The sequence below is a fragment of the Acomys minous genome (assembly GCF_964271855.1).
Source record: "Acomys minous genome assembly, chromosome: 18".
In the NCBI taxonomy this organism is placed as follows: Eukaryota; Metazoa; Chordata; class Mammalia; order Rodentia; family Muridae; genus Acomys; species Acomys minous.
In genome coordinates, this window is record NC_140501.1 from 18,985,687 (window position 1) to 19,129,865 (window position 144,179).

At 40.9% G+C, this 144,179-nt stretch overlaps 1 protein-coding gene, 2 long non-coding RNA genes and 1 pseudogene across 13 annotated transcripts in view; 3 read left to right on the forward strand and 1 right to left on the reverse strand.

Annotated features, from left to right (window-relative positions):
• Window positions 1-2,302: 2,302 nt before the first annotated feature.
• SCEL (sciellin) lies at window positions 2,303-101,202 on the reverse strand. Of its 8 annotated transcripts, XM_084767524.1 has the most exons (34): window positions 101,051-101,201; window positions 97,479-97,559; window positions 86,709-86,770; window positions 85,692-85,806; window positions 82,797-82,856; window positions 79,517-79,585; window positions 76,654-76,692; window positions 75,382-75,459; window positions 73,806-73,871; window positions 56,413-56,493; window positions 52,965-53,030; window positions 51,261-51,320; window positions 47,361-47,405; window positions 45,741-45,800; window positions 45,391-45,450; window positions 43,085-43,141; window positions 40,715-40,762; window positions 40,564-40,623; window positions 40,139-40,195; window positions 38,312-38,371; window positions 33,325-33,384; window positions 32,061-32,120; window positions 30,266-30,316; window positions 29,169-29,231; window positions 23,882-23,941; window positions 23,689-23,745; window positions 23,500-23,556; window positions 16,098-16,160; window positions 13,076-13,168; window positions 12,085-12,156; window positions 9,766-9,840; window positions 7,000-7,108; window positions 4,649-4,751; window positions 2,303-3,262 (listed from the first exon to the last, which is right to left on the reverse strand). In XM_084767524.1, exons 3-34 carry the CDS (start codon window positions 86,749-86,751, stop codon window positions 3,246-3,248), a joined length of 2,064 nt encoding a protein of 687 aa, XP_084623650.1. In that variant the 5' UTR covers window positions 86,752-86,770; window positions 97,479-97,559; window positions 101,051-101,201; the 3' UTR covers window positions 2,303-3,245. The 8 variants fall into 8 exon arrangements, with proteins under 8 accessions (XP_084623650.1, XP_084623651.1, XP_084623649.1 ...); XM_084767525.1 differs by lacking the exon at window positions 97,479-97,559 and having other exon boundaries at window positions 43,085-43,138; XM_084767523.1 differs by lacking the exon at window positions 97,479-97,559 and having other exon boundaries at window positions 101,051-101,200.
• A 4,110-nt stretch (window positions 101,203-105,312) lies between these two features.
• On the forward strand, window positions 105,313-120,320 carry LOC311589425. Its single transcript, XR_014776547.1, has 3 exons — window positions 105,313-105,666; window positions 119,515-119,601; window positions 120,072-120,320. It is a non-coding gene; the product is annotated as an uncharacterized lncRNA (long non-coding RNA).
• A 16,548-nt stretch (window positions 120,321-136,868) lies between these two features.
• On the forward strand, window positions 136,869-138,018 carry LOC311589230 (large ribosomal subunit protein eL8-like; annotated as a pseudogene). Its single transcript has one exon. The product of its transcript is annotated as a large ribosomal subunit protein eL8-like (transcript).
• Window positions 138,019-143,808: 5,790 nt separating this feature from the next.
• Window positions 143,809-144,179, forward strand: part of LOC311589673 — a 5,311-nt gene continuing 4,940 nt past the window's right edge. Inside the window, exon 1 of one of the 3 annotated variants that reach the window (XR_014776611.1) lies at window positions 143,809-144,179. This exon is cut by the window's right edge and continues 4 nt beyond it. This is a non-coding gene — a long non-coding RNA (uncharacterized lncRNA). The other 2 variants (XR_014776612.1, XR_014776613.1) reach the window with 2 other exon arrangements.

Consider the following 144,179-nt stretch of genomic DNA (forward strand, 5'->3'; position numbering starts at 1 on the left):
AGAACCACCTCCCAGGAGCCACACTTATCAAATGGCAGATCAAAGAGCCAATGGATCATGGCTACTCTATTTTTTTCCCTTTTGAGAAAGGGTCTCACTATGTCACCAAGGCTGGCTCTGAATTTAACAATAATCTACTCAGCCACCCACACAAGTGCTAGGTTTGCATACCTGTGACACCACCCTACCTTCTGCCTGATTTTCACATTGTGGATAACTCAAATAAAATTCTAAGTACAAACAAAACATTCAGCGGCCCACAGGTACTTAACAAAACAGATCATATGCAAATAAGGTGATCAGTAGAAGCAGGCTCATAATCTCTGCAGTGCTTGAGCACTTCCTGAGTGTCAATATTCTAAAGCCGAGTGCGAAACAAGAAGGAATCTAGACAGAGTAAGCAGCCTACCCAGCTGAAAAGGAGGGATGCTGATGGGTACCTCTAAGGAAACTGCTGACTCCTATGAAATGGGTAGAACTCTACAAACCAATTTATTTACATTGTACCAAAAATAATTCCATTGCCAACTACAAGTCTGTCTCATTGTTAGCTTGTCATGGTGTATATAAATCACTTGTTTTGATGGAACTCTTAATCCAGTTGAACAGGACATTGCTCCAAATGCTCACAACTCATAGTAAGGAAAAAAAAAAAAAAAGAATCCGCAAGTCACCAGCAGTGGGAGCTGGACTGTCTTGTCACTCAGATCCAATGAGCAAACACAATCAAACAATTAAGGACATATTAGCTCTTGAATCAATTCTTCTTTCTTGGCTTTCCTTTACAAGTGCACACTCTATGGACGAATTCCATTTCTGAAGGAATGGTGCTTCCTTTACTTTGCCTTTATAAAGGATACTGTTGTGGCTTTGAGGACATGGCCTCGTCAGTTTGAGGCATTTAGTGATGGACGGATGAATGATGATAGTGCTCACCCCACAGGAGCGAGGATCCAAGTCTGATGCCCAGCACTTGCTGTGAAATCCAGGCATGGCAGTTTATGCTTGTAAGGCTAGTGCTGAGGAGGTAGAGATGGGACCACCCTGAGGTGGCTGGATAGCTAAGACAAATCATAGATCTTGGGTTCAAAGAGAGATCATGACGATAAAAGTGGATGGAAGTCACTTGAACAAGACAAAGTCAACCATCTCTGACCTCTACACACATGTACACACACATGTAGTTGCACACATATCACACGCACATCTATACACAAAGAAAATTGCCTGGATAGAACTATTATTTCTCTTATGTAGACTTTAAAAAAATTTACAGCAGAATTCAGGACCTGGTATTGGTGATTTGGTAACCTTGTTCAGGAGCAATGTGCCAATCATATCATGATTAATTGATGACAAAACCAAATTGTTAAAAAAGAACCTGTCATTTCAATAGTGAGAAAAATGCTTGGACATAACGGAGTAGTCTTAATGAATAAGGAACCTTTGTCTCTCTGACATGTGTATGCCCTGTTTCTCCAACAGCTTTTGGCTTGGTTTACTACATTATTGTACAAGAAAGTGCCCATAAAACTGCTATAGAAAAGTGAGAAGCGTGTTCTCTTCAAATTTTCATATTTCTAAATGATATTCAGATGATTTTAATTACTAAAAAGGCATTGAAATGCTAATGTATTTTATAAGACAGAAGAGGGCGATTTAATTCTTGCTTTCTGCAGTCAATTTCAACCCTAAGAAAATTATTTCTTTTGATCCACTCTGATAGCATGTAATAAAAGAACAATAAAACATATGGCTCAATTACCACTGCTTCTCATCAAGCATGAATTAATGAATATCAAATTATTATTAATTGTTTTTTCTGGCTCCCTCCCCATAGGACAATTATACATTGCTGAATTTTGATAAGCACTTGTGTTTAACACTTTGTGGACCAGTGTCTAAGAGGAACAGATGCATAAAATTATTACACAAGAGAATAATTATTTGATTTATCACTTTTCAAATCATGCAGCCACCTTTTAATTTCCCCAGTTTGTTTTCTCACAACAGCTTACAAGTGCTCGGGAATTCTATGTCCCAGAACAGTCCAGTCATTCTTCCTTCAAGAAACAGTTGCTTTGTGCCTATAACGTACTTTATATGTTTAAATTTTCTATGTAAGCAATAATAATGATATCTTATATGATTATTAAATTGCTAACTCCTTAATAAAAGAACTCTTTCAAAATAAAAACTATATTTTAAGCAGCTAAAAAATAAGTTAAGTTTCATAGCACAGAATATAACTTGTGCTCAGTATAAGTGACAAAAATCAATGTTAATTAATGATATACAAACATTACAGAAATTGACAGTTCATTTTATTATTCTGAGTCTTCTGCAACCATAAACAGTAACATGAACATACATAGCATGCTTGTAATCCATAGCTATTACTGCTCAGATTACTCATACACCTGGATTTTGCAATGCATGCAAACAAAGTTTAACAGAGTACATATGTCATATGTTTTTACCTATCACCCACAGAACTATTTATTTCAGTTTTAAGAATAGTCTATAAGGGCTACGCCTGTGATAAACTGAAGGAATACACTTAGGTGAAATTATACATATGTCCCAATACAGCTAACAAATAAACCAGCATGTTTATAAACAGGAAACCCAATTTTCTTTTAGAATCAGAGGATGGGAAAAGCAAAGGGAAGAGCTTGGAAACCATTTTGTCTAAAGTCTGTGGTGTGACAGATAGTGTCACGGAAGTCTGGGAACTCTAAGTGACTTTCTAAGCTCCAAACAACTTGTAACATTAACATCCGGCTGCAGAACATTATAAGAAATTTTCTATGGGCGTTTTCTTTTGTAGAAAAAAGAAGAGCATCCTTCTTCCCTCAGCCTGTATGTCAGGGTGTCATTAACGCTCTACCACAAATTGTTAGGGGAACGTGAGTGAGAAGGTGAGAAGCGTGGTTGTAGTGGAAACCCTAATGGGCAGCCAAACGTGGAGCAGGGATGGCCTGTTCAGGGTTGACAATTTTTACTGCCACTAACACTGGCGACTAGAACTATATAGATTTTTACCACCAAATCTCAGATACAAGATGTTTCTTCTCATGTATGTGGCCCTATTCGAAAGTAATTAGATTATCTGTGCAACAACAAAGCTGTTATTTTGATATAAGAGATGATCTTCAATATAAATCGTCTAGATTGTATATTCCTTAAAATGTAGCTTTAAATTCCTCAACGAAGGCTTCCATCTTCATTCCCGTATGTCAGCATTAGTGAATCCATTTTGCTGAAAATTAAAAAAAAAAAGTTAGATACATAGGTTAATATGAAAGTAAATCCAGAATTAAAATTTGAAAAAAGCCCAGTCATTCTCCCAGGGGATAGTACTGGACTAAGCATCCATCCCGTCAGTCCTGCTAGCCTGCACTCTTCACTCTGGCTTTGGTCAAGCATGAAGGGCCACGCACTGGGTCTGTATATTTAAAAACAAAAAAAAGTCACGGCTTATGAGTACGATTTTTCAAAAAAAATATTACTATGGAGTTTACATAGACCGAGGAGAAGACCTGCACACTTGGTGACTCTCTGCTGAGCACACACCCTGTGCATCCTGTCAGGGGCTCTTAGGAGTGAAAGTTTTGGAATTACCCCACGCGCACCCAGAATTGAGATGGAACATTGGATTGGTTAGGACTACAAAATTAGAAGGAAAAAAAAAAGTGCGTATGAGAAACAATCTGGGGAATCAGAAAACAGAAGACAAAAGTACAAATATATTTAGGCTTATTTTTTTAAATTGATCCTGGGCCTGATGGAATGTGGGTTTCTGGATATTTTTCCAGATGTAGCCATTGAGCTCATGAAGCGCATGCATTTGTCATTAATTTCTGTACTTTTTATTCAATGGATGAATCCCAAATAGTTCCATTCACTGCACCAAAGTTGTCAGGAATGAAGGACCTCTAAACACTGTGACTGTGGACCTTCCCCTCAATAGCAATTTGTTCCTCTTGTTCTACATGCTGTAAAACTAAAAATAAATTGACCATACTCTCTTGTAACAATCAATTAAAACTTACAGGACTTTATTTTCCAGACATATTCTACATGTGTTTTAGATCACCATTTAAATTTCTCATGCTTAGTTAAAAATGCATGCCTATAACATCTTGCTTTCTTCTTACTGATGCTAATTAAGAGTCCAAATTACAGTACCATTTGGTCTTGAATTTTCAAAAAAAAACCCCAAACTTTGAATGCTATATTTAATATAAAATTAACTATTTCAGTTAAAAGTATCATTGAAAGGCATTGATTGTAATTACCAGACTGTATTTAAAGTACAGAAGGGTATTCACAGAAATTATTCAACTTAAATACCAATTTAATTAATCAGAAAATAGTTATTTCTGTTTCCCAAACTGGAAATTTTTCTAAAATAAATGTCCCATTTTGCTCCCACTGCCTTCTGGCCAATACCAAAGAAAATAGTATAAATATTGATGGGTTTACATCATTAAACAAAATACTGCCACAGTTAACTGTCTGCTGCTTGCTTTTTCATTAGCTATAACCAATAAAGTATTGCATTCTATTGAAACACTTCACACTTAGCAATCCTAAGCAGTGTCCAGTGTTAGTAAGACCATGCTGCTCACAGGACAGCACTCACCCATCACTTTAGAGTAGCAGGGCTCACAATGGATTGTCTGTCTATAGATCCAAATACTGTCACCTGCTCGTAAGTTTTCCAAAGGCTGTTTGCATATTTCACACTAAAAAAAACAAAACAAAACCCAACACATCAAGTTTATATTACAGTCTGACAGTGTATCCTCAGGAGAGTAGGGACAGAAAACCTTTCAGTTCTCCCAAGATCACCCTCCTTAGAAAGTTACAGACAGCGCTGAAGAGGAAGCGCAGGGAAGCTGAGTGTGCTTGCCCATCACTGCGTGCCTGACTTCTGCAAGTGTCTCCACTGTCCTGCTGCACGCAGATGCAGTCCAGGGAAGCTCCACCACTGATGTTTTCTACACAACTCACAACGGAGCAAATAGAATGGTTTCACAAACTGGCTACGGCGAGGACCAGGTAACCAGCCAGTGTCTCAAACAAGCCCACAGATTTGTGTTTAGCATTTGCTTCCACAAGGCAGAGCTATGTGAACCTGCTGAACCAAACAAATTGATGATCATACAGTGGTGGGGATGGGGATAGGGATGTGGATATGGATGTGGATGTGGATAAGGATGGGGATGGGGATGTGGATACGGTTGTGGATGTGGATAATGATGGGGATGTGGATGGGGATGAGGATGAAGTGTTATGAGTGTGCTGACTACAGACATGGGGAAGGGTTGGCTTCCATTTTTTTTTTAAGACCCAGCTGCTGCTGATTGCCCAGCTTTCAAAATACTGGTTGGCTTTCAAGATGAATCACTAAAGCAAATTGTCTTTGATCCATTTATTAAACATTTAAACTAGTTTAAGTGGTTTTCTGCTCCCTTGGCTGTAGAACAATTTGTCTTTGTCTATGAGCAGGAGGAAGATTTTGTTCTCTTCTAGTCTCTAATGCTTAAGATGGAAATGGATCACTTAAAATATCATCAATGAAAGTTATTCCCATTTACCAAAGCAAGAACCAAGAGAATGTCTATTTTAGGAGATTTTATGCATAGTAATTAAAATTTTTTTAAGTATATAGTTTTATTTAAGGGAGTATATTTTGCAACCATAAATACTTTCATCTTATAATCAAATACTTGTTTCATTTTTCAGATTATATTTTTATAATTCTCTATTGGGTTGTGGCTTAGTTTATTTTTTTTTACATTGATTGATTGATTGATTGATTAATTGATTGATTGGATGCATATGTGCCATGAGACTCAAGAGACAGTCGGAGAACAAGTTGTGGGCATTAGTTTTTTCCGCCCGGAATGTGGATTCTAAGGATCACACTCTCGTCCTCAGTGTGGTTGCAGGAGAGTGAACACGCTGAGCCAGCCAGCCAGCCTAGATATGTGATCATATATTCAAAATATTGCACCATTCTTCAGATTGGTAGGTAATTGGTGGACAAGCAATCAATTGACAAAGTAGTACATCTGTTTGCTAAAATGAAGAATTTGCACCAAACGTAACATGGCACCACTAGAAAGGACTCAAACTTAGGCAAGTGATTTTCATATTGGATGCATATTAGATAAATCTAAGGGGCTTTTAAGAACTACCCATGTCCAAAAATAATCTCTGAAATCTTAAATTTTTCCAAGTATTCTAAAGATTTTGTTTTCCTTAAATCAATCCTTATTATTATAACTTGCAGCTGGTGTTGAGAACCACAGCATAGTCAGCAGCCTATTCTCCAGCTAAGGAAACGAGGCCATTGTCCTTTAATTGATTGTCACATGGCCATCACACTGAAGGGCAGAGGCAGAGCTGAGATCTTCAGACACCCAGTGCAGTGCTCGTGCAATTGCAACGAGAGGTTTGTGGACCGACACAGCACAAGGTGAGAAGAGACAGCTCATTAAAACGCAACTTGGGAGCATCTGTGACTGAACATTTCTGTTATTTGTTAAGCCACAATTAACCATGGTCTCAATGGGAGGCTGAGTTTCAACCATTGTCAAGTCCTGACCTCATGAAAAGAGGGCTGCTAGCTTTATTCTTAACAGTCTGTTGTCATATGATTTTGTTACATATATCATGCAATCTATTGTTTATTAAAATGTTACAAAAAAACTTAAGAATGAACAAGTGTTTATCTTTTCCTCAGACTTAAATCTTCTGAGAGATGTGTGAGGAATGAATTCTAAGCCTAAAGCCAAGATAGTAATTATAGACCTTTGAGAGTGAAGTGCAGAACACAGAGGAACCCTTAAGTAGCATATTATTAATGTGGATTACGGAGTGTTTAAAGTTTTGACTTCATTCTAAGCGTGTGAATAGATGCATTTTTGTTGTTGTTTTTGTATATACAACCTTACTTTCAGTAACATGAAATAAGCATGGATTTACCTTAAAGCAAGTGGAATGGCAGCAGATTTGTAATTCATCTAAAATCATTTTGGTTTCTACCCCCAAGGGCTTGCGGCAGTAAGTGCACATATCTCTTTCAATGACAGACCTGCAGTGACATAAGAATTAAAAACCACTTAAAATCTGCCATCATGTAGGCACAGGTGTGCTCCCTCTAAAGTCAGGTGGGAACGTGTTGATCCTGGAGGAGCTTTAAGAATTGTGCTAACACCCGAAAACACGCTGTTTACTTATCGTCATAATAGGATTAATTCTATAACAAGGCCAAGGAAACAACACAAGGGGAAAGTCTTAGGTTATTAATTTACTAGCAATCAAGAGTGTATCTGGGCAGGAAATGATGCCCCGTTTCCCAGATGAATGAGGTCAGAAGTGTTGTTTGAAGGTGGAAGAGCCTTTTAACTAATTCACATATATGGCTGCATTACACCACATAGTGAAATTATGTAGCAGGTTAATGCAAATTTCAAATTCTGAAAACATTCAATAGCCCCCAAACAGAAATCCATTCAGGGGTGTTTATGAACTCGTAAGTGGTGAATCTGTACAGTCACAGGCCTATGAACCGAGCTCTTGGTATCACGGAAAGAAGCAGGATACGGATCGAGACGAAATTAACCTATTCTGTAAAGGAAGGGACGACCCTGCCACAGATTTGATGAGGGAAAACGTGGTTTTGCTTACTTGTTTTAGGAACTTAACATTCTACACCAAATGATCCATAGATATGATCAACAGAATACAAAATCATAAACATGCCAGAACCTTAAGTAAAGGTCCCTTTTCCCTTTGAAAGGTCTTAGGATTGTCTTAAGCAGCTCCCCGTAGAGTTTACTGGTTGGGAGGCATTAGTAGCATGCAGGGCCAAAGTTTCCAGAGAAGCATGCATGATAAGGTAATGAAACAAAAAATAATTCTGCCATGATCTGCATCCCTGTATTCTAACACTTACAATGTTACCAAGAGAACTGTTCAGATGATCCTGACTGCACGTAACAATACATGTATAGAACAATGCTTGTATGCTGTATGATGTGCCCGTGTGCTCCACTTTAAAAACTCAGTTCAGGCAAGAGTGGTGGCGCACGCCTTTAATCCCAGCACTCGGGAGGCACAGGCAGGTGGATTGCTGTGAATTTGAGGCCAGGCTGGTCTACAAAGTGAGTCCAGGACAGCCAAGGCTATACAGAGAAACCCTGTCTCAAACAAAACAAACAAATAAACAAACAATTCAATTCATCCTGAGAAGTCAGAATTGTTGTCTCATGTGTCACTTTATAGAAGAGAAAAGAGGGACACAGGACAGCCACGAGTGAACTGAGGCTCTTATGTATCCTGAGTAGACCTGAAAGAAGCAGGGTGATCCAGAGTCCCCAGCCCAGGGCTGCAGTGAGCTAGTCATGCCAGGCTCCACTCTTCTGCCACCACGTTCAAGAGCACAAGCAGAGAAAGGGAAGGGAGGGGAAGAGAAAACGAGAGAGGAGAGGCATTAAGAGTAGATAAACCTTGCCTGATTTTACGCTTTCAGTCATTCTAATCACATCATCCTAATCTCTACATACACACATGTAGGTATATAATGATTTGCATATATGTAAATTATACAATGATTTATATATAATGTGCAAGTTACATAGTGGCTTACATATATTTATAAATAGTTGAAACTTTTCATTTGTTCTACAACTACTTGCATATACATGCCGGGCAAATATTTTCCTATGAATTGTCCATATGGATATATGGACAATATATATATATATATTCCCATTTAAGACCAGAAGTCGCCAAAACCAGAAAATAGCATTTTTATATCATCATTTCATTCCACAAGCACTGATAAAGGGCCAGATATACAAAGAAGGAAGAAATGGCCTCTTCCTATGAGATGCTCTTTGTGCTGGGGAGACCATGGACATGGAAAACGGTCAGAGAAATGACTGCTCTAATTGCCTTTCTCTTAGCAAGTCAGATGTGATTTCCCTTCCTATACTTGTTTGGTGCTAAGCGCTGCACCAGAAGCTGAAGCTACACCTAGAAATAAGGTTTGTGCTTACTGCAGCCAGGTCATATGTCTGGCCCTGCTCAAGGAACCCGAACAGCAGAAGAGCGTGTTCTGTGTAACAGTCTGTTTCTAGAAGTTGAGGTGAAGTGCTAATGACTTTCGCTGACTTCCCTAGAGACCCTCAAGCCGCTCTCTCCTGAGTACCCTGGGGGCTCCATGGAATGTGAAAGTGTGAGGAGCGTCACTAGACGACACAGCCTGGGATGGGAGCAGATCTCCAGCATTCTGTGCACTCATCCTAACCCATTTAGGAACCCAGTTGAGTCCAGAATGTGCTGGACCAATAAATCCATGCAGCTACATTTGGAAAACCACAAGAAGGAAGGGTTGGGGGCAGTCTAGTGACGCAGTGACACCTAGGTGTTTATGATGCAGCACGCTGGGGACTCCAGGGAATCTCCAGCAGAAAATGGATGGCCAGGGAAGCAGTTTGGAAGGCATGGTAATATCTAAAATAAAACACTTAAAAACCAGGCAGTTGCTAGGAAGCAGGGCTCAGAATGCAGAACTGTAATGTGATCTCTTCATGAATATTCCGAACAGTTTCCTACCTGTCCAACAATCAAGACTATCCCCCAAAAAAAGGAAAAAGAGAAATATACATACATTAATGCACATTAAAGTGTACACATGTTTATGTGTATATATACATATGTATATACACTATCAAGCATACTTACCTATCTGAAGTTGAATAAACAGTTTGTATATATTTTCCTGAGATGTTTTCCTGATATCCATCCCTTGGTGATTTACTAAAAAGGAACATGTAAGGCATGTGAGAAATCAGAACATTTTTCCTAGTATTCCTCACCTCCACACAGCTAAGAAAACATACACTCCTTCATACATTATCATTATTATACCATTTGTAATATTGCAAACCCAGATGATATCTTTACACCTTTCTTTTTTTTTTTTTAATCTGTAGAAGTAATGATGCAAAAGCCTCTGCAAGTCAACACATCACCAAGAGGAACAGAACAGCCTGAGACACAGTCAAAATATACAAGCAATAAAGACATCTTTGTTTTTCACACAATCCATACTTGAGGTTCACTTATTTACTAAAATAAAGTCTGATAGTCTGGAGTCAAATGCCTGTAATCTCACCCGGTTTGTAGGATGAGTCAAGAAAATCACAAGTTCAAAGTCTACCTAGACTAAAGAGTATGCTCAAGGCCAACCTGGACAAACTAGCAAGACCCTATCTCAAACCACAAATTAAACAGGAGGACTAGAGAGACAGTACAGTGCTAAAGAATTTGCTTGGGATGCGTAAAGCCCTAAATTCAATTCTCAGTACTACAGAGATTAACCAGTTAAGTAACTGAACTAAGTAAAATTGTCCAATATAAATCAAAATACCAACACACACACACACACACACACACACACACACACACACACACACACACACCATTGAGTACCTTGCCAAGGCTAGTAAATGACAACAACTCAATCTTGACCCTAACTCCAGAGACTTCACACTATAACTGTGCTGTCAGTGTAGATTTTAAGAAAGCTAGAGATATCTGAGTGACATCGCTGTCACATTAGGTTAGCAAACAGTACCAAATCTATTCCCTCAGAATATTCTACCCTACAGACTATTGGTCTTACATGACACAACATTATCTTTTATAGGTACAGTTCTCAAACTCGCACTTGCATCAAAAGCATGCTGAGTTATTTAAAACACAGATAGCCAGAACCCCAATGGCAGACTTTCTGGTTCTTCAGGTCTGGGGTGGAGTCAAGTGATTTTCACTTGTGACAAGTTCTGACTGCTGAAGCCAACCCAGAAACTACATGTGAGAATTGCTGTCTATATACACATACACAGATAGTCAAATTGCGTATACACTGTAGTTTACAAATGTGAACCATAGTCAACATGGCTAAACAACTCAAGTGTGGTTTAGTTTCTGTACTTTCACAAATAAAGTTAATAATTTTTAATCAACCATTCAGTAAGTGTGAAATCTGGAAAACAGTGTTTAGTAGACTACGCTTAATCCTAGAAATGTGCTATTTCTTAAAAATTGGTGTCACAGATGGTGGCCTCTGTTTAAGTGAGCCACTTCTTTAGAAGGGAAAATATATTGGCGTGCCATCCCACAGGGACACCAGCCTGGGAAAACAGATTGCCAATATTTCATTTCTTGTCTTTACTTTGCATCATTCTCAAGCTCTTTATCTATGTGCCAATTTCTTTCAGATTCAATAACTACTTATTATTTTAATTCTCTCTCTCAAATGTTGTATCTTTTTGTTTAATTAAAAGATAGTAGCGATTACTGCCAAGGAGCCACCACAGAGAAAGACTTGAATTAGGAGAAAAATCGCTTTAGAAGTTGCACGTGTAAGTTACTCATGGGTTTGACCCATAGAGGCATTGAGTTGCCTATAGGAACAGCCATGAACTCACGCATGTCACATACATCTGCATTTGTGTGCTTTGCCATTATACTACCTTATAATTAGGCCAATTACTGGGTTTTTTTTTTTTTTGATACTCCCTGAAAACTAAATGTGTTGTGAATCCATGACATTGGTTGACACTTTTGTCAATATCACCATTCCAAGCAGATAGTTTCATGCGGTGTCAGTTCTCTGTGGTTTAGGCCATGGTATGTCAACCTGAAGCTATCCTTTCTGTGTCAAATTGTGAGTAGACAGTAGGCAGAGCCTTTGAAGTAAGGCGGCTCAAATCAAAAGACTGTTACAGACAAATAGCCATGCACAGTTACGTCAGTCCTGCGACTTACTCATGAGTTATCTGAAATACTTTTGAGTACATCCAATGACTGTGAGCCCTTTATCAATTGAATATTGGAACAACACAAAATATTGTATGTGTAGAACTTACATAGTCTTAAACTATATTCTCCATGAAAAAAAAAAAGTACATGGGGAGATAGTAGCACCTCTTGCAAGGCACTGATCCTTTCACAGCTATAAAAGGAAGTGAACTATCTAAAATACTTTTCCATTACCTATTCTCCACATATGTCCTTGTATAGACAACAGTGTCCTTGGGCCCAGCATTCCTGGTTCCAGATTTAGAGCTGCAATAAAGCCATTTAGCATCGTGTTAAAGTGTCACTTGTGAGAACAATAAAAACAAAACTATTTTTCAATTCAATGCAAAAAGTTTTGTATATATACACATATTATATAAATTCCTTCTAAACCAACTATTCAAATGAAAATGCTCACCAGTCAGCTCCATTAACTTCCATTTAACTATTAATATCAACTGCCTTGTGCTACTTTGGGATTATTATTGTGAAAACTAATGCTTCAGTAAATTTGTCTTAGAGAATGGAGATAATTTTTTTTAATATTTTCATGTCTGTTTCCCTGATGCCCCATTCCTTTGTAAGCCATAGATTTCCCTCCTGAAACCTAAAGTTAAAACTGGACATTAGTTGACAATTTAAACCTCAGATTAATGGTCTATTCAGATCTAGTTCAAGCATGTGAATACCATCAAGCCAGAGAAGTGGTTTAATAAGTAAGAGAACTTTTTGTTGCTGCAAGGGACCCAGGTTCAGTTCCCAGCACCTACATTGGGTGACTCTCCATCACCTGCTAATTCTGGTTTCAGGGGATCTGATAATTTCTGGACTCTGTGGGCACCAGCACATGTGTAGCGCACACATAGACTCAGGTACACACACACACACACACACACACACACACACACACACACACACACACACCAAATCTCTAAAAGTAGAATAGCAACATCAATGTCACATTCATATTTAGTGTAAGTGTAGACTTTAAAGCAATAACCACATGTGGTATTCTTCAATGCATGTCCCGGCAATAATTGAGTTGCTGACTCATCACTCTGATGTGTGGGTATTAACATACTGAAAGTCCCATGCTCCAAAGATGAGGTTAGCTTGCTTGTGAAAACAACAACAACAACCACCACAGAGCTGGTATGGTTGTTGGTTTTGTGACTGTCTGTAGTACCTCAGGCTGTTTCTGGCTTCATAAGAATAGAGGGAGGTGCCCGATGACTCCCTGAAGAGGGTGTTGATGAATCCATTGGCTTGGCCATCTATCCTGCAAGAGCAAACATAGGTGCTTGGCACTCAGAATCAAGGTCACTGACAAGTGTTTTTGCTTTACTAACGTTTCATTCACTGGACAGCATTTCTCTCCATCTACCTGGTTTCTACACAGACACATAAGGAATGCATCGTCTGCTTTACTGGCTCCACAGAAACCACTGTCTTACTTTCGAGAATAATCCACAAACAGGCCATATTATCTAATGCTATGGCAGAGTACATTTTCATCAAGGATAAAATTCATTGAAAATTGGTTCCTTGATAGTTTTTCACAGCAGCAGTGCCCTTTAGAAAGCTCCCCTTGTACCACACATCTAAGAACTCATCACCTTAATGAACGATTCAGGGGCTGCTTTGAGACAGTTTGGTTCCCATTTTTGCTTTAACGAAAAGCGATACTTTGAAGACTGCAGAAATCTGACCTAGATTTCTGCTGATCTAAAAATGTCATCATGTTTAACAGAGCATAAACACATTCAATTTCTCCCATGGAACAAAGGAAATTCTCAATGAAAAAAAAATAGTAAAGATTGTAGTATTTTTTCTTCTTCTTCTTCTTCATTGTTGGTAAGTTTTGAGAGCAGAGACATGAAAATCAACAGAAGACTTGGGATGTTCATTAAGCCTTGTTTTCAAGCAGGCTATTTGAGAGTGGGTTTGTGCGGTTGAGTGCTGGTGCCCACAAAGCCAGAGACAGCCATCCCTCTGGGCTGAGGATAATAGGCAGTAGTAGGAAACCCAACGTGGGTGCTGGGAATTGAACTCTGATCCTCTGAAAGAGGAGCACATGCTATGAACTACTGAACTATCTCCCCAAACTTGTCCTATTTAACTTTTTAAAGAAGAAAATGTATTAACTAATCATTTCTGGCACACACACAAAATGAAACTAATACAATACATTAAAATATTAGAAGAAGGTACCTGAAACTATCTTAGTTTTTAAATTATAAAAAATTTAGGCTTGGTTAAATATGCACTAAAATTTCCAAGTATGAAGCTATGAATTGAAGCTAGCATAACCTTTATCTCCATTTTGTTCAAAACTTTACAAAGAGCTGGGCTTGGTGGTGCAGGTCATTAATCCCAGCACTTGGGAGGCAAAGGCAGGAGGAACTTTGTGAGTTCAAAGCCAACCTATTCTACAGAGTGAAATTCAGGACATCCAAGGCTACATCATGAAACCCTATCTCAAAAAAACAAAACAAAATTTCACAAAAGTATGTGAAGTGTTGATTTTACATGCATCAGGCCCTAAAGTCACACATTTAAAGCTGTTGCATTCTTGTGATTCTAAATGTATGTGCACATTTCTAAGTCACTAAACGTGGGTGGGGGATTGTGCCTATCATTAACATACTGTGTATTCATCTATAGTAAATTGTTTTTCATCTGTTTATCTTTAAAAGTTTTCTCTCCTTCAGGGGGTTGTAAAATTTTAAGTTCCAGAACACAGTGAAAAGGTGGGATCAACACTATCATAGGTTTTCTTGGCCTATTATTAGGCTATGTCATCCCAAGAATAATAAACTGGGCTCAGAATTGTTGAAGAAGAACATTCTAATTTAGTGCTTTTCTAGAATTCATGAGACTCTAGTTTCAAATTCCAGTACCACTATTAATTCTACCCAAATCACTTTGTACACACTTTAAAGTTCAACTTTAAAACACATAACTTCAGAAAGAAAGCTATGTGTGACATCAAAATGCATTTGTGTTGTCTTTAGCTGTGCAAACTTAAAACATCACCAGCTTGTGAAATGCACAAATGGAAATGGACAATAGTCTGCAAACAGCACTGCTCTCAGCTGAATTGTGTTCCCTAAAATTCATACATCAGAGCGTCAATCTCCAACCACGCCTTTCTTAAAGCCTGAACAGAAAATGGAGCAGCTTTTAAGTCGACTTAAATGGAAAGTTCCTTGACTGCACTTAGCCTCTCAGATTGTCTGTTTGTTTCTTTTTATAACATTGGTTACTTCCAAATAATGTTTGAATGCAGTTGGATAAGTGTTAGTCCTATGCAGTTCCCAATGGCAGATGTGTTTCTGGGAGCTGCAGATCCCTCTGAACCTTTCTCTTCCCTCCTTCAGAGATTGTCTGGATCATAACAAAACGATGCAGAAGATCTGGAGAACCAGAGCAGCACAAACTGTCAGACTCAAGGGCATTTCCAGACAGTGTGGGGAAAGTGAGCCAGCTCCTCTGTCCACAGGCACTCCACTCTTTGCAGAAAGTACAAGCAGTATTATTTCTTACACAATCACAAAAGCTTTTTTTTTTTTTAGAGCAGAGGCATTGTGGGAAAGGTTAAGAAAGGAAATGAAATGAGTATTTTTCAAGTCCGTCATACATGGGTTCATAGGAGCAACTGTCACATATGAAGAAGTTACCAGTTTCTCTCTAACTTACATGTAGCAACCAGGTATCCCTTGTGTCCTCTTAATGCCAAACAAGACATTAACAGCCATTGATAGTTTTAAAGCCCTTAGACTCTGCTGAACGAAGAAATTTCAAAATGAGATTTTGCTCTGTGGCTACAAGGAATGTGTGTATGTGTGCTTTTGAAGAGGAGATATCCGAGAGTGTCCTGGGTACTTCCTTCACTACCGAAACCTACCAAGCAACAGTGAGTAAAAATAAATTCTCACAATCCAAGTAAAGGGCTTTGAATTTTCATGACACCTTTTATACCAAGTAACAGGACTGAGCAACAGGAATGAGAAATTCTAACACAATTAGAACATTGTTAATTTTTCTGTGCTAGCTATTATGCATATGGTGCTGTAACTTTTCTTATTTGAATAGTACTTATATTTAAATGGAATAAGGCAAGTCAACTGCCCAGAAAAATGTTTGAAATAATTACTCAGGTACATATGGAATTCCTCAGAAATAAAGCAAGTTACAATCAATCTTACCTTCCATTTTTATCTTCAGATACTTGAGAACTTACTTCAGTTAAATTTTCTAGGCTCCGGTCTCTAAAGAAAATAAATAGAAACAAAACCACAGTCAGTCAGTCTGTCTGTCTGTCTCTCTCTCTGTCTCTTCTCTCTCTCTGTCTCTCTGTCTCTCTGTCTCTCTCTCTCTCTCTCTCTCTCTCTCTCTGTCTCTCTCTGTCTCTGTGTGTGTGTGTGTGTATGTGTGTGTGTGTGTGTGTGTGTGTGTGTGTGTGTGTGTGTGTGTGTGGTGTTTTATTTACAACACAATTGTAGGAAATATGAAAAATTATAATAAAAATACATCATCTTAGACATAGTAATTTTGGTTTATAAGTGTTTAGGAGACTGGAAATTAGACATTGAGCTATTTTATCTATAAGCTTACAGATAAATATGAACATACGGCTAGAATATAGCTACGTGAAGGGTAGCTAGCACGCTTGCCTAACATGCAGAAGGTCCTGGGTTTGACTCTCGCACCATTTAAATGGATGTGGATTTTATAACTGAGAGAGAAATCACTGTTGGAAAGCTTGGGCAACCTGGTCTGAAGAGTTCTGCCCACACTGACCGAGCACCCGGTGTGCCCTGAGGCACCAACTGCACTTTCACATGGGTTCTCTGATTTAGATCTCATGAGAGCTTGCACAGCCGGCGTCTGGAGCTCAGAAATACTGATTGAACTTCTCAAAGCCAATAAACTAACTTACAGAAGAATCCAGTGCTGAGTTCAGAGTATCTGCCTCCATAAAACCAATGCTTGGCTGCTTCATCCGGAGGCTTCACTCATGCTATTGGATTTCAGACATATACAAGCTCAGCCCAACAACTGAATAAAAAGTTCACGAGACAGAAAAGAGATGTGGAGATATAGTGCTTGCATCTTAGGCTGATTTGACACCTTCTATGATTTCAGGGCCCTCTGGCATGCTATGATGGACTCATTTGCATATTAACAGCAATATTTTAAAAATCTTGTTTGCTGTTTTCATAGTTTGGAAAAGCCCTTGTCACGAAGCCTGCTGAGGAGAAGCATTGCTTTGGAATCAAAACAGTGAGGTCCATTTCCTCCCTTACTCCCTTCGGGAAATAGTTCCTTAGGTTTCATTTTGTGAGTGAGGCTCCTAACATCCAATACGACAAGGCTTTGGTCAGGAAAACACAAGGCATGATGCAATGATTAAACTGTGAACAGAACAAGTAGAGCACAGTAATGGTTAATAGAATGTGCTAATGTAGGCGTTGTGGATTCCGCAATCGCACTTTTTTTTATTATTATTAATTTATTCTTGTTACATCTCAATGGTTATCCCATCCCTTGTATTCTTTCATTCTTCCCTCCCTCCCATTTTCTCCTTATTCTCCCTGGGACAAAGGGGAGGACATCCTAATGGGACTCTAGATGAGAGAAGCATGGGAGAATAGCAAAGTAGAAGGATCCAGAGGGTTCTAGAAACCTACAAGTAGAACATTACTATAGGCAGATTTGGGCCCAGGGGTCCCGCTCAAACTAAGGCACCAGCCAAGGACAATACAGGCGGTAAACTTTAAACCCCTACCCAGATCTAGCCAATGGTCAGAACAGTCTCCACAGTTGAGTGGAGAGTGGGATATGACTTTCTCATGCAATTGCACTCTTGAGGGGGCTTTTTCATTTTTATTTCAGTCCTAAATCTTTGTATCTTTGGAATTAACTCCAGTTCCGAAAATTCTCCCTTCTCCTGCTCCAAAATGTTGGATTCAAATAAGGATTTGTATGAAGGATGACTCACTCACAAAATTAACATTATTAGGATGCAAAACACAATAAAGTATCCTAATTTTATGTGGAAGAGATTTAACACTTCTCATATAATATCTAAGCCATTAATGGTGGATAAACTATACAAATTAGCCAGTATATTATAGCTGCTTAAGCTTCATACTTAAAGTACTATTTGCATACTTTTAAAAATGTAGAAATCTGTATAAATATTTTAATGTGAATTGACATATTCCAATGAAACTCTGTAAAATATACACTATTTTAGGACTATTAACTGATGTTTAATCTGAATGACGATGTAAACTTCAAAACTAAATTCCTCCACATTATCAGATAAAACTGTGCATGATCAATATTGCAAATTTATGATGCAGATAGGTTGTCTTCACTAATTATTACAAAAAAAATCATCTCTGTAGTATCAGAGGCTCCCATCTTAACAGCCTGCACCAGAAAGTGAGCCTTTCCAGGTTTACGGCTTGAAGTATGAGAAAGCACAGTGTTCATTCAAAATGGCAGTGGTGAGTGGTGAAAGATCACAGGACATGTGAATGCTGGGAGATCAGAATTCTGTACCACGAAGTGGCAGTTTCCCCATGGTGATAACACTGAAGTAACCAAGTGCTACATGTGAGGAAGCTGTGGCTTTTCATCACAGTGTGAGAGCAAGGTCTAGTATGGACTCCAGCAAGTGTGTGTTGCATAAATATGTGAAGGAGAAAAGTCTGGAAATGATTCTCCCTTCTTAGCCTAAGAGGAAAGCAGCACTGCCAAGAAGACTTGATCCTAGACCTCTCATCTCAAGGCTGGAAGGATACTTTCTGTGTGTAAGCAACAAAGGATACAGGTTTTGTTGGAGTAACTCTAAAAGCTCTGCACTTAGTTTCCCAGCCTGAGGACGGACATTTGCAGTTCCTCGAGAATATTCTACCTGTGATGGCCTCAGAGTTACTCTATTGGGGGTGGGGCCTGTAGTTTTGGAGAGAAAGAAAAAGGATGGCTCCACCCGAGGAAGCAGGGGAGCCGGATTCTTGCAGATTCAACAGCTATGCTGGTAACTGTGCACACCTTCAAAGAAGACGCTTCCAAAGTAGGGTGAATCATCAAAGAAACTGTATTACTAGAAGTTTCATATAATGTATCTTTTTATTAGGTGATAGCACTTATCAAGTTTGGTTGTGTAAGCCTCAGGTTTTTTATTTGAACAACCTACACCAGTATTTAAAGGAAACTACGCGGTGAAAAGCACATACATAGTACACATTTTCTCGGGGTCTGCACACTGATGGGGAGCATTAGCTAGACTGGCAGATCCAGTAAAAGAACTTTAGACTGCCCAAGCTAAAGGATGCAAAAATAAATGCTCTTTAATTAAGACCGCATGTATTGCATGGTGTCTTCTACACTGTGGCAGAAGATGAAAAACTGTGAGTCAAAGTGTGAAAATAGATTTTTTAATAGATGTGCAAGCCAAATGTTTCTGTGCCTTTTATTTTCATTTTGGTGCTAGGAATTACGCCCAGAGTATTGCACACTCCAGACCGCACTTCTGCTCAGCTATGTGAAAGGTCTAAGAATGCCTCCAAAATGTCATTTTTAAAACATTTGGGGCAGAACGTGAGTTATCTAAGGTATAAATCCACATACAGATTTTTCAGTGTAAGAATTTTCCATGTTGTCATAATAGAATGTGGTTGCCAACTGTGTAAAGGAGGATGGTCTTCCCCTACAGGGCAAACCAAGGCAAAATATGGAGAACTTACAAGTCAGCTTTTCCTACATGTTCCAATGCAAGGAAAAACAGTTATTAGCTCAATTCTAGCCACTCTTCCTCTTTAGCGAACATGTAGGAAGTGTTTATTAATAGGTTACAATATGGTTCTCTCTACACTGCTAACTTAATCTGCTTTTGTAAAGTGTCCAACACATTTACAAAATTAGAGTTTTTACACAAAAATGAACTTTTTTTTCTTTTATGTCAGAAATTGATCTTAGGCATCAGATTTTTAGCACAAAATGAATCTCCTTGAAAAGAATATTGTACTTAGTGAAAGTACGCACAAAACTCCTTAACTTATAATATAGTAAAATGGGACATTTTTATATTTTATAACTTTTCAATGGATATTTTCTATTCTTAAAGATGTTATATTCAAGAGATTAATAGACCTATGTATGATTTAGAGATTTTAAATATAGCACATAACTAATAATTTTAATGTACAAGAGTCACTGTGATCCCTTGAGATTGTTCATAAGCAGGAAACAGTTATTGGCACAAGTAAAGAAATCAATCATAATAAAATCGATTTCTATTTAGTTTCAGTGATGGGGGCTTAGAATGTTGGAGATGTATAGAGACGCAACACAATAGACTTTACCCAGGTGGACTATCATCAAGTATTGATTGTTCTGTGGTGTAGTCTTCTATTCACACTATACTTGCTAAACACTTAACACATATCAGGCATTGTGTTCTTATGCTAATATAATGAAAGAAATAACCAGGGTAATCCCATCCATACCTATAAAGACCATATTGATAGAGATGATTAATAATTCACTAAAGAAATGCATATATGTGATGCTGTACATATAGAGGTGGGAAGGGGCTCCCCTGAGTCTGTGTGATAAATAACCAGGCTGGTACCCAAAGGATGCATAGTAGCTTCTCTGGCAATGCAACGAGAGGGAACAAAGAGTGCAGGCCAGAGAGAACGGAGATGGGAAAGGGTTTTGCTTGAGAGAAAAGAGTAACAGGACTGGGAAGGGAAATCACACAAAATCCCAGTGGTGGTGGTCTTTAGAGACAAGGTTAAGGAGCATGGCTGTGACTCGTGTTAAAAGGAAGACCCTGGAGGGTACACTTGGAAGAATGGCATAATCAGATTAGGACGATCACAGTTCATCCCAGTGGATGGATTCAAGTGTAGAAGTCATGACTAGCAGCAGGAGTGGTTAGAAGGCTGGAGAGTAGCCACCACCACAGCAGCACCATGGACACAAAGGACCACTTCCAGAGGTTCTTATGAGAAGCATCCACAGTAATGACTTGTAGATTGACTGACTATAGGGAGTGATGCAATAGAGTAACATACACCATGTTAATGTCTTAAACATAAGTATGAAAGATATACAGCAGGGAACTAGGAAGACACTGTCCTCACATTACATGTACGTTGGAAGGTATATGTCAACAAACAGGAAAAAATACTGACAAATAGAACTCTAACTACAAATAGAATTTTTTTCTTTATGGGAATGATGCCCTTTTTTTTTTAACCAGGAAATCTTAAATATCACTAGAAATATGAGGTGTTCTTCTGAAGCTATTTGTAAGCAGTAATTTAGAATATTAATAAATAGCCTAACATCCGTTTATTGGCTGCAGATACTGGCCTCTCTCTTTAGTGGTGGTTCATATTACTACTAAAAGCCATGCTGTTTCTCACTGAATAACTGGAAGTCCTGTGCACATCTGTGTTTGTTCTGGTTGCTGTGTTCCTAGGATCTCAGGGATGCCTGAGTGAAGTCTATTCAGTCTCTAACTGTGAGTTAAACAGGCAGCTGCTGGAAATGTCTGCAAAGTCACAGGAAAGAACTCGGCTTTTCTGCTGCCCTGCTACTAACTGAGCAGCCCCATGCCTCATCACACTGATGTAAAGGGGCTTTGTGATGGCCCACCCACCTTAGATGTGCTTTAAAAATCAAGAGGGCAACATAGTTATATGGTAGATACAGGCAGCTGATTCAATCCATAAAGTCACTGTTTTAAAATAGCTGTCTTTTCTGTCTGTCTTCTGTGTGCTAATTCTTGGCTATCTATCGTCAGATCTAGTACACCCTACTAAAGAAGAGCCAGGCAGGTTATCTTAGCTGACCAAGCTGCCTAGAATAGTTTTCTTAAAAATTCCTTTTAATAGTAATCATATTTGCTTAAGAAGACTGTCCTCTTTCTGTAGATTCCTGGGAAAGGAGTTGCTAAAATGGAACTACCTTTTGTAAAAAGTTCCTCTGGCAGTAAAACCAGAGGCAAAACTCCTGTAAGAGTTACCATGGCAATATAACACATTTGACAGTGGTAGGAAAGAGGCACGGCTTGGAGGTCATGTTCCCTCGTCAGTTATTGCAAAACATGACTGTTAGACCTGTTACTAACATGACCGGTAATCTCCCAAAGTTGCTACTGATCCCAAGAAAGATCCATCCAAATAATTGGACTTACAGCCCACTCCACAGGAGGACAGTCATGTCTGGTACTAGAAACAAGACATGGGGCTACTGGGGTCATGAACTTCAGAAAATAATCTCCTAACCCACGTTTCCAGACCAGCATAATCTTTTTTACTACATTCTAAATCTTATCCTTACACTCACAGATAAATACAGCTGCCTCACCCTCATTGAGAAGCCTCTTTTTATAGCAAATGGAGACTATCAAAGAAAACCACAACTTAGACACAATGAAGAAGTCAGCAGATAGCGGGCAGCCCAGTCCCAAATGACACATCTCCATCCCAGATCCTGCATCTGTGGCTTATGGAACGTGATAAAAGAGCTAACAGAACGGCTTTAAGAGCCACAACACCAAGAGTTCTGCTGTGAAACACTCGCTCTGAGAAATGGCTGCATAGACAAGATTAGAATGCTGGCAACAGTAACAGATGTGCTAGTGTGAGACGGAGACATTTCACAGGGTCGCACTATTAGACCAAAACCATAGGAACCAGTGACTGGGGGGTGGGGGAGCCTTTCCTAGGGATGAGCTACCCGCTGGTTATCTAGTGACTGTCTCCGAAACTATACACACACAAACCACAAAAGTGGACTCATTGGTTGTGTTTACATATTTGTACATACATGCACATATGTGTACATAACAATAGTAAAGCAAAATAAATGACTGACTTGACTGTTGTGGGGCATTAGAGAGGTTTGCAGTGAGGGTTTCTTGGAGGATAAAGGGCATAAAGGAAAGGGGGGAAGTAATGTACATCTACTTTAATTAAAACATAGAAAACTGGGAAATAGGTTCAAAACTCAGGGTGTAAGCACAAATGACTCCCCCCTCCTTCTCTCTCTCTCTCTCTCTCTCTCTCTCTCTCTCTCTCTCTCTCTCTCTCTCTCTCTCCCCCCCCTCTCTCTCTCTCTGACTCTTGGTTTCTCTCCTTTCTGGGGCACCCTCCACCCCCTCCCTCTTTCATAATAAACTTCTTTCCTAATATTAAAAAAAATGTGCTATGATACTCTGTGAGACCAGACAAGCTGAGGATCCCCAGATTTTGAAGAATCTTAAATAGCTTTTCCAAGTTGTTTTAACTTCCTCAAAATATTTTTTTCTTGTTAGTTTTACTCAGTTTTCATTTTAGTCTTGAAATTTCTTTTCCTTTAGGGAATAAGCATTATGCTGTCTCCATACAAATAAGCCTAGAACTCCCAAACCAAGCAACCAGTTCAAGAAAGTACAATGTGTCTACTGTTGACAGAGTCACACAGGTTATAAATGGTGCCTTTGAAAACTGAAGAAAACTAGAAACCTTCTTCAAAAAAACAAAGAAATCCTACCCTGGGGCCTTGGAAATACATCAATGTCTGTCAGCTAAGGTCACCTACCCATTTGTGTTTCTGAAAGCAGAAGGCTTCACCTTAATAAGACTGTCCAAGTCTTGGCTGTTTAAAATAGTGAAAGGAGGTGGGTTAGTAATGGTAATTTGGTCATGGTAGATCAATACAGCAATAGTAAAAATATTTCATACAAGGAAAATAGCTGAAAACATGAATTAGCAAATTTAGTTTTATTACCTTTGTTCATCTTTGGTCACTGTAGGATTCCCTCTGATGCCATCCAGACCATGGTTTCTTTCAGTGGAATAACAGAGAAAAAAACCCAAGTCAATAATAAAGGTATTTTAGTAAAGATAAAGCTTTAACTCTACTCAGAACAGTAAAATAGAACGTTCTTCCTGAGCAAAACTCATTACAAAATATTTGTTACCTTTGGTTGTTTGCAAGAACATCAGGATTTACTTTGATGAACTTATTGAGATCTTGGTGTCTTTGGGGGAAAAGACAGATGCATTAGAGGTTTGAGGCAATCACGCATGGTCCTTAAAGGAGGAAGTGATTGTATTATGTGATAACATTGTTGCAATCAAGAACAGCAACGGTCTCTTTCCCACCTAACCCCGGCCAGAAAGAATTATGCTAAGAACTTGTTCTTGGGTCTGCACTCTTCCTTTCCAGAGCACTCTACCGGGGCGTGCATCTTCAGCCTTCCATGGAGAGCATCCAACAATTGGCTCTTTTCACATCTCAGTGTTTCCACATTATGAAGACACAAACTAATTCTCAAGCCTTCACCATTTTAAAGATCATATCAATATTAAAAGATGGGAGCTGAAAAGCAGAGATATCCTGAACATAAACCTAGCAGACAGATGAAGGCATTTTCATAGCAAGCCATGGAAATCACGAGTTCATAATAACTGAAGAACTGAACCTGAGATGCATGCTTTATAAAAGGCTATTCTCTCTTGAGCAGTCACTATGTGTTTATTTGTTATCACAACTACAGAACAGCATTTACCCCACTAGACTCGCATCCTCAAGCTCCTGGGTGCAACTCCAGCCTTAATGGCTAGGGAGTGAGCATTTAAAGCCTTTTTAATTATAATTATTAGCATACGCTGATCATATAAAGTCAGTGAATGGTCATGGTTACTTCTCCATATGTGTTTCTGCCATGTTCCGATCGCATCACCTTTTCTATCTGCTCTTGGCCTTCTTTCTTCCTTCTTCCCCCAGTCTCCTTCCCTTTCCCTTTGGCTGTCAGTGCCTTCCTATTTTTGTTTTTGGAGGTTCTTGTATATACGTGTGAGAGAAAACACATGACTTGTCTTTATTGGTGAGGTTTTACTTAAAAGGACATCTTCTCGCTCCAGCCCTTTTCCTGGAAATGATATAACTTGTTCTTCTTTGTGACTGAATAGTACACGAACACACGCATATGCAGCTAGGCTGATTGCATATCTTAGCTCCTGGGGACAGTGCCATAAAAGAACGTGAGTGTGCAGGAAGTGTGAGAAGCTGAGTGAGGTAGGAACCCTTAAGGACAAGCATCTAGCATCTACGTCAACATACCTTTTAATTATTATTATTATTTTTCTTTACTTTGGCTAAAACTTTTGGGGAAGTAAACTAAGAAGAATCTCTACCCACCATCTGTCTCTCTTGAGCTCTAGGCCCTAAAACTGAGATTGCTCAACAGCGCTCATGTTGCACTGAGCACGCTTAGCCATGCGCCTGCCCTGAGCCTGCTTTCCACATGAATGTGCACAGGATGTCTGAGCAGCATGCTCCTTTGCTTTGGAAGTGACCCCCATGCTTTCCTTACCTGCTGCAGGTAATAAATCTTCCCAAGCTCTCTTATTTCTTGTTTTGCTTTTTTTTTTTAAACTTTTCACTCACCAAGACACAAAACCCACTAAGCTGCATTCAGTGTCGTTTTTTTGAAGGATGACATTTTCCCTTTGTATGCCCAAGCGTGGAGCAGCTGGGTCACATGGCAGCTCTGGTTTAGTTTTTTGAGGAAAGGCCATATTGATTTCCATAATGTCTGGACAATTTTCATTCCCACGAATAGTATGCAGTGCCTGCTTTTGTCCCCTTATGCTCACCAGCATTTGGGGGTTTTTGTTTGTTTACAATTATGTTCTGGTGTGTTTTTAAATTTATTGTGTTTTTCTTAAGAACCATTTTGATTACGGTAGAATGCAAAAGGAATGATAATTTGCACTTATAATTATCTCTCTGTTATGTTTCTGGGCATTCATATTTCTTTTAAGAAGTGCCTGTTCACTCATTTGCTTGCTTTAATTGGATTATTTGTTCTTTAACATTTTATAAGTATATAGAGGCACCTGCCATGTGCCATGGCAAAAGATCACAAGAGTAGCTGTGTCTTTTTCTAGTACCATCTGGGGCAGCAACTTGCCTGGGTCTCCTTCCCTTCAACACTTACTTTTGCATTGATAAATGTAAAGGTATTTTTACTATTCAAGATTTCTACAGAGCTAAACAGAGAGGAAGCTGCTCAGCAGTGAGTCACCAGCAAAGGCGACATTCCCTCTCCAGCCTCCCCATGGAATGTGTGTCCATCATGGCTTCCACATGTGAAGATAGTTCCTCAGAGTTCTCAGATCTTCCTACTAGATGAAAAATCTCAACCTGGATTTTTTTGCACATATGAATATGCATTTATTATAAATATATATTGAATTTTAAATCATTTTTCAACCTGGATTTTTAATGTGTTGAGCTATGCTCAAGAATGATATTTTCAAATTTTAAAGTCTATAAATATAATAGAAGGAATGGTTGGTAAATGAGCACTACTAAAAACATAATTTCTCAGAATAAATTAATTGAAAACATTTAGTTACAAAATACATGCTATGAAGATTAAATGAGAAAAGAAAGTCTGGAAAATCTGTTTAAAATCTAAATGATGACAAATATGCAAGCATTTAAAATCAAGTTAACTTAGGATGTTAAGGAAAAAGGAATAAAAAGGAATAAAACCTTGTAGCGGGCAGGGTGAGTTTAAATTGTTTACATTTAAGATCAGTCACAATGGGTTTTGGTGTTACTGCATATACTATCCATAAATATAATTTATAATAAAGATAGGAAGGGCTAGAGAGATGGCTCAGAGGTTAAGGGCACAGACTGCTCCTCCAGAGATCCTGAGAACAATTCCCAGCAACCACATGGTGGCTCCCAACCATCTATAGTGTGATCTGATGCCCTCTTCTGGCCTTCATGTGTACAAGCAGGCAGAGCACTGAATTCATAATAAATAAATCTTAAAAAATAAAATAAAATAAAATAAAGACAGGAAATACGAAAACAAATGTCAGAGCTTCCATTTCTACGTGTTCTACTGAGCAGAATACAAGATTGTTCATCTAAAAACCTAAAACAATGATATTCTATTCAAACCAGTATTCTATAAAGCCCAGTAAGAGCACACTCAACATACGCAGTGCGGGGGTGGGGGTGGGGGGGAAGGGGAGGGAGAGGGAGAGAGAGAGAGAGAAATTGCAAGAAACAATGCCCTGACAGCATTACAGCATTAAAACTTTAATATCTATTTGATTCATTCTGTGCTGATTGCTACTCATTAATTATAAACCCTTTAATAAGGAGCATACCCAACAAAAGCCCAGCAGACATAAAGACATGCTCTGTGCCACCACTACTTTCAAAAAGGCAGCACTGTGTGTCACCACAGCTAGGATCTAAGCAACAGTGTTGAGTTCTCTAAATAAGTGGCAGGTTACAACGTATCTCAGTGAACTGAAAACACTGTTTCCTGGCCCTGCATCCTATCAACAATGGACTCCACTGTTAAATTTTATGCTGGGAAAATATAGCATCTTTCCTACTCAAGTCCCCGGTTTGGTTTTGTGATGCCTATGTGGTAGAGGATGTAGCAGATATGTACGTATTACTTCCATGGAGGTTGAGACTCTGGGGTGTTTTGTAGTCGTCTGTGCTTGTGCTAATGTCATCCATACATGACCCTTCAAGTGACTCTGTCAGACCACTAAGGGATACTTCCTATTGTCCCACAACAGAAGCCTCTGTCCAATCCTTGTGGCGGCCAGTATTTTCTGAGGCATCTAATAAACCTTCATTTTATTGAAAATTGAGGTCTCTGTGCTGTGGAGTAAAGGACAGAATTCAGCTGGAGGGCAGAGGACTCAGAGAAGATGGGGGGCAGGGGGTTCTGCTCAAGCCTCAGGATGGTCTTGTGTAGATGAGGGACCTGGACAGGACACAGCTTCAGCTCTGACCCCTCTAACATCTACCGCAGGAATACAAATGCTCCTGCGCGTAATGTTTATCACAACAGCTTTTTCATTTCATTTTTTTTTCTTTTAAATTGCAACTCACTGACAATACCCTCTATATTCAGCCAGCAGTACGTGGGGGCTCCTAAACGTCATATATTAAACTGACAACCTATTATTGTCCTACAGTAACATCTCTGCGCCCCTGGTACATAATTAGTTTTAATCTATGCTAATTGCCTGCTGTTAATAAGATTGAGTATGACGGCCGATTTCTCTTTTTGGTGTCCACGGCCTGTAATTATACCTAACGTGCACGCAAATGAGACCTAGCGATTGCTGTGAGCCCAGTAGGTGCTCAGTAACTGTTCTCTGCCTCCAAAGTCACAGAACTAGCAGTCTTCCCTTGCTTTTCTCTGTGACCTTGGCCACACCGCTTAACCTTTCTGAGACCTTATTTTCTCTTCTACAGAGCAGATTCAGCTGGAACGGTGCTTTTCAAAATTATTCCCCTCAACTGGGCTAAGATTTTCTATGTTTCCTTCATTCCATCGGCAAGGTTTTATGGTTTTTATAGGCATCAATACAACCTGAAAGTGAAAATTATGAACATACTCCTAAGATTTTTATATAAAAAGTACATATATGGATAATGTGAACTGTATATAATCATAGACAAAAAGTGAAGTTAGCTACATTAGAGACACTACTTGGAAAATTATTAAATTTAAGTTCATATCCCTCCTTTAAGCATAGGCCCTCTAGAGACCAATAAGCCATATAAAATTTCTACCTTTCTCCCAGGAAGCACTTTTCTATAAAGAAGTAAATGCACTGCTGATGATGTATCCAATGAGGACTCTGGGTGTACTGCATCGCTATAGTTAGTAACTTTTAACTTGAGAAGCAAAAGTTTAACATTAATGATCTATAAACCAAATACAGTGAATTATCTGCTGGCCCAGCCTCATCCTTCCCTTGCTTCCTGGTTGTTCTCATCTGCTGCTTTACTTAGATTAAGAGAAGACCCCATTATATACAGTTTTCAGCTGCCTGTGCTTTGCTACATCTAAATACTGAAATTAACATTTGAGTTTCAAGGTACTTAGAAAAACAGTGCTTATATTTCAAGAATTTCATTCAATTTTTCCATGAACTGGTTGTGATACTTATATTCATATTATGCTTAGTTAAGAAGATATTTTTTTTTATTTTTTTATTTTTTTTTATTATTAATTTATTCTTGTTACATCTCAATGGTTATCCCGTCCCTTGTATCCTCCCATTCTTCCCTCCCTCCCATTTTCCCCTTATTCCCCTCCCCTATGACAGTTCCTGAGGGGGATTACCTCCCCCTCTATATGATCATAGGGTATCAAGTCTCTTCTTGGTAAGAAGATATTTTTAAAAAAAACTATTTTCCCTTACCCATCAGTAGTTTTGACAGCTTTGGGGCTTGTCTTAATAAGTTCATCAAGATTGTGCTGATTGCTAAAACAAAGTAAAAGGAAAGTCAGAGTCAATAAGAAATCAGTATGCATGTGTATGTGTGTGTGTGTGTGTGTGTGTGTGTGTGTGTGTGTGTGTGTGTGTAATATGTTACAAAGTATCTATCTCAGATCATTAATTATTTTGGATTTTGTTTTGTTTTCACATAGAGTCACCTCCTTTATAGAGCCCCAAGCTCTCTAATTTCTTCCTCAACCGTAAGTTCTGAGAGTACAGGGGTGGTTAGGACCATTCTTTATAAAGAAGAACTTCATAAAGATTAAGATACTCCCTGGGGTCAGCTTCCCAAAAAATGCTGGAGGCGAACCAAATTTGACCCCTGAACAAGAGCAGCTTGCACCCTCACTCCTTCCCCTGGGCATCCTTAAGGTGAAACTCAGGACAGCTCTGGTGAACTCTGTGGCCCTGCCCTAAACATCCTCCTCCCCACCATCTTCACAGTAGTCCCTTGTACCAACAGGATCCTCATAGCAGCTTTACAAGTGACAGCTTTAAGTTTCTCTGACATGCGTTAGCTATTATTAGCTATTTATTAGCTATTGCTCCAATATGTAAATAGTCTTAATTTCTCAAGAACAGAAGTAAATTCAATGTCGTGCAAAAATATTCTAATTAGGTGTAAACCTGTTATTTTGCCGGGTTTTCTCACAAGTTATTAAATATTAATCTATGTGATTATGAGAAAGTACCAAACTGATATTCTTGAGTTTATTCATTTTTATACACTTATAATTTATTAACTAAGAATTTGCAGTATTAATCTACTTGTGTGATTATGGTGTCACAAGGAATTTCTCAAGTAGTAATTACAAAGAATTAGCATTGGTATTATCATCTTAAACAATATTAAAGTGAAATGAATGGAAGCAATAAAAGAGAAAACCCTGTCATGCATTCCACAGATCAACAAACCATCTTCTACTTTTTTATCCTCTCCTTTGAAACATTTTAGCCAAATAATTCTCCTTTTTACATAAATTGGAGGATTTAGCAATCAATAATCTCCCAAAGCTTACCTTTTGTTTTCTGAGCAGGTCACCTGGATAAGACTGTCCAGGTCTTGGTTCCTGAAAGTAATACACTGAAATATCTAACAAGATCAACCAAAAGCAATCACCTTATACTTTTCAGCCTTAATATAAAATCAAATAGATAGTTAGTAGTTTAAAACTCCAGCATGACTAGAGTCTTCTTAAAAATAAACTTTATTATACAAAAATTAAAAAAACAACCACACCCCCGAATGAGCCAGTCACAGAGGCTATCCACCACAAGGAGTTTCTCTATAGTTATTATTCTAATAGTTAGACTAGCCATTCTGAACCGAAGCTGCGGAGCTCTGTGTTGAATTGCACCCTTTCACTGTAAAGTATTTAAATGGTCTCCAAATTCAGTGGCTGACAATAAGGTTTTATTCTTAGTTGGGCTATGAAATCCCAGGACAACTCAGCACGAGAGATCCAGCTGCAGGATGGCAACGTCTCCAGCTTAGCCTCACTATGATGAGATCATTGACACAAGGCAAGGGCAGCTGGCTGTGTTCAAGAAGTTGACATTATGGGTCGAATCACCTCTGCCTTCTAAATACAAATTATCTAGGCTAGGGGTCACCTCACTAAGCCCCTCCCCAGGCTAAATTCCTCCCACACATTGATTTTATAATAAATATTTACTGGAACACAGACACTCATTTGTTTACAAAGCATTTTCTATTTGCTTTCACAGTAGTGGCAGGATTATTTAGTTAAATGAAAATTTATTTTGGCTTCTCATACCTGATTTACTTGTTATTTAGACCTTTGAGAAAAGCTGCTGACTTCCAATCTAGTCTATACGAGCTTTGTTGTAGCTACACACTATAAAATAGTATCCCTATTCACATATATATATAATCCATATCTGAATCAATTCCAGTTGACATAGCAATGCATGTTTTCTTGACATGGTGGGCCATAGGGAAAATTCTTTCTATATGAAAGATAAATATCTTCTTTTTTTAATGGCCTGAATGTGATTTTTTTAATGGTCTCCTGGGATAGCTACAGAGCTCAGTGGGCAACACTTGGTACACAAGCATAAAGACTGTATTTTAGAATCCTAGCGCCCATGCAAGATGTAAGGCAGGTAAGGCGGATCTCAAGAGAACCCACAGAAGATTCCCACAGCAAGCTGGCTAGCTAGAGAAGCTGACTCCTAGCCACACAAGCCTAGTCAATGAGCTTTGGTTTCAAGTGAGAGTCTCTGCCTCACTTGGGAAGACTCACTATGTCAACCTTCGACCTTTTCATACAGACAATACATGTATGAGCCCCACACATAGACCCACAAACACAAGGACAGATATACATATGTCACATTATTCATACACACACACACACACACACACACACACACATGAAAATGACTTCCTAACTTCAGAATTATTTGTGTTTTAGACAAAAAGAAAAGGGTATAAAAGGAAAAGAAGACAAAGAACGTTTTGTCATCGGCAGAATTTTACTTCAGCTGCTTGGTCTTAGGAAATCCTCTTAGGGTACTGCCTTCTCCCATGGGGGTTGCCCTTAGTGTGCAATAGAAATGCTACACTGGAATAAGTTTACCACTGTATTTCAAAGACTCCTGTCTGCACCACAGTCCACAGCCAGGGAACCCCTTGTAGGAGTTTCAGTATGAGCCTGTGGGTTGGTGACATACCTGTTTCTGATTTTTGCATCCCTGCTAGGGGATGTCTCTAGGACTGTATAAAGCATTTCTCTGATTTTTAAGTGTCAGGAAAAAAAAAAGGAGAGAGAAAAGTTTCCTAAGCCTTACCTTTGGTTAGCTCTGTTGGTTGTGGGCACCCGTTTGGTGAAATTGTCAAGACACTGACTCCTTAAAAATATAGAAGAAACAATCATATCGTTTACATCAAATGGTTGAAATTATTTGTTAAAACTGATAAATATTTTATTATAAAATATTTTCTGAGACCTTGACACCAGCCATTTTGATGAAATTTACTGATGGAACTGGTTCCAGAAATGGCCAGTGCTCGAGCATCCCCAGCTCATCAGCTTGATGGAAAAGCTAAGCAAACTGACCGGTCTGAGAAGAGACCTAGACTTGGGGGGGGGCTCTAGCTTACAGTGCGGTCCCCTCTTCTGCTCCATCCTTCCTCGAAAAAGGAACCAAGCAATAACAATGTTTTCTACATTTATTAGAAAACAACCTGAACCTAAATGATCAAAGGTCCCTTAACGATACTGGAAATTAACTGACAAAAATCTCTACTATCTTAGCTATGTGGCAGTCAGAGCCATCAAGTCTACTGATGATTTCATTACATTTATGAACACTGATTAGCATGAAACCCAAAGGAGGAGCATATTAAATCTGACCCTTGAAACCTTTTTCCTCTTGTTGTATTCACCTCGGTGAAAATTATTAAGTTCTTTGGAACTTTAAATGGACAAACCAAACAAAAACCCATTTCAATAAAAATGGAATGAAATGAACTGGCCATTTTGCTTTAAATCCTGTGAATCTATATGTCCTTGGGATAAACTTTACTATTAAGTTTTGATAGAAATAAATACTGGTCTAAATCTTCAGCTTACAGGAGTAAAGCTTAACCTTCATACAAATAATTGGTACAGTGGCTTAGTTTCCCATTTATTCTCAAAACAAACCCGAACATTAGGGTATGATTGAGATTTTTTTTCTCACTAGCTTATTTTGGAACAAAGCAATTGTTTATTCAAACACTTATCCTGCCTCCAGAAGCATTCACACTTATCCTGCAGTCACAACTAAGTGGTGTTTTGAAAATCATTTCCATTTACAGCATTTTGTTTTAATAATCTTATAACCATTATTCCACTTGATCCTTCATGCTCTCTGCTGCCGAAGACAGACTAAGCACACGATCCTCACACTGTGACCAGCCAGCTGCAGCCCAGTGGCCATGGGACTTGCTCAGAACCCCACCTAGTAGGCAGTGAGTTTCAGGCTCTCTGGATCCAAATGTCCCAGCTCTTTCCTTCATAAATGCTACATACTGAAGGAGGAAAGGAGAGGTAAGACATAATTCGCTCACCCTTGGCTACTTCTGTTTACTTCCGAGGTGACTTTGATCAGATTGTCAAGGCTCTGGCCTCTGTAAAACATTGAGGACATGAAGTGGTTAATGGTGGAGTTTCAACCAGGAGAATTAAGGCCTAGAAACAGTATAAACACGCATTGAGGTCATGTCAAAGAGTTCACTTTGGCATGTGCAGGGACAGAGGGATTTACATACATACCAGAAATGCACTGAGAATTGGTGAGACTATATTTTATGCAGACATTTTGGCTATTAGCAAATTTTCAATAGGGCTTTCTCCAGTGCATTTAATGGTACTCTGTTAACCACTACCAAGTATACAAAACAGTTTTCAATTAGTCCATAGACTGGTCCCATAGAACATTCCAGAAAACATTCTCTCTTGGCAGCAACCTCCAACATGTGTAAGACAAACTGCTTTAAATCTATATTTTGTTGATATTTATTGGTAAGTTTTCTATTACAAAATTGCATTAAGACAAATATAGAAACCTGGTATCTACTTCTGGTACTTAAAACTACTAAGAATGACACCCATTGTAACTGATTGTTTTAGAAACAAATGGTCAGAAAACTAAAGTCTATAGACTTCTGAAACGTAAGAAAATATAAGCCACACTGGCTGGAATATGAACTCCACAGTTACTGAAAACACTTGAGTGCTTTGCTGCTGGCCTTAGCTGCACGCCTGCTTCTGATCTTAGCAGAGTGATGCTTCTCTGATTGCACATGCATGTGCTCTTCACATTCGTCCCGCCAGGCAGCCAGCAACCTCTCCTCTGATCTACAGAGTGTGCCACATGGGGAGAGGAGCCTCCTTAGGAGGAAGCTTTAACACTCTCTCCGCACTTGATGACCCCACGAAGACGTCTCTGAGGTTCCATTTGCGCAACATCAAAGATACAGTATTTAGAAGCAACCAGATGTTGACCCAAGTTTTTCCTCGATCCAGATGTCTCAAGATGTGATGCTCAGACTGAAGTCCACACAGAAAATGTGTGGACCTCCATTATGACAACAATGAAACAATTAACCCCACAGAAACAACTGCTGTACTCCAGATTCGCCTGTGCTGTTTTTCACCTAAATGAAGCCTATTGGGTTTGAATCACAGGGTCTTAGGAAAAGCTTCCCAAGTTACAACTGCAAGATTTTAGTGTTCAAATAAGTAGCATGTCAGCAAGCACTGTAAGTCCTTCCCTTGAGAGTGTGGCTGGGGGTTTGCCCTCGTTATATTATGAAGATGTCAGCCTCTTTAAACACTGAATGAGCCTGAAAACTGTATAAGGTTACTTAAGTTCTTAATGCATAAAGTCAATAAAGGAAGGTGAACTAAGTAATGAGATGATCTAATTACTGTAGTGATATGTTATTTGAAGCTTAACTGCGTGAGTCATTGACTCATAGTGTGTATAGCATCAGTGTTTATACATTCTGTAGTCCATAAATAGCAAAAAACCAACGAACGAAGCTCTGCCAAGTGGTGGAGTGGATGTGAACGAAACAGACACAGAATTCGCCTACTTGAGGCTTCCATTCCAAGCTGGGGAGAGGCGGGACATACACAGACATCTAAGTGAATGCATCATTTTTTTTTTCAGCTAACTTACATATGCTGTACTTTAAAAAGAGTACTGAGGACAAGTGGGGCATATAATTTAATTACATCCAGTAGTTACAAATGACCTGTTTGAAAAGAAGACAATATGGCGGTAGTATTCCAGAAAATGGGAACAGCATGTATAAATGCCTTAAGGCAAGAGTGACCCTGATTTAGGAAAGGTTTATTTGATAGGACTTTATTGAGAAAGTAAGAAATTAAAATTGTATTCCACCTGAGATAAAAAAAATAGTGACATCTTTTTAGTAAGGAAGGAAGGTTGTCCTGTCTTCGTGTGTGTGTGTGTGTGTGTGTGTGTGTGTGTGTGTGTGCATGTACAAGCCAGAGGTCGATGTCTACATCACTCTTCCTGTTACTTTTTAAGACAAGGGCTTCTTACCGAAGGTAGAGATCATTAATTTGGTAAAAGTAGTGGGGCAGCTACATCCGGGATCCTCCTGTCTCTGCCTTCCTCGGTCAGGGCCACAGGGCTGTGCTGTCACCTCTACCTTCTCCAGGATAGGGCCACAGGGCTGTGCTGTAACTTCTACCTTCCTAGGTCAGGGTCACAGTGCTGTGCTGTCACCTCTACCTTCTTAGGTCAGGGTCACAGGGCTGTGCTGTCACCTCTACCTTCTCCAGGACAGGGTCACAGGGCTGTGCTGTCACCTCTACCTTCCTAGGACAGAGTCACAGTGCTGTGCTGTCACCTCTACCTTCCTAGGACAGGGTCACAGTGCTGTGCTGTTACCTCTACCTTCTTAAGACAGGGTCACAGTGCTGTGCTGTTACCTCTACCTTCTTAAGACAGGGTCACAGTGCTGTGCTGTCACCTCTACCTTCCTAAGACAGGGTTGCAGGGCTGTACTGTTTCTATCTTCCTAGGACAGGGTCACAGGGCTGTGCTGTCATCTCTACCTTCCCTAGGACAGGGTCATGGGGCTGTGCTGTCACCTCTACCTTCCTAGGTCAGGGTCACAGAGCTGTGCTGTAACCTCTACCTTCCCTAGGACAGGGTCACAGGGCTGTGCTATTACCCCTACCTTCCTAGGACAGGGTCACAGGGCTGTGCTGTCACCTCTACCTACCTAGGACAGGGTCACAGGGCTGTGCTATTACCCCTACCTTCCTAGGACAGGGTCACGGGGCTGTGCTGTCACCTCTGCCTTTTTAGGACAAGGTCACAGGACTGTGCTGTCACCTCTGTCTTCCTAGGACAGGGTCTCAGGGCTGTGCTGTCACCTCTATCTTCCTAGGACAGGGTCACGGGGCTGTGATGTCACCTCTACCTTCCTAAGACAGGGTTGCAGGGCTGTACTGTTTCTATCTTTCTAGGACAGGGTCACAGGGCTGTGCTGTCATCTCTACCTTCCCTAGGACAGGGTCACGGGGCTGTGCTGTCACCTCTACCTTCCTAGGTCAGGGTCACAGGGCTGTGCTGTCACCTCTACCTTCCTAAGACAGGGTTGCAGGGCTGTACTGTTTCTATCTTCCTAGGACAGGGTCACAGGGCTGTGCTGTCACCTGTACCTTCTTAGGATAAGGTCACAGGGCTATATTGTGATGGCTGACTTTTTCAAGGATGCTGAGATGTTAACTCAGATTCTCATGCCTGTTACTGACTGGGTCCCTAACTTTATATTTAAAATATTTACAAAATCTCATTACATAAAAAATACATTAAAACTGCTATTCTTAAAAGCTCATAAAAAGCACCCACACACACATTTCACATGTGTTCACACATGTACATGCATCCACGAACACATACACTCATATATTATATATGTACATATATATGAATGCACAACCAATATTCATATATATGCAATAATTCATTTGTACAAATTACATACTGCACACATTTATGGGCATGTCTACCTGCATACATACACAGGCACATATCTCTACTTGTAAGCACACACACGTGCTTAAATAAGAATGCACAGTGCAAGCAAGTATTCAAAACATACACATACGCACATACCAGTTACATATACACATACTCATTTCAATATATAAAGAATAATAGGTTGCAATTTGAAGTGGTTTAATAAATATTAAATAGGAACCTATTTTGGATGTCAAGATGAACTAAATGCCTATATACCATAACGAAAAACAAGTGGTCTGAATGTTTTACTAACGCTGACTTTGGCTTCATTATTTGTATCTAGAATGTGCTGGGCACAAGTGTATTCTGATTTCTCTTTGGTAGATGAATGTCCTGGCCAGTTTTATGTCAATTTGACCATGCTGGAGTCATTTCAGAAAAGGGAACCTTAATTGAGAAAACACCCCCATCAGATTTGCCTGTGACCAAACCTTTGGTGCATTTTCTTGACTGATGATTGTTGTGGGTGCACCTACCCCATAGCAAGTGGTGTCACCCCAGGGGTGGATGGTCCTGGGTGGTATGAGAAAGCAGGCTGAGCAAGCCAGGAGGAGCAAACCAGTGAGCAGCACTCCCTCATGGCCTCTGCCCAACTCCCTGCCTGTTTCTTCCTGCCCAGACTTCCCTTTCAGGTGGAATAAACCCTTTCTTCCCCAAGTTGCTGTGGTCTTTATCACAGCAGTAGAAAAGGCATGAAGTGAACAGGGTCTGTGGTATAGTTAGCCAGAAGCTGAGTGTGAATCAGTGTGAATCAGTGTGAACCAGTGTGAACCAGGGCTTCCAGAGTCCCTGTTCACATTAACGCCTCAGTCATCTTCCTGAACCACTTACGAAGCCAAGAAAGCCAAAGCTTTTCTCTCAGCAAGTATCCAAGATTTGGTTGTTTTGCCAACTTCACCGGGTGGTTGTGCCTCTGACTGCATCATGAGGCCAATAGCAGGGCAGCTTGGCAGTGTCCGCAGCAGCTTTTAGCTAGCTGAGCCTTTGCTCTGCCAGCACAGCCCTTTGGGGCACTGCTGACACAGCTGAGAACAGACAAATAATATCATATGCTGAGTTAACTGAGTGGAAAAGAGTTCATGGAATTATTTGATACACCATTTTCAGCTACATGGCAACAAGTTCCGTTACAAAATTCAGTTCGCATGCATGCTATACACACACATGCATACATAAACAACCATGTACATTTCACTATTACACACACACATGCTATTATATATACCTCTATTAATATACTCACACCTTTTATAGATATTATATTCATACACCAAAGAACAGAACTGAAATGCTTAGTGAACACTGTCATGCAGTTTGTTAAAATTGCCAGATAGCAAACATCACCAAAGAAGAAAATACAACGGACTCCGTGACTTAATAAAGTGTGTGTGAGAGAATAAACGAGCTGTTTGGGCTTCACTTCAAGTCACTGTCCCGAGCATAAACACCATCATCCTAACGGCAAAAGGACATGTTAGATGCCGTACCTCGTCAATGGTTTACTTGTTTCAGGATTCACTTTAAGCAGTCCATCGAGATCTTGTTTTCTGTGGGAAAGGAAATGAGCTCTAATGGATGTCATTAAGATAAAACACAAATCAAATGAATAATAGCTCACACGTTAACAAACGGTCCATGTAAAAGTTCTCTGCACCGGTGTGAACACTTAAAGTTCTAAATATAAATGACAGTTCTCACATCTCAAGCTGAAGGCCACTTAAAGCTGTTAATTTGCTAACACCACACATACATACGGACTCTCTGGTCTGTTCTCAGATGATAAGTACATGTGACACTTCCTACTGAACAAAATCAGCCTTGTCTTCAGATCTAGTTAGATCACTTCTAAAGGGCCATAGTGAGGTGAGGTAATTTAAATGTGGATATCCTCTAGAACCAGACAGAATACAAGCTGCCACTCAACAAACTGATACAATCTCTTTTTTTTGGTTTGTTTGTTTTAATGATAAAAATATTGGTAATAACAATACTTTAACGGTATTGAAAATACTAAGAAAGCATGCCCTCATATAAACCTGTCAATCAAGCCCCCAGTCAAACCTTTTAAATATCTTTTGCCTTTGAGTGAATCGTTATTGTAAGTAACAAAGAGCAAGATTTTTTAAAAAAAAATGAAAACCACATTCGCAGTAGGAAGAATAATGACTCACTTCTTACTGTATCTGCATGCTCCCCTTTTAGCAACCCGGAGGAGCTCTGCTCAAAGCAGGCAGCGGGCAGCAGGATGGTAAAGGTGGGCAGCAGCAGGAAGTCTTTACTCCTGCCAGGCTCTGGCGTGCCCTCCCCGGGCTGCCTGTGGAAACCACCATCCTTAGCAGAGGTGACTCAGGGAGTCTTAGCTAAGCTGGCTCGGCTGTCTCTGTCACTCCCAAAATGTGCTAAAGAAACCATAGGCAAGCTGCATTCTTTAGATAATTTCTACTCTCTCATCAGTCCTTAAAAAAGCAATCAAACCAAGAAGGGACTTGATACCCTATGAGCATTTACAGGGGGAGGTAATCCCCCTCAGTCGCAGTCATAGGGGAGGGGAATAAGGGGAAAATGGGAGGGAGGGAAGAATGGGAGGATACAAGGGATGGGATAACCATTGAGATGTAACAAGAATAAATTAATAAAAAAATAAAAGTAAATAAAAAATAAAAAATAAATAAGATGCAGAGCCAAGATTTCCTTGCCGGCTTCCCGCATGCATGTTCCACAGTGAAGGCCTGGACCAGCGATGACCTGTATTGACATTTTCCATGACGCTCTTTTTGTTTTGTTTTGTTTTCTGTTTGATAGTGTAACTTCGGGTTTCTTTTTTTGTAACAATCACTTGGCAAAGACTTCTCTTAGATGTCATGGGGGAGTCACCAGACACAGCTGGATTCTTCCCCCGGGGCAGAAGTCTCTTTTTTTAAATGGAGCTTCATGGGAATTTGGTGGATTATTTGTGGAGGAATCTTTTGTTGCTCAGCTGTGAGTCAAGACCATTCCTTGCTTGTGGAAGTGAAAGAAGGTGCAGTGGAGTCTTATGATAATGTAGTAGCATGCAGAATTAAAAATTGAATAAAAAATGGAAATACAAAAAAAAGCAATCAATACCCCGAGCAAGGAAAATAATAACTCTATTAAACACTGAGACAAGTATTTTAAAATAAATACATTTATGGAAGGAAAGCACGAATGGCTACATCTCTTTATTGGCTAATTCCATACATTAAGAGATGGTTATAAAGCTAAAAAGTTGACTCATTTGCCTTCTGACTATTATGCTGAAATCAGAATTAGAGACATTAGTGAGATGGACATACCTGGTGGCATTTTCATGTCCTCTGGGGCTGATCTTCACATTCTCAAGATCTTTACCTCTTATGAAAGGAATGTTTTGATTAGTTTCGCGACATTTCCACAGAATTAGATTACGTATAGAAATAGATACATATCATCCACTCTATGTTTTTGATGATTAATTCATTAAACTATTATTTAATTGTAGACAATTATTCTGATATCAAATGTATTTTGGTACAAAGTGGACCAAGTAACATAGTCAAGTAAGACACCAAGATTTTGTTGTGCAAGGCACAATCACAATACACTCTCCAAGTGAATGACAGGGCTGCAGAAGCCACAGAAGAGAGAGGACAGACTCGAGGCTGTGACTCCCTCCACACCCCTGAGGTCACCAGTTAAGCCAGAAAAGCATGAAGCTCAGAGGCACGCAAGCAGGTCTCACCTTCTGCTGCTTCTATCAGCCGTGGCATTTGTTTTGATAACTGATCTGAGATCTTGGCTTCTTCGGGAGAAAAAAAAAAGTCATCAAAAGTTATGCCAGCACCAAGGAGACAGTATCTTCCACCCAGGAACTGAGACACATATAAACTCACATAGACTGTGGCCAACTGCTCAGGGTCAAGCCAGATGGAGTCCCAGCACTGACCAGAGGAAACGGACAGTTATAGCCCGTCTCTAAATAATAAGTTTTCTCCAATGGAGTGTCCCTGGGTATATAAACCACACTTAAGGAGAAGCTCCATGGCCAGCAGTAGATGGCCAACACAAAATGATCTCAATGATGTTTTTTTCTCCTTTATTAATTTATTCTTGTTACATCTCAATGGTTATCCCAAGAAGAGACTTGATACCCTATGGACATATACAGGGGGAGGGAATCCCCCTCAGGAACAGTCATAGGGGAGGGGAATAAGGTCAATGATGTTTTTTGTAGAATATTTTTGTTTTTCTTTTTGCCTAGTATTGGCCTTTTTTTTTTTAAATTACCAGTCTTTTACTTGTATATTATAGTTTTCAATTTTGTGTTTTTATAAGTTTGTATGTGTTTTCTTGTGCTTTTTCATTGTTGTTGTTGTTTCTGTTTTTTTATTTGCCTGTTTGTTTCAGAAAGAAAGGAAGGAATAAAGAAAAAAAGAAAGAAAGAAAGAAAGAAAGAAAAGATGGTGTTGTGTTGGGTGGATGAAGAGGTGGGGGAATCTATGAAGAAATGGGGGAGAAGAAACAGTGATCAGAATATTCTGTATGAATTTCAGTTTGAAAACTTATTTTCTGCAAACCGTTGTGCCAGCTTGTTTTATGTTAACTTGACACGAGCTAAGGTCACCTGAGAGGAGGGAACCTTAAATAAGAAAATGCCTCCATATGACCAGGCTGCAGGCAAGTATGTAAACCATTTTCTTAATTAGTGATCAGTGGGGGAGGGACCAGCCCGTTGGGTTCTACAAGAAAACAGGCTGAGCAGGTCATGGGGAGCAAGGCAGTAAGCCGCACCCCTCCATTGCCTCTGCATCAGTTCCTGCCTCCAGGTTCCTGTCTTGTTTGAGTTCCTGTCCTGATTTCTTGGGTAATGAACGTTGCTGTGGAAGTGTAGGATAAATAAACCCTCTCTTTCCTCCGAGTTGCTTTAGCCACGGTGTTTCATCTCATCAGTAGTAACCGTAACTCTATAAATGAGAACGTACCTGAATGTGGTGTCCGCTGTGTAACAGCGTGTTCGGGTGCTTTGTGTTTGATCGTTACCTAGGTTGCTCCCCCGACCTCTACTTGCTGCCTTTTATGAGCTCCAAGTATTGCTGTGTAACTTCGTCTCCCTGATTGGCTGAATAAAAAGCCTACCGCCTGGGCGAGGCAGAAGGAAGACGTGCAAGGAAGTCTTGCGGGATTTGGAGAAGGAAATGGGTACTGGAAGAGGAAGAAGGAGCAGATTCGCCTTGGGATGGTCAAGAGGGCCAGGAGGAGGAACCCTGAAGTTCCGCATGGAAAGAAGCGGCCCAGGAGAACAACATAAGCAAGTAATTGGGGATTACGGATGGGAAATAGCCCAGGTAGAAATGATTAAAGCAGATGGCACGGGATGAAGGCTGCGAGATAATGGGAGGTGGTTTAGGGGGTTGACATCCGCCCAGCCCCAGGTAAAATAAGGCCATTCTAAATACAACAGGTGTCTATGACTTTATTGATTATGATAGGGGTTTAGATAATACCGCTATAATAATTATAGGCTAATTTTATAATAAACATTACTAGATATGTTTTTTTTTAATTTATTACAACACAGATATTTCAAGAAACAACTGACCAGAAAGACTTTGGCTTTAATTATACTTGGCTTATCTTTGTTTATGCAGTGTGTGTATGTGTTCGTGTCGTGTGTGCTTGTGGATGGATGAGCACAAATGTATGCCTGTATGCATGTGAATCCCAGAGGTCAACATCGAGTTTCTTACTTTGTTCCCCCTCTTCATTGCTTTTTGAGAGAGTCTCTCATTGAACCTGGAGGTCACAGATCCAGCAAGCCTCTGCCTCCCCTCCCTAAGTGCTAGGGTTGCAGGTGGGTGCTGGGGATCTGAACGTTCGCCCATGTGCTTGCACAGCAGATATTTCCCTGACTGGGCCATCTGTCTCCCCATTCTTTTTTCTAGCTTCATAGCCATCAATGAACTTGATCTAAACCAGTTTACACCATGTCTCTCATTTTACAATTTGTCTGTTATGTTTCTCAATTCATATTAAAAATTGACACATGTTTTAATTATTTAATAAAATACAGAATGGAATATTTGGCAGTGGATTTGTATGGCCACGCTTTAGAAATGGTACGGGCTGTATTCCTTTGACCCACTATCTCTGGTAAATCTAAATAGTGCATCTGTGGCAGCAAATAAGTATAAAACTCCCAGTCTTGATGAGGTGTAAGAGGCAAACCACAAGAAAGAACCCATCGATGGTGGTGTTTTACTTACTCTCTCTGGTTGTCACCCCTGTGGTTGACTTTCTTAAGACTTCCAATGGTTTGACTTCTTTGTGGCATTGGAGTTAGGGAAAGAAAAGTGTGTGAGAATGAAACTCAGAGGCACGTCAGAATCTCTTATGACGGCTGCACATTTCTCACAGTAGGAGTGAAATGCAATCAGAGCAATCCTTAGAAATACCAAATTCAAGTGCTGTAAAATGTTCAAGAGACACCTTGATACCAAGATACCAATCACTGCTCAGTTACAACTGAATCAGTTTAAAAGCAAACGTTCCTACCAGGCCTTAGCCTTTTCTTTTTTGGGGGGGTAGGGGGAGCAGATTTGGGGGGGGATATGGTTAATATGGCCATGAGGAATTTGTCCTATTTATTTAAGCATAAAAACTCATTCATGCTAGTGAGAAATCAATTGATAGCTCAATACTTTACATGGAAATCTTTTGAGGACTTGGAGAAGTTATTTCCCATAAGTTTCTGAAGTGTCCTTAAAAGGTCTAATGTCAGGCTGGAGAAATGGCTCAGAGGTTAAGAGCACTGATTGCTCTTCAAGAGGTCCTGAGTTCAATTCCCAGCAACTACATGGTGGCTTACAACCATATATAATGTGATCTGATGCCCTCTTCTATCATGCAGGCAGAGCACTGCATACATAATAAAAAAAACAAAAGTTTTTTTAAAAAGGTCTAACGCCACCATGAAGAGGAGGCATAATTACACTCCAACTGCAGCACTTTATGCAAACCAACCACATAGAACGGATATACCAAAAGCCAAGAGTTGCTAGAGCCTGGTGCGGTTGGCCATACCTGTAATCCAAGCACCTGAAATGCTGAGGCAGGAGGATTGTGTGTTTGAGACTAACTGGGCCATAAGACAAGACTCTCTCTCTTAGAAAAACAAAAAATTGAAAGCTAATACTACACAACCAGCCAAATTCTGCATATTGATATTTTCATCTCTGATTGGTTTCCTGTGGTAAAATTACTGGCACATTAAGTTCTTCAACTATATAACATGGAAGAAGGGAATAATGACAAGAAATGAGGGCGTTCTCCCTCTTGTACCTGCCAGGTCACTTATTCCTGTATCAGTTCAGGGGTCAGTAAGCTACCGCACATTGTGGGTCACTGTCCTTCCTCCTTCGCAGTCCATACCGTGTGTGGTCAGCCTCACCTTGCTTTTCCTCTTTCCTCTTTTCTCCCACTTTTTTGGAGCTCTCTAAGCTTCTTGTTTTAAAATTTTTTAAAATCTCTCTCTCTCTCTTTTTTTTTTCTCCTCTAACACACAGATTGACGCTGCAGAGCTGCTGACTGCTCTCCGCCTGCACTCCCCCATTTGGAGGAAGTCACCTGTAAGGAGGCAGCATGCCTATGTGGCTCTCACTAAGAATGATTCCCATCACGCAGGCTTCACTGTGTGTTCTGGGTCAGAGAGCTGGGGATGTATCTGACAGGACTGACTTGGGAAACCAGGGTACCATTCTGGGCACACACTGGCCAGACAAACTTTTTTTTAAAAAAATAAATGTGACATCAGAAGTAATTGTCATCTTAGAAAGGCAAGTTTAATAAATCTAACCACTTACAAAGTAAATGACCAGCTGGGGAAGAAATGGCAGAAATCTGATAAGTCCTTTACCTTTGTCATTCTTCGCTGCTCGGAAATTTTATTTGCTGAAACTGTCAGGAATTTGATTTCTTTCAGTGTGAAAAATTATATCAGTAATGAGGAACCAATTTTCTAGTTTGTCATTATCAGTCTAAAATTGTAAATTCACCTCTCAAAAGCTACTAGTTTAGTTATCAGTCACTAATTTACCCACTACAAAACTTTTCAGTGTCTTTCAACATTAAGATACCTACATAAAGATCAACATATGAAACGTGACCAAGATTCCATCCAAGGAATGCCTCCTAAGGTCTGAGGACTGAAGTGGCGAGCAGCTCTGTCCCCAGAACCGCAGTGCCTTGTGGGCGGTACACTTACTTCCTAAGTTTCCTAGAGCAACCAGTTGGGTCTCTTCCATTTTTAAGTATGAAAATGTGTATGGAGACCTAGGGAACACACTTCTCCTTATGGAAAGAGGAAACAAGTCTCCGGAGATTAAGCCACTTGACTAGGTCACTGAGCTCAAGATGGTAGCAGAGCCCGTCCTGAGGAACCAGCCTTCCTTGACTCTTACCCAGAGCCTGTACCACCAGACCGCCTGACCCTGGCAGAGAAAGAGGCTTCCTGCTGACAACAGAAGGCAGTCAGAGGACTCACTCAACGTGGCCTGACCTGACTGAATCTTACCCTTTGCCATCCCTGTCCATCTGGGCTTTCATACAGATGAGACTTTCAAGGCTCTGGGCTCTGGAAACAAAAAGAATTGCAATAAAAGCTGTGAGGTTGTGTGGTGACTTGAAAGGTCAGATACAATAAACATTTTCTATGAATTGCTCATTTTCTCTCGTTGAATGGAAGAGCAGGGATCATTCGGGGCAGTTATGTCTGAACTGAACGTACAATGCCGAGAGAGCTAGCCCATCTGCTGGTGTGTTTGCCTGCCAGGGGCTGCAGCTCTCTTCCCATCGCTGTTACCATCTGAGGGCGCAAGACAAGGAGTCTGGGATACAGGATGTCCAGAGAGGACAGGCACTTACCTCTTGTCTATCTGCTGTGCCTTTAGGTTTGCTCGGAAGAGGCCATCAAGACCTTGATTTCTTTAAATATATGGATTAAAACAATCTCGTCAGTAATAATGACAGATGCTTAACTATAAAAAGCATACACCAGTTCACATGTAAAATAGAAGCAGCCTAGGAATAATGAACTATGGTTCTGGAAATTGCTTTATTCCATAGAGGTGTCTCCCCCCCCCAACCCCCCCCCCAACACTCCAAATTTAAATTACAGTAAACCTTAGAGAAAATGCAACCAAAGAGATGAACTGGGAATGTGCAGGCCATGATAAGTCTTTAAAAAAAAATGCTGCTTAGGTTCATGAAAATTTTTTGTTTTATTTTGTATTCTTTTTAAACAAATTTTATTTGTATGTGTGTTCTGTCTGACAGCATGTCTGTGAATCACGTGCGTGTCTTGGTTCCCGTAGAGGTCAGAAGTCGGCAAGATTCACAGATGGCTGTGAGCCACTATGTGGGTACTAGGAACCAAACCCAGGCCCTCTGAAAGAGCAGCAAGTGTCATTAGCCACTGAGCTATTTCCCCAGCCCTGTCTTCTTTCTTTTCTTTACATTTTTGAAGTTAAGCTGCAATTATGCATTGTTTTTCTTTTACTCTGCAACCTCTCCCATGTACACTCTTCCCTACCCCTCGCTCAGATTCATGGCCTTCTTCTCAGATTCATCTTTTTTCTTTAAGTACAGATAGATAGATAGATGAATATATTTGAAAATACATAAAATGAAAATAATGACCCAGTACTTATAGACCTATCCGTGATGCAAGACCAGGACATTTCAGTCCTGAAAATGCCCCATTAACACTGCCTTCAAGTTCCCATTGGCTTCCTCAGTTGGTGTCAAGATGCTGTTGACAGATGTTTTCTCATCTTGTCCTGGTCCCTTCACTGCTTATGCTTTATGAGGTCAACCACATCCACCCATCCCCTACAACTCATGATCTACACCCTCATGGCTGTAAAGATGAGGAACCCAAGGAACAGCAAGTCTAGGTGACTTGTCATCAGTCACCCTGCAGAGTACAGATGACAACTTTAACACAGTGTATGAAAATCGTATTTCATAGCCCTGGATCAATAAAACCAGTGGACACTTCTTCATCTGTCCCTTCCCTTTGGTTAGCTGCTGACCCTTTTAATCTCCATCCTTCATTTCTCTTCTAGAAAATTTTGTTTTGCAGTGACATAATTTGAAACAGGAAAATAATAATCACAAAGATAATTAGTGAGTCTTGAAGTGGTTAAACAAAATATTTAACAATGGCATGAAACTATGTACATATAAATGTATTAAGATACCAGAAACTGTGGTAAATATACATCATATATATGTATAAGTATACAACTACCTCCAATTTCATGGAACATGAACATCAAAAGTACTTAGATATTAGCAGTTCAGACTTTAATAACTGTTTATTTCTACAAGCTTTTTATCCAAGATTGGTAAGGTATTACTGACTAGTCAGATATGCTGATCTTCCTACTCTAAAACCAAACATTGTTTTTAATTCTGAAAAGATGATACAAGAAGTTGCCATGTTCAACAACAAGATGAAAACCAGAGCCTTTACAGCCTTACCTGTTCAAGCTTTTGTTCAGTCTGATGAGATTATCCAGTTCTTCCCTTTGGGAAGAGAAAACAAACCCGAATATTAGTTTTAAATCCATCCCAGAGTCAAAGGACAGATTCTGAGAGCTCAGAAATAGAACAGTGTTAATTATCTGTGAAAGCCTGTTTATCCTTCCAGGTGTTCCTGAAACACCACGCTGCCAGAGAAGCTTTCCTGGACCGTCAGCTGAAGTCTCCCTTTGTCTGCACCTCTTGCAGCCTGTGGGGTTTTGCATCTGCCTTGTGGGACTCTGCTTACTGTGTGTCATACCAATAGCTAGTGCACTCTTGTTGCATGTTAATGGCCTTTCCCATGGACACTCCTTAGCATCCAGAACTGTACTGTACAGTGCATCCTGTCAATCTTTAACACCTTGCCTTTAGGTAGCTGATCATCAGGCCCAAGTGCACTGGCTAATTATAGCTTCTAGTCCTCGACAATGTAGCTGCACAGAAAGCAACTACTCCAAAGGCAGTGGCTTATTTCTTTAACTCTACTACAAGGTCCTTTTAGGTCAACAAAATTAGCAAAGCCCGTTTCCATACTTGAGAACTGCCCTGTCTGGAAGCCTTCTCACGAGTGACCTATTTAAACTAAGCTATCTTTTAAGAATCTCTCTTAACCCATGGGCTCAGGTGTCCCCCAAGCAAGGAGCACTGTCTAGCGCTTCTTCCTGTGTGCTCCTCACAGTCTGCCTCCTCCCCACATTTCCTTTCCTTCTTCCATCTACTCTCATGCCATTTTTCGTGTCTTCCTCACTTAAGCCTTTCCATCCACACATCTTGTTCTCTCTTCCTGCTGCCAGGAAGCAGAGTGACACATGTCTCTAGATTTCTTAACATTCTTCTCTCTTCTTGAGTCATCGCTAGGGTTGGCCAGGAGACCAGTATTTACACCTTTAAGCTTCTAAGCCAGCAGCATCTACACTGCCATCTAAGGGACCCCATGATTCATAGGTGACCTGAGCGAATTGCTTCCACTCATGCTGCTATAGTTTCCCCATAGGTAGAATAATAATAGTAATCATGGTCATCTTTAAAAAGGATCAATAAGTTAATATACAGTCTGAGCACAGTGCCTAGGAAGTCATAAATTCTCACCTAATCTCAGCCATTATAATAAGTAGTACCTTCTCAATATTGTTCATGTAATACATGCCTGCTATGTTTACCTTTTCCATTGAATTTGTGCACAGCAAGACACTGTGCCAGTTTCAGAGAGATAAAATGGGTAAGTCTGTCCTGCGTGGTGAAGATGCCAAGTAAACCACTATCGCCACAAGAGCTGTCCAGGACTGTCCTCTCCCAGACCTTCAACATGTATGATTCATCACCAATAAGTAGACGTTTCATTTAAAACAATATTACACACCTAATGATAAAACTAAAACTTGAGAATAAATACTGAAATGTTTGAAAAATAGTAACTGGCCCTGACTGGAAAGGAAAAGGAATAATGTTTTACCCTAATGGGGGAAAAAACCTGCCTAGTACCCAAACGTGGCATTCTGTTATTGTTTCTTGCTTGAAATGCTACCTGAGAGACAGAGGTTGGCCGAAAATTCATTTTCCATCCCAAGGGAAAGAGAAACAGTAGGAATCATATGTTTTAGCCCCAGACCTTTGTGGCTGGCATGAGCCACAATGATGAGATTTTTTTTTCCAGGATCCAGGGTCTCTGGTGTTTTTCACATGAAAATTAGCATAAATCACAAGAAAGATGCTCTGTGGTAAATTAAACCTCATGGAGACAGCATTCTGAGTGAAGAACCTGAGCTTTCAAAATGACTATAAATTGATTTTTTAAAAAAAGCTTTAGATATTAAGTTTCACCATTGTCTTTGCCACAAACGAAATGCCCTTAATCAGATAGCAATGGCTTTTTAGTCCACAAAAGGCAGCTGGGATAATGAAGCACTTTCTATTCCCTTTGGACAGCCCAGAGTACGTTTCTCTCTCTATGATTGTACGTCTCTGTGAGACTTGTGCCTGTGGCTGGGGACCCAGGGCGGGAAAGCCAAGCAACTGCTGGTCCCACTGGGTGGAGTGACTCGTGCCACAGTGTCCTTGCTCTTCAACATCACTCACCTATCTTTCCTTCAAGCATCTGAGACTCCAACTGAAAACTTGCTCCACTGTTATTAAAAATGAAATACTAAACTGGCATGGCCAGGGCAAACCTCTGATCCTAGATACTCAGAAAGTTGAGGCAAATGGATCACAAGTTCAAGGCCTGCCTGGGTTACAGAGTGAGCTCAAGGCAAGCCTGGGAAATGTAAAAAGATGCTGGTTTGACATAAAATAATTTTTAAAATAAAAAACTAATGAAATCTCAGTGACAGGTCACTTTCTCATCATGCATAACGCCTAGACTTAAGCCCTAATCCAGAATAGCGTACTTTGAAGTAAATTAGTAATAGAAAAACAGGAGCTTAGATGAAAGGAAAATGAAACTTTAGCATGAAGCATGCACATACTTTCTCATCTCCATCTAATACAAAGCTTCTATCAACAGCACAGACAATCCAGAGTCACTTCCCTCTCTGGTGAGGTTAACGGTGTCTGTGGAGAGAGGGTCACTCTGTAGTCCAAGGCTGGCCTTCGTGCTCAGCCTCCCAAGTGTTGGCATTGAAGATGTGCGCCAGGACATTCAGCCCTTCTGAGTTTTTTGTCTGTTTTGGTTTTGAGTGAGACATACTCTAGGCAAATTCTTATCTTTGCTTAACTACATTAAACAAGAAAGAACATCTCAGGTTATCCAGGATTGTGACGCATGACTCTTTTGGACAAAGCTGCATGTTAGCCTGTAAATGATCTCTGGTGACTAAGACAAAATATGGTCCCTGAAGATGACGATGAATGGGATGACAAAGAGATTAAAGGGAAGATGGCACGTCCATATAGATAGCACAGATCAAAAGCAAATGCGGTTAGACAGTGTGCAATACAAGTTGCTGGGTTCTAGTCACTGAGAGAAACAGGAGTGACACTCCTCGGAACACACGAGGAAAATTTGTGAGCCGGATCTCGAAAGTTAGTAAGGTTTGGATACGTAGACATAGTGGCACGGAGACGAGTAAACACCCCGTGTGTCTGGAAATTGTAGAAAGTTGTCCATGCTGGTATCAACCATGGGATAAACATGTGGGTGAAGTCAGAAATGATTTTGGAACTGAATTATTCTTGATCCAGGTTAGCAAACAGAGTCATACATAACTAAATGGACAGTGGAGGAGCCATGGCAGGTATATACAGAAAATATCTGCCATTCAGATGCAGCAATTGGGCAGGAGGAAGAGAGGCCAGAGGAGTGTAAGTAACTGTGAATACACATGCTAACTGGCATAAGACGCTGTATGTACAGGAGACAGTGTAGACTTTTGGGTTATGAATCCCTATACTACACAGAAGGGAAAAGCATAGAAGGACTGGGAATGGTTTTAGAAAGTTGAGCCTGCAGGGATGAAAGAACAGAAGCAGAAACCAGCACATCTGTGAAGACAGGTGAACGTGGTCCAAGGATATTTGAAGTGGAGGTACTAAGGGCAAACATCGGTGGATGCTTAGGCAGCACAAACACAGGACTGGAGGTGGGACTGAGAGTTGATGTCACTGGGATGAGTAGACTCGTGGAAGATGAAGACGGGCATCTGTGAATACCAGCACCGCCCACTACGCATGGGTGCTTACAGAAGGATGCTGAGAGATGTTTTTTCTTCTTGATCATATACAGTAAACAGCATGGGGGATTGGCTCATATTTAGAAATTACAGAGGTACTGGCTAGCTTTTAGACAAAATAAAAACTTTTAAAAAAAAAAAAAATTAAAAAGAGGCAGGAAAAACAAGCTTGGGAGCTCTGGGATCTCACCCCTTGTCAGTTTCCTGAAGTGAAGGAGCCACTCTGGTGATGTCATCAAGGTCCTCAGTCCTTCAAAAAACAGAAAGAGAAACAGGTCAGTGGAGGTGGAGCTACTACAGTCAGGGCTAACTTGCTAGAATTTCTGATGAAGAGCAGGGTATTCCACACTCAGGAATGATGAGTTTAGGAGAATCACAAGTTGATCCCAAAGTCTTCACCCATGGTGCACACAGACACTAGCATCCTTCCTTGCCATGGGGTACCTTCAGCAGACTGGAGCATTGAGCCCTCACAGAAGATGCACTGACATCATGTGACACGTGCAGTACAGTGTGGGAGGCGGCGAGCTTCGCAGGAATGTGTAAGTACAGGGAAGCCAGATTCCCCCAAGTGTAGAGCACATGTGTGGCCTGTGCTTCAAACTGGGCCTCCTTGGACAGTCAAAGTGATAACATAAAAGAAATTTGACTTTGGGAAATATCTCAGCCACTTTTTCACTGAAAGTTGGCTTATGATACTGATGAAACTATACAACTATAAAATATCAATGCTATATATTTTTTCAGCTTGTTAAAAAAAATTGTTTCTGCTTTGGAAAGATGGCTCACCCATTAAAGGCTAAACTAACAACTGAAAAAATTGAGATTATAATGTAATAGCTTAATTTCCCCCTTCTTGTCCCTCCTGCTAAACCATCTCAGATACATTCATGGCCTTTTTTAAAAAATTAATTGTACATAAGTAAAAACTGCTCAGTCTGTAAAATGTTACTTGTATGTACGGCTTTAGGGCTGACAGCTTGGTGTTGGATAACCAGTTGGTGGGTTCTTCCTTTTCTCCCATGCTCCATACTCCTTAGGTAGCCAGCCCTGACTATTCCAGAACCTCAAACGTGCAATCATCCTCCTGGTCCTGCTTCCTAAGGCTGGGATTGCAGGCGTGTGTCATCATGCCTTGTTCTTAAGAAAAAACTTCCAAAAGCCATTGCTTTTTCTAAATAAAAAAGAAGAAGAAATATAGAGAAAACGTAGCTAGAATAAATGCTAAAATAGGTAGGGTGTTCATGGCTGGTGTGATCAAGGACCGTGGTGGGGAAAGCAGATACTCAGAAAACGCCTCCTCACCTGAACAAGTCCACGCGATGTGTGAACCTGTCCTGGTGCTGCGGGAGATGCGGAGTACGGATTCTGCAGCCAGAACCAACAGAGGCTTTTGCAAGTTAAACTAAGCAAAACTACTCCCCTTGCTCATTTATACTCACAGAGCAACAGTGCCCTGTATCTTGAAGCAAGTACAGAGAAGACAGAGATGAGCAAGCCTCCTTCCTTCAAGCGGTTTCACCGCACAGTGTCCTTATGTTCAGACAACTTGGGATTTGCAATGTAAATCTTATGACAAATGTAAAGAACAAGAACCTACAAAAACATGTATTGCCTAGCGAGGCATGGTTCCGCACTTTAATATCAGCTCTCTAGAGGCAGAGGCAGATGGATCTCTGTAAAATTCAGGCTGGCCTTATGTACATAGCAAGTTCTAGGCCACCTAGGGCAATACAGTGAAACCCTGTCTCAAAAACAAACAAACAGTTTACTCAATATAGCTAAAGTTGGCAAGAAAACATTTTTATCTAATTTATTAATTTAAAATGCTTCAACAGAGCATTTTATTTTTTTACCATTGGTACAATACATACATGTAGACAGAAATTTGTACCTTATATTTCTTTCTGGATGTCTACTGGCTTCTCCACAGGTACCTGCTGTAGTTGCATGGATTTGCCTAGATTTTTAAAAAATAATGCCTGTTAGGTAAGAAACTCATATATATATCAGAAGACACTAGTGAATATAAATATTATACTACTTGACAAAAAATTTACCCTAGTTCTTAGGGTTGACTAAAATTCAACCATTCCCCTTGTGAAAGTTTAAAAAGTACAAGGTGCTCATTTTACAATATCGATTTCTTTTCATATGTTTTAAACCACAAAGTATATTTAGTTGTGTCTGAGCAAAACATTGTTCATTTTTATTTCCATTCATCAAAGCATTTTCCTTACCTCTAATAGATAATGATATAACATTTTAAATATTAATGTAGTTTTTGAGACAGGATTTCTCTGTGTAGCTATGCCTGTCCTGAACTCGCTTTGTAGACCAGGCTGACCTCGAACTCACAAAGATCCGCCTGCCTCTGCCTCCCAAGTGCTGGGATTACACATGTGTGATACTACGCCTGGCTAAGAATATTTTTTTGTTGTTCACCAAAATAACATTTTTCTTAAGGACTTATCCCATGTGAATAACATCAAGAACTGTATTTGCTCAGGGAAGATCAGAAATAAGTCTATATTTCAAATACATCTACCACACTGAGAAGGGCCAGATGAATCTGACAGCAGTACATTGTACAATGCGCTGTTGTCAGGATTGCTAAGACTTCTCTCTTTTCCTCAGACTTGGTTGACCTACTTATATATTCTTGCTTATTCTCAAGAAGCTATATTCAACTATTTTCTGTTCTCCTGAGGACATGTGTTAATTACATAGAAAACACTTCCCTTTCATATTCCTTCATTAAAATCACCATGCTGTGATTAAAGTAATCAGGGTTTTTAAAACATGCAAGTTGTCCCAATTTTATTTTTCAGATCATTAGTGGAAGAAAGAAATGAAAATAGTAAAAATGGATTTGACCAGTTCCTATGGAATTTAGCTTTTTCTGAATACAAACATGAGCCGCCCTCTAGTGTCAATGATTTTTAGATTAGATTTTAAGTGGTACAAGGACAACTTATTTCAATTTCTTTAAAAAACAAAATCTATTCTAACTGTGACTTAATTGCTTAATACTATAGGACTAAGAGGACCAATCAGGTAAGACAGGAAATTTGAGACGTTGCTCTTATGAGATAATTATAATCATGGCAGAAATGAAAAGTTATAAAACTAATCCATACCATTAATTAGTTCAGTGAAAACCTCTCCCCTGACTCATTAAAGCAATATCCTAAGGACATAATTTCAGACTCCGGAAGGACCTTCCAAGTGGAACTTTAGCTCTGGAGTTTTACCCCCTAAGGATGAACACACAGTGCTACTCAGTCCTGCTCCTTGTTCAGGACTTCTTGCAGGTAGGTCATCCTCTTAGTGGAAAAAAGAAAAAAAAAAAGAAAAGATGTTTCTTTCAACGTTGCCAAATACAAGTAGCCAAAACTCTATGAATGTAGCATTTAGATAATTCCTGATTGTTTCATGATTCTTCTTGCTATATGTAGTTTATTGCATATATCTGTAATAATATAAATGTACATGTAAAAATAAATTAATTAATTAAAATGCTTCTGTAAGTGTGACCTATGAATAGTAGTTCTATAATTGTCTCTGCTGGCGAGGGTGTGGAGAAAGAGGAACACTCCTGCATTGCTGGTGGGAATGCAAACTAGTACAACCACTTTGGAAAGCTATCTGGTGCTTTCTCAGAAAAATGGGAATAGGGCTTCCTCAAGACCCAGCTATTCCACTCCTTGGAATATACCCAGAGGATGTACTACTACACAACAGGGACATATGCTCAACCATGTTCATAGCTGCCTTATTCATAATAGCCAGAACTTGGAAACAACCTACGTGTCCCTCTATAGAAGAATGGATAAAGAAACTGTGGTACATTTACACTATGGAATACTACTCAGCTATTAAAAACAAGGAATTTCCAAAATTTGTGGACAAATGGATTGAACTAGAAATTGTCATAATGAGTGAGTTCACACAGAAGCAAAAAGAGCTAAATGGTATATACTCACTTATATCGAGACACTAGTCCAAGGTGTACGTCCCCATGAAAAACTGTACCTACCAGAATAGTGGGTAAGAGGGGAGGACATCCTATTGAAACTTTAGGTGTGAGAAGCCTGGGAGAAAGAGGAAATGGAAGGACCCAGTGGGTCCTGGAAAACTACAGGCGAGTCTGGGCCCTGGGGCCCTCCGCAAACTGTGGCAACAGCCAAGGAAAAAATAGGCAGTAAAAACCTTGAACCCCTACCCGGACTAGCCGATGGACATTCTCCACTGTTGAGTGGAGAAGGAGATCTAACTTTCACACAAACTCTGGTGCCCCATATTTGAACATGTCCCTTGGACGGAGATGCCTGGTGGCACTCAGAGGAAAGATAATAGGTCACCAAGGAGAGACTTGATACCGTATGAGCATATTCAGGGGGAGGAGGTCCCCCTCAGACACAGACTTAGGGGAGGGGAGGGGAGTAGGGGGGAAGTGGGAGGAAGGGAGGAGTGGGAGGATACATGGGATGGGCTAACAACTGAAATGTAATATGTATAAATTAATAAAAATGTATTTTAAAAAAATGTCCCTCAAGAGGCAAAATAAAAAGAAGTGAAAGCAAGCATCCAAGCAGATCTCAGTCTCCACTAGGACACTGGGGTTTAACCTCACAGTCCTAATGAAAAGTTGGGATGCTCATTGTGAAAAATGGCTCAAGATTATCAAACTATGCAGCAGACACATAGGAAGATCGTCAAGACTCTGAACTTGCTTCTAAGTATTAATTACAGAGTGACAGAAGCTCAAAGTAGAAAAGCTAGTACGTTTTTCCTGGCGAGGAGATAAGTTATTTGGAATATTCTTCAAAAAGCATGACAGTCTTAAAATAAAATTTTTTAAAGTCTTTAGTTTAAAAAAAAATCAAGTAACAGCCTAAAGGTATTTCTAACATAATTGAGGACTTGAGTTGTAACACAAAACTGTAAGAATATACTTTATCACAATATACCGCTCTCAATGGGAAACCTAACTACAAAAAATAGAAATAAAATATAACTTACATATATAGTTTAATGTGGTTTATGTTTAATAGGCATGAGATATATGCCCAATATATACATGCATTTATATCAAGTGTTAATATATAAGAAACCTTCATACAAACACTTCCAATTCTACTGGCCCATGGCTATTTCAAAGGTTCAATTCCTAAGACAGGTAATAGCCACCACCGTGCTAGAGCAAAAGTGATCGCACATGCGTATTGATAGAGTCAGAAGTTCTGTGAGTTTTGCAATCGTGCATGTACAGAGAAAGCAGAGCCATGTTTTCACAAAGCCTTCAGCCTGGCAAGACGTTCTGAAGGACAAGTTCTTACCTGTGATTCCGCCTCAGTTGTTTAGGAGACGCAATGGGAGAGCAGGGTTTTGGAGGTATTGGAGGGTAGCCAGCTGGGTCTCTTTGAAACAGAGAACAGCAGTTCATTACACTATGGAAATGGTGTGCATTTTAATATCTATGAACCAACCATATCTATCACGTACATGGAAATGTCTCCCAAACTCACGACCCCATGGATGGGGAACCTGAAAGGTCTTCAGTCACAGAGCACAGACTCTAAAGCAGCCAATTATTTTATTTTATTGTTTTGTTTTTTTGAGACAGGGTTTCTCTGTGTAGCCTTGGCTGTCCTGGACTCGCTTTGTAGACCAGGCTGGCTTTGAACTCACAGTGATCCACCTGCCTCTGCCTCCTGAGTGCTGGGATTAAAGGCATGCACCAACATGCCTGGCTGCAAGTTTTCTTCTGTTATAGATCTCAAAGAAAAGTTGCTTTGGAGATTTTAACAATTCTTGACTTAAATATTATCAGCACATGCCACCTCAGTGCTGACAAAATATAAAATATACCATCAGCCAACTCCCAGTGTGGCAACGAAGCAGGTCTAAAGAGTCCACATAATTGGGTGACAAGGGAACTAGAAACAGGCAAGTATGATGAAGTCAGCTCTCACCAACGCCGTGTCACTCTGGCCCACCCCACTGACCCAGGCAGTGCCACTCCAGTGCTCTCATGTGTCCTGATGCTAAGCGCTGTGCCTAGAGAGGATGCTTCACAGTCTGGGCCCCGAGCCCTTGATGGCCTGCTGGGTAGACATGCCCTAAATCTACCGGCACCAGCAGCTCTGTGGCCATGGTTAACCTTATTCTGTTTCTCCACCTTTAGTAAGCTCTCCAACAGGATTGTTGGGCATTTTTAGGACTGAATGTGATCACAGTTTTAGTCAGGAAGTTTTGCTTGGTAGCTTTCTGTGTGCCGTGCACTTTATGAAGTAAATGATGTTTTAGTTTCCAAAGGCTTTAAATATATAAATAAGACCTATTGTACCTGCTCCCCTCCCCCCCCAAAAAAAACCACACAGAAAAAAAAAAGAACAAAGAAAGAAAGATCTAAGTAAAGACATAGAGTAATGGGTATAGGCACTCTTGTTTTCTCAGCATGGCCTTGGAAATCCTCTGTGCCAGGCGAAATTAGAGCTGAGACTTGCAGGAAGTGACAAATACCCCGAGGGCAGCTGGAACATCAGCTTAGAGGTGACATTTGACACTTGAAACTTTATGAGATAAGCAAAGAAATTATTGTAAAGAGAGACAAACTGGCAGCCAAGGGTTCCTGCCTCGCATCCCATGACATTTTAGAGTCAAAAATATGAGAAGTTATAGCAAAGGAGCCCAAGGAAGAGTAGCCGAGAGAGAAGAGGATAAAAGTGAGGAAGTGGGATTCTGGAAACCAGCTGAGCAAGCCCCACCCCCCAAGTCTGACTAACAGAACATTGTAGGTAAGGACTGTAAAACTGGCATGACTTTGGCATAGTGGTCAGGTCATTATTGACAACACTGAGAGGAGCAGTTCTGATAGAACACTGAGTATATGGGGGGTGGGGTTGTACACACTATAGGAGCAGATTTAGGAGACAATAGGGAAAGAGGGAGAAGAATTGAAATAGATGTTTTACAGTAAAGCTCAAGGTACAAGAGCACATGCGTGTGTGTGTGTGTGTGTGTGTGTGTGTGTGTGTGTGTGTGTTTGGTCTTTGATGGAAACACAGCCTCACTTAGTGTATAAAAAGTAACAGAGGAGACCAGACCAGCTGAAGTAATCAGCTGATTTGGGGCAGAAAAAAAAATTGTCTTTTGTCTGTTTCTATTTCCTAAGATAAAATGAAAATCAAAGGCATTGATTCAAAGTGAAGAAAGCAAGCAGGATTTGGAGAGAGAGAAAGAGAGAGAGAGAGAGAGAGAGAGAGAGAGAGAGAGAGAGAGAGAGAGAGAGAGAGAGAGAAATAACATATGAAAATGTCCCCTGAGAGATCAGAAAAGTAAGTCGATCAGTAAACTACACACTATTCTAAGAGACTACTATACATCAGGAACTCTTCTAGACATTTTTTATTTGTTAACTCAGTCAATCCTTACTACAATCCCAGAGCTAAATATATTTTCCTTCCCATTTCACAGATGAAAAGACTGAGCCAGAAACAGTGAAAACAAACCTCTCCTAGTTATACATATTATGCAAATGGAAGAGTATGGGATCTGAGTCAGGAGGTTTGGCTCCATACCCATCAGGCTCCGCTGCCTCTCAAGGGACCCTGGGTACCTGCAGTGGTATACTATGTGACTACCCATGGAGTTAAAAGATGGCTCTTGAGCATAGTTTTCTCTTGCCATATACAGCTATATGGAAACAGACTAAGCAGAAGCTTAAAGGTAAATAAGTTGCCAGTTCACCCAAGAGTACAACCGAATGTGATGGCAAAGGATACGGGTAGATATGAAAGCTGACAATTGCAACAAGACACTGTGGAGTCTATGGTGGAAGAAACATGGCGTCTGGAAAATATGCCACTATGGAAAAGATGGCAGAACCCTTGATGTGGTGTTTAAGGTGAGGCTCAGGAGGTATCAGACCCAGGAGTGGAGGGACAGATTTAAAGAGATGCAACACAGCAGTAGGAGTAAAGCTTAGAAAGACCATAGGGTGGGCCTGAGCTCTTCACCCTAGATGAAAGATAGGGAAGGACCAATCACAGGCAATAATAGGACTGCACAGGGCACTGGGTATGCAGACAAGCAGGACAGCAGTCACCACACATAAAGGCTGGTTATAAAATAGAGAAGTGCAGGACCGCTAGGCCCAGATCTGCCTATCATAATGTTCTTCTTGTAGGTTTCTAGGACCCTCTGGATCCTTCTATTTTGCCATTCTCCCATGCTTCTCTCACCTAGAGTCCCAATAGGATGCCCTCCCCTCTGTCCTACTTTCCAGGTAAGTGAATACTTTCATAGGACATGCCCCTTGGGCTAGTATGCAGATGTAAGTGAGTATATACCATTCGACTTTTTTTGTTTCTGCATTAACTCACTCAACTATGGCACCAGCCAAGGACAATAGGTACAGTAAACTTCAAACCCCTACCCAGATCTAGCCAATGGACAGGACAATCTCCACAGTTGTGTGAAGAGTGGGGTCTGACTGTCACAGGAACTCTGGTGCCCCATATTTGACCACGCCCCCTGGATGGGGAGACCTGGTGGCACTCAGAGGAAGGATAGCAGGTTACCAAGAAGAGACTTGATACCCTATGAACATATACAGGGGGAGGTAAACCCCCTCAGGAACAGTCATAGGGGAGGGGAGTAAGGGGGAAATGGGAGGGAGGGAGGAATGGGAGGATACAAGGGATGAGATAACCATTGAGATGTAATATGAATAAATTAATAACAAAATAAAATAAAATAGAGAAGTGGGTGTGTCGAGCTCTTCTTATATCAGCTTCACATCAACGGAATTTAAGATGTCTTCTACCTTAGAATGGCTACAGCTTCAAAAGGGTGAAGATATATTTGTTGAGTGAGTTTAGGAGGTAGATGTTAGCAGAGGGGAAAAAAATAGATCTGAGATAGTTGGGGTAGTTCTGGGTGGGGGGGGGAAAGCGGATATGAGGTTGTGAAAGCCAAGAACAGTGGAACACACTTAGCTCTCTGGGCGGTAGGTGTACCCCCTGCTGGGTCAGCTGCAGGCCAGTGCCCATAGGCTACCCTCCACCTCAGAGGGGCTTCCATTTGTATCTTTGCATTGACAGCCACAGATGACAGAACCCAAGCCTGGGGTGAGGGGAGGATGAGAAAAGTCATTCACACTGTGCCAGCAACCCTATGTGATCCAAGCAAGGGGATTAAAAATGAAAGCTAGGCAGGAAGCTGTGGCCTGGAGTGTTGTGAAGAGAAGGAAACAAAAGACATTTATTGGAGTGACGGCAATTGAATTCTGCTTTGCGAGGTGACGCTTGAGCATAGATAGCCCCCCGCACTCCCGCCTCTGCCCTTCCTGGCATCCTACAAGCTTTCACAGGATCTATGCCACCACGTCAGCAAATGTAGTTGTAAAGAGTTGCTTCAAGGAATGAAAGGGCAGTTTTCTTTCTTTCTTTTTTTTTTTTTTTTTTGAAAGGGCAGTTTTCAAGAGAGACACATGAAAACTATAGCACAAAGACAAAGAGAGGAGGGGAAATGCTCTATTAAGCGTGGCTGAGGGCCCGGTGCTCCAAACCACAATTCCAAATACTGAGATGCCCAGCCAATTATCGAAATCTCTGATGTCTACACTCCTTAGAGTGTAAAATCTAAAATATAATTCTGGAAAATTAGTTTTAGAAATTCTTTAGGAATGACTGTGCATCAGCACTGGCGGGCTCTCACATCCATGATTTTATTAGTTCCAGAAGCCTAACACGTGGGTGCGTTTTCCCCTGAGGGTTAGGAAGTTATGTAACTTTCCTTATACCACATTGGCGGTAAGTATCACAGCCACGGTTTTGGACCATCCTTTTGATGTCAACCACATGCTTCTTTTCTCTTTGCCATACTACAGCTAATCAAGTATTTTGGGTGCAAATTTGCTTTTCAAAGGATGCTAGGTCAGTAGCGCATCTCTGTACTCCAAGCCCTCGGGAGACTAACTCAGGAGGATTCTGAGTTCAAAGCCAGGGAAGCATCCACGGTCAGCTCTACAGGGATTTGTTCCACTGCCAACCACGTTTTAGTGTTCGGATAGGTACCAGTGTATGAGGCCAGATAAAGTACAGCCCGCCCTTGATGAGAGCTTACAAGGCCCAGGACAGCGTGCAAAGGCTGTGATGATGTTACTTTCTAAATCTGAGCGCTGAGTTTCAGGCTCTAGACCAGCGATGGGGCCCACTTTGTGTGACCACGGAAAGCATGCTTGTGCTTCCTGAGTCTCGGCTTCTTGACCTACGGAGACAGGCTAGTCCGGATGGCCATTCGAGAAGACAGGGACTGGACAGGAGTCTCCATCCCTGAAGGCCCTGGCCACTTCTTTATAGACCAAGTAACTCGACTTTTGAGTAGTGGGCTATTTGAAATCTATATGGATACTGCTGTGTGAATAAAATTTAACTTTATAATTGATCCAGAACATAAGTCCACAGCAGTCAGTTCTCTAGTTTAGATGTGGTTTGTACCCTGAAGGCTGCTCTGTCAGAAGGATTGGTCTCCTTCATGGCAATGAGGCGGGTAGAGCCTTCCGGTGACGGCGTCTAGAGGAAAATCGCTAGTGAATCATTGTGTATGCGTCCTTCTGAGTTCCTATAAAAGTGAATTAGTAAGAAAAGAATTGGCACAATGTCTCAATCTGTTATCCTCTCTCACGATTCGCTCTTCTCTCTTAGCTACTCAGATCATTTCCAAAGCTATGAGCTAACTATATATCTTTTCCTGATAAGAACTTAACTTCAAATTTTGGGGGGGTGGCATTAGCAACAGAAAAAGAAAACTCACGTGGATATAGTTGGTCAATAAGCGCACAGAGACCCAACTTAAAAAATACTGGTTCAGTCACACTAGTTTTTAGACCTTCGGTAGTTTTTGCAAAGAGGTAATAATAATAGTCTAGCCATTATCAGGTGAGGTGGAAAAACACATCAGCACTAAAATATCTACTCAAAATGGACCATAGACCTATGTGTAAAACATGAGACTGAAAAGTATTTAGGAGAAACTTTTTGTGACCATTGTTTGGGCATGTTTTCAAAAGCATAATTCACCTAACAAAACATGAAAAATCAGATTTCAACTTTTTTTTTTTTTGATATAGCAAACACACGCCTGTAATCCCAGCACTCAGGGAGGCAGAAGCAGGCAGATCACTGTAGTTTGAGGCCAGCCTGGTCTACAAAGTGAGTCCAGGACAGCTAAGGCTACATAGAGAAACCCTGTCTCAAAAAACCAAAAGGAAAAAAAAAGATTGAAAAATGTCAGCAACACATGAAAAAGTATAAATCATATATCTGATAAAAGACATGTTTTTAATTTTCTGAATTTACCAATAAGCAAATAAAACATTCAAGGCAAATATTTGAATGTATATTTGATGAGAAAATAACTACATCTGACAAACAAATATACAAAAGGACACAGTAGACAGCTGGTCCTTAGAAACGCAGGTATCTAAACATATTAGAATATTAGAATAGCTGACAGGGTTTTTCTTAACCTGCAAGAATTAAATGACATTAAGAAAACGGACCGAGTACAGCTCTTTTCCTCTGCTGGTGCCCATACAAAAGCAACAACCACTCTGACCAAAACCTGTGAGGGCTTTCCAAGGTCAAGCATGTGCTCATCGCGTGACCTAGCCCTTGTTGGTATTTACCTAAGAGGATCATTCACATCCGTTCACCCAAGCCAGGTGGACTGTTCAAAGCCCCGGCATTTTCCCTGCAGTGAGTGGATAACTGAACTGTGTGCACCTCTGCAACAGAACACCGTCCGGCAGTAGAATGCAAAGAACCACTGAAGCACACAGGAGCACGGAGGGATTGGGCACGCTTCGTACACACTCAAGAATAACCTACACCACCTGTGAATCTGCTGTGTGTGTGTGTGTGTGTGTGTGTGTGTGTGTGTGTGTGTGTGTGTGTTTTAATAGCTGAGAGATTAGAAGACAAAAAGGTATGTAGCCTCATTTCCCAAAAACAAAGACAGCCTTAAGAAAAACGACACAATCTTTACACGCTCCTCTTACTTCCAACATCCTTCTAAGACACTATGATCAATAGTCCCATCACCCACAGGGTATCACACCCAGGACTCCCTGCTTGCAACTTTTGCTCCAAAGCCCCTTTCCTCTCCTTACTGCACAAGGTAAGCCTTGCCTCACCATGCTCGCCTTCAGCCAGTATCAGTAGGGAAGAAATCTGATTTAAATAACTCTCACTACAATTTGAATGACCAAAGACAGCCATTTAACTGTGCCCGAGCATCTGTACTTCAAGGTGAAATGTGCCATCTCTGATAGAGATTCAGGCAATACTGCTAAATACCAAAGCCCATTTCTTGCTTGCTCAAGCTGGATGACAGTTATGGTTAGGGCAGGGTAATGTTTTGGCAAGTGACAAATCCCAAGTATCCTGACTCTCCAAGCTGTTTCCTCATCTCTGCTTTGGACCTGGACCATCTATCTATCTCTCGGCTTCTACAACCTCAATTGGTCTTTGGCAGAGAAAGAAAGAACAGGGTCTCGGGGGGGGGGGGGCATGGAAATCAGTGTTGGGCAAAGTGCTGGCTTCTCTAGTTTGAATATATGAGTTGCTTAAAATTGACGTGGGGAGGCCTGGGGCTGCTTGAGTTGTCCCCGAACAACTGAAGAAAAAGCAAGTCCTTGCTCAAGGTCAAGGCCTTTACTTGCCTATGCTGAGCCAGCTTTCTGATTCTACTCAAATGCCACTTCAAAGAAATGACAGACCTATACGCAGATTATTGTCTTAATTATTTTAGCTGTGTAGAATACGCAATCTACACACACAGGCATGACTGTTTAAGGCATTTGGCATCAGTGCCAGATGATGTTAATACTTATAAGTGATTCTAGCTAATGTGAAGCTTTTCTTTGAGATGAAAACAAGATCTATTGTGTGTGTGTGTGTGTGTGTGTGTGTGTGTGTGTGTGTGTGTGTTTGTGTGCGCGTGCGTGCGCATGTATGTGATGAAACTTGGTAGAGAATTTGGTACCAATAGAGTTAAAAAATGCTGCAGCGTAATTAGAAAGGTTACAGTTTACCATTTATAGTTACAGACAGAAAAATATAACTACAGCGCAAGGTTGCCATGGCAACTTGCTCAATCAGGATTTTTCTCCTCAAATTCTACCAATCCGCTAACTGGAAGTCAAAACCATAAGAGAAGAGGTTGGAACAGAATAAAGATGAGATATAATGGTGGTGCATGGGAAATAGTTATTTTTCTCATTTTGCCAGGTATGTGTCCACTATCTTATTTTTTTTTTTTATCCAGTGCTTATTTTCTTTCTTCTGTTTAAAAATGATTCCTGAAGAAAATGTACTGGCTTTATTAGTACTGGAAATAGAGACAATGGCTTCATTGTTCTCCCTCACTCAGCATTCTGGATAGCACTTATGAATATTTATACTGTCTGTTAAGCTAGTATTTTAATATGGTTTAACAAATTGCTTGCTTTGCTTTCAGAACGGTCTCACTGTGTGGCTCAGGCTGGCCTTGAACTCATGGGCCGCCTGCATCCACCTCTCATGTCGGGATTGTACCTGGCTAGCCAGGTTTGTAAATGAATCTTATGTGACATCTAACCACTAAGCCTCAAAGTCCTCAAAATACATAGGAGCGTTTGAATTCACTAAGATATACTGCTTGGTTCAGAAGGCAGCAGGCAACTCTGTGACCACTCTCCACCACTGTCATGTGTGTTCCATCCTTCCAAACGACACCTGTCGTCTGTCATCTGTTCTGTCATTGGCTCCAGCATGGCAAATGCTTTCACACTCACAAAGGAATCACAAATGGCAATAAAAGAGAGTGCAAACATTTAAACACCAAATAAAAATATAAAAAAGATGTGAATTAGTAATTACTGACAAGTTGTTTTGTGTCACACTTTCTGACACTGTTTCAGTTAAAGCAATGAAGGAGACCCAGCCAGAGGCTCTGGCCTTCCAGCACTTTCCTGTACTGATGATGTGGGTACTTTCTTTTACACATGCTTCACACTAACATGTAGCCAGAGCTCAGATGACATAACAGCACAGTGCTGATTCTTAAACAGAAAGCTGAGACTTTGAAAAGGTACTGGAGTTTACCACAAGGTATGAACGTATATACCCATGACACCTTGTGCCAGCAGCCAATTTTACCCAAGACATTAAGTTTAGAATAACTGGGTTGCCTGTCACTAGAAAAGGTACCTGGGAAAGGATGGCTACCCAGAACTCCCCTTAGAGAGTTCCATAAACACAAGCGAAACCACAGAAACCAACCGGACTACACGTGTGCAAATTTGCACACACAGCATCATTCTGCCACCAGGGTTTGATACTTCTCCACTGTACGCCCCCTCCGCCTCACTACACTTTAACCTTACTCATTATTTAACTGCTACCTCTGGAACTGTGTCTATTGAGTCAACTGTATCCCAAATGCTCCTCCTGTCGACTGTCTTGATCAGCTGTCTCCATCTTTGTGTTCATCAGTCTGCCATGGACTGCTTGAATTTGCCTTCATGTTTAGTGATCCGTGGCAGCTTTTGAGTGTCCTGAAGTAGGGGACTGGACCTACCACACTGCACCTCTACCATCTATCCAAGTGCTTTCTACACATAGACAGAGATCAGCAACGTTTTTTTTTTCTCCTGAAAGACACAGGGAAGAGGAGGAACAGAGGGTGGTAGAGGGCGTAGTCAGTCGTCAAATTCTATAAGCACGCAGAATAAGCTCCACCTAACCACAAAGTCACAGATGGGGTCACGAGCTGAGGAAATGCATTGCTTTATGTACATTAGGAATTAGAATCAATGGAGGGACATGTGTTTATTGGTAAATTACCATGAACACATTTACTTAATGTTGCAGAGGATTACAAAATGATCCCATTTATTTGATGAATATACTGCAGTAGTTGTTTAAGGTAATGCACTGTTAGTTGCCAAATGAGGATTATTAATAATTTTTCTGAGTACAGATTTCAGGAAGGAAAAACCCTCAGGCAGCATTCTACATTTATTACCTTTTTAAAAAAATTTTTATTCAATACTGGCTCCACAAGTAACTTTATTCTAAATGTGCCACATTTAAAGCGCATCCCTAATTTAGGATCCCTAGCCTCTGACCTGAGCTCCTCCCCTACCCCAGCCCACCCTCAAGCATTTCTTATTGCTTGAGAATTACCTCCACAACAAACATCTTCGAGGTAGTCCAGAGTCTACCTGCTCAGAGCAAAGCAGTGCCTTTGGTCCTACCGCGCAAGCCCTGGGCGATCATTTCAGCTGACACTGAGTCGCTGCAACATTATGCTTAAAACCACTTTGGGCTAGAAAGCACTTCATTGTGTAATTTCTCCTCTCATCTTCCAGGATCTGTTCCTCCAGTACACATTAGACGCGTACCATGCACATCAGATCTCCCATACAATACTGATGATGCTCTTTGCGTGACCCCACAGTGGATCTTGTTTGCTTGGTTGTTTTTGTTTTTGTTTTGAGACCGGGTTTTTCTGTGTTAGCCTTGGCTATCCTGGCCTTATTCTGTAGACCAGGCTGGCCTCAAACTCACAGAGATCCGCCTGCCTCTGCCCCCTGAGTGCCGGGAGGCATTAAAGGCGTGCGCCACCCTTACAATGGATTATTGTATTCCTTACATATGTCCGCAGTTTGCACCTTTAACTATCATAAACAACTCCAAACTGCTGTGGTCTCTCAGTGTTCTGGCACAGGAATTTCTCATCACACTTGCAAAGGGTGATGTCTCCTGGACACATAAGCTCCCCTTAGAACACTTTTTCTCCCAGGAGCTGCCTTCCTCTTTGGGGAGTTTGGCCCATGTGCAGTTAGTTAATCTTTGGAGCATCTCTGCTCTAAGTAGGCAAACCTGTGAAAGCGCCGGCAAAACTAAGATTAGTGTGCTACTGCCACCTAGCGGCGATGTGGAGGTCAGTGATAGAAGTTGTCAGAGTGGGTGGCAGTAAGTTTTGTTGTAAAAGGTAGCACGGAACCCTCCTTAGATAGGATGCACAGAGTGCCCCTCCGAGGGTCAACAGAGTATTTCCTGTTAGATAGGAGGATAAGCTCTTTCGGGATTTCCGGGCATAGGAAAGACAGAACTAAACTGTCTGGCATAAGTAATGCTGGGAATTTTCTGAGAGGATGAAAAATGAGGTCGAGAAGCACCAAGTGTGCGGCTGCTGAATGGCCTGTAGGAAACGCCAGTCAATGACAGACACCTAGCGTGGCCAAAGGACTCGCAGAGATTTCTGATTTTCGGTACACAGTTCGACGTGAACTTCTTCAGTAAAATGTCATTTTACTCCCTTCCATTTTATATCTCTACTTAAACCTTACGGAGGTAGCGTTTTAATAATCCGAGGAAACTTTCTTAGAGAAAACAGCTCAGAGAAGTGAAGCTAAGGGAACAGAATGGTATAAACCAGACGTGAAAACCTTGAAGAGAAATTATAATCAAAACACAGCGTGAGAACTTCGGTGCCTCCCACAGGGAAGAAGCCGGTGTTCAGGACGGAAGGGCTGGGTGTCCCGTGGGGTGCTAGAATGCCGAGGACAGCGTAAGCAAGATAATGCAGATTAAGTAACTGAAGCAAACAAGGGGTTTCTCAACGGATGTACGACACGCACGTCCTGATAAGGACCCGGCTCGTTTTTTGCAAGATAAGCAAAATCATCGTAACTGTTACTTAGGAAGGTGAGACGATCTGAGTACTACCTTTTAAAACAAATATGCCCTTGTCAGCCATATAGAAACTACAGAGAGAACCTGACTTGTATAATCCAGGAAAGAAAAGATTCAAAGTGATATAAATACAAGGAGGCACGTGGACTCTGAACGCATTTAGAAGATGTCAGGATTGTTTGTGCATTGGGTACACTTGGTTAAGTAGGAAAAATACCTTTGACTTCTGTCACGGTTAACTTTAACTGTCAACACAAATTAGAATCGCCTGAGATGAAAATCCAATAGAGAATTTTCTACACTGAGTTGACCCGTGGGCATAGCTGCCAGAAATACTCTTAATTAAGTTAGTTGATATAGGAAGTCCCAGCCCAGGGTGGACGGCACCATTCCCATGTAAGGAATCCTGGGCTGAATAAAAGTAAAGAAATCAAGATGAGCACAAGTAAGCAGGTAAACGTGTCTGCATCCACTCCTCCCTGCTGCTCACTGTGGACTAGCCTGCTCCCACTTCTCCCTGCTCATCACTGTGGGCTAGCTTGCACCCACTTCTCCCTGCTCATCACTGTGGGCTAGCCTGCATCCACTCCTCCCTGCTGCTCACTGTGGACTAGCCTGCTCCCACTCCTCCCTGCTCATCACTGTGGGCTAGCCTGCATCTACTCCTCCCTGCTTATCACTGTGGGCTAGCCTGCATCCACTCCTCCCTGCTGGTCACTGTGGACTAGCCTGCTGTAACTAGTTGTTTGAAGTTCCTGCCTTGACTTCTCCACAATGGTAAAGTATAGCCTGGAATCATAGGATGAAATAAATCTCCTTCTCCTGTACGCTGATTGGGGGGGAGGGGAGGTCAGGGTATTTTTTATTGCAGCAACAGAAAGAAATTAGAAAGTGGATGTGTTTTAGGGTTCAAATGGCTGGAAACTTTGGTGGTGTTAACTAAGGTAAAAGACCAGGGTTCAGTAAATTACAAGTATCATGAACAAGCTAAGCTTCCAATTATTTTTTAGAGATTTAAGCAGAAGTGTCAAGAAAGCGGGTGCTTATCCAGTGAAAATCAGAGAATTCTGGAGGAGCAAGTGGTCCTTGCTGTCCTGGCTGTGCACTGCGGCTGGAGGTGGGAGAGAGGGGAGGGCATGGCTCTGAGCTTCGGGTATACGGACACATAATGATTTGGTATAGGCTAAAAGAAAAGAAAACCTACAAATGTGTGGCGAGGGGCTTACTATGGTGACAAAGCTGCAGTGCAACTGTGCAGGGGGAAACCAGGACGGTATCACTGAGGCCCTCAGTGACCTGAGGGAGAGCTGTTCCTGAGAGCTGAAGATGATGGAATCAGCAAAAGGCAGAGGGAACTCGTTGGCAGGATAAAAAGACCAAGGATGCGAATGGGATGGACTTGGAAGATCTGCTCAGAAAACGTCAAAGACAACATTTTAAGATGAAAGATTTGAGTAAAGAGAAAGCAGTAGAGCTTGATCCCAAAGGCAGGAGCACAGAGGTGAATGTAATAAGAAGAACTAATAAAGCCAAGGTTTTTTTTTAATTCAGTCTTAATAAAAATTAAAGAAAAATATTTGTGCTGATGGCATTGGATAAAACTTCAGAGACTATAAACACTGTGCTGGTTATTTGTGGTCCCAAACAACATTTCCAACCTGCTGAGCAGCACACTGCCCAAGAGCAACCTGGGAAATCAGTTGGAAGGGGAAATGGGTTTGTTTAAGCAAATTTTGCATGCTGTGTCCTAGTGTCATGAATTAAATATGCCTCAGCATTAACCCAGATGGAGTGGAAAGCCTTCAAATGTTTCATTTTGTCCGCTATTTTGTTTAATCATTCCTTCCTGAACCCTTCATTTCAAGACTAATTAATGTATGTGGAACTGAAAATTATCATTTTCTTAGGAAGTTTTATTTTATTTAGTCTTGGAAATTTTAGTCTGGAAATTATTGAAACTAAAACAAAGTCATGAGTAACAGCTACATGTTTCAAACAATTAATTTATCACAATTTATTTTTAAGTCTGAGAATATTCCTTTCATTAATAAGAGAAAAGCCATACAAAAATCAAATCTGGTACCAAGTTCTATTCTTAAGCCTTAAAAATTGCTTAAAGTATGCCGGGCGTGGTGGCCCATGCCTTTAATCCTAGCAGAGGCAGAGGTAGGTGGGTTGCTGTGAGTTTGAGGCCAGCCTGGTCTACAAAGTGAGTCCAGGACAGCCAGGCCTACACAGAGAAACCCTGTCTCGAAAAACAAAACAAAACAAAATTTGCTTAAAGTATTTCAGGGTGGTATTTCAAAAATTAAAACTAGTTTTATGCCATTCACATTTTCATCTGTAAAAGACATTTTGCTTTATTGTTTACAGTTTTGTTCATCATTGGTTTCCTGGGCTTTGCATAGAGCTCAGGAAGAGAGTCCAGACTTAGCCATGGGGAATGTTTAAGTTTCAGAGCTGGGAAAAACTCAGATCATAGGAGAGGTTTGGGCTATTTGTTGTTTTGGTTTTGCTTTGCTTTTTCTTCTTCTTCTTCTTCTTCTTCTTCTTCTTCTTCTTCTTCTTCTTCTTCTTCTTCTTCTTCTTCTTCTTCTTCTTCAGACATTTACATTTTTTTGTTTAGCTATAAATGTGTTATTTTGGTAGTTTGTCTTGTTTGAAACAGGGTCATGGCTGGCCCTGGCTAGCCTCTCCATCCTAGATTCAACTGTCTCTGCTTCCCAAGTTCTGGGATTAATGGCAGGCACCACCATACTCCAGCTAAATGTGATTTTTTTTTTAAGATTTATTTATTATGTATACAGTGCTCTGTCTGCATGTACACCTGCAAGCCAGAAGAGGGCATCAGATCACATTATAGATGGTTGTAAGCCACCATGTGGTTGCTGGGAATTCAACTCAGGACCTCTGGAAGAGCAGTCAGTGCTCTTAACCTCTGAGCCATCTCTCCAGCCCTAAATGTGATTTTTTTTTTTTAGACTTTATTTTAAATGCCTTTTCAGACTGGTACACGATTTTTTAAGTGTAGCTAACCTTGCTAGCTTTGTTTACTTAAATATGCAGATACAAATACAGTTATAGATATAAATATAAAAGTTAAGATGCACACACAGATAGATTTATAGTCACAGGCATAAGCATGCATGTGTAAAGATAGATGGTAGATAGACAATAAAAATATGAAATGATGACCTTCATTAATAAAACAGGTTGAGACCCTTTATTCCGGTTTATGCTGCATCAACACAAGCTTTCAATCTAAACACAACTCATTTTGATTTCTTACCTAGAACGTTAAGTTAAGGAGAGAACAAACAAGGAAGGGAATGACCCATGATGTTAAAGGCTGCAGAGGGATCTGGAAAACACTGTTTGGAGAGAGGCTGTCTCTTGGGATGGTGGTGATGTCGGAGGATGTTTAAGCATGAAACACAGAGATAAAACAAGAGATAAAACATTTCACAGACAGATTGCACAGTGAGATGTGCACCTGTGCAATGAACAGAAAACACAGTGGTGGAGGCAGAACAGAGACAGAGGGAAAAGGGGAGGGAGGAGAAAGGACAGAGGATCCCAGCGTACTAGCAGAGGATAAAGAGAAATAAATTTAGTCTTATGCTCCTAACTTAAAACTCATAGTCCCTCAGTCTTATCTGTCTGAGACCTATTTTCATTTACTTTGGTTCCTTTGACAGAGATTTTGTTTTGTAGCATTCAATCTCTTTCATCAATAGTAATCACTAATCACTTTTTTTTTTTTTTTTAGCATTTACTACAAAGTCTACTTGTCATCTCTGGGAAGGCACTGGCATTAAAGACATTAGAGAAAAAGACACTGTCATTGACTCCAAAGCAAGGCTCTTTAGACGCAAGCCCTTGTGATACTGTTGCTGTCATCTCCTTCTCTGAAAGGCTGGTGTGAGAATCCTTTCAGTTTGGTCATTATGTAAATACCCCGCAATTCTAAAATAGGAGCAGAGAGCTACACTGATCAATGACACTCACAATCTAATTCATTCCTTGGTTGTAGTGCTATGAATCTGAGCCAGATTTCTTTTTTAAAGGAGCATTGTTGTTCACTTTATCTTCCTTGTGAAAGCACATCCAGAAAATTGCTGGATTGCTATGGCTGATAGCCAGGGCTGCCAGCTCTGAGCCAACCCACACCCACGAGCTCAACAGGCCTTGAATGTATGAGTTTCTGACACATGGCCAATCCTTGAACGTTTTTACAAGTTATATAATTGCTTGCCCATTGTAATGATAATTTATATTCATACCAGCAAAAAGAAGAATGGATGAAAATAAAAGTTATTTTGGAATTATCTAATAAATACTCCTAGCAAAAAATACCATTTGTTGCCTATCAGAGAAAAGTCAAATGGGTCCCCTGATACTTTGGGGTACGAGAGGATACTCTAATCAACAGAGAGAAGTGTGGCCAGCTTAGGGCATTACCAGAAAAAGGATGCTTTACACTACAAATAGAGGCAAACGCGGCAGTTCACATAACAGGAAGTCACCACAGATATGCATGTGTAACAGGAAGTCACCCACAGATATGCATGTATAACAGGAAGTCACCCACAGATGTGCCTTTTTAAGAGTCAAGCATTTTAAGAGAAAGTGGGTGTTATTTGAAATTACGATTATTTAATGTGTTCTATAGCTTTACTGACATGTCATATTTATATATAAGTGTATAGAAAGATGCAGAGACAGGCGTGAAAGGGTAATTTAATGTCCTTGCCCAACTAAAGATTTATATCTTTACAGATCCAACTTAAATTACATCAAAGGACATTTATTTCCACATATTTTTATCATTTGGAAATAAAAGCGACACCAGAAGTCTGTGTGGCAGATGGGCATTTAGAAAATACGCCGATGTTATACTACACATACACACATACAGTTTCACAGTTGTAAGCAGGACAAAAATCTTTTTGAAATATGGAAATATTTTGGTGAAGATATTTTGGCTTCTGACATGAAAAAATGTTGGCTATCTTAATGCACATCTGACCTTGGTTGGAGGCCCCTCCTTTCTCCTTTGTTAGTGGAGACATGCACAAAGGAATTCACTGCTTCTGGAAGACTCTTCTCTAAAAGCCAAGGTTCAGGCTCTGTTTTGTTCATAGAGAGAGCCCAATGATCCAGAATGATATTTGATGGTATTTGATTCATCTATTAAATACTTATTGAATTGCTGGTCTGTAATTTTAGTTATGTTTCTTCTCAAAAACAACAAGTAAACGGAAAACACTCATTTGTCACTTCATGTTTATCACTTCATGTTTACAAGGAAATTGTCACCTATATCCCCACTGGTCATCTGACCTTGAAGCAGATGAACCCACGGTGGAGCCCCTGCCTGAAGTTTGGCTCACTTCTCTCCCTGACACTATTAGGAGTTGAATTGTGTCCCTTGAAATTCCCATGTGGAGGTCTTGACTTGTTTCTCCTGAGAATGTGGCATTTGGGGGGAGCAGGGTCTCATCAGGTCTTGTTAGTGTGAGTTAGTATGAGGTTACATTGGAAGAAGGCGGAGCCCCAGTCCAACAGGTCTGGTGTTCTTAGAAGCAAAAGAAGTTTGTGCTCAACTATATGCATAGGAAGGATGCCTCGTGAGGATGTCAGTTGACATGAAGAGTCAGCCTGTTCAGACTAGGGAATGTCAATGATTGCCAGGAAGCCAGCAGCTACTCAGGAGGACAGGATTCCCTCACCACCCACGTCTTGATCTTTCACAGCGAGTGGCACTTTGTTATGGAAAATATTGCAGACTAACATGGGCAGCTACTCAGTTCTCACAGGTTGTCAGATTTCTCCCCTGACCCACTCCCACTAGGCACCATCGTCTTCAGAGTTCACACAACCACCATCAACTTATTCAAAAGCACCCACAGTTATACGCCGCCAGTGGCTAATATAGTCTTCCATCGTGGCAAAGCCATCATACCTGACGCCCTCCTTACCTTCTGCTGGCTCCTGGGCTTGGAGAGGCACTGTGACCAGGAGGGGGCGGTGGGAACCAGGACTGTCTGTTAAGAAATGACATCAGTCATAACCACGGTGTTTGGATGGCTGATCCCACCCACCCAGTGTCTGGTGGGGTGGCAGTTGATAGCTAAAATGATGCTGTCCTTGGAGATAAAATGAACATTTTCATAAGTGGCGTAGGAGGAAAGGATCCTATACTTCAGGCTGTTTTCAGGCTGTTTTCCCCGCAAGTGAACTGCTTTTTTCATTTCCTTTGGCAATGTCGACATTTTATTAAAAAGTAAAATCTGAGAGACTAACGACGGCTAAGCCTAGGCTGCAGGTTTGTGTGTGTTCATCCCGTTGCTCTTTCTCTTTTTCTACCTTTTTCCTGCTGTAGTTCGTAATGGAAAGAACAACTTTATTCTCTAGTTAAAATACAGCCTTTAAACTGTCTGACAAGGTACACAACCAGAAATCGATGCCACAACGATGCTAGCCTCAGATGACTTTACAGCTTGGGGATATGATTTTATACAACTATCTCTGTAGCCAAGGACTCTGCTGAGAAGGCTACGATAAGAACAACAAAATGAAAGAAATGAAGAGAGCAACGTGGGGTCGGGGAGGGATGTTGAGGCTGAGGAGGCCAGGAACACTGGCCAACACTCCCAAAGTTGATTTGCTTGCTACAAGCATCTCCAGTGGACATAACTTCAATCTAGCCATAACTTTACAGCAAAAACAAAAACCAGTGTGTTATATACTACATTTTCTGTATCTGTTCCTCCACTGTTAGATACCTATGTTGGTTTCCATAGCTCATAGTTCTTGTGAGCAGTGCTGGAGTAAATACTGGCATGTTTGATTGTGTTTATTTTTATTTTTTAAAAACTAATTTTTAAGTATTTTCACACAGGTATATCTTGTCCATTGAGTACGTCACTACCTTCCTTCTCTTAACTCTTCCTCTCCCATTTATCTGGGAGATGCTGCCTTAGAGTTCTTTAGGAACATACTTAAGAATATAGTGGGTCACATAGTAGATTTATTTTTAATTTTATGCATGACACAGACCATATATATATATATAATTGTTTAAACTTTAGGTGCTAAAGGAACAAAGGAAACAGAGTGAAGTCTGCAGAAGGGCCTTTACTCTGGTTTTAAGTAGAACTAGGCTGATGTACAGAGCACAGGGGGAACCCTATGGGTGCATGGTAATGTGTGGTTATTCACAAATCATGATTTCAAGCCATGCCCTGTAGCCCCTGTATTACAATGTAACTTATAAGCTCACCATCAGAGTCAGCTAGAGGAGCTCGGTGTTTACGCCCTCTTAGAATACACAAACTCGGCTTCCGTACCAACTACTACAGAAACCAAAGGAAGAATCATCAAATCATGACCCAGAGCTTCAGAGATCTAAGGATGCTGTGATATTTGGAATGAAGACTGAGAAACACAGTTCTGGACACACTTGCAAGCCTTGGGGGGCAGTGATCTGGCAGTTAATAAGCAACCGTCTTTTGCAGGGTGTTAGCAAGAGGCAGACCCAGGGGCCCGTCTTACCTCTTTTTCTTTACAGGTGTGGTAGCAGGGGTGGAAGCCGTGGTGGTAGTGTTTGCACTAAAGGAGCTGCCAGCTGACCTGTTTAGTGAGCAGAGCAACAGGTCATCACTGTCCTTCAGCTTCTACACACACACATACACGCACACATGAGTGCACACACACATACACTTATTCGCAGGCACACGCATACCTTTGAAAAATCGTATAATCGACTGCTATCTACAATAAAATATTTCACTTGAGGATCAAAAAGCAGTATGAAAAAAGTTCTTCCTTAGTTTACCTGGTCTATACACTATCTGAGTCTTGCACAGCTAGTTAAAAAGATGTAACTGGCTGAGAAAGCTGTTAGCATATGGTGTTAACCGTGTGAAGTTCAGGTGACTCAGTGCGACAGGCCATGGATCTGTATTCTCTTAATCTTATTACTACGCTGTGTTGACAGACTCATACTGGCTTTTTTTTTTTTGCATTAGAAATATGATCTTAAAAATCGAGGGACACACATTTGTAATCTCCACTTCACATTTATTAATATATTCAGATCCTCCAAAATGGCAATTCTGTTTCACACATTAAGATTAAGATCCAGTATACAAAGTGTTTTATCCATAAATACAATTATTAAAGGTAATTATATTCAAAAAGTCCATCTAATTTGTATTCCTTACTAGGAATATATGCTGGGGAAAATGTGTGATAATTTCATGATTCAGCGCTAAGGGAAGAGGCGTTGATGTGAGGGGCGTAGGGCAAAGAGATGAGGTATGGAGTGAGAAAGAGTAAGAAACAGAATGCTTTTATGTGCATGGGTGTTTTGCCTGCATGCGTTTCTGTGCACCACTTACAGGCATGGTGCTAGAGGGATGCCAGAAGAGGGCATCAGATCCCCTCCCCCCCAGGACTGGAATTACAGAGGTTTGTAAGCTGGGTGCTAGGAATCGAACCTAGATCCTCTGAAAGACCAGCCAGGGCCCATAACCACTAAGCCATCTCTCCAGCCCTGAGTCTGTTTTTAAATATAAGATTAAAGGCGTTGATGTAAGCTTAAGTGATTGGTTGGAGTGCTGGTAGGTAAGCTTTTTCAGCACAAGTCAGCCAGAAAGTACTTGATCCCTTGCTGCCTATTTTGGTTCTTCTCCTCCACTGCTAACTCTGCCAACACCACAGGCCAAGGCTGTATTCCCATGACACCTTTGGCCTGAAGGCTGTACGCCTTGATTGTTTTCAAATGCATACAAGGAAACACACCTCAGTTAGGAGAATACTTACGTCTTCGTTACTTCTGATGCCCTAAATGTGGACAGTGTTCTGGAAAAAGAAGGAAACAATGGCACAGTTTGAGCAAAGGTGAAAACTCAGTAAATTCTTCCTTTATTTGTGCTTGTCCATGAATTTAAAGTCACTAGAAAAAGCTAGAGGTTACTTCAGAGGATGAAAATGCATAACTATCTGAATAGATTTGGTGAGATGCTTTCATGATGCCTAAAATTCCTGTATTGGATCGCAAAATACTTTTTTCTTCAGAAAATTCATTATTATTTATGCCCAATGTCTTAAGATGCTAAATTAGATAATTTTTCTATGCAATAGAAATGTAAAAGTTATAATCTTTTTAAATTTTTAAAATCAATTTATTCTTGTTACATCTAAATGGTTATCCCATCCAGCACCCATTTGGCAGGTCACACCTTCCTCTGGCCTCCTCCAACACCAAGGCATGCACATGTACATGCAAGCAAAACATCCACAAATATATAGATAAATGGATGAAGAAATAACTAAAAATTTTTAAAAGAAATTGAGGAGAAGGGATGGATCTAGATGAAGTTAGAGGGAGGTATGTCAATGAATATGATCAAAATGTATTATATGCATATATGAAAGAAATGTTCATAGAATTAATTGTTTTTAAATATAGAGAGGGTAAAAATTTATGAAACACACTAGACATGGTTGTGAGTTGTTATATAAAAATAAGTAATACTTAGAAAAGATTTTATTTGAGCTTTTCCAAAGTCAGTGTATGTTGGTACGTACTGGCAGGTTGGTTATCCAAGATTTGGGCCTTATCTGTTTCAGAAACAGTGTTTCTTTCTGAGACTCCTCGTACACAACACAGACATTTTCATAAACATTTAGCTTGTCAAACTTCTTACAGACCTCTTTAATGCATGAACAATTTTATATTTAATCATTTGCTTGTAAAACAACTGTTTTCTATGTGTTACATTTTACACTATTTGAAAGTAAAAATGGGCCATCGAGGCCATGTTGACATTGTTTTCAATTTTGAGTGTATAGCTACATTAGCTGTTCACTTTCCTGACTCACTGATATATTAACTCATTTGTTTTTTGGTGCCATGGTTTGAAAATGACAGCAAAAAAACCCAAAAAAACAAAAAACAAAACAAAACATGGAAAGAACTTAGCTGCCTGAGTCACTCACTCCCCAGGTACTAGGTTCTCATAAACCAAGCAATGGTCTATTGTGTTAAGGCATTTAGATTTGGGGAAAAGGAGAGATGGATTAAAAACACTCTATCTTGACAAATTCATTTATTTCAACAAACATACTTGTTAGGCCTAGGAAAGAACCTGCTTTTATTATTCTGCTAAATTGGCATATTATTTAAACTGATCCCTTCCTTATCATTATAACTATACATTAATGTATCTGAGAAGTTTCTATTTACAGTAGATGGTAAGTAACACAGTGACCCACAATTGGCAAAGGTGAAGAGAAAAGGAAATCGCAAATTCTCAGCCCTATATGGATTATATATATTCCATACCCCCTCCTCCCAAAACTCAGGGATCTCATTGCAGAAAAGAGGGCAGAAAGAGTGTAAGAGATTTAAAAAAAAAAAAAGGTAGTGAATGTCTATAATGGAACAGTGTGCTCTGGACAACAGGGCAGGTGCACATATAAATTCACAGCAGCTGTGATAGCATTAACAAAACCATGCAATCCAGACCAGATCCCAGCATCTGAGGATGCGAGTTGGGCAGGAAGTCAAACTCCCAACCATGAAGATATTGGCAATTGTTAGCTTCTTGGAGAGAGACAGTGTTCTCTAAAACTATTCCCTGATAAGCTGAACATAGTCTTGTGGAAGACTCAATACCAACCTAGATCAATTAGTCTTGATAGGTAAGACAAAAACAAAACAGGACACAAAGTTGAATGAGAACAGACCCCATAGGCTCATATGGTTGAACAACTGGTCCCTAGTTGGTGGACCTCTTTGGGAAGGACTATGAGATATGGCCTTGTTAAAGGAGGTGTGTCAACAGGGGTGGGCTTTGAGGCGTTAAAAACAGGAGCACCATCCTCTTTTCCTGCCTCACGGCTATGATCAAGATGTGAGGTCTCATTGGTTCCTCCACTCTGCCATCATGGACTCTAACCCACTAAAACCTGAAGCCAATTAAATGCTTTCTTTTATAAGTTGTCTTGGTCATGGCGTTTTATCAAAGCAATAAAAATGTAACTAAGACAATGAGTGTGGAGGGGGTAGATCTGGGTGTGGAGGAGGAGAGTCATCAAAACTGGTTGTGTGCAACTTTTAGTTGTTTTTAAAAGATCCAAGGGAAAGCTTTACTTCAAAAGCAGAACACTAGAGGGCACCCTAACCTTTGAAATAGTGTCTAGCTTTAGGCTCTTTATTTTTCACACCATACATTATTTAAACTTCTTTAGCACAATTCACAGTTCTAACAACAAGAAGCTGCTGTTTTTCGCCATCACAATGGAAGAAACCAAGATTGGAATAAAAACTGACATTCTTCAGTGTACATGGAACTAACAGATTCCATACAGGGTCTGTCTGTCCTACCCACACTCAAAACTCATACTCAGATCACAGTCTTCTAAGTTAATCTACTGGTCCCTAAAATCTAGACCCAGGGGAAAATAATTCATCCAGCTAAGGTTCTGTGATTGAGGAGAAAAATCCGGTCTTCAGAGGCTTCTCCTTTTTGAGATAGAAATAGCAGCAGTGCAAAGACTACATAAGTAGACACTGCAGTGTCTCACTGCACTGTAAGAATGGAATTGATGCTAGCACACAGTGGGGTTGATGCTAGCACATAGTGTGTTTAAACCACGAAAGGGTTCACAAGTACCTCACCTGTCCAGCATGTCCTCAGATCTGTACCGGCTAATTGTGGCTTTTGGCTCATCTCTCTCAGTCATTTTCCTGTAGAAAACATAATTACCAAGAGATAAAATTACAAAAACATCTCATAAGACTTATCACAAATTTGACAAAATGTTAAACCATTTATCTAGGAAAGGTACTTGTTACTAAGAAAAAACAAAGTTGTCATACATGAGTTTTCCAAAATTTTACTTGGATAGATTAAATTAGGGCAAACTTAACTCCTGCTGATAAATGATACTTTGCTGGTCCCAATGATTTCCCCAAGCTTTCGTAAAGAACCGAAGTGTAACATATTCACACCAAATTTAAGGAAATATGAAACTAATGCTAATAGTGGCTAATATGATCTTTCAGTGCTGCAGGTTTCTACAGAACAGGAGCTATCTTATCATCGTGTAAGCTTTGTCCAGTTTTTTCTTTTTTTAAAATATTTTCTTAATTTACTCATATTACATCTCAATTGTTAGCCCATCCCTTGTATCCTCCCATGCCTCCCTCCCTGTCCATGGTGCTGAATGTTAAACATGGCATTGCAGTAGTTAGCCCCTTACGAGGGTTTACGGCATCTATTAAAACTGGACAAAACACTGAGAAACATGACCAAAGAAGATGAGCCAGAAAATATTTTTACTCAACTGATTAAATAGAAGAAACCCTACTTAATGATGCTTGGAGTCCTGTGACCTGTGGAGAGCAGGACTTGTGGGAAATTATGGTGTGGTTTCATTGTGTTTGCATTTTTTTTTTTTTGGTTTAATTTTAAACTCAAAGTAATATATTTATTTTCATTGCAAATACTTGGAAGTAGGCCATATACAGCACATTTTGTCAACTAAAAATGCATCTTCCTTACCCATTTAGGGCTAGAAGACAAATTACAGACATATGTCCAAGTGAAAAACAAATGTTTGATGTGATAAAAGATGTTTGGGCAAAATTCAAGGAAGTGATAAGTTTGTGAAATCTGACTTTTACATGTAAGAATCAGAGGATTTCCTGATAACATGCAACTTGGTCTGGGCTCTGGAGGATGAGCAGACAAAACATTTACAGTGGGCTGATAGGACATACAGTGAAGGTGAGAAAGAAGGAAAGGAAACCTCCAAAAGACATCAGGAAGTTATGCTGTGGTTCTGTCTGGGCATTGCACGAATACAGTGGGCGGCTTCTCAGGACATCCATAAAAAAGGCTACCCGAGAATGGCTTGTAGCAAATGGCAAGAGTGCTGTCTACTGTGTAAGAAGTTCTGCATCCTGCTCTCAGCATCTCAAAACAAGCAAGCAAGTACACAAAGCAAAACCACAAACAATTTGACAACAGCAACAAAGCCCACCTCATCCACAAACACCATTGCTTTAGACTTTGCTTGGCTTTGTTCTTCTCTTAGCACATAGTAATTGCTTCCCAAAGTCCTGCACTCTACGGAGAGCAAACTTTGTGAGACCTTATAGCATCATTTGCTATTATTTATTTTTTCTTCCTCTCCTAGACCTTTCATTGGGGTTCAGATTCGATGGAAGCTGAGGCTGTTTGGGATCAAGTTCTCAGCTCAATGTCTGGCTCCAGGGATATTTCATGGGTGATATTAACTTGATTTGACATGATCAAATGTCCAAGGGACCACATAGTACGATATCGTAGTCTCAGATTATATGACACTGCTATCCAAAGATGATGAGAGTATGTTAATTCAGGCTCTGCTCTGCCAGGTCTCTGCACAGATTGTCATCTCTGTTGGAATCTGCCCCCACCTTCCCAATATGCCCAACAACCAGCCTCATTTAAAAACTTCCTCCTTGTTCTTCAGGCAGTAGCATCCACCAAAGGCCACTTCCTTCGTGGGTTTGGGATTATACGGGCCAAAGCAATCTCTCCCTTTCCTCTATTTCCACACACTGTCACACATCTGTATCATAGCTACCTCTTCTGGTAAACTACAGTATTATAGCTCATGGTCTTTTCCATTGGTGTAAGAGCTTCCTACTGTCCAAGGTTGTTTCATACATTGCTGTGCTCCCACAACCCACAGATGCTCCAAAGTGGCTGTGTCACCACCACAGGAACCCTCTGGGGGCTGGGTAGAGAAGCAACAAGCAGCATCATTTGCACCAGTACCAGAAGAATTTGGCATACTCCTTGAGGAGACTTATCTGTGATATTAGTTACAGGTTGTCTCTGGTTCACAGATTCTGTAACTAGTGATGAAAGCCTGGTGAACTGCTTATCCAAAATGCTGGCCCCCAAGAAGAAGACTGCAGGAAAGCAATATTTAAAATATAAGTTAAAAATAAAATATAAAGTATAGATGGCATCAAGGCCCTGTTATACTAAAGTGCACTGTGGGCACACTGAGAAGACAAGATTTGGTTTTAGCTGTCACAGTTTAAACATGGCAGTGTGTGTTCTCTGGTGTTCTAGAGGAAGGATATTTAAATGCACGGAACAACTTTCATTGGTTGTTGAACTCAAGTAATCGTTGTCTCCTTGCTTGGTGAAATGAGGGCATATTGTAAGCCAGGTCCCCAATCTCCAAAACAATGAAAAGTAAGGCAGACGCACAGGTAGCTAGTCCCTACAGCACAGAACAGGACACTGAAATGCAAGCCACTGCACCAGATGAAACTCGTCTGTGATAAATAGGTTCTTGTAACAGGTGTGGCTGTTTCTCAGCATGTTGAGTGCAAGTGTGTACTGATGAGGCTATTATCCATTTGATCAGTCTGAGATTAGGCCCATCACTGTGATTCCTTCTGTTAACTGAATTTCCCTATCCATCTGTACTTCTCAATCTACTTAATACCACAGACAACTCAGTGTTTTGCCACAGGCCTACAGCTTTCATTAAAGAAATGTGTTGTCCCATATAGCATGTGAGCTCCGAAGCAACTTATGTATTTGAGTCTTCCATCCTCTAAGTATCAAAGCTGTCTTCTTAAGCCATGCCCTTATGAGAGCTCTTTATCTCGCTGTCAGTGGAGTGGGATGAGATGGTTAATGAGCCTCCTCTAAGCCATAGCTTTGGGAGCTGACACAGAGTAAACCCCTGATGATATTCTAGAGTCTCCTTTGCATTCACAATTGCTGAAGAAAGCTCACTGGTAGCTACAAATACACATCTGGCTTAAACACATCTTCTCTCTAAACCTCCATTTGTGTGTGTGTGTGTGCATGTGTGTGTGTGTGTGTGTGTGTGTGTGTGTGTGTGTGTGTGTGTTTTAAATGATGTAATCATTGTAAGGTGCTCACCTGTCCAAGGAATCATGGGAGTTATGTCGGTTGAGCACCACCCTGCCATAATTTTCATCCCTGCAGAGAAAGACCAAAATTAAATTACATCAAAAGTTACCATAATGTTTGCTAAGCACTAAATAAGAGAGACAGGGAGAGAGTTTACAACTTCAGGCAAGGTTAATTTGTTTTACTCCATGCCTAAGAGCACAACCATAAATCTAAATTAACCAGTCACAACTTGCTGGAGTAGAGTGGAGTAAAACAAGTTTGACAGTACAAGTCTGTTTGTCCCATGAAATTTCCACATAAGTCAACAATGAGTCAGTGCTTTGCTTATTGTGATTCTTTTTTAAAACCAGAACATAAGACCATTACAAGAAGAAAAGGCAAACGTTCTCTGCAAATGTTCTTCAGGTTTAATTAAGCCTGCGATGTCTGCACGTTTTGATGGGTTTCACCATTTGCCTTGGCAAAATATAGGGAAACGAGGACTAGTGTTTCAAATGAGGGATATTAATCATTCATAGGATTAAGCCCATCCTTTGAAGCATTAGAATGCATGTGCCTTAAAATACCTATTAAGTTAGGCAGAGAAAACATTGTTTATGCTCTTCAACAGATGAGATCATTCATCAGACTTTGTGGCTTTTCCTAAAGTCACAAGATTAGCAAGGGACAAAGGTGGCTTACAGCCCAGATCTTTGTTTCCTATCCTCTACCCTCTTTACCTGTCAGCCCTGGGATAGAATTTTATACATAAGTTGTCAAAGCTACATCATTCTTGCTTTGAAGAATGAGCATAAGAGTGAGTGCAGGCAGCATTAGGAAGTGGCCTCGAAACCCAGCAAAAGGCAAGTAGCTGAACCTCTTCCTACCAACGCCCAACCCTGAAACGCCACATTTTCTCCGGTTAGGCTCCATTAGATTACTCAACATTTTTGAACTATGCTTAGTAGAGCCATGAAAGAAACTATAGCAGATAATTAAAAAGAAAGATGAGCAGAGAAGCTGAAAGAATGCAGCAAAGCTACACACTCAGAAGGCCACCAAGAGAACGTTTCTTTCCTCCCTGTATTCTTCCTTAAAACCCAAGAGCACAGCAGGCACCAGGCACGTTCTTACCTGAAAACAAATGATAACACACAGCCCAGTACCGGGGCCAATGGGAGCTAGGAAAGCACCCAAGCCAACTTCCTCTTCACTCAGCAGCTACCATGCCATCCAAGCCCGCTTCCCCGGGCCTGCTTAGGGAGGCTTGCTTGGCACAGAACCAACATTCCTAACAACCATGACTTATCAGAGGTATTTCTACCTATTAATTCATCTGTATAAATACTTTGAAGGCAAAAGTTATTACCTACATTTGTAAAAGAGAAGTGCACTCACAGAGGAGCTAAGTTCGGATTTGGGGGGGGGGAGTAATTATTGCTCAATAGTACTCAGTCTAACAGTGACTGAGTCTCTGCATGTCACTAAATGTCCTTAAATAAACAAGATGCAGTAACAGAAGTTAACAGATACTTTTTGCCAGCTATTGCAAGCACTTCCTCAAATAAGCATGTCTTGGTAGTATGTAGCTGTTTCGAGTAAGTATCTCGAAATGCAGTTTCTCAACATAGGGCTATTAACCTTGTGTGTTTGAAAGTTGTTGGCTGTGAGGTTTCTCTTGCATGCTTCAGGATGCTGATCAGTACTTTGGACCTCTCCTCACTAACTGTTAGGTGTATTCCCCCAATTTCATGAACAAAAATATCTCCCAACGCTGCCAAATATCCCCTGGGGTAAATTGTTTCTGCTTAAAAAACACTGGTATAACAGAGATACAATGGATCTTGTTCACATAATAGATTTGCGCCACTTGGACAAATTATATAGCATCTCAGAACTGTAGATTTCTCTCTTATAAATGAGATTACAACACCTACTCAATATGTTTATAAGAGAATTAGTGATACTTCATCAACCAGATACCTAAAATCAAATTTAACATGTAAGGAAATCAGAAAATGAATCCATAGCTATGCATTATTTATAAGATATAACTCATTGATGATAAATGTGGAACCAGGGTAGATGAATACCTATCATAAATCTATGTTGTGAATAGGTTGGAAGCTTATGGTCATAGTTTCAGTTCTGTAAATACACAGCTAGCAGAAGCAATGCTCAAAGCCAGTGGCTAAGTATTTGCCCTTAAATAAGGCCACAGTCTTCCAGTCACCTAGAGGTGGTTGGTCAGAAGGCACTAACCTGGATGGGAGTTTATTGATCTTACTTGTGCATAGAGAAGCTTTAATTATCAATGTATTTGTAAACTTGGAAAATTACGGGCATGATCAATACATCATAGAGATGATTGACTGCTGTCTTTGGGGAAATGGGATATTTTGCTTCCTTTTCAGTTTGCAAAGGAAGAAGAAACACCTGTTTTAGTTAACAGTCATGCTCTCTCCATAACAGCTCACATTTTTGTGCATGTAAATGCTTGCTACTAAAAGAGCAGATTTTCTTAAGAATGTGGTACAACTGATTTATGCTTACTAAATCTTACAAAAATTAGGCCATGGAGCTATGAGATTTAGCAGGAAAGGGCTGCCTTTTAGATGACCATTTCTTCCAAATGGCTCCCTCCTTCCCTCCCTCCCTCCCTCCCTCCTTCCCTCCCTCCCTCCATCCCGCCATCACCCCATCCCTCCATTGCTCCCTCCATCCCCCATCCCTCCCTCTCTCCCTCTCTCCCTCCATCCATCCCTCCATCCACCCCTCCCTCCATCCCTTCTTCCCTCCCTCCATCTCTCCATCTATGCCTGTATCCATCCCTTTTTTCCATGCCTGCATCCATCCCTTTTTCCATGCCTGCATCCCTCCATCCCTCCATCCATGCCTGCATCCTCCCCACATCACACTCACTTTTCTTCCTCGGGACGTTTCTTTATCCAGCTGTTATCCTGTAATAAAGCCCTTCTCTTGTTCACATCATGGAAACCCTGTTGTCTCAGGGCAGCCGCCTGGGCATTCTTCGTATCTATAGAGAGAAACACGAACAGCTATAGGAGAGTGAAACTGAGTATGGGGCGTTAACCAGGACTTCAGAGGCACATCTTGTTGACCTTGTCTGCACTGGCAAGTCTAGTGGCTTTTAGAAGCAGGTGCCCCAGCAAGAGAGAACAAATCCCACACCCCATCACCAAAGATAACAAGCAAATGTGCTCAGATGCCAACTGAAACCAGCAGTGCAGCTCAGGAGGCCCCATCTGAGGCCCAGAGAATGCAGGATTTTCAGGCTGAGACAAACCCAGCCACGGTTTAGTGGCCAGCCATTCAGCTCAATGAAAATATGCCTTAGAAACACACAGTACATTTTGATGCATTTGATTACATATGACTTAGTTCATCAATCTCAGAATCTCACAGATACCATATTGCCCTTCAAAACAAACAAACAAACAAACAAACAAAAACATTTATATTGATTGAATTTTTTAAACTTACAATGACATAAGTGCAAAGTACAGCATTTTTTAAAAATTATTTTAATATTTTAAAGAATTTCACACATGAATGCTACATTCACTTCACATCACATCCTCATCCCCATGCCTCATTCTTATGCTTTTTAAAAAAGATACCTAACTTAGGCAATGTTAATATAATAAGTCCATTGTTTACAAACAATAGATATCTATAGAAAAAACTTATGACCTATGAATTCATTTTCTTTTCTTCTTTTCTTTCTTTTTTTTTTTTCTTTGTCTTGCCTGTCCTAGACTTGCTTTGTAGACTAGGCTGCCTCAAACTCCCAGAGATCCCCCTGTCTCTGCCTCCCTGCATACTGGGATTCCAGGAATGCACCACTGTGCCCAGTTGTTTTTCTATATTTTAAAGGGGATTTTTTTTTAATTTTTGAGTAAACATTATCTACATTACCATTTCCAGTAGGAGACTTTTTTCTTGAGGAAGAATTCGACATGCTGGATTCTAATTAGGATCTAAAAATAAAATAAGGATAAGAAGAAAAATAGTGATGATATTAAGAAACTTCAAGGAGCAATTTAATTGCTAAGATATATTTTTCAACAATAGTGACAAAGCCTACAAATATAATGAATGTTACATAAAGTGCCTACATAAAGAACCTGAGTTGTATCTGTTCCAAGGAATGTATTTTATTTATTTTATACATGGATAAATATTAGTCCCAGTGTGTTTAACATCCCCAAGGCTATATAATAAGCAACTAATTAAATTCAGTTTTCAATGGATTCATTTATTCACTCAATAAATGTGCACTGAGTACCTGCATTGTGCCTGGCCCTGAGCTACTAGAGGCAGCACAGTGAGTTGGACAAGTGTTTGGTCATGTTGAATGGACAAAAAGAGAGACTGTACTCAACTCAGTGCCCAGGGGAAGAAGGACATTAGACAGGCTTACCAATTTCCTCCTGGGAAATCCAAGAGAACCCAAGCAACAGGTGTCTCATGAGAGAAGAAGCAACAAGATGCCCAGAAACTACAGAGCTGGCCAAATGCTGGCCATTTTAAACAACTGTTCTGTGGGAAAACTCCAAGGTCCTTAGCTAGCTGTGACCAGCCACCATTATTAAGGTGTGAAAGGTTTAATATGATACCAATCCCAGTTCTTCCAGGACTGATACAGCTCCCCAGAAGTGGCATAGCCATCTGTGGTATTCATGGATACTCATAGCTCCTTCTCACACATGCATATGCATCAAAAATTACATTTGGCAGGGACCAGCATAATGGCTCGGCAGGTGAAGGCAACAGCCGCCAATCCTGATGCCTTGAGTTCAACCAACACAATCTACAGTCAGAGTGGGTGGAAGGAGGCGACTGACTCCCACAAGTCATCTTCTGGCCTCTGCCTGTCACACGCATGCACAAACACACACACACACACACACACACACACACACACACACACAAACACACACACACACAAACACACACACACACACACACACACACACACACACACACGAAATAAATAAATGAAGATATATCCTTAACGACTATGTTAGCATGAACACAATTAAGACTGTCTGCAGTATTCATGTTCATGATTATTACAGTTGCTTTTTCCCCTGTTGTTTAAAGGAGTTAAAATGAGAACACTTCCATGACTCTCAGAAGCATGGCAAATGTGGACAACTAGTCATTCTAGGTGAGTAAATGTGTCCTTTTGGTATCTATCCTAGATAACATACGGAACTTGAAGGACCATTCAGTCTTTTATTTATTTATTTATTTGTTTATTTATTTATTTGTGGTCACATATGTGCCAATGTATGTTTTCAGACAGGAAAATATAATAGTTAAATAGACATAGAGATGTGGCACTTTATAGATATTTCTTAAAATATACTTTCTCAGTTTCTTTTATCTTGTGAAAAAACAGATATCTCTCACTTCTGTTTGTTTAAATATTTTTATTGTAAGTTATTCACATTACATCATGATTATAATCCCCTCACTCTTAACTGAGAAGCAAATTTTAGGTCCAATTTCTCACAGTCAAGTTCTGCAGTCATACATACCCCTTAGCTTACCCCAGCAATCAGGGCTAACAAAACTTGTCACCTACTTCAAACGGTTCTTGTGATGATAATGATCAAATGAATAATGTTCACACACACACAAAATACTTTGTTAAACTCTAAATGCTGCCTCCCTAGCACCTTGTTATCAGCTATAGTATGACCTAGAGACTCTGAAAGCCCCCCCCCCCATCTTTTGACGCCAAAGTACCTCCATCAGTATTGTCACAGGCGTAAGGACACAGCCACGTAACCTGGACATGACTGACTCAGGATTAAAATGCCAGTCCCATGACTCAGAGCAGAGGTAACTCTATGAGGATAATGTGCAATTTGGAGTTTACTATGGGATCTGCCTGAAGCTCAGTTAGCACAGAGCATGTCCTTGCTCAGCTTCTTGTGCCTCCCCGTCCTTCACTTCCTGCTCCTGAGAGAGACTACACCTGCAATAAGTCACAGGCATCACACGCTGACGCTGGGGAGACGGGTACAAGACAGAGAAACAACAAAAGTCATGGCCACTTACTCTCTGTCTAAGCGCGGAGCCCCCTTGCGTACTCTCTGTCTAAGAACGGAGCTTTTCCAAAGTAGTGAAGTCATTCGAAGAGCTTTGTGCCATGCTGCCCCTGGCCTGTGCCCTGCATTTCTTCAGCTGTCATATCTCACAGGGCAATGAGCAACACCATAAACATGTGTTAGTTGAGCCCTTGCTTTGAGAGCATAATGTGTGTCATGGGCATTATCTCTCACCACCATATGAACTCCGGGAGGTGGCTACTTGTATCGCCAACACTCAGGCAAGACACGTAAAGTTCAGGGAGGCGGACTTCTCCAACAACAAAGCCATCTTTTCTGAGCACCCAGACACCGTGCTCATCGTGAGTCACTGAAAAATTAGACGGGTATCCTGAGATAGAGGGACGGAGGCGTAGCACTTGTTGGGGGCCTGCCTGACCCACGACATATTGCAAGTCCAGAAAGTTTGACCCACAATGCACCAGGCCAACCAAAGCAGTCTTTCAAGGGATCACGGAGGCAGATCAAGCTCCAGAGAAGAGCCTTCTCTGTGTGTTCTTGAATATTATCTTGGTAGTAAAACATATGCGAACACACAATCCTACACGTGAGTAGTCATAGCAACATTATTTGTAATACTAAAAAAACAGTGGAACTAACCCAAACACCCACCAAACGATGAATGGATATGTCTCTTGGCATATCCAATCAATGCATTGCTCAGGATTACACAGGACTGAGAACTGATTCACACTAGGACATGGGTGAAACTTGAAACAGGCTAAACAAAGGAAGCCAGACACTAAAGATGTGTTATTCTGTCTCTATGAAATGTGAAAAATAGTCAGGCTCTTAGAAAAAAAGTTAACTTGGGCTTTTTAGAAGTCAGGAGAAAGGAAGATGATGCTAATGGAAATGAGGCCTCTTTGGGGGCAAAAATGGTCTGGAATTACACAGTGGTGATGGATTTTTTTTCCTCCTTTATTAATTTATTCTTGTTACATTTCAATGGTTATCCCATCCCTTGTATCCTCCCATTCTTCCCTCGCTCCCAATTTCCCCTTATTCCCCTCCCCTATGACTGTTCCTGAGGGGGATTACCTCCCCCTGTATATGCTCATAGGGTATCAAGTCTCTTCTTGGTAACCTGCTGTCCTTCCTCTGATTGCCACCAGGCCTCCCCGTCCAGGGGACATGGTCAAAGGTGAGGCACCAGAGTATGTGAGAAAGTCATATCCCACTCTCCACTCTACTGTGGAGAGTGTTCTGTCCATTGGCTAGATCTGGGTAGGGGCTTAAGGTTTACCGCCTGTATTGTTCTTGGCTGGTGCCTTAGTTTGAGCGGGACCCCTGTGCCCAAATCTGCCTATCATAATGTTCTACTTGTAGGCTTCTAGGACCCTCTGGGTCCTTCTACTTTGCCTTTCTCCCATGCTTCTCTCATCTAGAGTCCCACTAGAATGTCCTCCCCTCTGTCTCAGTTTCCTGGTAAGTAAAGGCTTTCGTGGGACATGCCCCTTGGGCTAATATGCAGATATAAGTGAGTATATACCATTTGAGTCTTTCTGCTTCTGGGTTAACTCACTCATTATGATCATTTCTAGCTCAACCCATTTATCCACAAATTTCGGGAATTCCTTGTTTTTAATAGCTGAATAGTATTCCATAGTGATGGATTAAAAGCTTGTGAATTAATAAATAATAGCGAATTTTGTACTTTCAACTGGATAAATATTATGGTATGTGAATCAGCTTCCAACTTTAAAAAAATAATCCCAAACCAAAAATTGTTATCAGGTTGGACTCTGCGTGGAGTGCTGAGAGTGGTATGGAAGAATTGGGGGATGGATGGACCCAGAGGGGTCAGGAGCCCCACAAGGAGATCATCATGGCTGGTGTTTCTGAACCCGGGGGAGCCTGCACAAACTGTTGCACCAACCAAGGACGATGCATACAGTAAACCTAGACCCCCTGTTCAGATATAGCCAACAGACAGCACATTCTCCACAGTTGTGAGGAGCAGGGACTGTCGCTGTCATAAACTCTGGTGCCCCTGATTTGATCACTTCCTCTTAGTAGGGAGGCCCAATGGGCACACAGAGGAAGGGGAAGCAGGCTATCTGGATGAGATCTGATAGGCTGTGGTCATGTGGTAGGAAAAGAGGTCCCCTTCTGTCAGAGGTCTTGGGGAAGGGAATAGGCTAGAAGAGGGAGGGAGGATGGGAACAGGAAGATACAAGTAAGAGGATAATAATCTGGATGTAAACTGAATAAATTATAATAAATTAAAATTTTAAAAACTTGTCAGCAGGTGTGGACCACACGAGAGCTGAAGGGATGACGTTATTTTGCCGCCATCATTTTGTCAGAATAAAATGAAGTAAGATTTTTATATCACAGGATTACATCAAGTCCCTCAGGACTGAGATCCATCCAGACATTGGTAACATATATACTGTACTGAAAAACATCCTTGCTTAAATGTTCCTGACTCCTGACCAGACTCAATTATTATTTCTGCTTTGGAAACAGAGTCACTCTCTTACAGGAAAGCATGGATGGGAACCTAAGGAAAAATGCCAATCCTGTTCAAGATTCTTTCCATGTGAATGAACCAGGTGATAAGGCAGATTGTGTGGCAATAAGAAAATGCAATATTCTACCATGTTGCATGAACATGTGACTACTGGATACTAGATTTCTGATATTTTACTTAGTGTGCTATCTAACAACATATCATATATTCTATTTATAGTACATATTGGACAAAGAGAATATTTAGCATATATAGTAAATATTATATATTATAATTTATTCTATAGTTTATATATTATATTGTTTATTTATAAAAACAATTAAATACTGTAAGTATCTATTGCTATAACATTGAACTTAAAATTCAGTGTATAGAAGACACACTGTGCTCATTTAAAACACAGAAATCTCTCATTATATATGCCATGTTTTATTCATACTACATTTGCTAGCTTCCAGAACAAACAGCTTCTGGAGTGTTCATGTTGCCTACTGGATCTTTGTGCAGACTTCCCACACATATGAATGTTGATGATCCCTCTCCCTATTGTATGCCATCTTTAGCTTCTTGTTAGGCCCTGGAACTTTCCATTTTCCTCCAAGTATCACAAGGCAATTGGCTGTCATTGTCTTTCTGTCTTTCTGACTACTAGCTAGTTTGAAGTAAAATATGCCTGAGCAGTGAGCACACTAAGGCTGAGTGGTGGCTCAGAGGACAACTGGCAAACTGTGATTTAGCCGCAGGCTGAGTCCCAACTGTGGCACTCATTAGCCACGTGGGCCAAGCCATTACTTCTGTCTCTGCAAAGTGGGGGTAATAGCAAGCTTAAAGGGTTATTGTGAAAACTAAAGATAATGTTCTATAAATTATAAATTACTATAAGCAGCTAAGCTGTCATTATTACTCTCCCCTTTCCTTGCCAGAGTCAACAGGCAACAGATGCCTGGGTTGAGAGGACAATCGAGTGGGACACAGGTGAGAGACCAAAGAAACTGGAAAGAGCAATGCCTACAGGCAAGCTGTGCACCAGGGAAGATGCACAACATAGAGACTACAGACCCAGAGAGAGAGCGAGAGAGAGTAAGCTTCCGGTAACCACTTACTCCTAGATGTGTCCCAGAGGTTCTATGGCAGGGTTTTCAGGTTTACATGATACCCAAGGCCCATCATTAACAGAGAGGAAGAGGGTATGGACAGAGACTGGAGCAGACGCCTCGCTCCTTTAGTCAAGCCTTCTGAAGAATGCTTCCTGGGTCCCAAAGCATGAGAGGGCCACACCTTCCAGGAGGGTGTTCGGTCTGTCTTATTGGAGTTAGTCCTAAATGTAGCACCAAGAGGCAATTCCTGCTTTCCATTGTTGACTTGTTTTTGGTTTTGTCTATAGCACTCTGTAAAAAGTTGACAATATGACAGTTTGAGAGTCTCTTAAGATCTTGCTCATCCCAGCATCATACCCAGACCCTGGCTACAAACTTCTAGATCAGGGGTCACAACAAACCCATTCGGGGGTCAAAACATCTCTTCACAGGGGTTGCCTAAGACCATCAGAAATCCCAGGTGTTTACATTACGATTCACAACAGTAGCAAAATTACAGTTATGAAGTAGCAATGAGAATAACTTTATGGTTGGGGGTCACCACAGCATGGGGAACTGTGTGAAAGGGTCACAGCATCAGGAAGGTTGGGAACCTCTGTTCTAAACAAACCAGGTTGTAGAGGGTGTGAGAGATGAAGCATGGAAGCACCAAGTTACAGTAAAAGTATGCCTACGGAAGTGCCTATACTCAGTGCGCAGACATTTTTATTAGCCGGATGCAAATCACCATATGTCCATCATGTCTCCTGTTGTCTGGTAAGTTACTGAATATATAGTTGGTCTCATATTTTTGAGTAGTGGGACCACATTATTTTTAAGTGATTTTTCATAATAAAAATGACCATCACTCTGACTGTCATATTTAGAATGCTCCAGAAGTCAAGCTTAGTAGAATATAATCTATAATTCTAGCTCCCAGGGATGCTGCTTGAACCACAGAGAATGTTCAAGGCCAGCCTGGAAAAGTGAGTAAGACCTTGCCCCAAATTTTAAGGAAAAAAAAAAAACCATAAAGTGAGGACTGAGTATCCTGTTCAGAGGTAGAGTGTTTGCATAGAATGAAAAAGAAAAAAAGAACATTCTTAGGATGCCATGGCTTCTTTTTGTTGTTGTTGTTGTTGTTAATTAAAAATTTTGCTTATGGTGGGCAGTGGTAGCACACACCTTTAAGTTTTTTTTTTTCCAAGACAGGGTTTCCCTGTGTACTCTTGGCTGTCCCGGACTCACTTTGTAGACCAGGCTAGGCTCGAAATCACATCAATCCGCCTGCCTCTGCCTCCCGAGTGCTGGAATTAAAGGCATGCACCACCTCGCCTGGCAGGCACACACCTTTAATCCCAGCACTTGAGAGGCAGAGGCAGGCATATCACTGTGAGTTCAAGGCCAGCCTAGTCCACACAGTGAATTCTGGGACAGCCAGGGCTACAAAAAGAAACCTTGTCTTGGAAAATACATACATACATACATACATACATACATGCATACATACATACATACATACGAAGTGACGCCCTCCTCCCACACCGTCTGATCAGTCTATTGTCTGGTTCATCTTAAACTTCAGGGACCATCAAAGGAGCCCTGGGCAGGCTGGGAAAGGATGAACAGGAAAAGCCCAGACACAACTCATAACACAAAATGGTGACCTCTCTAGCACCCATTCTTTACTTCTTCCCTAGCTATAGATAAAGCCACACTTTCCAGCCTCTGTTGAAGCTACAGCTGAGCACATCAGTAGTGCAGGCTATGGAGACTGAAAGAAACATCCCTTTCTAGGCTGGGTGTGGTGGCGCACACCTTTAATCCCAGCACTCAGGAGGCAGAGGCAGGCTGATCACTGTGAGTTTGAGGCCAGCCTAGTCTACAAAGTGAGTCCGGGACAGCCAAGGCTACACAGAGAAACCCTGTCTCAAAAAACAAAAAAACAAAAACAAACAAACAAAAATTCAAAAGAAAAATCCCTTTCTGCTTGGCCTTTTTGTTTCAGCTATTCTTCTCTAAACTAAGTTGCCATGCGGAAGGTAGGAGTGGCTGTCCTGGACGTGACAAGGTCATAAAACTGCCACAATTATCCTGGATCATCCATCTTTAAACTTTTCCTTCTAGAAGAATGACAAAGCTCCTCTTATTAAAAATTAAGTTACTTAGCCGGGCGTGGTGGCGCACGCCTTTAATCCCAGCACTCAGGAGGCAGAGGCGGGCGGATCACTGTGAGTTTGAGGCCAGCCTGGTCTACAAAGTGAGTCCAGGACAGCCAAGGCTAACACAGAGAGACCCTTTCTCGAAAAACCAAAAAAAAAAATTAAGTTACTTTTTATATTTATTCCTCAATCCTAATGCTTTTCTTCTATGTTTCTAAGCTTTTATAGAACAAATAGGTTTGAAATAGACAGGGGTCAACAAGACATGTGACAAAACAGCACACGCAACAGCAGGTCTGTGATCAAGGCTTTTAGCAAGAGGGACCACTTGTTGAGTCACTACTATGTGCCAATTCCTGTGCTCAAGTATATGATCTTATTTAATCTTTTCGGTGTGTACTATTATCTCTAATTATAGGAGCCCAAGATGTAGCCTGCACAGATCACAGTAAGTGGTAGAAACAGGAGCTGTAATTAAGTGTGTGTGAATACAATGCAGTAAGTGGTTCTATATACAACTCAAAATGCTACGGGATATAGCCAATACAAGGCTTGCAAGGAATCACTCTAGCATGCCGAAAGATAGGGCAACAGTGGAGAGGTGGTTGGGGGTAGCAACAGTGATGAATGGCACCTAGAACATGTCCTGACAGCTCAGCATGGAACTTCTCACTCCCACCACACTGAAGCTAAGACCTGATAACATTGCTTGCCTGGGGGCCATCTTGCTGCCAGACAGCTGAGCAATGCTTCCTATTCATTTCCAAAACGCATGCTGTCCATTGGTGCAATCTAGATAATAAAGGAAGATGTATTGTCTGCTATTTTCAGGTAATAATAGTTCATTAAGGATTCTGTTTTTCCTCTGAAATAAAAATGACTGGTACTGCAGGGTTTTTTGTTTTTGTTTTTGTTTTTCTTATTGGATTTAAGTGACACCAAAATAATGGTCATCTGCTTGATGGCTCAAGGCTCATCTGTATAATTGCCTCTGCCAACTATCATCTACCTCAGTTTCTCCTCTCATCAGCCCAGTTGGTGGTCCAGAGCCATTTCTAGTGGCTTCTAAACCATCTGTGAAGTGAGTCCCTCTTTCATTCAGTTCCACTTTCCCAGACATTTTTCTGCAACGGAACTCCTCTATTCTGCCCAGGACAGAAAGCAACATTGTTTTTAATATACAGGTGTTTCTTATGCAGTTATTAAAAAAAAATAAACAACATACATCTCTGTGAAGAATATACTTGGTTTTTTTTTTAAATGCTTTTTTGGGAATAAGCTGTCAATCACAAGCCTCTCAAATTGAATGCTAAAAATTAAATACAACAAATTTTTATTTTTATGGAATTCTTTAATGCAATTACTTTTTAAGGCCTAGAGTTATCTGGATTTTAAAACCTATTCAACATCCAACCAAATGAGGCCACTCTAGTAGCCTCGGTTCAAAGTTAATTGGGCTTTATTCTTAACTACCGTATTCTAGTTTCACTGCAGTAAAGTTTATAGCTTCTCGAGAGAAGGATGGGGCTCCTCAGAAAGCTGAGGCCTGAGTCTATGTGCAGCGGCGGCATGCATCAGCGCCTGAGCCTCTCTGGCTTCATTTTTCATGAGACAGGGCCTTACCAAGGAGCCCAGACTGGACACCAAGAGCTACCTCCGGTTCCCAGGATTTGGGATTACAGCACAGCAACTATGTTTTAAATGTGGAAGTCATAGAGAGAGAAAAAATGATACTCCAATTCTTCTCTATTGTATTGGGAACTACAAAAATCACCCTCTGGTTTTGGTTTTGGTTTTGGTTTCAAAATCTTTACAAAAACACTGTGATTTGTCAGTATTATTAACTACCATTTATGCTTGAGGAGACAAAAACCCAGAGAAGGGGTCCAGGGTCTTTCAGCCAACTAGAGTTCTAGACTAGAAGTGCTCAGATTAAATTTAGTGATCTTGCCAAAATGGTAGACTAGCCCTGTGCCCATAACCAGCTATAGTTTAGATGGCCATATAGTCAATATGCAACATTCAAGTTTAAATATCCTTTTAGCTGCCAAAGTACTAAACACTTAAGTTGAAATTCTAACCATAGAGCAAAATTCTCAAAAACCTTGACATAAACAGAACAAAACAAAGTTAAGGAAAAGCAAGTATAAAAAACTGTCAACTAGCAGCCAATCTTCCATTTCTTCTTTGAGGTTCAGTAACAGAAGGCGGTCCTTTGCCCTTACAGTTGGCAAACTCTACATGCGATGCCATGGCTCTGTGGGGCTGTGGAGTGAAATGTGGTCACTTGGTGTGGGCTAGTTGGCGCCCCGTAGTGGGGCTGTTTGGGGAAGGTTGGGTGGTTCAGCCTTTCTGGAGGAAGTGTATCTTTGGGATGGGGACTGAGACTCAGAAGCTTCGCTTACTTCTACTCCGCTCTCAGAATGCTTATCTTTGAGTATGTGACCTCTCTCAGCTTCCTACCCCTTCGCCTTGCCTCCAGTACTCTGCAACCACAAGCCAATGTAAACACCATCTTCTCTAAGTCGCCTTGGCCATGGTGTTCTATCACAGCAACATGGTGTTCTATCACAGCAACAAAAAGTAGATAATGCGATTCTATAATTAAAATAACATGTGAGTCGTTGTAAAGAAAGCTAGGGCAGAGGCTGGAAATAGGGGTAGCTTTATCCTGGGTAGGATCTCAGGATAAATCGGTTGCCTGGAGTTACATAGCTAGTGAATTACACGGTGGAGGTTCAAACTCAGACCATGTTGACACTAAAGCTCCTCTCTTAGGAACATAGCAAACAAAAGGGAGCAGTGAGTGGAAAGTTACTGGACTAAAGGAAACGGTAAATAAAATAGCAGACCCTTTGCAGCAGATCTCTGTGATGGGTCAGCCAGCTGCATGAGCTGGAGCAGATTCTTGAAGGTCATTTTACCAAAGGCTTCTGAGGGCAGCAGAGAGTAGCAATTGAGTGGGTTAACTACTCCAGAAGCCTTTTGCAGTGTAGTGAACTCCTAATACATTTATGGAAATGGTTGCCTTTTTGGAAAGCAATGCAATCATCGGTAGAATGGAAAATAGAAAGAACTACAGCCAATGTGTTTAGGGAAAAAAATGGTATAAATGGCATTGGCCTGAGTGGTACACGCCTTGCTATAGAAAGAAGTCTTGGGGATTTTATTTCTCAGAAATCATTGGGACAGAATCTCTAAGAGCAGGAAGAGATTGGAGACTGTAAAGCTATTTTTTAACAGAAGAATGAGAGATAATCTCAGACCTATAAATAGCCAATAATCAATCACCACCACAGACCTATAAAAAGAAGGGTAATATTCTAGCAGATAAATAAAACAAGCCATCAGAGAGCTATTATCACCCAAACCTCATGAAATGTTAGGGGAGGGGAAAGCAAATAGATGTGCCTAAGCATCTTACCGTGTAACTCTTACATACTTTATAGAAGGCTGCTGCGGTCTCCTGAGCTGTATGTGCCGCCATTCACTAAGTAACTAGTTCACTCTTAACATCCACAAAAAGATTTACTAACATTTTAGAGCCAAGAACCTTGGGTTTAGAGACAATTTAGGATACATTAATTCATTTCTTAGAGTTCTTGAGTGTGCGATTACAATGAGTACTCAGGACTATTGGTTTCTTGGCAAGATGAAAGCCCATTGGCATTTAACATACAGTTATAAAATTCCTTCTTCTAATTGATGATCACATAAAAGGACAATCCATATCTTTAAAGATTTGGTAACTGACATAAAACAGAAGCAAAACAAATGAAGCTGTCATCTGCAAAGCATGTGCCTGAGGAAGAGCCTTGCCTAAATCTGAAAATCATAATAGATTCGCACCATGTCAAACGGGGAGCACGAGGCAGCTACAGGTAGGTGTAGAGGAGCTAGTACCTACAACCTTTATTTATTTCAAAGTTCTTGAGACGAGAAAACAAAAAAATATATACTACAAATGGCTGAGAGGTAGGATAATGCCAGGAGGGAAACTGTGTGGTAACAACTAAGATTTCCCTTTGACTGCTGGGCTAAGGATTTTAGCACCTTGCTCGTAAGGAATGCATCCATCACACCAGATGCTATCTGCAATCATATTTTCTAGAGCTGACTGCTGGGTGGACTGTGTACAGTTCATTCCACAGTCTGAATGAAGTCGGTCAAAGCACACTCTGTTTTGTTTACAAGGCTCCCAGGAATGAGACTTCCTCAAGAGCAATGGTCAGAATTCTGACACTCAGGGGAGGGAGCCCGGTAAACAGAATCTACAGAATGGCAGACGAGGTAAGGATGAGGCTGAGGGTAGGGACTCTACCAGACAAGGTCACACCGAGGGGCTGCTAATATTAAATAAATAAATAAATACATACATACATACATACATACATAAATAAATAAATAAATAAATAAATAAAAGACCAAGTCCAAAAGCCACAAACCAAAAATGTCTTTCTATGTCAAAATCACCAAACAAAAATTATAATACCATTGTCATATATTGCCAGGCAAGGGCACTCTTGATTACATAGCACAGTAGTCCTTTTATAAAGATAGTGTGTAGCTCATTTTATCACTATTTTTCATGTGAAAAAATTTTTGAAAAATCATTGAGGAAATCCAATAGTACATGATAAATGACAGAGATCTAAGCTCACATTCTGGTTCTGCTACTCTGACCTGGGAGGTTGCCTAATACTTATTCTTTGTTTTCTTCATCTAGAAAATTCGAAGGGTAGGGCCACGGAGGTGGCTCAGAGCCTAAAGCCCCAATTTGATCCCTGTAAACCAAATAGAAAAGCCAAATGTGGTAGGACATATTTGTAATCTCAACAGCCCCGCAGTGAAACGAGAGGCAGAGACAGGACAGTCACCTACAAACTCATGGGCCAGCTAGACTGTGATACACCTCACAGCAGAAATAAAAGAGACATGCCACCTCAGTAAGGTGGAAGGGGAGAAAATAGCTACTGAAAGGTGTCCTCTGATCTCCACATGCATGCTATGGTATGCACACTTTCATACTCATATACCAATCACATGTGTATGCATACATCATCATCATCATCATCAAGTTGTTTAAATACACAGGCTGAGCTAGAAGATTCTATTATTTTTTTCCCAGCTGAGAAATTATACAAATGAGTTGCTTAGATTTACATGCACCTACATTTCTACAAAATTCCAACCTTTTCCTATGTATTCTCTATATATCTTTTAAAAATATTTTTTAATTTATTCATATTATATCTCAATTGTTAGCCCATCCCTTGTATCCTCCCATTCCTCCCTCCCTCCCTTCTCTATATATCTTGACATTTATAATCATCCAAATGTCTTGGTAAACACTTAGGCTTTTTTTTTCAATATTGTAAATACTAGAGAATAGCCAATATCAGAAAGGCCATATCTGTATTATCAGCTACAGAAGTGAAAACCGATTTTCAGTCTCATGAAAAATAAAACTGTACTCCACACATGATATCCTTGGACTTTCTGTTGACTATACATGTCAGAAAACCAAGCAGTGAAGCTCTTCAGGAAACCTTTGAGACCTGAACACTGAAACATCTCAGCCACTCAGTCATAGAAAGCAACAAAACCTCTAGTTCTTAAACAGAGCCATGTCTGCATCAGGAAAAGGCTGCTATAAGTTGTGCTCGGGTCCCACTACTCTGTACCATAAACAGAAGTGATGAAAGGAACAAATGAGTCAGACCAGCCAGTTGGTTTTTCAGGAGTAAGATGAGCAGAGAGGCTGAAATTCCCTCTGCATACCTTAATCCCTTCTCAAGCTAAGTCAGATGCACACATGCACACAAAGCCCCGAGAAGAATCACACAGCTCTGCGTCACCCCATCCTTATTCTATCCCATGGATGGCTTGTGTAGGCAAGGGTGATTTTCTTTTTTGAAGATAATAAAGTTGAATAGGTCTGCAGTCTTTGTCGCAGTTGAGGGAAAAAAATGATGCTATTTGTAAATCAAAAAAGTTTAATATTTTACTAGAAGCATCATTTATGAAAAACAGGAATATCTTTTTAAAAAAAAAAAAACAGTTTTATAGTCACTGGAGAAAACAGACCAGTGAGGAATGATTCCTTGTTTAAAAGCTTTATTATCTTTATGGGAAGTAGGGTTCCTAAGTCGCCAGCTCCCACGGGAAACTCAAAAGGCTACCTGTGTCAGTGACACTGTGATGTGGACAATGACTAAATTAAAAACCGTGAGAACTAAAAGTGCAGAATTTCTGGCACGCAGAACACTCATGAGAGGCTGTCAAAATGTAACTGGAAACAAGTCAAAGATAATGCAGACAGCCCTGACCAACATCATTTGGAGGGGAAACAGAAAGTTTGCACAAACCCCAAAGCAGCTCTTTTTTTTTTTTTTTTAATCTCGGCAAATAGAATTCAACTTACCTCTCTTGCGCAGAAACCCGGACTCTTGGCCAACTGGCCCGCAGTGATTCCCTGAGTGGATCCGGCTGAAACAAATGAGCACCTGGAGCTTCCTAGGTGCAGCTCCCACTTCCACTTGACTCTGTTAATGAACAGCTTAGAGGCTTCTCTCTCAGCACTGAGTCACGCAGGGAGGAGGTAGGCGGTGTGAAAGAGGGTGTCACCTTGTGCAAACACTAGCTCAACAAAAACAGTCTCATTCGCCAGCCTGCTGTCTCTGTCTGTAACTTCTTCACGTAATTTGTGGCCTTGCTATGCCCCAAAATGCGTTTTTATGTCCTATCACTCTTTTAACTGATATCCACAACACACAATACGGGCAAGTTGGCATCCTAGCCAACTACTTGTGAGTACGGTTTTTTGTTTTGTTTTGTTTTCAAGACAGGGTCTCTCTGTGTTAATCTTGGCTGTCCTGGACTCGCTTTGTAGACCAGGCTGTCCTCGAACTCACAGCAATCCGCCTGCCTCTGCTTCCTGAGTGCTTGGATAAAGGGTGTACACCACCATGCCTGGTGTGAATATGCTTTTCAAAAGCAAAACAAAAACTCAAAGTAGAGATGAATCTCTCCCTTTTTCCCTCCCTCCCTTCCTCCCTCTCTCCATCTTCCCCTCCCTGCTTCTCTCCCTCTACTACTTGGGATGTGAGGTCCCAGACATATGTATAGGGAGTGCACTGCTCAGTTGGGAAAGGCACAACTTCATGAGTTCTGGGCTCAGAAGATGTATACATTATTGTTTATGATGGGAACTCATGCACAGAACAACTCACAATGAACGCCAAAAAAACCCCTAAACAATTAATAATAAATTTTGATTTAAATATAATTACATCATTCTCCATTACTCCCTTTTAAATTCATGGCCTCTGTTAGAATTCTGCTTCAGTCTGCCTACCTGTGATGTCATGGCCTACCCACCATGGGGGCGTGGCCTTGCCCAGTATATAAAAGGACAGACCTACCTCGCCCTTCTCTCTCTCTCTCTCTCTCTCTCTCTCTCTCTCTCTCTCTCTCTCTCTCTCTCCCTCTCTTTCCCTCTCTTTCCCTCTCTTCTTCTCTCTTCCTTTGTCTCTGTGTCTATCCCTCTCTTTCTCTCTCTGGGGTACCACTCCTGCCTTTCCTTCTCTCCCCATGCTCACTTAACAAACTCCGTATCTAACATCTGTTGCCTTGGTTTCTTATTATCTTTTTTATCATCATCTTATTTCTAATTATAAAAGAAGGAGTCCATAGACATTCCACATGTAGAACCCTTTATAGAGACATCAGAGGACTATTACACCCCAACCGTAAGATTCTTCATGCTTAAATTATTTCACAATATGGAAAGGAAGAAAGAAGGAAAGCAAGGAAGGAAGAAAGGAAGGAAGGAAGAAGTTTAAGAGAGTCCACAAGATGGGTCAGTGGGTAAAGCTGCTTGTTGCTAAGTGCCTCATAACCTGACTTAGGGCCTCAGGACCAACATGATGGAGAAAGCAAACTTTTTCCTGCAGGTTGGCCTCTGACCGCATGTGGACTCTAACGTGCATACACACAAATAAGTAAATACAATTTTAGCTAAATTGTAATGTGCTAACAATAGTCGAAACTTCTTTTACAGCTGATGGTGACACAGATGCCTACATCAAAGCTGTTTCTGCTGTGATGGAGGAAGGACACAGAAGCGCTTCCTGGGCTGGGGGCATGCGAGGGGTGGTGGTGCGAGGGGTGCAGGGGTGCGGGGGGGCTGCAAGGGTGTGGGGGTGTGGAGGTGTGGGGGATGCAGGGGCGTGCATGCCGGGAGGAGGGGGTGGGGGGTGGGGGAGGGCTCCTCTCACAGACTCTGGAATGAACTTTTCCTAACAGCAAGGAGGATTAAAAGAAGCTTAGCAACATTGTTAAAGGGAACTGGATCGTCTATGCGTCCTGGGTCATATTAGTTCATTAGCATGCCAGCAATTAACCTCCTTAAAACGGCTCCTTAAAAATAAAATAAAATAAAATAAAATAAAATAAAATATTGCTCCTAAAAACTGCAGTTGAGTTTTGACAAGAAACGAGTAGAAGCATCCATGTGAGGGTGGGGGAGGCAATTATAGGATGGACTGTGGCTGCCTGGAATCACTTCTTGAATGTTCCTTAATTCTAGGTTGAGAGATTTGAAAACCTAAAGCAACGGTGGCTCTCACAGTGAAGCATACAGCTCTGACTCATGACATAGGAAAAACATTCCTCTGCGACTTTGCATGTGTTTATGTGTATGCATGAGGGCGAGGGATGGTTGGCACATATGCATGCAGGTGTACATGCATCTGTGTACACATCTCATATGCTAGAGGGCGTTCTCAGTCGCCCTCCACCTTGTTGTATGGGACAGAGGTCTTTGCTGAAGACCTCGTTCTGGGCAACCAAGATCTCTGCAAGGGTCCACCTATCACTGCCTCCTCTACCGCAGGGATGAGACACGCCCACCGTACTCACCTTTACCTAGGTTTTGGGGACCTGAACTCAGATCTTTATACTTGTACTGCAAGTATTCTTTTGACTGAGCCATCACCTCAGTGCCCTCCCCTAAAATATTTTTTAAATAAAATTTAAATTTCTGTCATAATGACAAATGCTGATTACAATAGGGTTGGATATTGCTAGTATCCATGAGAAAACTGGAAAACAAGATGTGACCTGTCTGACACAAGATCAAACCAATCAAAGCCTCTGCATTGATGGGGTGTGTGGTCCCCAGGCCTCACCCCTACTGGGGAGTTATTGGCACCGGAGAGTTCCTGGGGAGGGAGAACCACTGTTCCTTAATATGGCAGCTGGTAGGTTTCCCATGCTCCAGCAGATGGTCTCACACCCATGCACATATGAACAGCACTAACTGAACTTAATGTATGATCAAAAAAATGAGAGAGAGAAATGCATAAAATTGGAAGGGGACATAGATGGAGAGTAAAGGAGACAGTGGGGGATATGATCATATTTCATTGTGTACATGTATACTAGAAAAGACTTTACATAAAAGATAAAGTAAATAAAGTTGTACTCAGTGCTAGAAGTTGGCTAAAACTGTGACATAAACAGTTCCACACTATCTTGTATGGACAAGTAGTGACTTATTGAATGTTTAAATATATGGCTTTGCCCCTCATAGAATACAGAACCAGAAAAACAGGGTTTTACCTCATATCGAAGGTAAGAAAAATAGCTAAGGTGCACGTGAGGCACTTCAGTTTATGAATAATAATTATTTGTGCAATTAGTGTTCCTTCTCCCTTGTGCATCACGACACTCAGTTTACCGAGCAAAACCAGAATCTTTTCAACTCTGATTCAAAAGATGACTCACTCTAAACGTTTAAGCAAAACCCGGACTTCTTCATGATAAACAGGCATTCTTCAGTGTGACTGTCTAAAACTCTAGAATTCCAAGGAGTATAAAGAGGTCAAACTAGAAAAATGTCCGGGTGTGGCAGTGGCCAGGTAGGCGTGACCTCAGTTTCACTCCAGTCTGAACTGCAAAGCCTTGAGAATGCTTAGAATAACTGGCTTGGTCAGGCCCATTGCATGTGAGTTCCCGAGGCTCCTCAGAATGTGAGCTCACAGCCTGGCATGGCAGAGGTTAGGTGCCAGGGGCCTATGCCAGATGACTGGTGGGAGCTGCCTAGAGAGATGAAAGGAGGCTTATAAGGCAAATCTGCACTCGAGAAGATGGTACTATAAACACTGTCCACTGCAGACCACAGACTCTGTCTTAGACACCGTAATGCCACGTTGCTTTGCTTTGTGTTTATGTTGTATCTAAGGAAACTACCATCTCCCATGAACACTTATTCTACATAATGTTGGAAGGAGAAAACTGTACATATATATATATAGTATGTGTGTGTATATATATATATTTCAACTGCTCTAAGAATCCTTCACATATTATTTTAACAATTGTTATTAAATGGCTGTTACCACCTCATTTCAGAGATGTTGTAAAGTTGATAAAGACACATCATCTCTAGTCTGTTTTTCCTGGACTTTGAGGATTTTAAAAAAAAAGTAAAAATAGAAAGAGGGCTCTTCATTTTCCTTCCAGGTGAAAGAAAGAAATGTTACATGCCTGTTAAAACAAAAGACATCATTAGGGCAGTAATTACAGAGCCAATTTCTCTTGCCTAGGCGTAGACAGATGCCATAATTAATGACTTGCTGCCAGTGCTGCAATAGCTGGTGCATTGCTTATGTGCTTCATGGCGCCATCATGGCACAGAGCAGCGGAGAACACAGCACAGACCTCTGCGAGCCTGGCTTGAGTTTCCCGCGGACTCAGGATTCGCTATGAACCAATCATTTAACCTCTGTGCCCAAGTCCTTCTTGGTACAGTGAAGTTTGGAGGTACCATCTGTTTGCCAGCTCGATGGATCATATCAAGGTGCTGCCTTTAATGTAGTGTCTACACCTATGTGATCATATCAAGGCATTGCCTTTAATGTAGCCTCTACGCCTGTGTGGAAGACAACCTCGGAGGGAATCAGAACCCAGTCCTACCTGCAGCTGCTTTCTGTGTCTTCCTCGAGCTCAAAGCAAGGAGCAGACATCTTCTCTACAGTGAGTATGTCTGTGGTTTGGGAAGTTCATGGAGGAGCTGGGCCAGTTAGTGGCAGAAAGAGGAACAGATACAGGTTAGAGGACATCTGTAGCCACTTTCTCTTAATTGGTACCGAAGTAGAAAAACCCTATTTCAGAGTTGTAATTTCCTCCTTTATTCCTGTGTCTGGCAGTAAGTAATAAACCTACATGAGAAAGATTACAGACAGTCATGCCGATTAAGTCAATTAAGGGAATGTGGGTCTTTTAATTTTGGCTGGTGACCAAGAGAAGGCTCAATGTCTCTTGGTGCCAATCTCAGGGGTACATCATTTTTAAAAGCAAAACCCACAATTACATCAATGTTAGATGAGGGTCACAGTAACCTTGCAACATTTGTTTAGGCAGAACATAGTTTTTTTTAGATACAACATGGCACTAACTTTGACTTATACTTTTTTAAAGCTACATTTAGTTTAAGTTTGCATAAACATTATTTTGGCTAATACGTCTGGACCATGGTCAAAGTCCTGGAGATTGCAAATGTGTTCCCAAGGCAGATGTGACTGGTGGTGTGTGAGTGGTAGAGGGCTGCGGACTGTCTAAGCAACCACAAAACAGGGTCAGGATGATGTAAACTTAGCCCCTTCACAACAAACCCATTTGGAAGTCCCTGAAATCTTAGTATCTCAGAGTCTGTACATATCTGTACATGCCTAAGTCTCACTAGACATCGTGTACTATCATGTCAACAGGGCTCAACCAACGTTAGGCTGAGAAAAAGAACTGCATAGGCATGAGAAGAAAGGACTGCGTTTCCTTCCACTGGAAAAAATGTAGAATGGCACATTATTAGTATAATTCCAGTTTTATTTTTAAACTGGGGTTGTTACTTCATAATTTATTTTTCCTTATGATTGTCCTCAACCCTTATCAAAGTCTTCTACTTTACACAAGTTTCTTTATGGCCAAAACCAAATGGAATCATATGGTGAGTCCCTTGAGGTCAGAAGCCTTCATATATACCATATTAGCGTTTCTAGATCATAGTGGCACTGGGGGTTCTTTGGCTGAATGAATGAATAGCTACCATAAATAATAAGTGCCATTTATTTATACCAAACAAGAGATATTCTTTCTTAACAGAAGTTCAATTTACCTTTTTTTGAAATTACAAATCCTTTTTCCTTGTAGATTTTCTATCTCTATCTAGAAGAATATAAAATTAGCTTTGATCCTCACTGCTCTCTTCAAACAAATATTTCATAGTATATCATAGAGATTGCTCAAATAATAATTGTCATAGCTATATGTGTTGTCCAGTGTTGAAATCTCTACCAATTAGTTGGTCACTGAACCACACTGTTAATTGAACATCCCTCCTACTTGCCTCCTATTGCTTCCTGTTTCAGAGTTGCCCATCTTAAAAGAAATAATCAACTGCCATCTGGCCTATCCCACTTTAAACCCATCCCCCAATAAGTCGTGCAGACTCTTTCAGGTTGTAAGGATCAGAGTTAAGTTCTGGAAACTTCAGTTCATGGAAGTACACCAAGAGCAGCTATGCAGAGAAGACCACCAAAGTCCAAAATGATAATGCTTAGGACCTACAGGTTATTACAGGAAAAATATACATTAAGATGATTACAGTAAAGGTAAGCATCATAGATAAAGGCTGTCCTTTTATAAGAACAAAGAGGCCAAGTGTGAGCCCCAGCTGTCTTCCTTCCATGAGGTTCTTCTCAGGACCTGTTTCCCTCTAATGTAAAGAACTGCTGGTTTATAAATGATACACCTGGAATCTCCATTGGGATGCCTGGTGGCCTGATGGTCACACAGGAACATTCTACTATACAAGCAGGGACCTTACCTGGTACAAGCAATCTCATTCTTATCAGTAAGCAGTGCTGGCTGACTTGTACAAACCATCTTGAAACTCAGTACATGGATGGATACAAAGAAATACTTTTAGGGCTGGGGGATGACTTGATCGGTAAAGTGCAAGTTATAAAAACATGAAGACTGATCCTCAGCACGTATGGAAAACCCAGCCGCACAGGCATACATCTGTAACCCCAGCACGTGGGGAGGAGGAAGGAGACAGGCAAATCCCCGAAGGGCATGGACCAGCCAGTTTAGCTGAGTTAATAAGCTCTAGGGCAGTGAGAGATGTTGTCTTAAAAAAAATAAAGTGAAGAATAATTGAGAAAGAGACCCAGTGTTGTCTTTGGGCCTCCACACATTTATGAAAACATGTGCACATATATTTATATAAACATGTAACAAACACACACACACACACACACACACACACACACACACAATACATACAAAATGTCTGAGACCAGAGCTGTTTAGTCTTAGTTCTTTCACTTAACATTTTTAAATATTTTTAAATTATATTTATTCAATTTGCTCTGTGTGTATGTTACTTATATTTATATCTGTGCATCATGCATAAGCCTGTGCCCACAGAGATCAGAAAGAGGCATCAGATCTTTGGGAACTGGAGTAAGATGTTTGTGAATCACCATGTGGGTGCTGGGACTTGAACCAGGATCCTTTAGAAGAGCCACAAGTGTGCTTATCCACTGACCCATCTCTCTAGCCCATCACTTAAAATTTTTTTAATTAGCACATATTCATTGTGCAAAATGAATGACTTGATTATGATATATGTACCATAATAAATATTGTCATCTATTTATAAAAAATATAAAGCAATTCTTTGCTCATGTTTACAGTTCCTCTATGCTTCTTCACATATAAAAATATATAAAGCACATTCTTTACTCATATTTACAATTCCTCTATCCTCCTTCATAATCCTTTCTCCTTAATACAATTCAGGCCAACTCTGGATCTGTCTGACTGACTCTGTTCAGCACAGAGGATTTCATATGAGGATTCATGAGACTATAAGAAAAAAAAAAGGGGATACAGTTTCATTAGCCTTCTTGAGTGATAAATAAGACTTCACATTTCACATGCACATGTGAGCAAAAGACTCAGCAGGTTATATACACATGTGAGAGACTATGTATGCAATATACACATATATTATTGTTACATGTGCATATACATACATCAATAATATGTGTGAGCATATGCATACAATATGCATACACATATAACAATAATATATGTGTGTGAGCATATGTATATAATGTGCATATACATATAACAACAATATATGTGCATAAGGATATGTATACAATGTGCATATACATGTAACAATAATATATGTGCATGAGCATATTATACAATATGCATATACATGTAACAATATATATGTGTGTGAGCATATTATATAATATGCATACACATGTAACAATAATAACTCAAAGGAGATGAGGATCTTGGAAGGGAGTGAAGAGTTGGAAGGATGTAGATGCAGTGCTCATGTATGAAATTCTCAAAGATATTTATTAAATTGTAAGATTTTTTGGGCTGGTCACATGGTAAAACCATAAACACATCACTAGTTGTCCAGAAGAATGCTGGGGACCCAAGAACAACTCCATGAATGTCCCACGCTCACAACTCTGTCTCCCTGCTTCTTCTTTCTACCTGCTACCAATTCATCACTTTAACTCTGTGTCCCTCAGTTTACCTCCTCTGAGACATCTGCCAAGTCCATTGGCCAGGAACCACCCCACAAGTCCCTTGGATACAGCTCTTAGTCAAAGGCACCCCATTGGCCACTAACTAGTCATAGGGTTTTTTCCCACCAATGAAATCTAATATGCACTCCCTGTATACTAAAGTAATTAATTTTATTCCTTTTAAAGTCTCTGTTGGAGTTAAAGACCAAATAGTTTAGTTTTACAATTAAGCTTCGTTGTTTAGGGGTTAAGATATCTTTAGGTCTAGATAGATTTTTTTTTTCAAGATAGGGTTTCTCTGTGTAGTCTTGGCTGTCCTGGACTCACTTTGTAAACCAGGCTGACCTCAAAGTCACAGCTATCTGCCTGCCTCTGCCTCCCAAGTGCTGGGATTAAAGGCGTGCGCCACCACACCTTTAATTTACATTCAGAAGATAGGAAAGATGTTTTCTTCAAGGGTGGGATTCTAAGGGTTATAATCCATCTCCTTGCTGTGGCCACTGTCTACTTCCTGGCCTTCCATGATATGAGGGACCTATAGCAAGTGTTCTATCACCATGAACTTTACCACGTCTTCACAGCCATGACAGGAGCCAAACACCTTCCTCCTTTAAGTTGTTTCTGTCAGAAATTCTAACAGTAACCAATACAGAAAAGTAGTACAAGAGAAATGAGCAGTTGCCATCATCAAATTTGTCCACATGGTTCCTAGCCCTGTCTGAGGAATTTGGAAACCTTAAGAGCGTCAGGCTAGAAATTCCCTAGAAGGAATGCCAAGCAGAACACAACGGATGATACTGCTAGAATCCAGGAAACAAGAACGCTGATAAAATACAGATTATACACCAGGCACAATGGCGCACACCCTTAATTCCAGCACTGAAGAGGCAGAGGCAGGCAGATCTCTGTGAGCTTGAGGCCAACCTTGTTTGCATAATGAGTTCGAGGGCAGTCAGAGCTATGTAAAAAGGCCCCTGTCACACACACACACACACACAAAACAAAACAAAAACAAACACAACAACAACAAAAAACAACAGAATATTGATAGCAAATGCCAAACTCCTGAGTTTTCCAATGAGAAGAAAGACTTTATTGGGAATAGGACTTGAAGCCATTTGCATTAGATTCCAGTAAAATATCATGCGTCGTGCCTGTGTCCTGAAATCTTGAATGATACTAAGTATCATAGCAGATTGATTTATATAACGGGAAATTTTAAGATAGTATGGAAGTCAGGCTGTGTGGCACCATTTTTACCGACAGCTTTTAACAAGGTTTACTGTGATAATCAGAAGTAAAAGGTGGGACAGGGAAATAAAAAAATACATGCAGTTTTGCAAATAAAAAAAATCACAAATATATGTAACATGTGGACAAATAACATTTGCCCAAAGAGGCCAAAATGAGCTGGAACGATGCCTTAGAGGTTAAAAGCGTTTCTTTTTGCAGAGGACTTGGGTTCAATTCCCAGCATGCGTATGACAGATCATAACTGTCATAACTCCACTTACAGGAGATATGACACCCTCTTATGACCTCCATGGGTACCGAGCATGCATGTGGTGCAGAGATTGACGTGTGTGGAAGACATTTATAGTCCTAAAATAAAACAAATCAAATTTTAAAAGAAAAAAAAAAAGATAAGAGGATGAGAAGGAGGAGGAGGAAGAGGAGAAAGATGTGATGAGGAGGAGGAGGAGGAGGAAGAGGAGGAGACACGCACCTTGCACCAGGCACTTGGCCTCTCGTTCTCTTCCTCTTTCCTTCCTGATGGGCATGATACAAGGATCCTCTGCTACATACTCCTGCTTCCACAAATTCCTCCATGTTTTCCCAGCTACGATTTGCTGAAACTTCTGAAACTTATTTTTTAAAAAGTTCTTCTTATTAACATTCTTTCTGCCGAGTATTATAATTAACGGATATAGATACCTACCCTACCTCAACCATCTGTGGCCAAAGCTAGGACAGAGCACGGTTCAAATACAATTCCCTCACTGTGGGCAGTAGGTACAGCAAACATCTGTTTGCCAGTTTCTTACCAGGAAAAAAAAGCCACTATTCCTAATATTTTACCAAAATATGGATGTGACCATGTCACTCTGTAGGCTTTCATCTTTTTAAACCCTACTTCATTTGGGCTCCTTAATGCGTCTACCTCCCTTCCAGCCCACCAATCCTAGGTAGGAGAGAAAGAAGGTTAATAGGGACTCAGTTACTCTGGGTGATTCCCCTTGTTATCATCAGGATTTCAACAGCAAACACAGCAGCGGAAACAAGCAGCAGTGAGAGAAGCAGCGGGGACCAAAAGGCAGCCTCTTTGAAGTTTCCTCCAGAGCATTTCTCCGTTTCAGAGTGGAGTGATGCACAGCCAAGCAATGAGAAGTGATACAAGGCAATTGATCTTTGTTTTGGGGGGCTATTTATGCCCTCCCAAGGTCCACACAGCATGTTTTTCAAATGGCAAAGAGCATGCACCCACACGAGGCAGTTCCCTTTCTAACGAGCAAACATCCTGTGCCCTCTCCCAAGTCTGTTTCCATTGGACAAACATCACATGCGCTCACACAAGGCAGTTTTACATCCCACACTTGGGATCAAAACAAAAGCATGTTTACATCCACTACATCACTTCCCTGCTCATACATTTATTAAAAGCCCCCATCTCCCCCCAAAACCTAATTAGTTTCAATTCATAGACAGCTGAGCTAGGACCTCAGTACCTACTTGCCATGTTAAAGACCCTGGATTCAACTCCCAGCAGCACAAAACTAATCCAATTAATTCATACACAATTGTAGTTTACAACAATAGCCACTACTAGCCTTGTTACTATTTAAACTTTAATTGATAAAATTAACTAAATTTAAATTTTACTTTTTAGTTGTAGCAGCCAACATGTCAGCCAATAAAGAAGTAGGAAAAGTGGGAAGTGCATAAAGCTGGTTGTCTGCCCTTTAAAAGGCCTCTCCTTCTATTATAGAACCATACTTCTCATGTCCCCTAAGCTCCAGACATAACAAATTCCTGCTAGTGTCCCAACACATCTGACTACCTTATGCCTTCAACATCTGTTCTAATGGCAGTCTCATTACCTGAAGTATCTGTTTATTGTGCAAATATATTATTGTGTTTATTCATCCTTACCAGTGAACACATAACCGGGTTCCCTTCTCTCTATGCCAAGGAAACTCTCTATATTCTTCTCCTACAGCATTTAACCATATTGTATAACAAACCAGCATAGCATACCACAGCAGAGATCTGGTTAGTGGAGCCAACTATGTCAGCCTCCAACAATGGCTACTTGAGTTAATTTACATAGTTGTTTAACGCCTCTTCTTTTGGTGTTCTCCTCTGTGAAACAGTAGTAATAAAATACTGCTTTCTTTACGTGAATCATTCTAGGTGTCAGCTATGTTAACACTGAAAAGCACTTAATCTGGGCCCGGTGGGTGGTACAAACCTTTATTCTCAGGACTCAATCTGAGCACTTGCAAAGCAGAAACAAGCAGAGCTCTATGGGTTTGAAGCCAGCCTGATTAACATAGTTCCAGGCTAGCCAAAGCTCCATAGTGAGACTCTTGTCTCTAAATAAATAAATAATAGAAAGGGCGAAGAATAGGTGCCATCTAAAAATGGGCTCTTAGTGAACTACTAATGCACTCAGTTTCTTCGTACATGCAGACTACACGAGAAGATCAAGAACATAAGAACATCTTTTCCTACAACAACGTTCGTAAACTAATTGTCTATGCTATGACTAAAATCAGATTTTCTAAGATGCATAGAGATCATCTCAAGAGTCAGCCCCTGGAGCGTTTTGATAGCATTACAAAATATTAATAATGACCTTTGACTAAAAGTGGATTGTAAAAAAATAAAACAAGAGAAGTCCATGTGGAGTGCTCCATTCACTAAGATATTGCATAATGAATTTTTCTTGGATGACAACTGAGTATTTAGAATTGCCATGCGCTTGCTTGGCTTGGCATTCCTCTCTACTTAGAATTATCCTTTTTTTTTTCTTTCTTCAGTGCTCCAATACCATAGGAGCAGTTACACTTCCTCCTTGAAATCTGTTTTATCTGTCCCCTCCTAATTTACTATTGCAGTGCTTCCCCATTGTGTTCATGACAAATTACAATGAATTCATATTAATACACTTTATTCTCTTATAATTTGGGGGCCAGATGTCTAAAAATTAGTTTCATTAGGCTAATGTTCAGATGTTAACAGGATTAGATTAGAGGCACCAAGGCAGGGAGGGCTCTGCCTCTGCCTTTCCTCATTTCTGGAGACCGTATACACCCCAACCTCTAGCTCTGTTACTACAACTCTTACTACTGATGCTGGTCCTCTTGTCTTCCCCTTGTGAAGATGCTTGTGATAACACTGGGCCCATCCTAACAGTACACAGTGACAGCCTTGCCTCGCTCTCACTAATTAATCACATTTGTAAAGTCTCCTCTGCCAATCAAAATAGAACATTGACAAGTTCTGGGATTCAGATGTGGACATCTTTCAGGGGACCAATACCCACTTTACAAAGCCTCTCATGTTTCCATGTATTTCCAAGTTCTCCAAAACTTCACCAATTTTCATAAGTTAAAGGGCTAAACATCTCACTAAGTAAATAAAATTTCAAAATTCATGTAACTGTTTGACTGAATAAATCAATACAAAACAGAATGCATTCTTGTGAATTTTAAGTTAAAAGAGATGACATATTCGTGTTTAGATCTACAACTTATATACTCAAAATGATGTAAGAGGGCAGTAGCATAATTTGGGAATCTTAGATAATACTACCTAAGCTAAGGTAAATTGCATATGTTACATATGTACATACATGTACAACTTCTGTTTATACATTCTTAGCATAAATACTATATAGAGAATTCTACCAGTATCACACACACACACACACACACACACACACACACACACACACACACAATCACAATTTGGGATTCAAAAGCCCTCATCTGTTTAAAATATGTCGGTTGTAAAAAGTACATCTTATACATAGAATATTTCTCCCCAATCAGTGGGAATTCCTCTCAACAATTTAATAAACCTTTAGATATAACATTAAACAGTAAAATATGACACACCTTGATTTTTCAGCACAGATGAGGCACAGGTTGAGATGAAAGTGTCACACAACGAACATGTGATGCCTCCTCTTGTGCAACTCAGCCAGAGATCTGAAATTTTTTTCTTAAAGACTAGATTTTTTAAAAAAAATTCATTTTAGCCGGGCATGGTGGGGTACACCTTTAATCGAGCACTCAAGGAGGTAGAGGCAGGTGGATTGCTGTGAGTTCAAGGTTAGCCTGGTCTACAAAGCAAATCCAGGACAGCCAAGGCTACACAGAGAAACCCTGTCTTGAAAAAAAAGCACATATGTGCATATGGGGCCATATGCAAAGCGACCTCAACTCTGACACTGTAGCGAGATGCAGCAGTAGTGAGCATGGCAAATGCCCTGTAGCAGCCATAGCTACAGATACTCAACCACCTTTTGGTCTATGCAAACCAGTCCTATTAGAAAGACTTGCCTCTTGCTTTTCTCTCCCTCTTCATTCAAGGAAAATGTTAAAGAAGAAAAGGAACATAAGGATTTAACAAATATTTCATTTTAAAAACAATACTGAGCTTTCAAATGGTCCAGGAGACTTGAACAAGATTCGTTAACTTAGTTTGGGTGGAAATGATATTGTTGGCCATACAAAATTATGGGGCATGTCTGTACCATGTCCTATGTCAGTAAGATTCTAACCACTTATTCTTTATCTAATATAACCCTCTCAACTTTTCTTTTCCCCTCTCATCTTAATTCTCCTCTTTCCCTTTCTCTAATTCTTCTTCCCTCTCTCTTTCTTCCTCCCTTCTTCCCTCCCTCCCTCCTTCCTTCTTTCCTTCCTATTTTTCTTTCTTTCATTTTTTGGAAGTGTTTCCCGATATAGTCTAGGTTAGTTTCAAATATGCTATCCTCCTTCCTCATCCTCTTCTTTGCTAGGATCACAGACTCATAGCATCTCATGTCACTTTAAAATACTATCATTTTCCAGTCACAAAAATAAAACAAAGCCTGAGCTTCATGGTAGACAAATGACCAAGGGAGCTGCTCCTCAACATTTCTACTGCTCCTCCCACTGGGGCTCACACTGTTCTATTTCCCATCCCATGGTGCACCGCAAAGGCTGTGAGAAGCCTTTTCTGTCAAGTATCCATACCCTCTCTGTACTGAAAAGTCAGCCCTCACTTTCCCACCAGTGCTCGGCTCTCCCTCCCCCACAGATGCAGTCACACCACCTGACTTGTCTATCCAGTCTAACTATAATTCTGCAACACGAAACAGGGAGTGAGTCCTGACTTCACACACCCATGGCCAACGCTACAGAGAAAGGCTGGGAAATGTACATGTTTCATCTCTGTTTATGCAACAACATGAATCTGAAGAAACCCTTAACCACAACCACGGGGCCTGCTAAGCAAAGTCAATGGATCTCAGCTTCTTTTCTACTATGGGACTCTTGGCGAAGTTCGGTGGCTCAGGCCATTGGCCACAGCCACTGGGAGCTAGGGCAGGAAAATAGCCTGAATTCCCTTTCATTCACAGCCAAATGTCTGCTGCTTTTAGAGAGCACCCCAATACTGCATTGCATGAGCATCCTCCCACATCACTTGACTTGCTTTCCCAGAATTCCTGGCCATCAACTAGATAAAGAAGCATACAAAGGAATAAAAGGATATTTAATGCATACTTTACTCTGTACACACATTTCCTTTTGAGCTTCTGATAGGTGCTGTAACTAGATGCCATCAGGAAAAGAAATGCCATCACAGTCTGAATGGCAAGCCATGAACTACAGGGAAAAGTTGCTAGGTTCATGTGCTCATGTTACAGAGTCGATTATTATTATTTATACAGCCTGTATGTGAGCATAAGCCACCACACTGGCCTATTTACTTACAGAAATCTATATACTCTGATTTTCATTCGGATTCTAGAATAAGGCACAAATGAAATGTGCTATCCTCAGACTGCTATTATCTAAAAGCACGCATTCTCTCCCTGCCTTTTCTTTCCCAAATAAGCCCCGCTTTGTTGTTTGATCAGAGAGAAAACATCTGTCTATGGTTAAAAAAAAAACAAAAACCTCTCTTTAGGTTCCAATAAAGCCACTGTGACCTTCTAAATGCTTATAACTTCCAGTAGTTCAAAATAAAATAGAGCTGGGTGCTGTGGCACATACCTGTAATCCTAGCACTAAGGGAGGCAGAGGTAGGCAGATCTTTGTGAGTTTGAGGCCAGCCTGGTCTACAAAAGTGAGCCCAGGACAGCCATGCCTATACAAAGAAACCCTGTCCCAAAAAACCAAAATAATAATAATAATAATAATAAGAAGAAGAAGAAGAAGAAGAAGAAGAAGAAGAAGAAGAAGAAGACGTTATTATTATTATTATTAATGCTTATAATAAATATGACAATACTTGATGGTGATGAAACAGGATTGTGGAATTTAGAGAGGTGCATGACACATGCCATTAGCTTTGTCCTTTTGGCAGAACCATGAGAAAACTGAACGTTTGCAGATGTTTCTCTAGTAACCTGGAAAGCAGAAGAAAGGAGTACCATCACATTTCACACGACTGTGGTTGGCAACATTTAATTAACAATATTTCAATACCAATATTGCAAAATAGTTGAGATGATTTTGAATGCTCCCAACAGAAAGAAATTATGAGGTTATAAATTATATCAGTTACTCTGATGTGATCATCACACATGGCTGACACATTGAATTGTCACTCCATATGCCTATAAATATGTAAAATTATTACGCGAGAATTTAAAGCTATCACAGGAAAAGAACAATCAGTAAAGACCTGTGACTGGTAAAGGGGGTAATTTTCTTTTTTTTTTCTTTTGGTTTTTCGAGACAGAGTTTCTCTGTGTAGCCTTGGCTGGGCTGGACTCACTTTGTAGACAAGGCTAACCTCGAACTCACAGCGATCCACCTGCCCTGGGATTAAGGGCTTGTGCCACCACTGCCCACCAAGGGGGTAATTTTCTAAAGGTAAAGGAACTTAGTTTAAAATAATAACAAACTACCATTTACTCACATACATGGGGGGGGGGGGACCCTGGATACCTGCAGGCAAATTCCTAACTGCAGTAAACAAATTTTCCTGTTCCACCAGAGGTTTCCAAGTCCCACCCTTTGCTTACAGAGCAGCTTCCTGGGTCTCCCCTGAAAGGTATGCTGCTTGCCCTGTGTGCTGACCCGCCCTCCACAGCCAAACAGCAAGGCCTGTCAAAGAAGCTCTCAGAGGCAAAAACATTCTTTGGGGATTTGTGTAAAGGAATTTGGCAGTGGCGCCTTCCCCCTGAGGTGTGGCGCAAAGAACAAGTTCCTGAGCCAGAGGCACGGGATTATCTGGAGTTTCTTGAAAGGAAATTACTACTAAATTGTACTTACCCAGAAATCTTTATTTACAATGAAATGCTTTCAGACTTCCTCTCCCCTACTGATAACCCAGGTAAAGGATGGAGCTAACCCTGGCCACTGTGCATGGATTTCTCCTGCTTTCTTTTTTCTTCACAGCCTTCCTTCTGTGGAATACCAGAGAGATTCCAGTGTCCGTTGGCAGGACTTACCAGTGGTAGGAAAAAGTGAGGACCTGGGAGGAACTTGATTCCAACTCATCTTCTTCCCTCTACTCCAACCAGAGTCCAGCTGAAGTTACTAGCTGTCTGTCTTTGACACGTGGTCTGCTTATTTGTGCAAGCTCAACTGACCTTGACATTGGTGCTGAGCAGTCCCATGCCGGGCGAGTGAATCACACCTGCAGAAGGGAGCTGTGCTACCTAACATCCTGGGCCTCACTGGCTTTCTACAGGAGTCGGCTCTCATGGTCTGTGAATCATTTGTGAACCATGCATGACCCTCCTGGAAGCCAGAATGAAATGGGCGGAGTGTTGAAAAATATTTTTTTTATGGTTGTTATTTTGAGTTTGTGACAAGGAAGACCAAGTCAGTCGTCCATGGGGAGAGGCAGATGAAATAAATTAGCCACTTCCTATAAAGCCAGAATGACCAGCTGAAAGACAAGACCGATATGGGAGGAAGCAGTTATATAAAATATTTGAGACATTCCCACAGACATGACATCACAGCTACCTGTAGACACTGTCTGTGATCATTTCTGATTGTGTGCTGGGGCGAAAGGCATCAGCGAATAGTGGTCTCCAGTCTCTCTCTCTCTCTCTCTCTCTCTCTCTCTCTCTCTCTCTCTCTCTCCCCCTCCCTCCAGTCCACTCCCATACAGAGCCTTTGAGGACTGGTCTCTCAGCTCTACCCTCTCATCATGACAGTCTAATGTTCCTGTTTCCCACAAGGGTACTCAGGAGAGAAGAGCTCGCACGACATAGAAGAGGGAACTGTGGACTCTGAAAAGTCTGTCCATAGATGGTGACAGGGAGAAACAGACAAGACAGCGGTAGGGGGGTGGGGGCGTGGGGAGGTAACACCTTAGACATCACAACTGAGAGAGCAAAACACACTTGGTTGCACACTCCCACCAGCATAAGATTATTTTTGCTCATAAACTGTCTTATAGGTAAATTTTTGTTTACTTTTGACAACTATAGTTTTGTGTTACACAGATTATATAATCATGCCAGTTTTTTAAAAAATACATAAGAGAAACATACTAAAATAACTTGCATAACCCTCTATAAGGCACACAGAAAATTAAATAAAGATAGTGCTTAGAATATGAAACTCCGGATGGGCGTGGTGGCGCATGCTTTTAATTCTAGCACTTGGAGGGAGGCAGAGGCAGGCAGATATCTGTGACTTCAAGGACAGCCTGGTCTACAAAGTGAGTCCAGGACAGCCTGGTCTACAAAGCAAGTCCAGGACAGCCAGGACTATAAAAGAAACCCTGTCTCAAAAACAAACAAACAAACAAACAAAAAGAATATAAAACTCATATATATATATATATATATATATATATATATATATATACACACACACACACACACACACACACACACACACATATATACATACACACATACAACTCCATGGGGGAAAATTAACTTTATTGAGAACTGCAAAGAAGTGCTAAATATATAGTTAGCTATAAACTATTTATGAATTAGAAAATTATGATGATAATATTGTGGCAGGAGCTAATAGCTTCTGTCATAATTTATTTTCCCTTTCTCCAATGATAACAGGGTTGTTAGCAAGTCCATGGCTGTCCAGCATTTCTTGGGCCTCTTCAGCGCTGTATGCTAATCTAATTGACTTTCCTCCTACAGAAGGTAAGTTGAGACACTGCTCTCTGCATTTAACAGACACTTTCCCTTCCCATTGGCCAAAAGGTGTTGCAACAGGACCACACAGGAGGTTTCTAGGTCATTGGCGGTCTTCACTGCATCTTTGTAATTTAAATAGTGGTTATAGTATTTAAAGACGTAAATTTGGATTGAGCTATACAATTAACGTCACGCCATTTTACTATGTTTATGCTTTGCTTCACTTAAAGCATTTTTTTTCTCTTTACAAAAGACTAACCTGGTTACAGAAATCTCACTTTGGGGGAACACTTAGGAGGGGGGTGCCACATTTTTAGGCAGGAGATAACACTGCTCTGAAGGAGAATGATGAATGAGGGGATGGAAAATGGAAACTGTGCTGACAATGGACAGTAGAGAGACACACAGGATGTGGGGGTGATAAACTCAGATGTGAGTGCCGAGAAAGCAGTATTAAAAGAGCCTTTGTGTTCTAGGTCTATTGAACAAGCAGACACAGGCGGTGAGCCTGAGAAGTCTGGGTCTGAGCAGGAAAAAGAATCTCCCTCTGTTCTTCAGTGTTTATTTGTAATACAAGCTCTAGCCAAGGTTCCTAAGCACCACACTTTTTATCTGTTTCCACATTTAACCTAAAACACCACAGGGCCTGGAACACACCAAAATCCCTCAGACAATGTCTACATACCTTCTTGGCATCATTGCAGAAAAAAATAAAAAATCAAATGGACAAACATTTAGTTTTTTCATTTCTTTTATGTATGTATATATATATATATATATATATATATATATATATAATTTATTCATATTACATCTCAATGGTTATCCCATCCCTTGTATCCTCCCATTCCTCCCTCCCTCCCATTTTCCCCTTACTCCCCTCCCCTATGACTGTGACTGAGGGGGACCTCCTCCCCCTGTATATGCTCATAGGGTATCAACTCTCTTCTTGGTAGCCTGATATCCTTCCTCTGAGTGCCAGGTCTCCCCATTCAGGGGACGTGGTCAAATCTGAGGCACCAGAGTATGTGTGAAAGTCAGTCCCCACTCTCCACTCAACTATGGAGAATGTCCTGTCCATTGGCTAGATCTGGGTAGGGGTTTAAAGTTTCCCCCCAAATAATCTCTTGATTTTATAACTATTTGATGATGTGTGATTTAATTCTGAGTTTTATTCTTTTGTGATGATTACTGCATATGCATTTTCTATAGATACATTTCAGGTATGTGGTGCTATACAGAATACTTTCACTGCACCAAGAATTCTGCTCCGCCTATTTGTCCTCTAGACCCCCTCTGTAAGCCCTAGAAACTACAGCTCAGATTTATCTTGCAATCCCTTATCATTACTATGTCTATACTTCTGCCTCCTCCCGAAGGTTGGAATCATTCAATGCGTGGCCTTTCCAAACTGGCTTTTTTACACTTCGAACTTGCTGCCTTTGCTGAGTGTTAGAAATCAAGAAAACTGGGCTGGAGAGATGGCTCAGAGGTTAAGAGCACTGACTGCTCTTCCAGAGGTCCTGAGTTGAATTCCCGCAACCACGTGGTTGCTCACAATAATTTATAATGTGATCTGGTGCCCTCTTCTGGGCATATATACTGTATACATAATAAATAATTTTTAAAAAATCAAGAAAAGTGTGATAATACTAAGTCAATTTTAAACACATATTTTTACTGACCAATAGCTATCACACATATGTGTGCATACATGTAGACATGCACACTCACATACATACTCTCCTGTTCATACATATCAGTCACTTCAGATTTATACTCAGCAATATTAATATCCCAAATATAAGAAACACTGAATTTTGGAGTAAAACCCATTTTTAGTCATTCTCAAGCTAAGTTTATAGTCTTAGGCCAATAGAACAGACAGAAGTGCACAATGATAACTTTGAAATTTGTTTTGTTTTTAAAATTAATATTTGTGGATTGAAAATAGTGTGGCTGTACAACTAAAACAAATAATTTATTTTATTTTTAATATTTAATTTATTTTATTTATGTGTTTCTGTGTATTTATATGCACACACATATGCATGGAGGCCAAAAGAGGATGTTGGCTCCCGTGGAGCTGGAGTTAAGACATCTTTCAATGGTCTGACCTAGATGCCTGGGTCTAAACTCTGGTGCATATAATAACAAGTGCTCTTAACCACTCAGCCATCTCTCCAGCCCCCAAAATGCCTTTTAAAATACCTTTACTTATTGTGCTGATATGAGTGAAATAATTCTGAAACCATTCAGATGTATTATAGGATTGAGCAGTGACATAGTGAGTTTATATTGTTGAAAGCCAGAGCCTTGATGTGAAAGGGAGATTACACAAATGTGTTTTTCAAGGAATACATTGCAACTAGAGGGGAAAGGAGAGGAGAGGAGGGGAGGGGAGGGGAGGGGAGGGGAGGAGAGGGGAAAGGTGGGGAGAGGAGGTATCCTGCCTAATGAGTGCTGGCAAGTAATTGTCAGGGGTGAGGAGAGATTGAAAAATCATTTTATACTATCATAGTATCATAAGAAAGATTGGGTCAGACAAGAAATATCAACGGATGCTAAATCTAAAAGGAGATTTTGATGAAGACCAGAAACTTGGCATAGACTTAAAAGGTCTTACCACACATGCTCCTAATTAATTTCAAGTTAAAAACAAAGCAATTATACAGGGTGAAAATTAAGCAACACTTTCACCACCTCATTAACATCAGCAGTGAGCAGCAGGTAGATGCCTTTGTCTGACACCACACAGCGTACATACCTTGAGACGGACACGATGCCATTGGGAAGAGTCTGGCTCAGAATGAATGCTTGACTCTAACCAAGAGAAAACAGAAGGCCAATGAAGACTATGTGAGTAACAAGGAGGAAAACGTTAGTCTTCAAATGGTTATTGAAACAGAGGGTAATTGAAGGCTGTGGAAATGCTCGAGAGCAATAAGCGCCATATCAGAGCACAGATTGTGTCCTGCACTGGGGGGGAGAAATGTAACAAACCTGGGAGCAAGAACTGCATGAGGATAGTAGTTTTGAAGACATCAGTGCATACTGAATTCTTATTATGAAACAGAACATTTCTATTCTTTGAAAGGGTTTAGGGGACAAGGACTGTGATGTATAAACAGTGTAATATTCATAGAATGGTTAGTGCAGGGTCAGGAAAACAAACTGCCAAAGAAATAGAGTAAAGTGATAGCAATAGTTGAACCCAGGGTAAGGGTAAAGATGTGTTCTTAATATGATTTGTGTTTATTTGTAAGCAAAAAATCATTGCCAAACAAAAACCATAATAAAATAACATCTAATGATGCAATAAACATCTTCCTGCAGATCCTTTTTCTCCTATAACTGGGACAATTCCACCTGGGAATCTTTTAAAACAGTGTTTCTTACCCTGTAGGTCATGACGCCTTCGGCAAACCTCTACCTCCAAAAACATTCACAGTATAATTCATAACAGTAACAAAACTACCAAATAAAGTAGCAATGAAATAATTTTATGCTTTAGGGTCACCGTAACATGAGGAACTGTATTAAAGGGTCGTAGCATCAGGAAGGTTGGGAACCATGGCTTTGGGATAATCTTTCAGGATATTGCTCTCTTTGATACTTTCCCCAGCATCTTTCTTTCAAAAATAACCATACCTTTAGCACCCGCAATTATCTTTAGACTAAAGTAATGAAGTGAAAATATCAAGAACTTAAGATAGAAACAGATTTCTACAGCCAATTTAAGGGAGTGTCAATTATTGTATTTTGTTCATATCAATATTGTAAATATAACACGCAGTCTTTGGATATAAAATATCTCTATTTGATTTTGAAGTTCTAATGCTGGCTCAGGGCCGAAGGCCCTGCACTTAATCATGCAGGTAGACAAAGTTAGGTACTATTCATATCCATTGACAGGCAGCCACCTGACATGACTCAGGGTCAGTACCATGAACATTCCACACGGACACCCTTCAGCTATGGAAAGCCCTTGAGAGATTATGTCTCAAAAGTTTGATTTGATTATAAAATACAACTTTAATTTTGGTACTGATGAAAGTTATTGATGGTTACAGGTCATAAGAATATTAAGATATTAATCAACTGAAATTTTTTAGCAAGAACAAAATGTAGGCCAAGAAAGATGGCTCAGCGGGTAAAGGCATTTGCCACACAAGTCTGATGACCTGAGTTCATCTGATGTCTTCATCAAAGCCCTCCCTCAAGGCTCAGGGATCCATGGGAAAGAGAAGGCAAAAAGATCCTAAGAACCGGAGGTGGTGAATGAGTAAGTACTGGGAAACAGTGCTTTCAAGACACAACTAGACTGATGCACATATAAACTCACAGAGACTGTGGTACCACACATAGGTCCTTGCACAAGCTCATGTCAGATGGGGTCCTGGCACTGAGCAGGGGAAATGGACACAAAGTTCCACCCCTAACCAAGAAGGTACTTGCACTTGATACATGCAGGCAAAGGAAAACATGTTTTCTTCAATGGAGTGTGACTGAATGTATTGGCCACACTCCCGGCAGATCCTCATTAGCCAACACAAAGCAAAGCCCAGGGGAAGAGAGACCAACTCCACAAGAGTGTCTCCTGGTCCCATGTGTGTGGTAGCACATGGGCTTTTCCCACAACACACTGTAAAAGGATTAATAACAGTAACAAAAAGAGAGCCCCTTTTCAACTCTGAATACTGAGAATTCCTTGATTTAATACTAAAACATTTTATATGTGATACATTCCTGATCTCATTTAATCATGAAATAAGGAAATCGTTTCATAAATCATTTCAGTGAAAACTATGGGCAAAAGATAGTGGGAACAGCAAGCCAAGCATGCCAGGGGTCTGAAGAATGGCTTTTCTCTCAAGCATGCGTTAGCCTGCAGAACCCAGCTGTTCTTCAAAACAGCAGCAAAGTCACTGTCTCCTTTTGTGTGAAAATACTAGCTGAAAAAGGAAGCTCATGCACAGAAAGAAAAAGGACAACAAACACCCTTATAGTTTCATTTTAACAGTATGTCTGGCAATTTGTCGACAGAGGCACGAGGGCATAAATGGAAGATCCCTGGCCTCTTGAAGTCTTCCAACCCACAGAGTTCTGCTCAAGGAGACCTTCACATCAATCTACCCCTAAAGCCCATGCATTGGGCCACTAGATTATTGACACAAACAATTAGCCCTTCACAAAAATTTCCATCTTTAAATGTAGGTCTACAAATTTACAAATCATACAATTTATGGTTTCTATTAAGAAGTAAAGTAGCTAGTAATGACTAATGAATAGCACTTTCTGTAAAATAAAATGTTCAGGTGCCTGGAGAGATGGCTCAGAGGTTAAAAGCACTGCCTGCTCTTCCAGAGGTCCTGAGTTCAATTCTCAGCAACCACAAGGTAGCACACAATCATCTATAGTAAGATCTGGTGCCTTCTTCTGGCCTTCAGGCACACATGCAGGCAGAACACTGTATACATAATACATAAATAACCTTAAAAAATAAAAATAAAAAAATGTTCATTGACAACTCATTTTTTATGGTTTTTAAAAATGTTTTTATTTATAAATTTTGTACAATATATTTTTATCACATTTTTCCCACCTCCCTACCCACCTAATTGTATGTTCTTTCTCTTTCTCAAAAATCAAACAATAAGACAAAAAATGAAAAAAAAAATCTCACAGTTAGTTTTGTGTTGGCTAACTATTCCTGGGCATGGGGGCCTGCCTGGTGTGTGGTCGATATACCCAGTCACACTCCATTGGAGAAAACTGATTTTCCCTTTGCCAACAGGTATCAACTGCAAATAGCTTCTTGGTTAGGGGTGGGACTTTGTGTCCACTTTCCCTTCTCACTGCTGTGACCCCATCTGATGTGAATTTGTGCAAGACCCTATGTGTGGTACCACAGTCTGTGAGTTCATATGTGCATCTGTCCAGTTGCGTCTTGAAAACGGTTTCCTTGAACCCATCCACCACCTCCGGTTCTTAGAATCTTTTGCCTTCTCTTCCACATGGATCCCCGAGCCTTGAGGGAGGGCATTGATGAAGACATCTCATTTAGGACTGAGTGCTCCAAAGTCTCTCACTCTCTGCACATTGTCCAGCTGTGAGTTTCTTTGTTAGCTTTTGTCTCTTGCAAAAAGGAGCTCATTTGCTGCCTATTGAATAATGCACTGATACATGATTATAGTAATATGCTATGTGAGTCATTTTATTGTTATATTTCTTTAGCAGAATAATAGTAATATTTTCCCTAGGTCCATGGCTTATCTAGTACCGAGTCCTTGGCCATGTTAGCAATATCAAGAATGAGTTCTATCTCACGGAATGGACCTTAAATTCCATCTAATAGTCCTATGTTTGTGCCACTAGTGCACCTGTGTACCATGCAGCCAGTTGTTGTTGTAAGTCACAGGGTTTGTAGTTGGGTAACATTGATGATTACCTTCCTCCTGCAGTAGTATACAGGGTACCCTCCAGTTCTGTGGATGCCAGTTGGTACCAATGAGCTTACAGTTGAACATCAGCTTGACTTTTCCATGTTTGATGACAAGTAAGTGTTGTCCTCAGCAATGGGCCTTACATCAAGTTATGGAGGACAAATAATAGCCTTGGGACGTATAGTTTTATAAGTATATATAATATTGAAGCACTCAAATTGCTCAGTGCTTGACTCAGTGTATCAGGCAACACCAATCAGGCAATCCCAATGATTATTTGAATATTAGTTTTCTACCTGATGGAGCAAACAACCAAAGTTAACTTGTTTCTTACTTGACCAGAGAGTTTGGCACTGTGGGATGTTTCAGCACAGTTGCCTGGCATATTGAAGAAAACGCTAGCCTATGTAAAAGGTGGGACTCCAAGGCAAGCAAACAAAAGCCGTGCCAAGAAAGATAAACACATCTCCTTTGAAGATTACTGCCAAGTGTCTCTAAAACAGTGCCAAAAAAAGCATCTCACCCAGGATTGCTTCATCTCTACTTTAACTCTTCGTTTTTTTTTTTTTTTAATACCAAGGATGTCAATTGCAGTCCAACAATTCTTCCTTAAATTACAAAGAGACAGAAATGATCTACAGGTAGATAGTGAAGGGTAAATATGATCAAAATATATTGCATGTATGTATGAAAGTCTCAGGGAATTAATAAAATAATATGTACTCTCTCTTTAAAAACTAACCTTTAATCTCTAAAAATGAAAAACATTAGAGAACTGCCTAACTAAAATCAGAGTAATGCTCTGTTTTGGCTGTCACCTAGACTACTCTCCAACGGAGAGCAGGCAAAGATGTGGCATACACGGTGTCTTGTGGTGCTGCTGAGAACACAAATGACAGTGCACCTTCTTGTCCAAGAAAAAGGCAGGGGCGTCACGTACTAACAATCACACCCAGATTCTTTGATTGCTACATCTGTCACTAAGGAAAGCCATCTAACTTGAAAGGTGAGATACCAAACCTTGGGAATGTGTTTGGTGATGTATTTATTCCCTGCCTTCCAACAAAGGGGACTTTAAGTAATTCTGAATCATAGCTCCAAAGCACCAGCCCAGAGTGACACCACCATGCCTGGCTATGTGTTATGCATTTAAAGAATCAGCTTTAGAACAAGAAAAAACAAAGTGATTGATGCTACTTTACTTATGGTGTCTTCAGAAAGTCAAAACTTTTGTATGACAAATGACCCTGTAAATCTTTTGTTTACTTGTAACAATAATCAAGGATACATAAGTGTAACTTATTTCTTAGCCTTTTCTGAAATTTCAAAATCTTAGATTTTACAACTTCAGCCTCAAATTCAATGATATTTAATGTCCCAAATTTTCCACTCAATAACGGACTTTGAAAAAATAATTTTGAGTTATAGGATGACTGAAAACATAACATCTATGTTGATTTATTTGTGAGTTTTGAAATGTAACAGTTCCTGTAAGTTCCAAGGTCAATAAGAATTAAAATATTAATAATAATAACAATGATTGCAGCCTTTTCTCCTCCACCTTTCGATTTTGCAATTGGCACACTCAGCTAAGAATTATAGACTACACCAATCCCACACCCTACAGATATTTTACTTAGACAAGGAGGCAAGGTCTGCTTTACAGTACAGGTCTACACTGTGCTCAGTGGTTTCTACACTGTCAGTTCCAAGGGAGGAACATCTTTCTTTTCCTTGCAAGCACCATGTCTCTTGAGCAAGGACACAGTCAAGCACAGCAAACTTGATGAATAGAAAATAAAAACCGATCCTCATTCTGAAAATAAATCTCCGATAAAAGTTGCATAATATTGATTTGCATTAATTCTAAATATTCTGATTCACTGGGAGGCTACTTGAAGCTAGCCACAGAGAACTTTGGAAAATGAACTGATCACACAGAGACGCACACGTCACCTATGTCAGAAGATCCATTGAAAGATTAAACATGAAAATACTATCAATAGTATCCCTGTTTTACAAATGGCTGAACTAACTTATTTTAGTTTTTGGCTGGGCACCTGGCAGAAGTGGAACTCACCCTCCCTGCCTCTGAGCCCAAAGTCTGTAGCTAACTCTTCTAGCTCAAGAGTATTTGGTCAGGTGAGGAGCAAGGTGTGGGTTGGCCATGGTAACAGAGACAGTGATGGGCTGGTCTTCATTCTCACTAAAGCCATGGGCAAAGATGATGCTTAATAACTAGAATTAGAAAACACACATAGTACCGTGAGCTGCACACCTTTGGGACTGACCTGCTAGGGCAATGGGAAATGAGATGACAAACACACAACAGAAAAGCTAGGGGTGCGAAGTGTCAGGGTGGCCAGTGTGCTCTGATTGGGATGTGTCGGTAGCCCTGGAAATCAGCGCATTTATTATACATAGCTGATAAAGCAGGTGGGTCAGCCAATCTTGGTAGAAGTCCTGTGAAGAAACAGTCTCATATTGCAGTGATCCGGGAGGAGGAAACTGTGGTTGAGACACACTGTCAGTGTCTGTAGAACCAGGGGAAGACCTTGCCATGCCCAGAGGTCTGAGGCCTTGTATCCTTCACACGGTTGTACCAATGTCAACAATACACATTCACTGATGCTTCATCTGCTCCCCACGATACCATCTTTATTAAATTGGTTGAAGCAATGAGGTTCGTCACCGCAACATAAGAATTTCTAAAACAGAAGTGAAAGCCATGGTGTCAAACACTCCTCGACTCAGTGCATCTCTGGGGGTCTTGACATTAACTGGATTCTGATTCAGCTAGAATGGGGGTGAGACCCACACTTCTACAGTTCTAACAGATTGATACCAATCAACTCGTCTACACACTGATTGGTGAGTTGCCCAGTTTACCTGGCAATCAATTAGTCTACACACTGGTGAGTTGCAGAGTTTACCTGATGTCTCTGTGTCCTATCAGTTTAGATTCATATCTTTTGGCCAAATGAAAAGTTTGACACCCAGATCTTCAGGTCTCACCAGTTTGGAACAGGTATGGGGCAGCCAGCTGTACCAGAAGTAAAATGTATCACAGCGGGCTTAACGTGAGGTGTCGGAGATTAGAATAGCATTTAGGTGGAGTAATATTGTGCAAATCTCCCAGCACACCTCTTCGACTCCCACACTGAAGCTGGCATCTGTCCTCCGCTTCTCATCACACAGATGAAAACAAAAACACCACAGTAACAAGGCTTATTATAATATGTTGGATATGACATTTCTTGTTTTTTAAATTTCACATTGGGCAGCGGAGGGTCATACTATATTTTTATCCACCTTCTCAATTTTGAACACAGCAATGAAGTTTTAGCTGCATTCAACCTTTTTGTGTGTGTTTAAGGTGTCATACACAATGTATCAGAATATGTACCAAGTATTGAAATCAACTGTGCCTTTCCCAGTCACTCTATGAGTACCACAATTGACCCTAGTTTAAAGATGATAAAACTAAGGATTTAGGATTTAGGTGACAGCTGACAGCACTGGGGTCAGTCTGAATGAGAGCAGGAGCTCTTAGGTACTTGATCCCGGTGGTCCTCCTGACAAGAAGGAGTTTCTAAGTTTTAGTTTGGATTTTGTTTTAGAGAGAAATGTGTGAGGATCTCCTTTATAAGATAGTTTCAAGCCAACATAATAGTTCTAGCTTGGTCCTAACTTGCATGGACCATAGACCAGATCATCAAGAATTATACAATTTCTTTTGTTTGTTTGTTTGTTTTTGTTGTTGTTATTGTTGTTGTTGTTTGTTTCGAGACAAGATCTCTCTGTGTCGCCTTGGCTGTCCTAGACTCACTTTGTAGACCAAGCTGGCCTCGAACTCACAGACATCCGCCTGCCTCTGCCTCTCGAGTGCTAGGATTAAAGGCGTGTGCCACCACGCCCGGCTAAGAATTATACAATTTCTGATTTAATTTCTTTGACAATAATTTACCTGTGTGCATGTAAGGTCCTTTAGAGAATCAATTTACGCATATACCTTCCACAAATCTAATTTATAGGCGCAGCTCCTAGTAGAGGCCAATTCTTTCTCCGTGCAGTCTTTCGAGGGTATGTAAATATTAGTACATACTTATTAGGTTATTGTTTGCATTACGCAGCTAAAACTTAGAGCATGTCACAGAACCTCTCTTTGTCCTCTGAATCACTTGGTGTTGTTAAGGCGTAGCTACATAATTAGAGGCTTCCTAGAATGGGTGGAATAAGGAAATGTACATTCAGAAGAGAAAGACCTCCCAGGAGCTTAAGCTATCCAGAAAGAGCTAGGCAGTGTCCAGAAGCCCAGATGAGAAGTGGGTGGGAAGGGACCTCTTGGCCTCACAGACAAGGGACCACATCAGAAAGTGAGTGTAAAAAGTGCGGTGTGGATGCATTGGATTCAGAGAAAACCCTATTCCGTGAAGGTCAAAACAAGCAATTGATTAAGAGCGGGGTTTAAAAATCAAGTGCAGTACCTAACTTGCAGTAGTCCTCACAGGGATCAAGGCACTCTGCCTTGCGTCCTATCCTTCAGGCAGGCAGGCAAGGACCCTGTGTGAAATCCACTATGGGATTTTAACAGTATTTGTTAAATCAGGTGGATCGCTGACAATCCTTCTTCTTTGTTTCCATTGCTTCTCTTTTTGTTTGTTTGTTTTTGTTTTTCAAAACAGGGTTTCTCTGTGTAGCCTTGGTTGTCCTGGACTCACTTTATAGACCAGGCTGGCCTGGAACTCACAATGATCTGCCTGCCTCTGCCTCCCATGTGCTGGGACAAAAGGCGCACACCATCACGCCCAGCTCTTTGCTTGCATTTCTAAATCATTGATTAGAATTAATGGGCTCCTTTTGTGAAGACTCAGTAGATTAGGAGACAGAGTGGTTCTAAAATTCTTAGGCAACTGCTTAAGTACTGCACTGTATCTCTTAAAATATTTCTATTAATTATTTGAGAATTTCATATGACATATTTTGATCATGTCACTGGCCGCTCCTCCCTGTAACTCTGCCCAGATCTACCCCACCTTCCTACCTCCCCAACTTTGTCCCCTGCTCTTTTTGTTTAATGACCCACACCCTGCCCACGTACTCCTTAGTGCAAGGCCATCTACTGGAGTGTGTTAGGCCTACCAGGGACCACACCCTTAAGGCAACTCTCTCTCCTCCCTAGAAACCATCAGCTGAACACGGCTCCTCACTTATGAACCTTCCCCCTTCATCCTAGAATGTTGGCTGGCTTTCTCTTGTGCTGGCAACCACAGCTGCTGTGAGTTCATGAGTGAAACGGGCCTGTCATGTCCAAAAGACACTTTCTCTCCAGTCCTCCCCAACCCTTGCCTCTTACAATCTTTCTTTCCCCTCTTTCTTAGTGGTCAGTAAGCCTTGAAGGAGTGTGCTATAGATGTCTCCCTAAATATAACCTGAGTGAGTAAAACCAATCCATTTTTAAAGATGGTTCCACAACATAGCCTAGACTGGCCTTGGATTCACTGTGTCACATATGCTGGCGCTGAACTCTTATATATATCCTCCAAATCTTTGTCTTCTTCTCATAAGCACAGCAGGAGCCAACACTGTCTTCACATAGCTCATTCACTTAAGCCTGCCCAGTCTGACTATAAAGCAGCCTGTTCCTCATCCCTCAGTATGAGATGGGTATGTGAACATGCAGCAAAGGTGCTTCTAAGATTATGTTATACTACATGACAAAGGGGGTGGGGCGATGTCTCAGAATTAAATCTCTAATGAGTGAATCCCAAGTTCATCAATAAGAAAAATGTTCTGAAAAGGCAGGACCAGGACAAATAAAGTAAGCCCTTTGCAAAGGGTACTAACGGGTGTCCCCGAAAGGAGAGACTTCTGTGACCTGGAAGAGTCAAGTCACCATGCATTCAAGGACAGCAGAAAAAATAATTCCATCACTGGCTACTTAGGCCCAGACTCAGATTAAACCACAGTTCAGTGTCACCTGAAGCAAAGCCTTTGATCAAGGGAGTCCTCTAAGCCATGACAAGACTAGTGAACCAGGGAAGCTGGGAAATAATTTGTTGTTTTCAGTTGCCGTGTCTGTGGGACTGTATCATGTATCAGTACAGTGTTTATGGAGTCTTTCATAATTAAAAAAAAATGTAGGCTCCGTTCTGCATTTTGATTGGTTGCGATTTTCTGCAGTGCTCTCTGTCTGTTGCAGAGACATTTCCTTGAGGAAGGATGAAGACAATACTTATTTGTGGGTCTGTTTTATACACCTATAAAACACACCTGCAGCTAAGGCTCAAGGAACATTGCGGGAGAGGGGACAGAAAGACTGTAAGGACGGATCAGGGAGCTTGCTGTGGGAATCTGTCTCCTAGTAACACCAGAAACTACACCTATAAAGGCTCACCAACACCGCTGCCCCAATACGAGCTGAACAAAGAGGAACCAAAAAGCATGGCAAACTTGCTGGGGAAAAGTCCACCAGGCCTCCACCCTGCACAAGAGGTATAGGCAAGTGAGTAAATCTGGGAGCCGGAGAGCTGGTCCTCTCCAGGGAAGAACATGCTAGTCGGCTGTCCGCTGTCAAGCAGTCCTCCCTGAAAACATACGTACAAGTAACATCATATGGACTCAACAGTTACATCTGGGAGTATGTATGTGTATACAAATACAAATATACATGTAATAACAATGAAAAAAAGAGGCCGTGAATCTGAAGGAGAGAGTGGAGGGGCATATTCAAGAGTTTGAAGGGAGGAATGAGAAGGAGAAATGTAATTAAATCACAGTCTCAAAAAACAAGCAAACAAACAAAGAAGCTGGTGGTTTAAACAGAAGAAAAGGTTGTTATAAGAAACATTAAGGAAAATCCACTTGGCTAAGTTGAAGTGTGCTTCTGGGAAATAGGCCTGAAATCTCTTTTTCTTAATCTGTTAACAAAGAAAAGGGAGGATGGAACCCAATGTCACCCAAGCTTAAAGGACAAAAGCTAATACACTCCATGGAACCGAACTGGCAGCGGGCTGTGAAACAAAGGTGTTGAAAGACAGCCCCTTGCATCTTTGGAAGATCTGATTCATCGGAACTGTCCCCACACCAGGACCCCCATCAGGCCACCCCACTGCTTGATGACAGTAAAAACCAAGTGGAAAGGGAGAATCCATTGAGGAAACAAACAATGCAGCTGTCAATCAAGCTCAGGGCAGAGAATATCCACACCGTGCAGTATTTGACTCTCTAGCACCACACCATGGAGACCCGCTGAGCAGCTGAGCACTTTAAAAGTGCAGAGGTTCACAGGGTCAATTAGTCAGAGGGTTCAGAGAAGCAGAGCGATTTTTACGGAGCACCCACAGGGAGCTAAAGTCTCTGCCATGTGTGCATAGTTTCCATCTTAATGTATCACAGAATCACAAAGACATCTTTCTCCAGTGCCTATCCGCCTCTGTACCAGTCAACGGGCAAGTTAAAGGGAGACCAGAGAAATAATCGTTTTTTTTTTCAAATATTTTAAGCCCTTAAATCTTTCTGATTCTTCCAGCAAAATGAAGTTGCTTTTATTTACTAACTTTTGTATTTGACAATATGCATTATTTATTATTTCCTCAGTCTGTGTTTTACATTGATATAACAGCAACCCCAAAATCCCTGTATCAGCTTTATTCCCTCAATTTTAATCCCAGTAGGCTTTATGAGAAATAAAAAAGGAACAGCTTATCTCACCCCTAATATATAATTTTTGTATAGATGCCTGATATATCATATACTCCCTTACTAATTTGTCTTCTTTCTCTAAAAATTTTACTCTACTGAGCATGAAATTTTTATATTTTGTTCCTAATAATCAGCCCATAGTGTGTGCTATACAGTGAACAATCAATGAAAATTGCTAAAGGAAGAATCAAAACTAAAAATAGTCTACCACGCAATGTAACTCTACCATTCCAGGCTATCTATCCAAAGGGCCCAGGTCAACATATCAGAGAGATGTTTGCACATCAATGTTTATTGTAGCCTTATTCTCAATTGCTAAATTATAGAATCAATCTAGGAATTCAACAACTGTGGAATGGATAAAAAAAAAAAAACAAAAAAAACACCAAAGTAAATGTAATGGAATTTGTCTACCCATAAGGAAGATCAAAGTTATGTCATTTGCAGAAAAATATACAGAATTTAAGATGCTCATAGTAAGTAAATTAAGCCAGCCTTGAAATGATAAATATGTTTTCTTTCATTTGTGGTCTCAATGAATGTACATGTGTATATAAGTGAGACATGAAAATAGAAGTGAAACTGTACCGGAGAACAAAAGGGGCTAATATGAGGAGGAGCTATGAGAAATGGGAGGGAAGTATGGGGAAGATGCTGCAAATCATACTTGTATGAAAATGTGCTCGGGTACAAAAATAACAGCTTGAATTTTCACTTCTCTTTAGTTCCTAACAAGATGTAATAAACTCTAGTTTCCCCCTATTTTCTGCAAGTCTATTTATTTTCCTCTCTGTGGTACTACTTTCTAGACAAGATTTTCTTTGGCTATTTAAAGGAGAGATAGAAAATATTTAAGGATATGGGAATTGCACATTCATTCTCAAAAGGCTTGAGAAGTACATTTATGAATGCTGCAGCCATAACCAATTCCCAGAAAGAACTAATAGGATTTACTAAGCAAAGCCGTCAGGAAGCACATCCTAACGTCAGACATCACAGCACATTCAAGGACCTTAATACTAGACACTGTTGCTGGAGACATTGATGCTATTGTCAACAGAGTTGGTTGCTGCACTGCTCCCACGTATTCAAATTCATTCTCAGATGCCCAGTGTAGCACAACTCCAGGCCCTAACAGCAAGGGTGTGGAAAGGTGAACAGTTAGCAAGTCATCTCAAGGAAAACATCCCCCAAGCAAATAATGGGCTCTTAGGCTTGGGTAGAAAATAACACTTAAGCAAAAACGTGTTCATCTCTGCGAAGTGGGCTTAGTTAGAGATGGCTGGTGCTGGGTGTAGACAGAAGAGGTTTGCGTTTGTCCATTTCCTTCATTTCCAGTTTCTACCTGAGCTGGCTTTCCTCTTTTGAAATTAAAAATTGAAAATTTAGGATAGCAATACAAAGTGATGAGTTTCATTATGGTATCTTCATTCACATACATTATTCTATTTTGTTCTCTTTTTTCCCCTCCCCCGCTGGTCCCCTCCCTGCTCCCTCCTCCCCTCTGACCACTTCCTTCCCTTCCCCAGGCAGGCCTTTCTGTTTTCTTGTCGTATGTATTCTATCACCTTCCCTATTCCTTACTATAGATTAGCTCCTTAAGTTTTTTATAACCAAAACCAGAAATGTCTCTTGCACAAATTAAGTGCAATGGGTCAGAAGCCAGTTATTTCAACATCAAAAGCTAGTACTGGAAAATTCCTCAAAACATAGTGTACTCTGGTAGGCTTCCTTTCAGAAAAAGATCTTATTTTACTTTTCATGCTTATTGTCTCCAACTATAATTATTTCAAAATGTTATGTTTAATAGTGCATTTCTCCCAAAGCGCGCACACACACACACACACAGATATACACACACAGAGACCCAGACAGAGATAGACAGACAGACACACACATACATACACAGAGAGAGAGAGAGAGAGAGAGAGAGAGAGAGACATACACAGAGTTACACACACACACAGACACACAGACACACACACACACACACACACACTGAATTAACATCCCAAATTATAAATCAAGAGGACAGATAACAACATTTTATGCTGTGAGAGTAACTCCAGGAGCACATGAGTACAGAGCATATCCCACTGCAGCTCTAAATTGAGCATTGTGAGTGTCCTCAGTAGGGAATTTTGATATTGACTGAATGTTTTTGTGCCTCCAAAATTCATACCTTGAAGCCTAATCTTCAGCCAATGTGTACAGGTTGGTGCTTGCCTTGTATGCCAGAGACTCAGAAAGCAAAACCATTATAAGTGATATAAGGCTAGGTTTTTGTTTGCTTGTTTGTTTGTTTGTTTGTTTGTTTGTTTTGTCTGGGGGTTTTGTTGTTGTTTTGTTTTATAAGACAGTGTTTCTCTGGCTGTCCTGAAACTCACTCCGTAGACCAGGCTGGTCTTGAACTCACAAAGATATGCCTGCCTCTCTCTCCTAAGTGCTGGGATTAAAGGCATGAGCCACCACCACCCTGCCAGATATGAGGACCATTTAAAGAGAAACTGAAGCACAAAAAATAATTGTAAACAGTTTATATGAGCAAACAGTGATTTGGGAATCCAGCAGGTCAAACCAGAAGTTGAGAGGTAGAGATGTTAGAGACATCTGTTATAGGCCGACTGCAAGTATAAGACAAAGGAGCTGTCCCACCCGTTCCATGTTTAAGCTGCCATATTTAGTCTATGTTGTTTTTTTTTTAAAGTCTATAATTTTATGTGTTAATCCATGGCTTTTGATTCGTTAATCTTAAGTTTATTTTTGTTTGGGGGGTTTGTTTTCATTTTTTGAGGAGCAGGGTTTCTCTGTGTAGTCCTGGCTGTCCTGGAACTTGCTCTGCAGACAAGGCTAGCCTCAAATTCAAAGAGCCACCTGCCTCTGACTCCTGAGTGCTGGGATTAAAGACATGTGTCACTGCATCTGGCTAACTTTCACTTTTCTTTAACTTAGGCATTTACGAGCATTTCTTTAACTTAGGCATTCCCAGTTAAGCTTTGCTTGTGTTCTCATATCAAGCAAGATCAAGACCATCTATGTAGTCCAAGGTAAGTTTGTCTGCTCAGAGACAAACTACTAGTGCTCTTAAAACCCGTACGGACCTCTCTCCTCCAGCCCAGCAAGATGCCCAAGAGAAAGAAGGTGAAGAAGAAGGTGGCCCTGGCCTCCACTGTCGTGAAGAAACAGGAAGCCAAAAATGTGGTCAATCCATTGTTTGAGAAGAGGCCCAAGAACTTTGGCATCAGGCAGGACATCCAGCCCAAAAGAGATCTCACTCGCTGCAGTGGCAAAGGGCCATTCTCTATAAGCTGCTCAAAGTGCCTCCTGCCATTAACCAGTTCACACAGGCCCTGGACTGGCAAACTGCTACCCAGTTGCCTAGGTTTGTCCACAGGTACAGGCCAGAGACAAAGCAGAAGAAGAAGCTAAGGCTACTGGCCCGTGCTGAGAAGAAAGCTGCTGGCAAAGGGGGCGTCCCAAGTAAGAGACCACCTGTCCTTCAAGCAGGGGTCAGTACAGTCACCACGTTGGTGGAGAACAAGAAGGCTCAGCTGGTGGTGATTGCCCATGATGTAGCCCCCACTGAGCTGGTGGTTTTCCTGTCTGCCCTGTGTAGAAAGATGAGGGCCCTCTACTGCATCATCAAGGGAAAGGCCAGGCTGGGGTGGGTGGTCCACAGGAAGACTTGCACCACTGTTGCCTTCACACAAGTTAACTGGGAAGACAAAGGTGCTCTGGCAAAGCTAGTGGAAGCTATTAGGACCAATTACAATGACAGATACACTGAGATTGTCACCACTGGGGAGGAAGTATCCTGGGTCTTAAATCTATGGCTGGCGTTGCCAAGCTGGAAAAGGCAGAAACTAAAGAACTCACCACTAAACTGGGTTAAATATACACTGCTAAGTTTCCTGTACATAAATATAATTACAAAAAAAAACCCACCATATAGATGCATCGTCCCTTCTGCCATGTGGGTATGCACCAGGAAGGCGGTCATCAATGGACATAGGCACTTCTCTATCAGACAACAAATATGCCAGCACGGGGACTGTGACCCTGTCCGGACATCTCTGGAACTGTGAGAGACATGTTTCTATTGTTTATGATGCAGTTTGTCACTGCGGGCTGAGTGCACCAAAACAACTTTAAAATGGTCTGAAAGAGAGGGCTAAGTATACACAGCACCAAACAACTTATTAGCTCAAACAACACTTCCGCCTATGGAAACTGAGTCACCTCATAGAGCAACGAATGGCAGTGCTTTGGAAGTGCAGAGTAGAAGCAAAACAAAATATAATTCCTATATAAGTCAAAAAAGGAACCATGCCACTAAACCCAGCTTGAGTCAATTAAAATGCGGTGATAAACATATTTAAAGTGTGTATTATTTTTAACCCACCATACTCATGAAGGTTAGTCCCGCTAGATTAACTAACTTCCTAAAGTATAATTTAGCCATTTTGCTGTTTTCCTCAAATTTCTCACTGATTCTCAAAACAAAACTCAGCTTTACAAAAATAGAGATAGTAGGGAAGGCTAGTAAACAAAGCCTGACTTAAATGGCCAAGAAGTCTCTCTCTGCTTGCTAGAGAATGGGATTTTTCTTCTTGTTGTTACCACATAGTAAAGGAATCATCGTAGCAGAAGAGGAAGCATGGCCTCTCATGTGATGACCCTAGCAAGTCAGGCAAGCTTCTCAAAGTTCATTCTCCGCACTCGCACAACGGTGAGCTCAGACACTCTGTTTTTCAGCCCTGAAAGGTCATCATCATTGTGTTGCCAGTCCCCTGGGATGCTCCTTTCCCACTCTCTCACCTCCACCTCCACCCCCACCCCCGACACTGGCTCCCTCCACTTGGATTCATTGATCAAAGTCATTGGTCAAAAGAGAAAAAACACAAACTGCACAGCTGCGAATTATGAGTCAGGTAAGCAAAACTAATCTAGTTGCTCAGCACTCGCTTGGTGCCGTCTTGCCTTTTCCAGCTGTGTTTGGCCATTAATCAACACGATGCATAGCCGTAACCAGGAAGAGGCGGGGACATGGGAAACTGACACTGACTAATTTATTTTCAATAATCTGACATGAGCCCTGTTTTGACCTTTGCCATAGCCCCCCCTTTATAATTATGCTTTCCTAGTGATTTGTTATGTGTGCCAATGTTTACCACAACCTTCAAATAAATCAATAGTTGAGACCCATCTATCTGCCTTGCCTTGCACACTCACTGTCTGTCTGGCCTCTGCTCTTTTGTCTCTTCACCCCCCCAGTTCTCCTCTTTATGCGTAATGATGCTTCAGAGTCCCCTCCCCTCCTCCTGGGACTCCCCCTCACAGGCCCACCATTTTCATTTCTGTTTCCACCTGCTCCCCAAGTCTGTTCTAATTTTTTTCTGCCATGATTTATCCTTTCCTAGACCCGGTGTCTTATCTCGCCTGAGTTGGGATGTTACAGCAACCTATCAGCTTGGGCCTGGCACTCCCTTGGCCCGTCTCTCCCTCCCTTTATTATTCAACCGGATTAGAGGTGACATTAACTGGTGACTAAACTTTAATTTGAGCTAAGGGAAATTTTTGTGGGATTTCAGGATAAGCTTCGTTGTTTTAAATAATAATAACCAAATAAAACGCCATCCTTGGGGCTGGAGAGATAGTTCTATAAAGTACTCACCTTGCAAGAATGGGGACATAAGTTCTATCCTAAGGCCTACATTAAAAAAACAAAAACAAAAACAAAACAAACAAACAACAACAACAACAAAAAAGATGAGCCTGCTGATGTTTGTAATCCCAGCAGGGGTGGTGGGTGAGACCCCTGGAGCTCACCTGCCAGCTAGCCTAGCCTCCTTGACAAACTCCAGGTCAGTGAGAGAGCCTGTCTAGAAAAAGAAAAACAAGAAGCAACACCCAAGTCCTCTGATACATGAATGAGCACATGTGCATGAGCACCATACACACATACACATACACGCGCGCGTGCATGCACACATGTCATCAATGAAGATTACTAAGTTGGGTTTTTAAAAAAGATTTATTTATTGTTTATACAGTATTCTGCCTGGATGAGCAGACAATGCTCTTAACCTCTGAGCCATCTGTTCAGCCCCCAGATTACTAGTTTTGTTTCTGGTTTTTTTTTTTTTAAGTGAAAAGTACAATGAACTTATTCTTTATTTAACCAATGTGTTGAGTGTCTCATATGTCCTGGAGATATAAAAAAAAAAGCCTTAAAATTAAACCCTTTCAGAGAGTTATACAGATAAAGAGAAGTAGATATGCAAATAATTAAATGAGACGGCACTGCATGTCTGCTGCAGTCGAGACATGATTTAGATGGACAAAGATACAGAACCAGGTGCCACACTGTCATAGCTATATTACAGCATTTACTAGAAGACAATAAAACTGGATGTTTGTGTCGCTGTCACCGTATATTTTAGTCTTTTGAAGAACAGAACTATTCTTTTGATATCTCCACCACTTAGGGAATTACTGTACTTGTGTGTGGTAGTCACCCAATAATTGCTAACAAGAACTGCAGCATTAGTTACGGTTAGGGCCAAGCAAAAGATTGATGAATAGATATGCGGAAGAGATTATCCCTGAACTAAACCTTGAAAGATGAGTTGGAAGTTTCCATGAAGATAAAATAATAAACTAGGATTTATACAACCCTGGGCAGAATGCAGTGATAATAGCAGTCATAACAGCTGCTGCATGTAAGATCTAGTATGCCAGGAAGCCTGCTAAGCTTAATTCCTAGATCAATTGTGCAATTAACATAAGCATACTTTTACAGCTGAAGCAGCTGAGACATGTAGTCATTTTTACATAATAATAACAATAACAGTAGCAGCAGCAGCAGCAACAACAGCATGCCCAGGATCACACTACAGCTGAGTAGTGAAACTGGTATTTATACCCCCACCTACCAAGCGACACCATGAGTCTGTTATCCAAAGCCCTCAAGCTACATCCCGCTGGACACTCATTCAGAAACACTAGCTCCTGCATCCACCCACTCATCACCACCTCACCACTGTCGCACCACCCCTCTGAGTGGCTATCCATCTGGCCTCACACCCCCGTGACTACCATTTTCATGACTCAGCTCTCCTGTCTGCCAGCTGCACTTGGAGCCTCTCTCTTCTTTGCTTCTCTTTGTTATAGTTTTCGGTTTCTAGTTAGTATGTTTCTGTTTCTAGGACTTTCTCCTCCCCCTGTCTCCGCCTCATTTTCATTTCTTTTGAGAGAAACTCACTGTACTAGAGGAATCATCTATAGTCACCTATTGTTCTTAAAATTACATGTATTATCAGTATTATCTGTAGGCCCGGCTAGCAATCAATTAAGACACAGACACTTGTTATATTTTAAAATAGTCTTAGTTTAATCTGGGGCAGGGGAGATATCAATCCTCTGAACTACCTCCCATAGTGGGGATCCCTGTCTCAATCCCACATCATCTGTTTTCAATAACTTCTATCAAGTTACTTTCCATCCATAATCCCAAACACTTGTCAACATTTCTCATCTGGACTGAAATTTTCATCCACACGGGCCATGTGCTACTCCTCTACCTAACCCATGGCAGCCTTCCTCTCTTTACTTTAGGTCTCTTTTTTTCTTTTCTTTTCTTTTCTTTTCTTTTCTTTTCTTCTTTTTTTTTTCTCTTGGCTGTCCTTTCTTCTTCCCATAATTCCTTTCTCTCTAAGCCCCACCTATCTCCTGCCCTGCCCAGGTGGGACCATCCCCCAACAGTCACCATTTGTGGGTCTGAAAAAACCCAGCATCCAACTCCTATGCCCTAGCCCACACTTGGGTAGTGATAGAACACACATACCACACAGTAGTGAATGGACCAGTGCTCACTCTCCGCACCCAGCTTGGCTATGGACAAGCAAATCTTTTGGACTAAGATAGTCAAGTATAGAGACCTCCGCAGCTCACTCCATCAAAGGATCAGCAGGAGAGATAGCAAGGCAAAAAAACGCATCTCACATGGTAGAACTTTTGTTGTTCCTTTCCCTGGTCCAGGCAGATGCTGCAGGAACCATCTTCTCTCAAGTTCCTGTAGGCTCCTGTAGGTATGTGAGGCAGCCATCAAGCCAATGGATTTCCTCTTGAGGTTGAATTAAATGGAATGGTTTTCTGTTGCTTGCAAGCAGGAACCCAAACAGAACTCCTGTGGTTTTGGCTCTCACCTCTGAGCTGCCTTTGGCTGCAACTCCTATCCTTAGTCCAATCTGCTGAGGCCAGTGCAGCAAGGCCATAGGACCAAACTCATGGTGGCTTCTGCCTACAGTCCTACTTGTGGCCTCTGTGCTCAGGAGGGGGCAGGAGGCAGTTCCTCTGCCTCTCATAGAGCTGAAAGCGGTATTTCAGGAGAGCTGGTGTCATATTGATATCCTGGGGGACTAAGGCAGCGAGCAGTGAAAGTCTGAAGCTGCTTGAGAAAGAGACAGGGATGGAGGCAGGATGGAGATAGGACACAGGGAGAGGGCATTTGGAAAGGAAGAGGCACACTTCACCCTCCCTTGCAAAGAAGCGATAAGTTTGTAAAGGTGGGCACATTTAGTGAGCAGAGAGAACTACACGGTTATGTAAATAGTCTGTCTCCTCTGGGACCGGAGAGCCAAAGTCGCCTGCTGACAGTGAGTGTGGGAGTGACAGGAGGACTTGCTAAGATGAGTGAAGTCTTGGAAAAGCTGCCAGGAGAAGCCAGAGAGGGAGGCCGCTGGGAACTGGCGGGAGGACCTGTAAAGTGCACAGAGGCAACTGTTTCTGTTGGCATCTGCTAAGAGCGATTAGCCACTCCACAGACACATTACAGACAAAGGACGCGCAAATCTTCTCTGGAAACTTTTCCAGAGCAAAATCAGGGACTTGCAAACTCGAGCTAATTTCACAGTACAACAGAAGGTGTAATGCAGCTTAACAGTCTTACAGCATTGCAACTACTCAAACTGGACCTTTTTTTTTTTTTTTCCTGGTCCAGAAGGAAATACTGATTGGAGCAAAGAGAGCAGGAGACTAGTGAAATTTGTTCTTAAAGAATCTGGATGTTGCGAGGGAGGACAAAGAACGGAGGGTGGAACCAGGAGGAAGACCAAGGAGGGGGCTACAATTGGCATGTAAAGTGAACAAATTAAAAACACAAAATTTAAAGAAAACAATTCCGGATTATTTAAAAAAATAATAATCTGGATGTTTGTCTGACCTGATTCATTTTGAGATGAAGATGTCAACTTTGCATGCTGAAGTATGAAAGAGAAATAGGGTGAATATGCCCTTACCAGACTCTTATCAGATGCTCTGGTAAAAATTCCAGAATATTTAGAATTGGTATTCCAATTAACAAGTTGTTCAAGGTATTTTTTAAAAATTACCGGTGAAAATGTATACCATTAAACCAGCCTTTATTTATACTGAGGAGGACAACGAAAAGCTCACGTTTCAAGCCTCTGAGGGTTAACTTACCCAGTTTGGGCACGTGTGTGTGTGTGTGTGTGTGTGTGTGTGTGTGTGTGTTTAGCTTTTGTTGCATTTTGAATGAAAAAAAAATAATTGGCCGAACAACTACACAACTACCTATTTAAATAGTTAAAGGCTGGTGGTCTCAAAGAAGCATCCTGTCTGAAAATCAGAGCGGCAGTGGGCATCATGCTGAGTAACAAGAAGTGGGGTAGGATTCCCGGAGCAGCTTTCCTTCTAACACGGTGGTTCAGACAAAAGCAGTTTGATGCTCCAAGAATGAGAATTTTCCAGTCGTCCGACAAAGAAGGGATGATTGAGTTAACTCTGGGGGTTGCAAGTCAACACAAAATGAGTTAAAGTAGAGGCTGAATTCTACTGCCATCTCTTATCCTTGACGAACCCCAAAGCATCGCATTCTTCAAGGATGACTCTGAGGCAATTGGGTTTTTCCTTGAGACCTGACTTACTCTGGAGAGAAACAAAAAGGTTAATTTCGTTTGTAACTTGACGTAGCGCATCGTAGCCGCTAGAGGCCAGTCACGGCTCTGAGGATTTCAGGCTCGTGCTCAGATCACAGCCTGGACAGGAAAACTGCTGGCAGGATTTGTTTGACAAATAAGAGGAAGTGGGCGGGGAGGGGGTCAGAAAAAGAACGGGAGCTCGTCTTGTTGGTCGTATTCATGGAGAACAAATGAGGAACAGCAGCGATCAGGCCCCACAAGCCTGTGCACGTTTTTGTTTTAGGAGAGTGGACTCCTGCAGGTGCTTTCCGTCACAGACGCCGGACGACGGTGATTCAGCACGTGGGATGTAATGAGGTCAGATCCTCAATCCATCCTGTGATTTAACCTGCCTGCGACGTAGCAAAAGATCAAGGCGGCTGGGCAACCGCACCACAACAAAACACAAATCACTGCCGCCACCCGACCTCATGGAACCTTCCACCGCAGCCGC

Bases quoted from the DNA above. Each gene is read 5' to 3' on its own strand.
- SCEL (XM_084767524.1), bottom strand. From the start codon at position 86,751: ATGTCGAATTCTTCCTCAAGAAAAAAGTCTCCTACTGGAAATG. The intron at 47,406-51,260 runs GTGAGATCCCAG...CTCTTCCCAAAG, and splicing joins CTTCAGGAAACTGACAAGGG to GGAAGAACTGGATAATCTCA. The intron at 12,157-13,075 runs GTACTACAGACA...GCTTTATTGCAG, and splicing joins GAAGCCAGAAACAGCCTGAG to CTCTAAATCTGGAACCAGGA.